Source organism: Carassius carassius, chromosome 2, assembly GCF_963082965.1.
Source record: "Carassius carassius chromosome 2, fCarCar2.1, whole genome shotgun sequence".
Taxonomy (NCBI): domain Eukaryota; kingdom Metazoa; phylum Chordata; class Actinopteri; order Cypriniformes; family Cyprinidae; genus Carassius; species Carassius carassius.
Genome location: NC_081756.1, coordinates 36,385,403 through 36,529,581, shown reverse-complemented (window position 1 = coordinate 36,529,581; position 144,179 = coordinate 36,385,403). Strand labels below are relative to the sequence as shown.

Genomic DNA, 144,179 nt, shown 5'->3' with positions numbered 1-144,179 from the left:
TAGCATAGTGGGGACCTTGTCTAATAAGTGATGCCTTGTAACTATTTTTTAAACAACTTTATTATAGCCTCCATGCAATGATGATGACAACATGACAGCCATAGAGAACTGCTCTGAGGATTCTGTAACTACTGCAGGCACTTCACGATTCACAGCTGAGGTATGTGTATTTATTATCTCTCTCTGTGTCTTTGTCTCTTTATCTGTCTGTGTCTGTCCGTCTGTGTCTGTCTCTTTATCTGTCTGTATTTCTGTCAGTCTCTCTATCTGTCTCTGTCTGTTTGTGCCTGTCTGTCAGTCTCTATCTGTCTGTGTCTGTGTCGTCTCTTTATCTGTCTGTGCCTGTCTCTGTCTGTCCGTCGGTCTGTCTATTAATTTATTATATGTGGTTTTGACTTGGGAAAGTCTTGCACACTGTTTCCAGTGTAATGTACGTAGTGGGGACCTGCAGTTTCTTTATTTGTCTGTGTCTGTCTGTCTGTTTTTCTATCTGTCTGTATGTCTCTGTCAGTCTCTTTATCTGTCTGTGCCTGTCTCTGTTTGTCTATTAATTTATTATGTGGTTTTGACTTGGGGAAAGTCTTACACACCGTTTCCAGTGTTATTATCTCTGTCTGTATATTTGTCTCTTTATTTGTCTGTGTCTGTCTGTCTGTGTCGGTCTCTTTATCTGTCTGTGCCTATCTGTCTCTGTCTGTGTCGGTCTCTTTTATCTGTCTGTATGTCTGTGTCAGTCTCTTTATCTGTCTCTGTCTGTCTGTGTCCGTCTTTTTATCTGTCTGTGCCTGTCTGTGTCGGTCTCTTTATCTGTCTGTGCCTGTCTATGTCTGTCTGTCTATTAATTTATTATATGTGGTTTTGACTTGGGAAAGTCTTGCACACTGTTTCCAGTGTAATGTACGTAGTGGGGACCTGTAGTTTTAGGAAAGCCATACAAACCCTTTGGTACCAAATACACACATTTCACAGGTTTAGCATAGTGGGGACCTTGTCTAATAAGTGATGCCTTGTAACTATTTTTTAAACAACTTTTATTATAGCCTCCATGCAATGATGATGACAACATGACAGCCATAGAGAACTGCTCTGAGGATTCTGTAACTACTGCAGGCACTTCACGATTCACAGCTGAGGTATGTGTATTTATTATCTCTCTCTGTGTCTTTGTCTCTTTATCTGTCTGTGCCTGTCTCTGTCTGTCCGTCGGTCTGTCTATTAATTTATTATATGTGGTTTTGACTTGGGAAAGTCTTGCACACTGTTTCCAGTGTAATGTACGTAGTGGGGACCTGCAGTTTCTTTATTTGTCTGTGTCTGTCTGTCTGTTTTTCTATCTGTCTGTATGTCTCTGTCAGTCTCTTTATCTGTCTGTGCCTGTCTCTGTTTGTCTATTAATTTATTATGTGGTTTTGACTTGGGGAAAGTCTTACACACCGTTTCCAGTGTTATTATCTCTGTCTGTATATTTGTCTCTTTATTTGTCTGTGCCTGTCTCTGTCTGTCTCTTTTATCTGTCTGTATGTCTGTGTCAGTCTCTTTATCTGTCTGTGCCTGTCTATGTCTGTCTGTCTATTAATTTATTATATGTGGTTTTGACTTGGGAAAGTCTTACACACCGTTTCCAGTGTTATTATCTCTGTCTGTATATTTGTCTCTTTATTTGTCTGTGCCTGTCTCTGTCTGTGTCCGTCTTTTTATCTGTCTGTGCCTGTCTGTGTCAGTCTCTTTATCTGTCTGTGCCTGTCTATGTCTGTCTGTCTATTAATTTATTACATGTGGTTTTGACTTGGGAAAGTCTTGCACACTGTTTCCAGTGTAATGTACGTAGTGGGGACCTGTAGTTTTAGGAAAGCCATACAAACCCTTTGGTACCAAATACACACATTTCACAGGTTTAGCATAGTGGGGACCTTGTCTAATAAGTGATGCCTTGTAACTATTTTTTAAACAACTTTATTATAGCCTCCATGCAATGATGATGACAACATGACAGCCATAGAGAACTGCTCTGAGGATTCTGTAACTACTGCAGGCACTTCACGATTCACAGCTGAGGTATGTGTATTTATTATCTCTGTCTGTGTCAGTCACTTTATCTGTCTTTCTCTGTCTTTCAGTATCTTTTATCTGTCTGTATGTCTGTGTCAGTCTCTTTATCTGTCTGTGTCTGTTTGTTTTTCTGTCTGTTAGTCTCCTTTATCTGTCTGTGTCTTTCTGTCTGTGTCAGTCTCTTTATCTGTTTGTTTTTCTGTCTGTTAGTCTCTTTTATCTGTCTGTCTGTATGTCTGTGTCAGTCTCTTTATTTGTCTGTGTCTGTCTGTCTGTTTTTCTATCTGTCTGTATGTCTCTGTCAGTCTCTTTATCTGTCTGTGCCTGTCTCTGTTTGTCTATTAATTTATCATGTGGTTTTGACTTGGGGAAAGTCTTACACACCGTTTCCAGTGTTATTATCTCTGTCTGTATATTTGTCTCTTTATTTGTCTGTGTCTATCTGTCTGTGTCTGTCTCTTTTATCTGTCTGTATGTCTGTGTCAGTCTCTTTATCTGTCTCTGTCTGTCTGTGTCGGTCTCTTTATCTGTCTGTGCCTGTCTGTGTCGGTCTCTTTATCTGTCTGTGCCTGTCTGTGTCGGTCTCTTTATCTCTCTGTGCCTGTCTATTTCTGTCTGTCTATTAATTTATTATATGTGGTTTTGACTTGGGAAAGTCTTGCACACTGTTTCCAGTGTAATGTACGTAGTGGGGACCTGTAGTTTTAGGAAAGCCATACAAACCCTATGGTACCAAATACACACATTTCACAGGTTTAGCATAGTGGGGACCTTGTCTAATAAGTGATGCCTTGTAACTATTTTTTAAACAACTTTATTATAGCCTCCATGCAATGATGATGACAACATGACAGCCATAGAGAACTGCTCTGAGGATTCTGTAACTACTGCAGGCACTTCACGATTCACAGCTGAGGTATGTGTATTTATTATCTCTGTCTGTGTCAGTCACTTTATCTGTCTGTGTCTGTCTGTTTCTCTGTCTGTCAGTATCTTTTATCTGTCTGTATGTCTGTGTCAGTCTCTTTATCTGTCTGTGTCTGTTTGTTTTTCTGTCTGTTAGTCTCTTTTATCTGTCTGTCTGTATGTCTGTGTCAGTCTCTTTATTTGTCTGTGTCTGTCTGTTTTTCTATCTGTCTGTCTGTCTGTCTGTGTCAGTCTCTTTATTTGTCTGTGTCTGTCTGTCTGTGTCGGTCTCTTTATCTGTCTGTGCCTGTCTGTGTCGGTCTCTTTTATCTGTCTGTATGTCTGTGTCAGTCTCTTTATCTGTCTCTGTCTGTCTGTGTCGGTCTTTTTATCTGTCTGTGCCTGTCTGTGTCGGTCTCTTTATCTGTCTGTGCCTGTCTATGTCTGTCTGTCTATTAATTTATTATATGTGGTTTTGACTTGGGAAAGTCTTGCACACTGTTTCCAGTGTAATGTACGTAGTGGGGACCTGTAGTTTTAGGAAAGCCATACAAACCCTTTGGTACCAAATACACACATTTCACAGGTTTAGCATAGTGGGGACCTTGTCTAATAAGTGATGCCTTGTAACTATTTTTTAAACAACTTTATTATAGCCTCCATGCAATAATGATGACAACATGACAGCCATAGAGAACTGCTCTGAGGATTCTGTAACTACTGCAGGCACTTCACGATTCACAGCTGAGGTATGTGTATTTATTATCTCTCTCTGTGTCTTTGTCTCTTTATCTGTCTGTGCTTGTCTGTGTCTGTATGTCTGTGTCAGTCTCTTTTATCTGTATGTGCCTGTCTTTCTCTGTATCAGTCTCTTTATTTGTCTGTCTGTCTGTTTTTCTGTCTCTGTCTGTATCTTTTATCTGTCTGTATGTCTGTGTCAGTCTCTTTATCTGTCTGTGTCTGTTTGTTTTTCTGTCTGTTAGTCTCTTTTATCTGTCTGTCTGTATGTCTGAGTCAGTCTCTTTATTTGTCTGTGTCTGTCTGTCTGTCTGTATGTCTCTGTCAGTCTCTTTATCTGTCTGTGCCTGTCTCTGTTTGTCTATTAATTTATTATGTGGTTTTGACTTGGGGAAAGTCTTACACACCGTTTCCAGTGTTATTATCTCTGTATCTTTGTCTCTTTTATTTGTCTGTGTCTGTCTGTGTCGGTCTCTTTATCTGTCTGTGCCTATCTGTCTCTGTCTGTCAGTCTCTTTATCTGTCTGTGCCTGTCTGTGTCGGTCTCTTTATCTGTCTGTGCCTGTCTCTGTCTGTGTCGGTCTATTTATCTGTCTGTCTGTCTGTGTCAGTCTCTTTATCTGTCTGTGCCTGTCTCTGTCTGTCTATTAATTTATTATATGTGGTTTTGACTTGGGAAAGTCTTGCACACTGTTTCCAGTGTAATATACGTAGTGGGGACCTGTAGTTTTAGGAAAGCCATTCAAACCCTTTGGTACCAAATACACACATTTCACAGGTTTAGCATAGTGGGGACCTTGTCTAACAAGTGATGCCTTGTAACTCTTTTTTTAAACAACTTTATTATAGCCTCCATGCAATGATGATGACAACATGACAGCCATAGAGAACTGCTCTGAGGATTCTGTAACTACTGCAGGCACTTCACGATTCACAGCTGAGGTATGTGTATTTATTATCTCTCTCTGTGTCTTTGTCTCGGTCTCTGTCTGACAGGGATTTTCTCCCTTCCACTTCATTTTCATATTTTTCTTTCTTTTTTGTCCTTAACAGCCTTTGGTTGATTATTCGGACAGCGAAGATGAGGTTTTGTGTTCTAAAATTATGACATCTTTTGAAAAGGTATTTATTTGTATATTTTCTTCCGTTTGTTTTTACCTGCCCCATACCTAAATTGCACTATTTTTAGCTCAATAATGTGAAGTAAATTTAAAAGGACAAATAAAAATTGAAAGAGGACCATCTTTTGGACCTTCTTAAAATCTGTTTTCTAAATGCAAGTTACTATTGTGAATATCGTTTCACACCCATAAGACTTGTTAATCTTCAGAACACTAATTAAAATATTTTTGATGAAATCCAAGTGCTTTCTTTCCCTCCATCTGAAGTTAGAATGGCAGGCAAAAGGTCATATTTCATCAAAATTATTATAATCTGTTTTCTGAAGATGAATAAGGGTCTTATGGGTTTGGAACAACATGAGGATGAGTAATGTTAATGATAGAATTTTCATTTTTGGGGGAACTATCCCTTTAAATTGATAGACATGGATCGAGCATTTAACAAATGTTGATTTAATAGATACAGATTTTACACATTAATTATAAAGTGTAAAAAGAGGCAACAGTTATTTTTCATTATATGATAAACATACTTTTTTCTAGATCATTTAAAACTTGTCATTCTGATGTTTTTTGTTTGTTTTTTTAGAGATCTGTGATTTGTGATGATTCGGATGATCTCTTTGAAAAGTCCAGTGTAAACAGTAAAGATGACCATACAGACATTCAAGATGACATCAGACAGAATCATGCATCATTTGCAATGAGTGAACAACATTCCGCTTGTACCACAGCATCCAAAAGAGCAAAAAACACCAGAGTAAGTGTTAATTACTTTAATAGCTTGGATAGAATAGAGTAGAGAATAGCCTATGATGGAGGATTAAATGAACTGAATGGTCATTGTCTTTCAAGGCTAGAGGGAAGATTGCTGAGTACTCAGATGGTTCGAGTGAAGATGAGTTATCTGTTAGTGAGGAGGAATATATTCCTGACACATCAGAGAGTTACACATCAGATAGTAGCATGAGCTTTATTGCTTCACCAAAAGGTAAAGGAAAAAAGTTACAGACTTTGCCAGTCCGGACCAGTTCAGCTGTGAACAGAATCAAAAAGTTCAGCATTAAAAGCAGCGGTGACTTAGGGAGCTCCCAGAACCACGACATAGCCAAAGTTCCTGACACATCTTCCATTCTTGACAGCGCAGCATCAGTAGTTATCCCAGCTATAATTAAAAAGAGAGGTGGATTGAGAATGTACAGCAAAAAACAACAGTGCTTTTTTTGTGACGGTGCTTTTACAAAAATTTCTAGACACCTGGAACGAAAGCATAGAAATGAGGTAGAGGTAGCGAAAGCATTAAGTCATCCAAAGGGCTCAAAAGAAAGGAGGATGCAACTGGAGTATCTACGTAACAAAGGGAACTTTGCTTACAATAGTACTGTTATTAATACAGGTGCAGGACTGATGATTCCGCGGAAACTGCCCAAAAAGAACCTGGATGGGGAAAGTTTTATGCACTGCATTTACTGCAAAGGACTCTTCTTAAAGAAAACTCTGTGGCGACATGTCAAGGTTTGTAAATTCAAGCCTGGTGACGAGAAGCCGAAACCTGGAAAAACCCGTGTCCAGGTTCTTTGTGGCTTTGCACAACCTCCCCCACCAGGAGTAACTCATGGTGTTTGGAAGCTGTTAAATTCAATGAACCAGGACCGAGTGGCCCTTGAAACTAGAAATGACTGGTGCATTTTAGAGTTAGGAAAGCATCTTTACAACAAGTATGGATCAAGAGTTAAAATGCATGAACACATCCGCCAAAAGATGAGGGAGCTTGGAAGACTCCTAATATGTGCGAGAGAGGTTTCCCCCCTTACATCTATTAAAGAGCTCATTCATCCCACAAACTTCATGCATACCATCAATGCAGTTAAAAGGGCTGCTGGCTACAATGAAGAGACCAATGTATTTGAAAAGGCTAGTGTGGCTGTGAAACTTGGACAGAGTCTGAACAAAATCGCAATGCTCATTGAGAGCCACTCTACTATTAGTGGAGATGAAGAGACAGGAAAAATTGCGAACAGCTTTCAACAGCTTTATCAGTCTAGATGGCCTGAATACATTTCTTCAACAGCCCAGCGAACACTGGAGGAAGCAAAGTGGAATTCCCCACAATTACTTCCATTCACTGAAGATGTTAAACTCCTTCATATATATCTTGACGAGCAAGAGAAGACCTATCGCAAACTATTGTTAACACAGCCATCATCTCAGCACTGGGCAAAACTGGCCAAGATCACTTTAACTCAGGTTATGCTTTTCAATCGTAGACGAGAAGGGGAAGTGTCACAAATGCCGTTGTCTGCATACATCTCCAGCAACCAATCAAAGGCTCATCCAGATATTAGCATGGCCCTCACAGATTTAGAAAATAAACTATGTCAGTACTTCAAGCGTGTAGAAATCAGAGGCAAAAGAGGCAGAAAGGTTCCTGTGCTTCTCACACCTTCCATGCAAGAATCAATCAGCCTGCTTATTGAAAATCGAAGTAGGTGTGGAATACCAAATGAAAATCCTTTCCTCTTTGCACGTCCATCTGCAATGACGTTTTTCAGAGGCTCTGATTGCATTCGAGAATTTGCTGTTGCATGCAGCGCAAAAAATCCTCAGACTCTTACTTCAACAAAGTTGAGGAAACAGATCGGGACACTTTCTGAAGTTCTTAATCTTAGCAACACAGAGCTAGATCAGTTGGCAGACTTTCTAGGCCATGACATTCGAGTTCATCGTCAATTTTACAGGTTACCCGAAGGCACCCTCCAACTGGCCAAAATTAGTAAAATTTTTCTGGCCCTCGAAAAAGGACGCTTGGCAGACTTCAAAGGGCGAAATCTTAATGAAATCAACATTGATCCAGAAGGTACTATACACTGTACACAACATGGGTTCAGATTTTGGGAATGCTTTGAATAACATTACCTTGTGTTTTAAATTATATATTTCTGTATTTTCTACCTTTAGAGGAAGTTACAGTGGACAGTGATTTGGAGGAGTCCCCTTCTAGTTTGAAAGGTAATGATTACATGTTGTCAGTTTGTTCCATTTATGTTTGCCCAATTAATGGGACATCGGTGGCCCATTTCTGAGTTCATGAGTTGGACTGATTCACGGAATGTCCGCAAAATACCCGTCTGCCGACTCTGAAACCCGGAAGCAGTTCAAGCGGATGATGTAGCACGTCGGCATTGTGTGATTATTGAGAGCGCAGAGAGAGAACAAAACAAAACGCTGTTTTGAAGCGAATTAGAAGCACAAAGCGAGGATTCAGCAGACGTGAGAAAGGCGTTTATAAAGCATATTGTGACGAGTGGGGCGGGGACCGAGGCGGGAACTGGCGGACAATCAAATAAAGACTTTAATTCCAAAATAAACACAAAACTCTTTTGTATCCTTCCAATCTCCTCCATGGCACTTGAGACCGGTGGGTTGAGCAAGTGTCGCTCATCTTCAATCACTCCACCGGCCTTGCTCCGTTCCCACGGCTCTCGGCCCCGCCCCACTCCTCACACATATTATATATATATATATATATATATATATATATATATATATATATATATATATATACTTAGTGTTTATTGCTCTTTTGAAGCTGACAACTCAACCATCTGGAGTCCGTTGACGTACACTATATGCCGAAATTGTCACAGATGGGTCTGTTTCTTCCTCTTCTTATCACAGCACTCGCCCAAACCTGGCTCCTGATCAGGCACACCTGCACCCCATGAGCGCTCCAATTAACTCACTCATCAAGCCCCACATAAAAGCACACACCTCAGAATCATTCACCAACTGGTCTCGTAAACTCTACGTGGACTCTACCCTTGGTATCCTTATCCTAAGCAAGCTATTACCTACCTATGAATCTTACCACCTGTCTCCTTCCTCAGTGATCCTTTCCGTCTCCAGCTCAATTCTCCAGTCGAGGTGTCTGTTTCCCGTCAGTCCTGGTCTCCACTCTTCGTCTCTACGAGTCTCCTGTAAGGCAAGAAAGATCAAATTATTTCCTGGATCATCCTCTAGACGAATCTCAGTGCTGGCATACTCACCTGAACAATCTCCACTCAGCTCCTTTGCTGTCCTGTTGTTTAATAAACTTCGCTGTTGTTTACTTACCTCTTAGTCCGACCAGTGACCATTACAGAAGATCAAACCAATACAGAAGATGAGGCTTGAGCTGGCATCCATTAATGTGGACCCGAGGGATGGTGAGCATAGCCCTTCAGGAGCCACAATTTTTATCCTCCATGACGGCCAAGATCTAGAGGGTTTTGTGCAGGAGTTTGTGAATTATGGTCAACTCGCCGCATTAGGATGACCTTACCTTAATGGAGGGATTCTGGTGCAGGTTGAAGGAAGATATCCATCTCTTCGTGCTGAGAGCTGATCCATGCTGGTCATTGAAGAATTACATTAACTTCGCGCTGTGGATCGCCAGATCAGACTTCACCGTGGACGAGGCGAATTCCCGTCCGCAGTCGTCACATGTGGCTGCCCCTCCGCTATCAGTTCCACCTGCTGTTCCCCAGCTGAGCTCGGATTTTCCAGCCGCCGGTGCCTCAAGTCCTGAATCACTGTCCGTGGCTCCGCTGTTCAGCCCGCACTCATGCCCGCCACCATCCATGGCCAACACGAGTCCGTAGCCGTCCACGGCTCACTCAGGCTGGGTTCCATCTGTGGCAAAGTCTGTGCCGCTGACCAAAGCAAGATTAATGCCGCCAGAGGGTTCCATGGCAAGCCCCGTTAACATCAAGATGCCCGCACCTCGCAAGTCCCCTTTAAAGCCTGCTCCTCGGAAATAACCTCCCCTGTGGCCGATTCCCCAGAACTCACCCTAGTTTCTCCTGAGCACCCATCAGTTCCTGTAGGCAAACCAGGAGGGACACTTCTCCCGGAGTTCTCAGCTCCTCTCCTCCCCTCAGAGTCTTCATCTCCCTTGGCTCCACTGGTTCTGTCCAGCTCTCCTCCTCCAGAGCCTCCACTGGTTCTGTCCAGCTCTCCTCCTCCAGAGCCTCCGCTGGTCCCGTCCAGCTCCGCTCCTCTAGAGTGTCCTTAAGTGCCAGCTTCTCCTGAGCGCCCACCAGAGCCCACTCCTCCTCAGCGCCCCCATGAACCTAAGACCCTGGACTTTCCCAAGAATATTTTTTTTTTGGGGGGGGGGGCTATATAGCCATGGCTGAATTAAGGGTGTGTAGGCTATGGGCCAAGGTTATCATCCTCGAGCTGCCTGCTCCGCCATGGCCCCCCAGGTACCTGATCCGCCATGGCCTTCTGGATCTAGGCTATAGAATATGGATATAGGCTACATTATCCCATACATTTATTTATTTGTGGTGGTTGAAATTGCTAAATAAACACGAGCACTGCACATTTCAAAATTAATATTGATATCGGAATGATATCTTATAGACCGAAATTAAGAAATGTATTGTGATGTAAATTTTGGCCATATTGTCCTGCCCTGACCCTGACTGCACCTCAGGAACTTTGTATTCTTGAGATGACTGTCTTTTTGCTGCAGAGACTTGTCAATACTCAAGACTGGCTTAATTTTTACTTTCAGAATGCACCACAATATCATCACCGCAGCACACTGTTTGTGAGAACAGCACACTTCCAGAAGACCCAGTCTCCAAAAAAAAGAGAGGTATGATCATTTTACTTACACCTCACTTATTGCTGATTGTCCTGAAAAAAAATTTCCTTTTGCATCAGGATTCTATTTACAACATGTTTTTGACGCATTTTAGTATTCTAACTATGGGTGAGCCAATTAAAGGGATAGGTGCTGTTGATTTACTCTCCCTCAGTGCTAATGTATCCGCTGAGAGAGCAGCCTTAGCTCGGCTAGTGCTTCCCACATTTTCCGCTGACTCTGATGTCTGTGTAGTGATTAAGCAAGAGGTACACTTCGTTTTGGGTAGGCTATATCTAACATGCATTCGTGGTCTCATGAATCTATTAGTTGTTCCTGGTCGTCGTTTTGGTTGAGCACAAATTATGTTTAACTTTATATATTTATTCGGAATTTTACCAAATTAAAACTGACATTAACAAAAAGAGGCAGAGTTGTGCCTATGTCGTGCTTTCCCCCATACACCACGCCTACCAAGTAAGGGTACTATTGGCAGTGAAAGCACAAGCCTGATCAAGGTTACCTGTACCGAATCGAATTGAACTGTACTGAACTGTACTGTACCGTACCACTCATTTGCATAAGACCACTGGTTAATGCATTGTTGATGCAAGTGCTTCTCATGAGTAAAATGCTAATGTGTTCCCCCCACAGGTTACGTTAAGAAGACGGCCTGGAACAAACATGAGATACAGGCTGTGGAGAAGCATATGATGAGGTTTATTAACAACCGCAAAATTCCAGGAAAGGCGGACTGCATGAGGTGTAAAGAGGCGGAACCACTTGCACTTAAAAATAGAGAGTGGTCCACACTTAAATTTTACATCAAAAATCGAATCTCCGCTCTAAACAGAAAAGATCTGCCAAATTAATTGACACACTGGCAGATTTAATTGTTCACTGGTAGAAACAAGCTTTTATAGTTTTAAAACAAGCTTCCATAGTCACATGGTTATAACGCAATAGACCATCAGTTCCATATTATTGTATGGAAATGTAGATTGTTCTTTCGAAAATTAAGGTTTTAAATAAATTTTTTTCATCCTTGTCTGCTTCAAATGTATAATTGTTTTTCTATAAACGCAAGCATGGTAGACTTTCATGCTAAAGTTATTGTACTTGTTTTCAAAAACTTGAGAATGCAGTGTTTGTCATGAAGGGTTTTATTAATTAATATATTTTTTTAAACAACTAGTGTTTACTGTGAACATCTTCATGAAGGATTTATACTAATGTTTGTTGACGACTGAAACTTATGCTAATGTTTCTTGACTTGACTATTTTGACGTACTGATGTTATGAGTTTTGAAAATGTATGTCATATACTGTATAACACTTTTTTACTAAACCTTTTAAAGTACTAACAGTTCATTTTGTTTCTACATATAAAACAAACATCGACAAAATCAATTAAAGCATGGAGCAAATTGTAGCTCCTGTTCTGTCTAAAGTACGCAGATTCTCTTTTGTGTGTGAGTTCGATCCCCACAATGACCAAAGACTGGTGTTGAGTGTGTTTAGATGCGATCCCCACAATGGCCAAAGACTGGTGTTGAGTGTGTTTAGATGCGATCCCCACAATGGCCAAAGACTGGTGTTGAGTGTGTTTAGATTCGATCCCCACAATGGCCAAAGACTGGTGTTGAGTGTGTTTAGATGCGATCCCCACAATGGCCAAAGACTGGTGTTGAGTGTGTTTAGATGCGATCCCCACAATGGCCAAAGACTGGTGTTGAGTGTGTTTAGATGCGATCCCCACAATGACCAAAGACTGGTGTTGAGTGTGTTTAGATGCGATCCCCACAATGGCCAAAGACTGGTGTTGAGTGTGTTTAGATGCGATCCCCACAATGGCCAAAGACTGGTGTTGAGTGTGTTTAGATTCGATCCCCACAATGGCCAAAGACTGGTGTTGAGTGTGTTTAGATTCGATCCCCACAATGACCAAAGACTGGTGTTGAGTGTGTTTAGATTCGATCCCCACAATGACCAAAGACTGGTGTTGAGTGTGTTTAGATTCGATCCCCACAATGACCAAAGACTGGTGTTGAGTGTGTTTAGATTCGATCCCCACAATGACCAAAGACTGGTGTTGAGTGTGTTTAGATTCGATCCCCACAATGGCCAAAGACTGGTGTTGAGTGTGTTTAGATGCGATCCCCACAATGGCCAAAGACTGGTGTTGAGTGTGTTTAGATGCGATCCCCACAATGGCCAAAGACTGGTGTTGAGTGTGTTTAGATGCGATCCCCACAATGGCCAAAGACTGGTGTTGAGTGTGTTTAGATTCGATCCCCACAATGGCCAAAGACTGGTGTTGAGTGTGTTTAGATTCGATCCCCACAATGACCAAAGACTGGTGTTGAGTGTGTTTAGATTCGATCCCCACAATGACCAAAGACTGGTGTTGAGTGTGTTTAGATTCGATCCCCACAATGACCAAAGACTGGTGTTGAGTGTGTTTAGATTCGATCCCCACAATGGCCAAAGACTGGTGTTGAGTGTGTTTAGATTCGATCCCCACAAAGGCCAAAGACTGGTGTTGAGTGTGTTTAGATTCGATCCCCACAATGACCAAAGACTGGTGTTGAGTGTGTGAGTCCAGTCCCCACAATGACCAAAGACTGGTGTTGAGTGTGTTTAGATTCGATCCCCACAATGACCAAAGACTGGTGTTGAGTGTGTTTAGATGTGATCCCCACAATGACCAAAGACTGGTGTTGAGTGTGTGAGTCCAGTCCCCAGATATACTCAATACCTGAAATGTCCCCACAAGTGACCACTGTGTCAGGTTTAGAATTTATTTAGTGAAATATTTGTAATCTGAAGAGATACTTTTAAAAAGGCTTTGTAGTTTTTGTCAAATATTTTTTTTTTAGGTCTGTAGGATCATAGGAAAGGGTGGTCCCCACTATGTAGCAATCCTGACAGGTGACCCCCACAATGCACAAAAACAAGTATGTGTGTGTATGTGTGTAAAGGTGCGTGTGTGTGTGTGTGTGTGTGTGTGTGTGTATGTGTATGGGTGCGTGTGCATGCATACATAATTTTCTGTGTGTATGTAAGTGCATGGACATATCTCTTCCTCTCTCTCTGTGTGTGTGTGTGTGTGTGTGTATATATATATGTGTAAAGGTGCGTGCGTGTGTGAGTGTGTGTATGTGTATGGGTGCGTGTGCATGCATAGCCTACATAATTTTCTGTGTGTATGTAAGTGCATGGACATATCTCTCTCTCTCCCTCTCTCTGTGTGTGTGTGTGTGTGTATGTGTATGGGTGCGTGTGCATGCATACATCATTTTCTGTTTGTATGTAAGTGCATGGACATCTATCTCTCTCTCTGTGTGTGTGTGTGTGTGTAAAGGTGCTTGTGTGTGTATGTGAATGTGTGCGTGTATGTATGTTTGTGTAAGTGCATGCATTTGTGCATATGTTTATGTGTGTTTGTGTGTGCTACTGCTAATGTGTGCATGTGTAACGTTATATCTGTGTGTATGTGTATCTGTTTGTGTATGTGTGCATGTGTGTATCTTATACAGTCTATGATGTGTATGCAAATGTGTGTGTGTACGCGCTTGCGTGACTTTGTGCATGCATGCATTTATGTCTATATCTTCATATTTGCGTGTGTGTGTAGGTGCATGTATGTGTGTGTGATTGTGTGTATGCAAATGTAAGTAACTGCAGGCTTTATTTTTATTATTTTATTGTATTATTATTATAGTCATTTATTTATTACATTATTATATATTATTTTAAAAAAATTTCTCTTACTAATAAATTGCTTCATAATGAAAAGTATTTTTATGTACATATATAGTGAGTTTGTAACACATGTTGCTTTTTTTTCAGTGTGGCTTCTCCAGTTATCTATGAAGAAGCAAATGGGCCATCTACATCGAACACAACACCATCTCAGAGGGGCCGGGGCCGTGGTCGCAACTGTAGCTGTACAATAAGTACATGGGGGGACTTGACGCCTCCAACAAGATGCTCAGAACAAAATCGGTGCCCCATAAAACAAGGCATATGTGACCATTTTCCAGCACTTCCTGGACATCGCAGTGACCAACAGCTTCATTTTACACAAAGAGCTGTGTGCCATCCACCATGATAAGCTCATGACACGGCAAAACCTTCAGGAGCTGCTAGCTGCTCCGCTCACAGGTGTTCCCCTGGATGGCCGGCTGAGAGAGATGCGATCCTCTGCCTGTTCCTGTGAGTGATACTCAAGACCTTTCACAGAGTTGCATACGATGCAAAAGGAGCACCCCATGGAAGTGCCAGGAATGTGATGTGGGACTATGCTTGCAGTTAGACAGGAACTGCTTCAGAGAGCACCACATTTAAATGACTGTATTGAAGGATCCAAAAACGCCTGGAGGACTGGAGTACAACAAATGGCTCCTGAGTGAAAACCGTGCAATCCAGTGTCTCAAAAAGACTTGTATATATGTATTATAGTTCATTTTTCAAGATTGAGGCATTAGATTCTTTCGATCATGAGTTTTCAGATTTTTTCTAAATAAAAACCAGTAAAATTTCTTCCCGTTTTAAATTATTTTGTCTATTTAAATTCTATTTACTAACTCATTACACAAAATAATGTACAATAACTGTAATTTCCTGAAAGCCTATAATTTTCTGAAAAAAATGACACCTTACACTTGAAGATACCACATTATGTTCTAATTTTATACTCAAAAAAACAAAATGAGTGAAAACGGCCAATTTTAGCTTTGGGTTCTAAAGGGTTAATGAGAGAAAAACTATTTTGCCCAATCTTTTATTGGATGGAGTTAGTATTCTTGATAAAAAATGTAATAGTAAACTTATAAAGTTATTGTTACATTACACTGTTTACACATCCCCTCGATGTAAATTTTTCTGGAATAATTTTTTGACTGTATTCACTGGAAGAAAGCGTGGTTACTCCCTGAGAAATATTGTATCTCCAATAAAATAAGAGAGGTACACTTTAAGATTCTTCATAATGTTTACCCAACTAACTAACAAATTTCCTCTTTTGTTGATGTCTCTGACCTTTGTGTATTCTGTAAAGTTGAGAAAGAAACTTCGTTTCATTTATTCTACCACTGTAATCAGGTTAAGCCTCTTTGGCAGAGCTTGGGTCTTTATCTTTCTCATTTTGTCAAATGTGATTTAAACTTTTCATTGAAGGATATATTCCTATATTTTTCTGGGAGTGTCTGTGCTATTGATAGTGTTGTTAATTTCTTTGTGTTGCATTGTAAATTTTTAATTTACAAAAACAAATTTCACAAGACTTTGCCTAGACTTGAGGCCTTTATTGCTGAGATTTCCCTTGTTGTTAAATCTCTTAAACTCATTGATAATAGTAAGAACAAGAAGTTTCTTAAGTACTATGTACAGTTTTTTCCTATTTGAGGAGGCTGTTGTCTTTTTTTCTTTTTTTTATTATTATTATGAATGTTTTCATTGCAGTGCTGTATGTTGTATTTCTTTGTTAAAATGAATATCAATTAAAAACAAAAAAAAAAGATTTTATTTAAATGATCATTACTTTTTTTTTGGCTCATTGTTTATAAGTTGCAGACATAAAAATAAATGAACCTTAATTACAAAATAAGATATATTCAGCTGATCTTGTCTAAATATACATATGTTTTTAATAAACCTTTCCACTTTAACATTTATGATGATTATTTGCAAAAGATTATGATAATTTAGTAATTTTATTTCGATTGAGTAAGTGTTGAGATCTCTTGAAGTTCTTGAAACAAAAAAATCATGCTTGATTAGATTTACTTTTTATTAGGCTTACTTTATTTGTTTGATATTATGTATAAAAAATAATGCATGTTTTTAATCTATAGGACAGTTTTCCTAAATTGCTAAAATACATTTCTTGGAACCATCACCCACTTTCTCAAAAATTTAAATAAAATCTTTTTTTTTACTTTAATTGATATTCCTTTAACAAAGAAATACAACATACAGCACTGCAATGAAAACATTAATAATAATAATAATAAAAAAAGACAACAGCCTCCTCAAATAGGAAAAAACTGTACATAGTACTTAAGAAACTTCTTCTTCTTACTATTATCAATGAGTTTAAGAGATTTAACAACAAGGGAAATCTCAGCAATAAAGGCCTCAAGTCTAGGCAAAGTCTTGAGAAATTTGTTTTTGTGTACCTCTCTTATTTTATTGGACATACAATATTACTCAGGGAGTAACCACGCTTTCTTCCAGCGAATACAGTCAAAAAATAATTCCAGAAAAATTTACATCGAGGGGATGTGTAAACAGTGTAATGTAACAATAACTTTATAAGTTTACTATTACATTTTTTATGAAGAATACAAACTCCATCCAATAAAAGTTTGGGCAAAATAGTTTTTCTCTCATTAACCCTTTTGAACCTAAAGCTAAAATTGGCCGTTTTCACTCATTTTGTTTTTTTTGAGTATAAAATTAGAACATAATGTGGTATCTTTGTGTAATGAGTTAGTAAATAGAATTTAAATAGACAAGAAAATTTAAAACGGGAATAAATTTTACTGGTTTTTATTTAGAAAAAATCTGAAAACTCATGATCGAAAGAATCTAAAGCCTCAATCTTGAAAAAGGAACTATAATACATATATACAAGTCTTTTTGAGACACTGGATTGCACGGTTTTCACTCAGGAGCCATTTGTTGTACTCCAGTCCTCCAGGCGTTTTTGGATCCTTCAATACAGTCATTTAAATGTGGTGCTCTCTGAAGCAGTTCCTGTCTAACTGCAAGCATAGTCCCACATCACATTCCTGGCACTTCCATGGGGTACTCCTTTTGCATCATATGCAACTCTGTGAAAAGTCTTGAGTATCACTCACAGGAACAGGCAGATGGTCGCATCTCTCTCAGCCGGCCATCCAGGGGAACACCTGTGAGCGGAGCAGCTAGCAGCTCCTGAAAGTTTTGCCGTGTCATGAGCTTATCATGGTGGATGGCACACAGCTCTTTGTGTAAAATGAAGCTGTTGGTCACTGCAATGTCAAGGAAGTGCTGGAAAATGGTCACATATGACTTGTTTTATGGGGCACCGACTTTGTTCTGAGCATCTTGTTGGAGGTGTCAAGTCCACCCATGTACTTATTGTACAGCTACAGCTGTGACCACGGCCCCGGCCCCTCTGAGATGGTGTTGTGTTCGATGTAGCTGGCCCATTTGCTGCTTCATAGATAACTGAAGTAAGCCACACTGAAAAAAAGCAGCATGTATTACAAACTCACTATATATGTACATAAAAATACTTTTTCATTATGAAGCAATTCATTAGTAAGAGAAAATTTGTAAAAATAATATATAAATATATAATAATGTAATAAATAAATAACTATAATAATAATACAATAAAATAATAAAAATAAAACCTGCAGTTACTTACATTTGCATACACACAATAACACACACATACATGCACCTACACACACACACGCAAATATACAGATATGGACATAAATGCATGCACGCACAAAGTCACGCAAGCGCGTACACACACATTTGCATACACATCATAGACTGTATAAGATACACACATGCACACATACACAAACAGATACACATGCACACAGATACACAAACAGATACACACACATACACACAGATATAACGTTACACATGCACACATTAGCAGTAGCACACACAAACACACATAAACATATGCACACATGCATGCACTTACACAAACATACATACACATTCGCATATACACACACACACACACACACACACACACACACAGAGAGAGAGAGAGAGAGAGAGAGAGAGAGAGAGAGAGAGAGAGAGATGTCCATGCACTTACATACACACAGAAAATGATGTATGCATGCACACGCACCCATACACATAACGCTAACGTTACATGAGCAAATATGAACTCATGCATGCACATACGCGCTTACACGTGTGTGCAACGCACATATTAGTGTGTGAAACAGTGTTTTTTCGAACAGAAACACGGAGTCTGACTATTTTATTCATTTCTCATCGATGCATCAGAAAGAAACAAATAAATAAGCTTCACTTACCAATCCACGACTGGATCAAAACCAGTACACCTCCTCAACGTCTGAATACAGACTCCGGGTCCGATGAATCATGTTCAGTCTCTTCCCAGGTGTAATCAGAGATCAAATCAATCGCCTCCTCTCGTGTAAAACCTTTTTTCGCCATGTTTTTGTTCGTTTTAGTCTATATTTCACACTCTCAAACTTCCAAACCTGCTGCGCTCCGCCCTTCCCCCTCTCCCCGAAAGCTGCTGTGATTTGCTCTAGAAAGCATGCAGTTACCGTATTAAGCTGAGAGTGGGGTGAGTTGTGCCAGTTTTTACTTAAAGTGACTTTAAGCTGAGGCCATGATAGCAATGGTTCCAACTATAATATGAACATATATTTCAGGATGTGGTGCATCTCTGGGAACAATCACTTTCGATCTGAAATATAGTATTTAAGAAATATAGCTTTCTGAAAAAAAGTGGTCTTGTGGCACAACTTGCCTCAGTTGCGGGGCAAGTTGTGCCTTTGGAGAGAATGCATTGGGGTAAATTGTGCCATTGATTATTGAAGTAAAACAGTATATTTTGATCTCAGAAACTGTAATGCTTTATAAAAGCTAGAAAAATTCAATACAAAATTACTCATTTAAGGTTTATTTAAAGTCATTTTACAACATCAAAGGGCAATTTTCTACAAGCCTATTGCGCCACATGAGCACATCAAAGGTCAATTTTCTTAAACAAGCCCTAGCGCTTCATGAACACATCAGAACAAAGTTTAATTCAAAATGAAAAAAAAAAACCCCAGCAAATTCTATTTAAAGGTCATTTATGACATCGAAGGCAAATTTTCTTAAACAAGGCCTAGCTGTGGTTGTGTAGATGTCAACTCTGCCACTGCTACTACCTAGATATGATGTTCCCCCTCTCCTTCCCAGGCTTCCTGGCCAGTGTGTGTGTGTGTGTGTGTGTGTGTGTGTGTGTGAGAGAGAGAGAGCGAGGGAGAAATAGTGTGTGTGTGTGTGTGTGTGTATATGTGTGTGTGTGTGTGTGTGTGTGTGTGTGAGAGAGTGTGTGTGTGAGAGAGAGAGAGAGAGAGAGAGAGAGAGAGAGAGAGAGAGAGAGAGAGAGAGAGAGAGAGAGAGAGAGAGAGAGATAGAGAGATTGAGATTGTATACAGGAGTGTCTTTCTGGGGCTGACATGTCAAGGCCATATGATTACCTGTCCATCACTTTAGATAGGTTATCAAAGAACTCCCCCACGTTGTGCCAATTAAAGGCAGTAGCTCTACCAAGAGAGGTTGCTTCAGGAGTGCGGCATGACAAATGACAGCGTGCTTTAAAGGCTGCAAACCAATCACGTCCTAGAAAAGATTAAACGTTTATAAACATTATTAGCATTTTTCTTAATGTGTCCCTTATTGAGCCATTGCCTTTACATAAGTTGAATCTATACACTCTAAATAAGTACCCAATTTTGCTTCTCTCACTATCTGCATGAGCATTGAGCATTTCCTGGGAAAATAATTATTAAACTTCCCTTTTACTTTTTTCCCTTTTTATTAATAAATGCACACTTAACCAAACCTGCTTTTTCCTCTCTGATCCAGCTGGCAGGGATATTGATGTCATTTCTTTTTGCATACTCAAAAGCAAGTTCACAGCATTTCATGGGACTTAGACCGTGAAACATTGCTGCTAGTGCCTTTATACAGTATGTTCTGCCAGCTCTTTCTCCATATGTTCGTCAAAGACTTGATTGGCAAGTCCAGTTCTTTTATATCCTGGCCTTATTTCTTTTCCAGCTATCTTTTTCTTCTCCATGTATCGTTTTAATGTCATCCTGCATATGTTCATCTGCCTCGCCACCTGACGAATGGAATTTCCCTTCTCCACCTCTTTCACTGCTCTGTCCATGTCCTGTAGAGGGGTGGAAGCCCTGCCTGTCTTCCTCGTATAACTCCGTGGCATGACGTGGTACATTTCTATTTTTGGTATAAAATTAAGAATCTCACATAGTTTTAGTGATAAAACTTAAGAATAAAATGCACAAATACAATAAAATAATATGTTTAAAATATTTATAAGTGGGGGTGAGTTGTGCCACTGGCACAACTTAACTCAGGCCCTTTGGCACAAATCACCCCAACCCCACCACTTTAGAAAAAATGCATCATCCATCAGTTTTGAGCTAACATCATGCTAGCTGTATAGACTCATAATGTAGCTTACCAAAGCACTAAAACATGTGTGAAATGTTTTCAAACTTGTCTATAACTATTCAGACACAACAATCAAAAAATCATGATCATAGAAATTTTACTTTGAAAGGCAAAAAAATGTTTTTTTAACTTAAATGTGCCTACCTCTCATGCAATAAGGCTCTCTTCTTTGCAGGATGAGTGAAATGGCTGAGTCATCAAAAATGTGTGGAAACATGACCGATTTCTTCTATGGTTCCCTAGAAACAGGGGGTGGCACAACTTCCCCACTGGCACAAATCACCCCACTCTCCCCTATATTGTCTTAAAGCGCAAATGTCTTTCGGATTAAAATGTTCAAATTATTCCACAGAATTTCTTTATGGGGAGAAAAATTGTGCACATAACACAGTTTCCAAGCAAGTAAAACTTTTTGGTGAAATATTTAAATAAAATCATATGTAACACGTTCCTACATGTGCTTACGTGTTGTTAACGCGTTCCCTTGGCGACCGGTCGGAAGCGCGAGTAACTGATCGTCTTCCCAACGTGTTGTTTACGTGTAAAGACACGTTGTAACACGTTTTTTTTATAAACATTAGTTTAACTTCTTATTCTTCGGTTGTATCCTCTAACTAGTCCACATTTGATTACTGCAATCAATGACTGATTTAGAAAGTGATTTAGAAAGTTATGTATGGTGTATTATTAAAGTTAAATATAGCAGAGGCTAAATATTATTGACAAATCTGACATGCTTAAACGGTTATTTTGGAAAAGCACGATATTCCACATAATTTTTCTCCATCTCCCATTAAATCGGGAATAGATCTTATTGAATAGAAATACGCTGTAGCGTATTCAAATGCAGCAAAAACTGCAATCAGTATCCCATCTGCTTTACCTAAATATACAAATAATAGGAAATGAATTATATAAGCTACATAAAATATGCTTACCATTTATCAGACATATTGGCATTTCAAATACAAAGCCGGCCTACATGTCTACTTTATGATACCCTTAAGAGTGTAATGTAACCCAGACTTAATTTCAGGAAGTCTCTCGTCTCAGGGGAACATGATGGAGGTCTACAGGTTTTCTAATAATACAAAGCTTAATGCTAAATCCTGAAGTATCAACAAAAAAGGTTCTTAATATGACAGTTTTTTCTACTTGTCACATTTGTTAGAAAAGTATTTTTTATTGTTTATGTTATAACATTTTCAGTAACAATAATTAATATTGTAGTAGATTTTCCCCCCTGAAATATCCTGTAATTGGACCACTAGGAGGTGCTCTACAATTCATTCACAGGTGACCACCAAAACAGAAACCCTTCTTCTCAGCATAACATAACACTTATTAACAAATGACAAATTTTATTCACCTCACAAAACAATACAAAAACAAAACAGAGATGCATAAATCGGTCTTAAGGGTCAACATTTTATACATATTTTAAACTGCATTTACAGGTCACAACAGTTTCACTGTGTGTATATATAGAAACATTCCAGAAGGTTTTCACATTTGACTTCTAACAGAGGTTGGACCTGTCCCACCACTCAATATTGGAAGAATATTAAAATGGCTTTTGTAATTTTGCTTTTAGTAAATAAAAATGAACAAATACATTGTGAATAATTTGTGTTCATTTAACAGCTGCGGTCCTTATATATCTCTACCCTTCCATCTGGCATCCTCCCATTAATCCAGGCATCCCGTATCTGGTTCATTTTAGGAAGGTGCGATGATGGGATTATGTGTGTCATCGATGCATCCAACCACACTGGAAATCATAAAGCAAATTATAATTATTACTTTCAGAGGTCACAACAAGATGTTATCAAGTGAACATCATTTATCAGATTATCCTAATTTAAACCGATTTCTCAACCACTGACCTGCACTCTGTGAATCTCCTCTTTGATGGATCTCACTGATTTGTGTTCAGGAAACAACTAAAAAATTCTCCAAAAGAGCGTGAGAGCAATTGCACACTTTCCTCCCTGCTCTGATACAGTTGCCTTACTAATGTGCTCTGCATTTCCGATGTTACATTAAAAAAAATGTGCAATAAATGAATGTAGGCCTACTTTAAAAAAAATGATTTTCTTACTTAGCCTTTAACCATTCAAAATATCTAAACATTCTTAAATCAAGATGCATTTACTACATAAGAAAACGCACCTTTATGCCCCTTTAGCACTTTATTTAATAATATGTTTACAAAATGAGAACACAAGAGACAGTGAAAATGCATGTTAGAAACAGTGTTTACTGTTTACATGACCTCTCTCTATGACAGAGTTCATCAGAGTAAAAAAAAAAAAAAAACATCTTATGTTAGAGGAACTCACTGTCTTGTAGCCCAAGAGTCAGCGGAGGCAGCTAAGTTAATTTCAGAATGAAGATGAAATCATGGTAAAAATTAACAAAGTAGCCTAGGCAATAGATTATATTGGATAATATTAACTGTCTTTCTCAATGTGTTATTACCATGAAAAGTCAATTGCCAACTAATTCAATTCAATTCAATTCAAGTTTATTTGTATAGCGCTTTTAACAATACAAATCATTACAAAGCAACTTTACAGAAAATTATGTTTCTACAATATTTAGTAGTAGCTAGTAGTTTGTGCACGTTTGACAGGATTTTAGAAAAATAAAAATAATAATAATAATACAAGACGTAGTCAGCTAGATGATGAACTATCAATATTATTAATTAATAGTAATTATAGGATGCAGTCACACATGTAGCAATAATTGTTAGTTCTGTTTGTTGATTCAAGGTTAGGATCATCTGGGGTCCTCTGAGGGTCAGCATCATCTCTTCTCAGGTGTTCTGGATCCAGACTGGAGCTTGTGTAAATCCTAGTTACCACGGGATGTAAATCCCGTGGCAAAACATAGAAACAAAATAGAGACATCATTAGCATAGCTGCTGATCCAACAAAGTAAAATTAGTTTAACCCAAGCTAAAGAATAAAAATGCAGATGCAACTACACTCACAATTTAAGAGATACATTATTCGAATGCTTGACGAAAGAGATGCGTTTTTAATCTAGATTTAAACAGAGAGAGTGTGTCTGAACCCCGAACATTATCAGGAAGGCTATTCCAGAGTTTGGGAGCCAAATGTGAAAAAGCTCTACCTCCTTTAGTGGACTTTGCTATCCTAGGAACTACCAAAAGTCCAGCGTTTTGTGACCTTAGGGTGCGTGATGGATTGTAGCGTGGTAGAAGGCTAGTTAGGTACGCAGGAGCTAAACCATTTAGGGCCTTATAGGTAAGTAATGATAATTTGTAACAGATACAGAACTTAATAGGTAGCCAGTGCAGAGACTGTAAAATTGGGGTAATATGATCATATTTTCTTGACCTGGTAAGGACTCTAGCTGCTGCATTTTGGACTACCTGTAGCTTGTTTATTGACGAAGCAGGACAACCACCTAGAAGTCCATTACAATAGTCCAGTCTAGAGGTCATGAAAGCATGAACTAGCTTTTCTGCATCAGAAACAGATAACATGTTTCGTAGCTTGGCAATGTTTCTAAGATGGAAGAATGCGGTTTTTGTAACATTGGAAATATGATTTTCAAAAGACAAATTGCTGTCTAATATAACACCCAGATTTCTGACTGTAGAGGAAGTAACAGTACATCCGTCTAGTTGCAGATTGTAATCTACAAGATTCTGTGTGGTGTTTTTTGGTCCAATAATTAATATCTCTGTCTTATCCGAATTTAATTGGAGAAAATTATTTGTCATCCAATCTTTTACATTTTTAACACACTCTGTTAGCTTAGATAATTGGGAAGTTTCATCTGGTCTCGTTGAAATATATAGCTGAGTATCATCAGCATAACAGTGGAAGCTAATTCCGTATTTTCTAATAATATTACCAAGGGGCAACATGTATATTGAAAATAGAAGGGGACCTAGGACGGATCCTTGTGGCACTCCATATTTTACTGATGATAAATGAGATGACACCCCATTTAAGTAAACAAAATGGTAGCGATCGGACAGGTAGGATCTAAACCATCTTAGAGCCTGCCCTTGAATACCTGTATAGTTTTGTAATCGATCTATGAGTATGTCATGATCTATGGTGTCGAACGCAGCACTAAGATCAAGTAAGACTAGAAATGAGATGCAGCCTTGATCTGACGCAAGAAGCAGGTCATTTGTAATTTTAACAAGTGCAGTTTCTGTGCTATGGTGGGGCCTAAAACCTGACTGAAATTCTTCATACAGATCATTTTTATGCAGGAAGGTGCTCAATTGAGCAGACACAACTTTTTCTAAAATTTTAGACATAAATGGAAGATTTGAAATAGGCCTATAATTTGCCAGTACACTAGGATCTAGTTTTGGTTTCTTAATAAGAGGCTTGATAACCGCCAGCTTGAATGGTTTTGGGACGTGACCTAAAGATAACGACGAGTTAATGATATTGAGAAGCGGTTCTTCGGCTACAGGTAACAGCTCTTTTAGTAATTTAGTGGGTACAGGATCTAATAAACATGTTGTTGGTTTAGATACAGTGATAAGTTTATTTAGCTCTTCCTGTCCTATATTTGTAAAGCACTGCAGTTTATTTTTGGGTGCGATGGATGAAACTGAAGTGTTAGACGCTGTAGAATCTACATTCGCTATTGTATTTCTAATGTTATCTATTTTATCAGTGAAGAAATTCATAAAGTCATTACTATTTAACGTTGGTGGAATATTTGAATCAGGTGGCGTCTGGTAATTTGTTAATTTAGCCACTGTGCTAAATAAAAACCTTGGATTGTTTTGGTTATTTTCAATGAGTTTGTGGATATGCTCTGCCCTAGCAGTTTTTAGAGCCTGTCTATAGCTGGACATACTGTTTTTCCATGCAATTTTAAAAACTTCCAAGTTAGTTTTTCTCCATTTGCGTTCAAGACTACGAGTTACTTTCTTGAGAGAGTGAGTATTACTGTTATACCATGGCACAGTACGTTTTTCTCTAACCTTTTTCAATTTGATGGGGGCAACAGCTTCTAATGTATTAGAGAAAATAGTGCCCATGTTGTCAGTAATTTCGTCTAATTCATGTGTATTTTTGGGTACAAATAGCAGTTGAGATAGATCAGGCAGGTTATTTGCGAATCTGTCTTTGGTGGCTGGAACAATAGTTCTGCCCAGACGGTAACGCTGAGACATATAGTTAATATCAGTTATACGCAGCATGCACGATACAAGGAAATGGTCTGTAATATCATCACATTGGGGTACAATATCTATAGCAGTAAGATCGATTCCATGCGATATAATTAGATCTAGTGTATGATTAAAACGATGAGTGGGCCCGGTGACATTTTGCTTGACAATGACAACATGGTTCATGACATTGAAGACTTTGAAATTAAAAACCCTTTATCTTATAACTTTTAACTCTTACTTGTAAAACAACATATCAGACAATATACAATTAATCAGTTTGACAAATAAAAAAATAAAAAAGGAAAAATACAACAACATTAATTAAAAGCCTACCACTGTAGCCTATACAGTTACAATAGGTGAGTCTGGTGTTTGAAACATTAGTCATGAAATACACAGAAAGTCATGATATAGCCTACAGGTGGTAATTTGGTCAGTTCATCACTTAGCCTACAATAGGCTTATTCAGGGAAGTGCAGGAAATGGTTTAGTATTATCAGTGGCGGAGCCAGAGGGCTAGTTGGGGTGGCAATTGCCACCCCAGACGAAGTCCTTGTCACCCCTGTTGCCACCCCGCTGAAAACATTTCACTGTTCATTTTTACGAACATTTTTCAAATCTCCCAGCGGACGTGAATGCATCCTTACGTAGCACGCACAAGCGTGCAGCTGCTGCAACACTTTTCATTGGTTAAGCTGACACGCAGCTTTGTGCGCTCGACATTTCTTCACTTTGTGCCGTGAACTTCTAAATGCGCACTTGTGCAGCGCAGCACACTGTGACCCCATTTTGCTTTGAGCACATCATTCTGCACCCGCGAAGTTATATTATGCTTAAATTATGCTTATTTAAAATAAGCATAATTTAATTGTATATTATTTATTTGTAGTGCAGGCTATATAAATATACTATATACTAATAGTAATTTGTTTTTATTAACATGTTTAGATTTTATAAAGTTACTGTGCAGATTTTTTCAAGAATTCTTTTTTGCTGCTCATTTATACACTCACTCACAAAGTTGAATAAAAATACATAATACATTTATGTAATATTTAAAGGTGTTAACTGTAATCTTACAATGCAAAATGATAATTTACAAAGGATTAAATTCATCATAATTATGTAAGTATCTGGATATTTGCCACGGGGCGAGGGCTTCAATAACCTCTCTCTTTTTTGACCATACATGTGTTTGCATCCCTGATAGTAGATGTGATTGTAGAGATGTACTGAAGTACTGAAGTAACTTTGTGTAGACATACAATTTATTAGCACTTAACATAACATGTCTAGACGTCTTTAAGCAATTTTTCTTGTGTTGTCAAATAGGCTAGACCTCAATATACTCAGATTTTGTCGTAATGTATTACTTTAGTATTTGTATTATTAGTAACGGTGTACTCATGGTAAATAATAACAAGCAAATTGTTCTATTTTTGCTGTATACTTAATACATATATAATTGTGTAAATTTTGGAAAATAAACAACTTTAGTTTAATCTGTATACATTTTGTGGAAAATAATTTATTTTTAGTGTAATTGAACACTTTGTATATTGACCCCCCAAAATAATACCTTGCCTCCACTTTGCCACCCCTGTTTTAAAAGTCTAGCTCCGCCACTGAGTATTATTTTAGGTATAACATCTGTAGGCATATGTATTGCCTATCATGTCCATTTATAGCCTTTACACATCAGCTTGTATACTTGTATGGTTAAAAAGCTGCAAATTTTAAGACCCTGACGTCACGTCATGTCGTCACGTGGGTCAGCCGTTTGAAAGTTCAAGACGTTCGGATAGACGTTCGATCGGTCGGTTGGTCGTTCGGATGTTTGATTTTGGCACGGAGGACCCGCCATACGGATGTTTGATTTTTGGCACGGAGTACCCGCCATATTAAGTACGTGTTGTTTACGCGTGAAATACACGTATTTAACGTGTTGTTGACGCGTTAAAATTCAGGTGTATTTGACCCTCCTGGCCTTCCATACGAGGCACCCGCCAAGCTCCTGAGCATCCACGATAACGTTCTCTGTATAACGAACAGCATATGTCTTCTGCCGCTTTAAAAGCTCTTTAAAGCTGTGTGAATCTTTATTGTCTTTAAATGTTTTTGTTTTCAACTAGAAATAAAAATCGTGTTATTCCAACACATTATTTTTAAGTGTAAATAACAGGATTATTTGGCTGTGTATAGCCTAAAGTGAGGGTTGGTGAACTTATTAGTAACGTTAGAGACTATAGGGGATGGAAAGGAAGAGAGAGAGAGAGAGAGAGAGAGAGAGAGAGAGAGAGAGAGGGGGGGGACAGTCGTGGCTCAGAGGGGGTTACATACACATCACTCGGGTGAGGGAAGTAGAGTAGGAGGAAGAGCTAGGAGGGGGAAAGAAGGACAAAAGAAGGAAAGAAGGGGACACTGCACTGTTTGTTTTCGTTTTTATTGCTTTGTATTAGAGAAGGAAAAGCCTGCCTTTCTCTTTAAATGAATGGATAAATCATCGCAAACGGCTTCCATCTTTATTTTAAGGAAAACAGTGGGCCACGAGTTAGACGCTGGGGTTTGAAGTGATTTGAGCGTTTGTGATTTACTTTCTAAAGCAAAGTGAGACACGCGGTTTATAGCCATGCTTATAGCGACTTGATAGACTGTGAAAAGACCAAGCGAATCAAACATATAAGTAACTTTATATGACTTTAGAAATATTACTAAGTAGCTGCCAAATGCGATTGAGTTCTGCGAGAAGGAAAAAATAACAGCTCAGTTAGTGGCCTTTTAAATCACAGTGCTCAACAAACACGGAGAAGAAAACCCGTTCCACAGTTTCAGCCAGTTATTCACAGCATATTTGCGGACTATGGCGGCGGTAACAAGTCCAGAAGCGAGCCAACAAGCTCGCGTGTACTTCCAGACGCCCCCCGGTTCAACCGAAGAAGCCGAGACCCCGGTCCGCAAGCAAGGACGGGTCACAGTGAAATACGACCGGAAGGAACTGAGAAAGAGACTTAATTTGGAAGAGTGGATTATTGATCAGCTAACGGATCTCTACGACTGTGAGGTAAAACTCGCTTGTGAAAGCTTTACTAACATCAAATTATGGTGGTCGAGAATCGTTTTGAGCCATTAACCTGTATCTCTATCTCTCTCTTTCTCTTTCTCTCTCTCTCTCTCTCTCTCTCTCTCTCTCTATATATATATACAGACACACACACACACACTATACAAAAGCCGTGATAAATTCACCAGCAGGTCAAGAACCCATTGCATTTTCGTAGATTATGTGCGCTTTGTAATTGCAGCAGTGCTCAAGTTATTTTACGCAGCAACCGTAACATCATTACCAGCCAATGGGCAGTGTGTTTAAGCGTCAATCTGCTGTTGACCCACATTCTGTTCCCAAGCGCTAAATGCAAGAGCGCATTAGTTACCGTATTTCGATTTAAGATACCTGCGCGAGTGCGCGTTATCCCGTGACTAGCGGTGACGTCACAAACACGTATGCCGCGATCAAAAATGTCGGTTAAGTGATGAAACGCGTTATAGTTAAATATTTTATATAGACCACAATTTAAATTCTAAAGCCTATAAATTTTAGAAAGAAAAAAAGGTAAAACTGACCATTATACCGTCTCTGAAGGGAAATTGTAGAACTGTAAATGTGATGAACCTGGCTTAGGCTACTCCTCGTGTCTCTCTAAGTACAAATAAATAATGGCGATTTCGATTAATTAGAGATTCGATTGGTTTCCGTTTACTAAAAAAGAACCCTTTCTGGAAACTTTATCGTTACACCAGAAGGTGGCGAGAATTGTGTCCATTCGTCCAGACTCCAGAAATATGAATTCTTCCTACATATAACATGCAAACATGACCTGTGGGGTAGGCTACTAACAACCACATGTGAAATTAACCCATTAACTTAAATATTGGTTTGTGAAGGCTTCATTTTTATGAAGTTGAAGATAAGTGAAGATATTAATCATAAAACCTCCAGCACTTAAAAAAAAGAAAACAAGAGATGAACATGTGGTTTGCCATACGTGTGTCTCTCGTACCCTCCCCAAGGCTATAAACCACACAATGTTCCCGATTTCTTCCTCACATTACACATTATCCAAACCCATGTCAACATGTTAAATCCACTTTGCCAACTTTCCTTGCTTTTTAGTAAACCAACCATAATGTGTAACATGGCGATTCCTTGAGAGTTTTTATCCTTTCTATTTAAAACTACTTAAATTGTCAGAAGCAAGATACCTATTTTGGCTTGGAAGGAGCCAGTGTGGCATACTGCCATAGGGAGAAGCAATCAAGTCATTATAGGGTGTACTCACACTAGCCAGTTTGAACCATGCCCGAGTGCGTTTGACCACCAAAGCGCGGTTCGTTTGACTAGTGTGAGTGCTCCGTACCGTGCCCGGGCGCGGCTCGATTGGCCGGCCCTGGCCCGCTTGGAAGAGGTGGGCCAGAGCACGGTTCAGTTGGACTTGGGCGCGGTTCGCATGCAGTGTGAGCGCTAACCGTGCTGGAGCACGGAACAGGACGGGTGGCGTCACGGTTTTGCGACGCTCCAAAAGCTCAGCTGGTACCTTGCAAACCTCCTCATACGAGCAGCACGATTACGTGAAAATTTTCGCGCCACTAAGGCGACACATCTGTTTAACAACAGGCTGTGAGAGGGCTGTGGACCACCGTGGACCAAACGACACAAAGTTATCCACAAAGAAAACAGAGCGATGGACTCTGGACATTGTGTTCAGAGAGCGCCGCTCTTCCTGTTTATCCCGAAACCGTCGCACCATAATGACGTAAGCGTGCTCCGGCACGAATGCTGAAACCCTATGTGAGTGCAGGCCAAGAGGGGGAGTGGGGAGGGGGGTCAATCGTACTCGGGCCCGGTTCATGGCAACCGTGCCTAGTGTGAGTACACCCATAATCTCACTTTCTGCACTGCAAGTATTTGGTCTCCCTGGATATGGAGTGTATAGTATTTTAAAAGACTAGACAGAAATGCTTCAGAATTTTTATTTTTTTTTTACGCTCAGCGAGTATGTTTTCAGGGCATGATTCACTGAGACAATTTGAAATTGAGAACTAATGGCATTATTAAATGGAGTAAAAAAAGAGGATGCAAAAATCAAGGGAGAAGTAAACAGACAATCATTGATGGAGACTAACAGACGGTCTGTGAAAGAGTTGGAGGGAGGGAGGTATAGAAAGGGACAGCTGTGGCTTTGGCCAGAAGCACAAAAATTGTGTTTTTTTCCCTTCCTTCCTTTCGTTAACACTCACACAAAGTGTTGGACTTTTTAGCATATGCTGCCACACATGTAATTGCAAAATAAGTGTCTTATTGGACTTAAAGGTTTAAACAATAAGAGCCAAGTGTAACACTGGCCTTGTTAAAGTAACAGGGTTTGTCCACAACTCATGTTTGCTACTTGGTTGACTTTGCAATGAATCAGCAAATTTATCCATAAAACAAGGGGAAAGTAAAATGGGATGAAGAATCTTCTGACAGGCTTAGGAGGAGGAGAGGCATAATTGCAGTTTCTGGGATCATCGGGCTGATGCCACATAATGGAGACTGCTGAATCGTGAGTCATGACGAAGGAAATACCAGTGACAGGCGAAACTGCAGGAATTGTGAGTGTGTATGTTGTGACTCTGAAGTTTTAAGAAGGCAGTAAAGGTCACAACAGTTGCATGACCTCAGCTTTGGTGCAGTCCTTCTGTGTATGTGTGTGTGTGCATTGATGAACAGTGTCAGGATGTTAAACCGCTATGTTTATTGGCTCTGTATTTGCTTCGTGTAGAATTCTCTTATTTCCTTCCTTTACACTCACTCTCAGACCTTACAGTATTTGAATACTCCAGTTCCTCACCTACTAGTGGCTGTCAGTCACGTGCCCCTCCATGTTGCACCTGTGTTAGAGAGTGTGTGTGCTGCATGTCTCTGCCTGCATGTATGTTTTTGTGTGTAGGGGATGAACAGGTTTAGGCATGTCTGTAACGTTGACGTCACAGTTAGAATACATATTTAAATAAACAGCTTTGCATGTCTGTTAGACATTTGCAAAAAAAACTAAATGCACATTTAATCTACACTACCTTTGAAAAGTTTGGGGTTAGTATTTATTTTATTTTTATTAAGCAAGGATGAATTAAAATGATCAAAAGTGGCAGTAAATACTTATTTAGTGATAGTAAATAAATTGAATCTGTAAAAATATTTTCAATATTACAGATTTATTATATTTGTGATAAATGTAGATTTGGTGAGCATAAGAGACTTCTTTCAAAAACATGAAGATAAAATAGAAATCATATTGACCCCAAGTTTTGAATGGCGGTGCACATAACCCGTAAACAGAGTAATAATAATAATAACAATATAACAATTCCTTACATTTATATAGCACTTTTCTAGGCACTCAAAGTGCTTTACATAGTCAGGGGGTACCTCCTCATCCACCACCAGAGTAATTTCTCTTTATGTGTCTCAAAAGATTATCTGTTGTTTACTGGCGATTGATTTTTCACGTCTGAATTCACTCCCTTTAAGTAAACACAGTTTTCTCAGAATTTATGTACAAATGATGAATCATTCAGCTGAATAATTATGCCACACATTACCTGCAGGTATCTGGATGTCATGAATAGGGCCAACCCTTATATTTTTATATTTTAATGATTTATATCTCATGATTTGTCTTATGACATGTATGTACATTTGCAGAAACACTTGATTTGTTCTTTATATTATATGCAATATGTATTTATCTTGATGAGTTTAACTTTCAGTTTTGATTAATTTTAATTCATACTGCTGACATTTACCTTATAACATTAGATGCACTTCCTTTATAATCATATCATGCCGTGTCCACATTCACATGATGCACTACATCCTAAAGAGTAGAAGCAGTTTACGGCGTTTCCTTTTAGACCTTTCAGTTAAGTGTCAAGAAACGGTAGTTGTTTCTGTTTAAAATGTATAAACGTAAAAGTTAAATAATGAATTTAAAGGTAATGAAATTAACTAGAAGCCAAAACTATGCATATCAAGATATAGCAGTATTAAAATGGTATTTTATAATGGAGTAGCATGTCCAATTACTAAATTCTCAAAAGTATAGAATTTCCCATCACCAGTGTAGTATCTAATTTGTTATATGTGTGAATTTGGTTGCTGTCATTGTCTTACCTTGCTCAACATCTCATTCGAATTTCTACCGTTTACTTAACTGTATTTACACACCCACTAATCCCAGAAAGTATACACACTAAAACTGATTGAGTGGTTATTTGCCGTACTATCCTCACTGTAAGCTTAAGTGTTAGCACCCTCTCAAATTATCTCAAGAAAATCATATTGTGTGTTATAAATGATCTACATTTATGTTCTTTTCTTGAAAAGAGAACCACAAACCATTTTAAACGGTCCTCACTTATGGACAGAGAGAGACTTATTGATCTAAATGTGCCAATAGATGTCTTCAGTTCTTGTCTTTTCGGTCAGTCAGTCAGTAAGATTGCTCTGGTCTGGCTGGAAATAGCTGTCCCTTTGCTACACATCCTAATTCAAGAGCAGAGGATTCAGCAAAGTTAACTAAGATAACTTCTGCAAACAGACAGACTGTCTGGCTTTTTAGGTTGTTTATAATCCAGTTAATTACCAGTTCTGTGTTGCTTCAGAAAGGTACTGTACATTGAAGCCAAAAGAGTCTAATAGTGATATAGTGCACTATAGTTTTATCTTAGCTATGGGTCACAAATGACTAACAAATGACTAGTCAATTTGTGCAGTTGAACAGCTGATCAAATGTTTCCCCACAAAATTGTTTATATCATTAGCACGCCATGCTAACAGACTCCCTCTATAGTCTAAGGGTATTATTGGGGCCTGGAGAAGTTTTGTCATGCCTTGACATTTGTGCTTTTTCAGTTTCTTATAAACCTCTAAATGGCTAAAGTCTAATCTCACTGTAATCAGCCCAAACTGGGCTATAATAATGTGTGAGCAGCATATGTACTGTACATAATTGTGTTTTTGAGAAAAAAAAAAAGTTATGCGTGGTTAGTGAAAAACTAAAAAATGTTAAATCAATTGAATAAGGCCATAAAACACATACAGAACATTGGTTCCCGGGACTTTTGAGAACTGGATCATCTTGTTTACTCACTCACAGAAAACTATATGTTGATTTAAATTTTCTAAGACACTTTTTGTTGTTAAAAGTCATATGCGAGTAGGCGTCAACTATCATGAATATCATTGTGATTTCCACCTGAGAAGACAAAGGCCCGCATGAGCTGCATAACGAGCCGTTCTGTCAGCTGTGTAACTGAGAGGGGAAGAGTTACAAGAAAATTGAAAGAACAGCATTGTTTGTAACATTTGTTACGGGTTGTGCAGATAGATCCATAGAGTATGGCCATTCACAGACACCCTCAGTGTTTGTTTAGAATATATTTCATTAATTTATTTTGATGTAACACTCTACCTTCTACTTGTGTAATACATATAGAAAACATAGGCCTATTGAATCCTTTCTCTCTTATAACATTGCTGTTGTCTTAATTAAGGAAAGTTGTCCCTTTTTTGCTGTAATGAAAGGAAAAAGTCCTGCTTACTCCTGTGTGTATTTGTCAGTGCGCTAGTGTGTGATGAGAGTCAGTGGATGTGTGGAAATACACTCCCACCTCTCTCTGGTCCACTTCAGCCCATGCCAGAGGACTCTCTCCTGGGGCGGCATGTGTCCCTAGTCCTCCTCTCCCAGCAATGAGTATAAATCAATAGTACATCACTGTATGTGTGTTAACATGAGATAGATCAGAGGTTAGTAAAGTGAGCTGTATGAGGTGGAGAGTGACTCATTCAGGACAAACTTATGTAGGTTTTAGGCTTTATAAGACCTAAGGGCATTTACTTTCCCTCTTGTCTCTCCCCTTTTAGTTTAGAGTTCATCTGGATGTCATAATACTATTTGCAGTGGTATTTATTATTACAAAAGACCTTAGTAAATGCTGGTTGAGTACAGGTTTTTTGTTGTTGTCTTTTTTGCTGAATCACTACAGTCTTCATATAGCAGCTTATTTTTAAGGCAAACACATACATTTTAAACTTGCATTTTAACTTTAAGCAAACTTTTCTAAAACTTTACCTTTTAAATGTTTTCAACTTGACAACACTCTCATCTAATAGTTCTTCTTCAATTTTATCTTTTCTTTTCTGTTCCTTCCTGTGACCCTGGACAACAAACCAGCATTAAGTGTAATTTTTTCAAAATTGGGATTTATACATCATCTGAAAGCTGAATAAATAGGCTTTCCATTGATGTATGGCTTGTTAGGATAGGACAATATAACAACTACCGAGATACAACTATTTGAAAATCTGGAATCTGAGGGTGCAAAAACATTAAAATACTGACAAAATTGCCTTTGAAATTGTCCAAATGAATTCTTAGTGTTGAAAAGGCTCTAAGTTAATTCTTATTGGTGGGTAACTTAGTCCCGCCCCCAGAGTCTGACGCAACTTGTTATGTTTCGCTTAAAGGCTGTGGAGGGCTCGCGTGTATTAAAGCCATAGATGAGTGTGCGTAACTTTGAAAGTAAGTTTAATTTCCACTTATACCGTCTTTAATCTTGTTTATATTGCTATTTGTTGTATTATGGGTTGAAACGTTCAGATGTTGAGTGTTTTCAGATTTCCGTCAGGCTAATGTTAGCGGTATGACTGTGTGCATTATCTTTGCACGTGTGTTCCGATGCGCGCTGTATAAGTGAAATAATCATAACGACTCATATTTTTCCATATGTTTACTTTAGTGTTTACAATTTACGGATGTTATTAAGCCATATTTATGTGGATTGTGAAGATTACACTCGATTGAGATATGGTTATAAGACAATAGTCACGTGTCTATTTATAGTCAATTGTTACATTTTATAGTCATGTATCCTCACGCGTCTATTCTTTTGAGTAAAATGTTTATCATTTATTACTGTAAACTGATTATTTATATTTCTGTTTTATTATAGAAACCACACTCACACAGCCTTAACCCTCTCAAGGCAGGCGTTGCTGATTTGCAACAGTTAAAAACTAAAAACCTTATTGCTCCAGATACATATTTTATGTATCTGGAGTACTAAAAACTTTACTAAAGGTTACTAAAGTTACTAAGTTACTAAAACTTAATTTGAGCCTGAGAGGGTTAATATGTTCATGCAATGCCCTGAGTATGTTGATGGCTTGATCCTACTATTAAAACAGTGATTGGACTTTGGACTTTTGTGCATTCTTACCGATGCCGCGTGATGATCCCAACTAAGTTGGAACCAGGCAATACAGTCCATAAGCCTAATTAACATTGGTCCTTCGAGCCGGATCGGTGATTGCCACAGGTTAAGATGTCCAAAGCCCATTCAGAGTCACAGTGTGAGCCTGAAGTCCGTAGTAAACGATTATCACCCCCCACGCCACTTGGAAGATTATGAGGTGGAATACAGCGGATTCCAGCATACATATCCACCTACTTTCAGGATGCAGACAGAGCCTTACTGCTGGGAGTCAGGAAATGAGGGTGCTGTCGGGATGACACCCTTCACCAGGTGGCATGCTACTCACCGTGGTGATGTTACTGAGGATACTGGAGATCAGTATGAACCACAAGATGCTCAAACAGTGATTTGGCAGCTACAGGAAGAGAACAGACGCCTGCATAAAACCGTTGAGGACATGAAACACAGCTCTTCAAGGGAGGAAACAGACTCATCACAGTGTCCTGTGCCTTTTCCTCGCACTCACTCATCGATAAAGGCAGCAAAGAAACCTTCTCCTGTCCCAACTCCACGTCTAAGCAAGTTAGCAGTAGCTCAAATGAGTGATCAGATTTCTAAAGAGACTGGAAAACCAGTTATGGATGACGGAAGAGTCGGAAGATGAGGAGCTAGACTGTGAAATTAATTTGTCAGGTGAACTTTCAGAAATGAAACTGCAGCCCACATCAAAGAAGAGGTATGTGCAATATCAACCAAATTCACCAAATCCATGTACATTGCAATCTCAGCACAAGATAAGTGTACACGCTGCACAAAGCGCAAGCTATGCACATGACCAAAGACATATCCAACCAAAGCCACAAATACATGATCCTTCCCCTGCACCTGACTTCAGATTCAGAGAACGAATTGATTACCACCCAAGACAACATTATCATCCTAGAGACTTCTTTCAGCGCTCTCATTCTCCTCCCACCAGAGAGAGCATTTACAGAGGTCCGAACCCTTCAATAGTCACCTTTATTTATATAGCGCTTTAAACAAAATACATTGCGTCAAAGCAACTGAACAACATTCATTAGGAAAACAGTGTCAATAATGCAAAAATGATTGTTAAAGGCAGTTCATCATTGGATTCAGTTATGTCATCTCTGTTCAGTTAAATAGTGTCTGTGCATTTATTTGCAATCAAGTCAACGATATCGCTGTAGATGTAGTGTCCCCAACTAAGCAAGCCAGAGGCGACAGCGGCAAGGAACCGAAACTCCATCGGTGACAGAATGGAGAAAAAAACCTTGGGAGAAACCAGGCTCAGTTGGGGGGCCAGTTCTCCTCTGACCAGACGAAACCAGTAGTTCAATTCTAGGCTGCAGCAAAGTCAGATTGTGCAGAAGAATCATCTGTTTCCTGTGGTCTTGTCCTGGTGCTCCTCTGAGACAAGGTCTTTACAGGGGATCTGTATCTGGGGCTCTAGTTGTCCTGGTCTCCGCTGTCTTTCAGGGATGTAGAGGTCCTTTCTAGGTGCTGATCCAGCATCTGGTCTAGATACGTACTGGATCCGGGTGACTGCAGTGACCCTCTGATCTGGACACAGACTGGATCTGGTGGCCACGGTGACCTCGGAACAAGAGAGAAACAGACAAATATTAGCGTAGATGCCATTCTTCTAATGATGTAGCAAGTACATAGGGTGTTATGGGAAGTGTTTCCGGTTCCGGTTTACCTAATTAATGCAGCCTAAAAATCCTTTAACGGATTTGGATAATGAAAGCATATTAGTATGTTATGTGTATGCCAGGTTAAAGAGATGGGTCTTTAATCTAGATTTAAACTGCAAGAGTGTGTCTGCCTCCCGAACAATGTTAGATAGGTTATTCCAGAGTTTAGGCGCCAAATAGGAAAAGGATCTGCCGCCCGCAGTTGATTTTGATATTCTAGGTATTATCAAATTGTCTGAGTTTTGAGAACGTAGCGGACGTAGAGGATTATAATGTAAAAGGATCTCATTCAAATACTGAGGTGCTAAACCATTCAGGGCTTTATAAGTAATAAGCAATATTTTAAAATCTATACGATGCTTGATAGGGAGCCAGTGCAGTGTTGACAGGACCGGGCTAATATGGTCATACTTCCTGGTTCTAGTAAGAACTCTTGCTGCTGCATTTTGGACTAGCTGTAGTTTGTTTACTAAGCGTGCAGAACAACCACCCAATAAAGAATTAAAATAATCTAACTTTGAGGTCATAAATGCATGGATTAACATTCCTGCATTTGACATTGAGAGCATATGCCGTAATTTAAATATATTTTTGAGATGGAAAAATGCAGTTTTACAAGTTTTGCTAGAAACGTGGCTTTCTAAGGAAAGATTGCGATCAAATAGCACACCTAGGTTCCTAACTGATGACGAAGAATTGACAGAGCAACCATCAAGTCTTAGACAGTGTTCTAGGTTATTACAAGCGGAGTTTTTAGGTCCTATAATTAACACCTCTGTTTTTTCAGAATTTAGCAGTAAGAAATTACTCGTCATCCAGTTTTTTATATCGACTATGCAATCCATTAGTTTTTCAAATTGGTGTGTTTCACCAGGCTGCGAAGAAATATAGAGCTGAGGATCATCAGCATAACAGTGAAAGCTAACACCATGTTTCCTGATGATATCTCCCAAGGGTAACATATAAAGCGTGAAGAGTAGCCGCCCTAGTACTGAGCCTTGAGGTACTCCATACTGCACTTGTGATCGATAGGATACATCATTCACTGCTACGAACTGATGGCGGTCATATAAGTACGATTTAAACCATGCTAATGCATTTCCACTGATGCCAACAAAGTGTTCAAGTCTATGCAAAAGAATGTTGTGGTCAATTGTGTCAAACGCAGCACTAAGATCCAATAAAACTAATAGAGAGATACACCCACGATCAGATGATAAGAGCAGATCATTTGTAACTCTAAGGAGAGCAGTCTCAGTACTATGATACGGTCTAAATCCTGACTGGAAATCCTCACATATACCATTTTTCTCTAAGAAGGAATATAATTGTGAGGATACCACCTTTTCTAGTATCTTGGACAGAAAAGGGAGATTCGAGATTGGTCTATAATTAACTAGTTCTTTGGGATCAAGTTGTGGTTTTTTGATGAGAGGCTTAATAACAGCCAGTTTGAAGGTTTTGGGGACATATCCTAATGACAATGAGGAATTAATAATAGTCAGAAGAGGATCTATGACTTCTGGAAGCACCTCTTTTAGGAGCTTAGATGGTATACTGTCTAACATACATGTTGTTGATTTAGATGATTTAACAAGTTTATACAATTCTTCCTCTCCTATGGTAGAGAATGAGTGGAACTGTTCCTCAGGGGGTCTATAGTGCACTGTCTGATGTGATACTGTAGCTGACGGCTGAATGGTTGCAATTTTATCTCCTAATAGTATCGATTTTAGAAGTAAAGTAGTTCATAAAGTCATTACTGCTGTGGTGTTGGGAAATTTCAACACTTGTTGAGGCTTTATTTTTCGTTAATTTAGCCACTGTATTGAATAAATACCTGGGGTTATGTTTGTTTTCTTCTAAAAGAGAAGAAAAGTAATCGGATCTAGCAGTTTTTAATGCTTTTCTGTAGGATATGTTACTTTCCCGCCAAGCAATACGAAATACCTCTAGTTTTGTTTTCCTCCAGCTGCGCTCCATTTTTCGGGCTGCTCTTTTTAGGGTGTGAGTATGCTCATTATACCATGGTGTCAAACTGTTTTCCTTAACCTTCCTTAAGCGTAAAGGAGCAACTTTATTTAAAGTGCTAGAAAAGAGAGAGTCCATAGTTTCTGTTACATCATTAAGTTGTTCTGAGGTTTTGGATATGCTAAGGAATTTGGTTACATCAGGAAGATAATTTAAAAAGCAGTCTTTTGTGGTAGAAGTGATGGACAATTTGCTTCCATACGATGCTACTGGACAGTTTAAATATCAAATTCTGCTTGAGCATCTGAAATTCGAAGAGGCCCTTTTAATCGCTGATTTCTACAGCAACTCCCGTTATCCATACACCCAAACAATGCAATCGCTGACTAAACATTATGGACAGCCACATCAATTGGCATTGCAGAAAATTGCTGACTTGATGGATGGACCAAATATTCGCAGTGGTGACACTCAGGCCTTTCGTAAGTTTGCCCTCAGAGTTCGAGCATTAGTGGGTATGCTTGACCAGCTGGATGAGAAGGGAGCTATTGAATTGCAGTGTGGTTCACACGTGGCAAGACTCATGTCTAAACTCCCTCATGATTTCAAGGCTAACTTCAAGAGGTATGTTCACCCCCTCAGAAACCCAATTCCAAACCTGCTCGACTTTTCACACTGGCTTGAGTTTGAGCTGCAGGTGCAGCCCACTGACTGTAAACTCAATACTAGTGAAATGAGGGGACATATTAGTCCGCATAAAAAAGCTCTGCGACAGCGTAAGCACAGTTTTCAGACAACAGCCATTTTGCATGGTGTGGATCAGTCAGCAGACCCTCCAGCTGCAAAATCATCAGAATTTCAAAACCCTGGCAAAAATATGTACTGTCATCACTGTGACAATAATCACCACTATCTTAACCAGTGCAATAACTTCACACAGCTAACCAGTGAGCTCAAAACTAACTGGATTAAGTCAAATAAGAGATGTTGGAGGTGTGGACGGAAACATCAGGCAGCCCAGTGCAGATTGAAAGCCACATGTAAAACTTGCAATGGCAAACATCTAACTGTTTTGCATGACATCAACAGCAAATCAACAGAGATGAAGCACAACCACGAAAGATCCCAAGAGAGTCAGATGCTATACCTAGATCGTCCAGCAGGTGGCAGCCAAGTCCTTCTGAAAATTTGTAAAGTGCTGTTGCGTAATGGCAAAAATTCAATGATGACTTATGCTATTTTGGACGATGGCTCTGAACGTACAATCCTGCTTCATGGTGCAGCACAGCAGCTTAAATTTAATGGACAGACTGAAACCCTCTCTTTGAGAACAGTTCGACATGACACCCAAGTCATACAAGGTACAAGAGTATCTTTCACTCTGTCCCCAGCATTTCAGCCAAGCAAAAGGTTCAAGATAACGGGTGCATTTACAGCTGAGAATTTCGGCTTCGCCAAGCATTCACATCCAGTTACCCTTCTGCAAAGGAAATACCAGCATCTCAAAGGACTGCCTCTTCATGCCTTTGCTCAGGTTCAGCCATTGTTGCTTATAGGCTCTGATCATCACCATTTAATCATCCCCATGGAGCCAGTTCACTTTGGCCCACCAGGCGGGCCAGCTGCTATAAGGACCAGATTAGGCTGGACACTGCAAGGGCCAGCCAATGTACTCCAGCACCAAATCCCAGAGCATCAATGCCTTTTCACATCTGTGACTTCCACCCCATCAGAGCTGTTGCAACATGTTGAGAGACTCTGGCAGCTTGACATACTACCATATCGCAATGAGAAGGTGGTGACACGCTCACGTTGTGATCAGGAGGCCATCACTCTGCTTGAGACCAAGACTGCAAGGGTAAATGTAAATTGAGTGTTTCGTTATGCCACACCGCTTCTGCGAAAAAGGGACATGCCTGAATTGAAAGTGCCTAAAGAGTCTGTTCTCCCCAACCTCAGAGCATTAGAAAGGCATCTCAGTAAAAGTCCCAAATATGCAAAGGCATATAACAAGGATATTGAAAGGCTGGATCAATCTGGTTATGTTGTCAAGCTGGCTGCTGAAGCAGTTGATCACAGCCCTGAATCATGGTACATACCGCACCGCATGGTACACCATAATGGAAAGCACAGAGTAGTGTACAACTGTTCCTTTCAGTACCAAGGCCATAACCTCAATGAGTACCTCCTACCTGGGCCTACCCTCACCTCCACTTTACTAGGAGTGTTACTCAGTTTCAGAGAGCATGCAATTGCCATCACAAGCAATATCAAGGGCATGTTTCACCAGATTCGTCTGCTCCCAGAGGATAAACCACTTCTCAGATTTCTGTGGAGAAACATGCAGCGTGATACACCAGTCAGTGTCTGTGAATGGCAGGTTTTGCCTTTTGGGACTACATGCAGCCCCTGCTGTGCAACATTTGCCGCCCTAAAACATGTCCAAGAGAACACTGTTCCAGGAGAAGAGACACGTGTGGCTGTAGAAAAACATTTCTATGTGGACAATTTCCTGCAGAGTGTAACTTCTACTGACAAAGCGACTGAACTGGTGAATAAGATTCAAGCTCTTTTAGTTTCTGGTGGGTTCGAGTTAAGACAATGGGCTAACATTCCTTCTGTCGTTGCACACCTTCCTGTAGAAGCCAGATCTGAGAGAAATGAGCTTTGGCTTACTGAAAAGCAATGGGATGTCTGTGTATCCTCCTTGGGTCTACGTTGGCTTTGCCAAGCAGACACACTTGGTTACAAAGCTCGTCTGAAGGAACCACAAGTTCCTACAATGAGGTATGTCTATCAGGTCGTAGCTAGTCAGTATGACCCACTAGGCTACATTATCTCCTTTACAACTAGAGCCAAAATACTGATACAAAGACTGTGGGATAAAAAACAAGAGTGGGATGACCCATTGCTACCAAGTGACCTCTTGCAAGCCTGGCTTGAATGGGAAGCAGAATTGCAGTACCTGAACAAGATTGCTATACTACGATGCTACACTAGTACAGAACTGGATTCTAAAGTGTGCAAAAGAGACATCCACATATTCTGCGATGCTTCTAATAATGCTTATGGGTCAGTGGCGTATCTTAGAACAGAGAGTCCTCAAGTCGAGGTTGCATTTATCAAAGCAAGATCAAGGGTGGCACCAAAGCGGCAGTTATCTGTTCCCCGGCTAGAACTCTGTGCAGCACTTAGTGGGGCTCAATTGGCAAGACTTCTGGAAAAGGAACTCACCCTGAACATTCAACAGGTGACATTGTGGAGTGATTAAATCAGATTCATGCAGATATAAAGTGTTTGTGGGCACAAGGATTGCAGAAATTCAGGAGCTGACTGCTTCTCAGGCATGGCATTATGTGAAGTCTGAAAACAATATTGCAGATGACATTACCCATGGTAAAACACTTCACCAACTCTCAGTGCCAAGTCACTGGAAACAAGGGCCACATTTTTTGTGGCAAGACCCAGGTACCTGGTCTAATGACCCGGAGGAATTGGTCACAGACAGTACAGATGAAGAGGAGAAAGTCACCTTCTGCAGCCTGACCACAGTAGATTTCTCAGAAATCATGCAAGAATTCTCATCATACCACAGTTTTGATCAACTAGTGGAACATGAAGGACAGAAACAATTAAAACAGGCCAATCGGACAAGAGATTTATCCGCCCAAGACTATGTAGCTGCTGAGATGTCACTCTTGAAACAAGCCCAAGCTATGTGTTTCCCAGTTGAACTTGATACATTAACATGTGGTAAATCTTTGCCTTCCAACAGCAGATTAGTCTCACTTGCACCAGAGATTGACCAATCTACTGGGCTCATAAGAGTTGGTGGCCATTTGCGACGTAGTGAGCTGCTTAGGCCAGATACTGCCCATCCAATTGTCATTGATCCCAAACACCCACTCAGTCAACTCCTGATCCAACATTATGATGAAAAACTTCATCATCCTGGCCCAGAAAGAGTATTTGCTGAGTTACGCCGTAAATACTGGATCATCAGAGGGCGAGAAGCAGTACGGCGGCACCAACATCAGTGTCGTGAATGCAAAAAATGGCGTGGAAAACCTGAAGTGCCAAAAATGGCTGATTTACCACCAGCTCGACTCTGTCTCTACCGCCCAGCTTTTTATTCGACAGGTGTTGATTGTTTTGGGCCTTATACAATCAAAGTAGGCTGGCGCAATCAAAAACGGTGGGGGATCATATTTAAATGTATGATGACCAGAGGAGTCTACATTGATTTACTTCCTAAAATTGATACAGATTCATTCCTCATGGCCCTACGCAGATTCACTGCACGCAGAGGAACTCCCCATGAACTCTATTCTGACCGGGGAACCAACTTCAAGGGAGGAGAAAGGGAACTATCAGAAGCGTTTGCGGCCATGCAACCCAATCTGCAAAGTCAGCTTGCAAAGCAGAAAATTCAATTTAAATTCAATCCCCCTGGAGCTCCTCATTTTGGTGGACTATGGGAGAGGGAGATCAGGTCTCTAAAATCTGCTCTCAATGTTACCCTTGGAGCCCAACATGTAACTGAGGAAGTGCTTAGTACAGTGCTTACAGAGATCGAAGGCATGTTAAACTCCAAACCCCTGGGCTACGTGTCATCGGACACTGTTATTGGGGCGGCCAGACCCTGATTTACCCCAAATTGTATACCCTGAGTCCGAATTACTTAACAGAAAATGCTGGAGACATAGCCAGGTCCTTGCCGACCATTTTTGGACCCACTTCATCAAGAGATACTTGCCTGAACTGCAAACTCGTACAAAGTGGATTACTGAGACTGGCAAAGATCTAAAGACCGGGACAATAGTGATGATAGTGGATCACCAATTGCCTCGAGCCCTCTGGCCAGTGGGTAAGGTCTCAGCCACAGTACCCGGTGCTGATGGGAAAATTAGAACTGCTGAAGTACAAGTGCAGGGTCGGAAATACATCCGACCAGTGAGTAAACTTATCTGTTTGCCACCTCTACCTGAGGATAACAAAGAATCGTAAGCCTTTTCTAAGTAGAATTTACAACGTAAATTGGGGCGGCTGTTGAAAAGGCTCTAAATTAATTCTTATTGGTGGGTTGTGAATGATTGACAGTCGTAACTTAGTCCCGCCCTCAGAGCCTGACGCAACTTGTTATGTTTCGCTTGAAAGCTGTGGAGGGCTCGCGTGTAATTCAAGCCATAGATGAGTGTGCGTTACTTTGAAAGTAAGTTTAATTTCCATTTATATTGTCTTTAATCTAGTTTATATTGCTATTTGTTGTATTATGGGTTGAAACGTTCAGATGTTGAGTGTTTTCGGATTTCCGAGGCTAATGTTAGCGGTATGACTGTGCATTATCTTTGCACGTGTGTTCCGATGCACGCTGTATAAGTGAAATAATCATAACGACTCATATTTTTCCATATGTTTACTTTAGTGTTTACAATTTACAGATTTTATTAAGCCATATTTATGTGGATTGTGAAGATTACACTCGATTGAGATATGGTTATAAGACGATAGTCACGTGTCTATTTATAGTCAATTGTTACATTTTATAGTCATGTATCCTCACGCGTCAATTCTTTTGAGTAAAATGTTTATCATTTATTACTGTAAACTGATTATTTATATTTCTGTTTTATTATAGAAACCACACTCACACACCCTTAATATGTTCATGCAATGCCCTGAGTATGTTGATGGCTTGATTCTTCTATTAAAACAGTGATTGGACTTTGGACTTTTGTGCATTCTTACCGATGCCCCGTGATGATCCCAACCAAGTTGGAACCAGGCAATACAGTCCATAAACCTAATTAACACTTAGCAATGCATATTACTAATCAAACATTAAGTTTAGATAAATGTCCTACCATAAATATACAAAATATCTTCATGGAACATGATCTTTACTTAATATCCTAATGATTATTGGCATAAAAGAAAACCCATACAATGTTTTTTTTGGGCTATTGCAAAAAATATACCCCAGCGAATTAAGACTGGTTTTGTGGTCTAGGGTTACATATCTTCACGCAAAGTCTGTTTTGTGTTAAACTTCCTTCTTGTCGAAACTGAAATCTTCCCATCTTTGGATTTTCCAATTATAGGAATGCATCTTTTAAAGAATGTGTTTTGTTCCTTTTGTTTCGTACAGCTAAGATATCGGATATGTTCACCATCCCTTCTCTCTTTTCAGTTATCATTTCATGCCCACATGCATTTACTCACATAGACCACATATCATAAAAAATAACGACAGATCACTGTTTTTCAATGGAAAGCTTATAAGGACTGTATTTGCTACATTTGTGTAAGCAGTACACATAAAAACATGAACATTAGAAACGCAGTACATACCAGATTCGTCGTAATAACGAGTCATAAACACATCCACAGCTGTAGATCCCGGTTTAGTTAGAAAGGAAAGGGTCCACTGAACGACATCTCATGAAGCACGTTTAGTCCAACGAAGCAATAACGTTGTAATATGGATCGTAATTCCTTTGATTACGTTTCAGTTCTTCAGCGACAGAACTGTTTGTGTCCGTTATGGAATAACTCACGGTCAGAAACTGCCTCTTTATAGTAAACGGCATGGTTTTGCAGTGTACAGTGTCACAAACAAAATGAGACGATCCACTGGAAAAAAAAAATGAATGAAAGATAGGCGAAAGATAGTATATTTGAATTTTGGCGGTCCCTCTTGACGCGCTCTGACGCACCTGTCAGCTGATGGAGGCGGAACTTATAGCGATCGCCTTTTTCTTTGTTTCTTTTATTTTTCAACAGTTTTTATATATGTGAGAGTAGTGTTGTCAAAAGACCCGGTACTTCGGTACCAAGTCGGTACTAAAAAAATGAAAATGTGACGGTACCAGGTTTCTTTAAGTACTTGTAGTACTGAGGTCCCGTTCAAACCCGGTTCTTGACGCATACAGCGATATGATTACCACGAAGCAGAAGACGTGGACGGAATCTCAAAATCCAGTCATGAAAACGAAACTTACATTTTAATATGGACAGTCACAGAATTTGTCAAAGTTAGCATAAATTAATCAAATCAAATCTCCATATAGACCAGTATTTTTAAATGTTAAGCCGCAAAAGTTGGTTGAAATCTGAATCCTGCATGTTCTGCGTGTCTCTGTGTGAATGAATGAATGGCAGAGACGTGCGGGTTTGTTTACTACATAACAACCCTCTACATTGCGAGTACACCACTCGCATATGCTGCTAAATCTTCCTTCTGGCGACTAAATGATGTCTAATATTAGCCAATGGCTAATGTACCTCCTTTAATGTACCTCTAGTGTGAAGGCGCACAGATCGCTGTCGTTTTCTCTCACACACACACAGAGACTGAGAGAGAGAATTGACGCACTACATTTAAACTATTCTTGGTTGTATTTTCCTGTCAAAATAGTGGCATATCTATGGAAGTCTTCAGCTTTTAAGAATAGCTGGGTTTTCCGATAACGTTAGTGGAGTTAATGCGCAAATGGCAATCTCATTGGCTGGCGCTCACCTATTATCGTTCGTTTTGATTTCAGCAAATCAGTTCGAGCGAATGCACAAAACCTGATTAATATTCATGAATCCAGCAGCTAATTAATCCTTAGTAATCTTTAGGGTGTTTTTATAGTTCTTCTTATTAGAATTCGTATTAATATTATCTTATCAGTATTCTTGTTAGTTTTTCTCACCTCCTTTTTTTTTTTTTTACAGAATCACTGAATGACAAAAAAAGCACCACCACCATTCCAGTTAAAATGTTCAGTTAAATTGACTAATATGCATTTAAACATGGTTATCAAGTTTACTTCTAATTACTAAAGTTCTAATTATATATCAGTCTGGCGAGTAAACGAAAATATTTCATGGCCAATGGCGATTCAATTGCAGAGGTGTCCTTAGAGGTTGCATAGACTGAAGCGCGTGACATTTGCAGTAATTTCAGCATCTGCCATCTCAATGAGGACATAAATACATATTTATTAGCATATTGTGTTTTGCTTTGGTACCGAAATTGGTACTGAGAACCGTGGATTTTCACTGGTATCGGTACCGAATACTGAAATTTTGGTACCGTGACAACACTATGTGAGAGTGTGTTTTATGTTGAATGTGAATGTATCTGCATGATTACCATCTGTTTGAGTGCAAATCAGCTCGCTATTACTGCATGATCATGGCTATCAAAGTGAACGCGTCTATATGAATAGAGAGAGTGGATTATTTACTATATGGCGCATTTGTGTTATTACCATCTGTATGGTAATAACACAAGTGGCCATCAGCACATCAGCACTTCTTTGCATCGTAATTCATTGTAAATGCTGCATTTCTAGCAATCTCAGGATTTTCTGTAATTGGCAAACAAAGTTAAATCTTTCAATCTCTCAAATTATTAGGGCCCGAGCACCGATGGTGTGAGGACCCTCTTGGAATTGCTCCGTTTATTATTATTATTATTATTATTAGGGCCCGAGCACCGATGGTGTGAGGACCCTCTTGGAATTGCTCCGTTTATTATTAGGGCCCGAGCACCGATGGTGTGAGGACCCTCTTGGAATTGCTCCGTTTATTATTATTATTATTAGGGCCCGAGCACCGATGGTGTGAGGACCCTCTTGGAATTGCTCCGTTTATTATTATTATTATTAGGGCCCGAGCACCGATGGTGTGAGGACCCTCTTGGAATTGCTCCGTTTATTATTATTATTATTATTATTATTATTATTAGGGCCCGAGCACCAATTGTGTGAGGACCCTCTTGGAATTGCTCCGTTTATTATTATTATTAGGGCCCGAGCACCGATGGTGTGAGGACCCTCTTGGAATTGCTCCGTTTATTATTATTATTATTATTATTATTATTATTATTATTATTATTATTATTCTTCTTCTCCAGAATGAATCGCATTTTTGAGGGCCTAAACATACTAAAAAAGTCATGAAACTTTGCACACACCTCAGAACCGGCGAAAATGTACATCTGATATGGGTTTCAGAAGTGGGTGTGGCAAAATGGCTCGACAGCGCCACCTATACATGTTCAACGGTGTGCGCCTCGAGCTATGTTTCACGTACATGTATGAAAATCGGTACACACATGTAACTCTCAAATACCTACAAAAAAGTCTCTTAGAACAAAATTCTAAACCCAACAGGAAGTCGGTTATTTTTAATATTATGAGCAAATTTTGTGTCATTTTGGCCATTTCCATGAGTTGTATTTTAACGAACTCCTCCTAGAAACTTATTCAGATCAACACCAAATTTGGTATGCCTAATCTAAAGGCCTTTGCGATGTTAAATTGCGAAGATTTTGAGTTTTCGTTAAAGGGCGTGTCCGTGGCGGCCTGGCGAATTTCGATGATTCGCCATGAAAAATGAAGTTGCTATAACTCAGACATACAATGTCCAATGTGCCCAAAACTTCACATGTTTAATAAGACTCCTGACCTGAACATATTTACATGCCCATATTCAGTTATAGTCATAGCGCCACCTATAGGCAACAGGAAGTGACATATTTTACACTTCGACAGACTACTCCTAGAAATTTTTTGACATCAATGTCTTTTTTATGGTCAGTATAATCTAAAGGCCTGTGCAATGTTAAATTGTGAAGATCTTGAGTTTTCGTTAAGGGGCGTGTCCATGGCGCTGTGACAAAATTCAAAGTCTCGCCATGGGAATAAAAGATGTTATAACTCAGGCATAAAATGTCCGATCTTCCCCAAACTTCACATGTGTGACAAAAGTCCTGGCCTGAACACATCTGTAGGCCAATATTCCATCGGGTGTGGCAAAATGGCTCGATTGCGCCACCTATACACTTTCAACATAGTGCGCCTCGAGCTCCGTTTCACGTACATGTACAAAAATCGGTACACACATGTAACACACCAATACCTACAAAAAAGTCTCTTGGTATGAAATCCTAATCCCAACAGGAAGTCGGTTATTTAGAATTTTCTCTGCAAAATTGGCGTTGTTTTTGCCATTTTCAGGGGTTGTACTTTAACGAACTCCTCCTAGAGATTTACTCAGATCAACACCAAACTTGGTCAGTTAAATCTAAAGGCCTTTGCGATGTTAAATTGCGAAGATCTTGAGGTTTCGTTAAAGGGCGTGTCCATGGCGGCCTGACAAATTTTGATGTTTCGCCATGAAAAAGGAAGTTGCTGTAACTCAGACATACAATGTCCAATCTGCCCCAAACTTCACATGTTAGATAAGACTTCTGCCCTTAACAGATCTACATGCCCATATTCAGTTATAGTCATAGCGCCACCTATTGGCAACAGGAAGTGAAATATTTTACACTGCGACAAACTACTCCTAGAAATTTTATGACATCAATGTTATTTTTGTGGTCAGTCTAATCTAAAGACCTGTGTGATGTTTAGTTGTGAAGATCTTGAGTTTTCGTTAAAAGGCGTGTCCATGGCGCCGTGACGAAAATCGATGTGTCGCCATGGGAATAAAAGATGTTATAACTCAGGCATAAAATGTCCTATCTTGCCCAAACTTCACATGTGTGATAAGGGTCCTGGCCTGAACAGATCTGAAAGCCAATATTCCATTGGGTGTGGCAAAATGGTTCGATAGCGCCACCTATACACTTTCAACTGAGTGCATATACACTTTCAACGGAGTGCGCCTCAAGCTATGTTTCACGTACATGTACAAAAATCGGTACACACATGTAACACACCAATACCTACAAAAAAGTCTCTTGGTACGAAATCCGAATCTAAACAGGAAGTCGGTTATTTAGAATTTTCTCTGCAAAATTGGAGTTGTTTTTGCCATTTTCAGGGGTTGTACTTTAACAAACTCCTCCTAGAGATTTATTCAGATCAACACCAAACTTGGTCAGTTAAATCTAAAGGCCTTTGTTAAATTGTGAAGATCTTGAGGTTTCGTCAAAGGGCGTGTCCATGGCGGCCTGACAAATTTCGATGTTTCGCCATGAAAAAGGAAGTTGCTGTAACTCAGACATACAATGTCCAATCTGCCCCAAATTTCACATGTTAGATAAGACTTCTGCCCTTAACAGATCTACATGCCCATATTCAGTTATAGTCATAGCGCCACCTGCTGGCAACAGGAAGTGACATGTTTTACGCTGCGACAAACTACTCCTAGAAATCTTTTGACATTAATGTATTTTTTTGTGGTCAGTCTAATCTAAAGGCCTGTGCAATGTTAAATTGTGGAGATCTTCAGTTTTTGTTAAAGGGCGTGTCCATGGCGCCATGACAAAATTTGATGTCTTGCCACAGCAAGAGAAGTTGTTGTAACTCAGGCATAAAATGTCCAATCTTCCCCAGACTCTGCATGTTCGATAAGAGTCCTGGCCTGAACGCACCTGAAGGCCAATATTCCATTATAATGATAGCGCCACCTGCTGGCAACAGAAAGATTGGCACATATATGGAATAAACTTTGAAATATTCCACTTATATTTATGAGTTTAAATGCATATTTCTCACAGTTCACCTATTTACTAAAGCCACTCGCTGCCGGTGAGCCCGGGTGCGAGGGCCCGTTCATCGCTGCTTGCAGCTTTAATTATTAGGGCCCGAGCACAGATGGTGTGAGGACCCTCTTGGAATTGCTCCGTTTATTATTATTATTATTATTATTATTATTATTATTATTATTATTATTATTATTATTATTATTATTATTCTCTAAGATGAATCGCATTTTTGAGAGCCTAAACATGCTCGAAAAGTCATGAAACTTTGCACACACCTCAGAACTGGCGAAAATTTACGTCTGATATGGGTTTCAGAAGTGGGTGTGGCAAAATGGCTCTACAGCGCCACCTATACACGTTCAACGGTGTGCGCCTCGAGCTACGTTTCACGTACATGTATGAAAATTGGTATACACATGTATCTCTCCAATACCTACAAAAAAGTCTCTTGGAGCAAAATCCGAAACCCAACAGGAAGTCGGTTTGTTTTTAATTTTATGAGCAAATTTTGTGTCATTTTTGTCATTTCCATGCGTTGTATTTTAACTAATTCCTCCTAGAGATTAATTCGGATCAACACCAAAGTTGGTATGCCTAATCTAAAGGCCTTTGCGATGTTAAATTGCGAAGATTTTGAGTTTTCGTTAAAGGGCATGTCCGTGGGCCATGAAAAATGAAGTTGCTATAACTCAGACATACAATGTCCAATCTGCCCCAAACTTCACGTTTGATGAGACTCCGAACCTGAACAGATTGACATGCCCATATTCAGTTATAGTCATAGCGCCACCTATTGGCAACAGGAAGTGACATATTTTACACTGTGACTAACTACTCCTTGAAATTTTATGACATCAATGTCTTTTTTGTGGTCAGTCTAATCTAAAGGCCTGTGCGATGTTAAGTTGTGAAGATCTTGAGTTTTCGTTAAGGGGCGTGTCCATGGCGCCGTGACAAAATTCAAAGTCTCGCCATGGGAATAAAAGATGTTATAACTCAGGCATAAAATGTCCGATCTTCCCCAAACTTCACATGTTTGATAAAAGTCCTGGCCTGAACAGATCTGAAGGCCAATATTCCATCAGGTGTGGCAAAATGGCTCGATAGCGCCACCTATACACTTTCAACGGAGTGCACCTCGATCTATGTTTCACGTACATGTACAAATATTGGTACACACATGTAACACACCAATACCTACAAAAAAGTCTCTTGGTACAAAATCCTAATCCCAACAGGAAGTCGATTATTTTGAATTTTCCCGGCAAAATTGGTGTTGTTTTTGCCATTTTCAGGGGTTGTACTTTAACGAACTCCTCCTAGAGATTTATTCAGATGAACACCAAACTTGGTCAGTGTAATCTAAAGCCCTTTGCGATGTTAAATTGCGAAGGACTTGAGGTTTCGTTAAAGGGCGTGTCCATGGCGGCCTGACAAATTTCGATGTTTCGCCATGAAAAAGGAAGTTGCTGTAACTCAGACATACAATGTCCAATCTGCCCCAAACTTCACATGTTGGATAAGACTCTTGACCTGAACAGATCTACATGCCAATATTCAGTTTAAGTCATAGTGCCACCTATTGGCAACAGGAAGTGAAATATTTTACACTGCGACAAACTACTCCTAGAAATTTTATGACATCAATGTTATTTTTGTGGTCAGTCTAATCTAAAGACCTGTGTGATGTTTAGTTGTGAAGATCTTGAGTTTTCGTTAAAAGGCGTGTCCATGGCGCCGTGACGAATTTCGATGTGTCGCCATGGGAATAAAAGATGTTATAACTCAGGCATAAAATGTCCGATCTTGCCCAAACTTCACATGTGTGATAAGGGTCCTGGCCTGAACAGATCTGAAGGCCAATATTCCATTGGGTGTGGCAAAATGGCTCGATAGCGCCACCTATACACTTTCAACTGAGTGCATATACACTTTCAATGGAGTGCGCCTCAAGCTATGTTTCACGTACATGTACAAAAATCGGTACACACATGTAACACACCAATATCTACGAAAAAGTCTCTTGGTACGAAATCCGAATCCAAACAGGAAGTCAGTTATTTAGAATGTTCTCTGGAAAAATTGGTGTTGTTTTTGGCATTTTCAGGGGTTGTACTTTAACGAACTCCTCCTAGAGATTTATTCAGATCAACATCAAACTTGGTCAGTTAAATCTAAAGGCCTTTGCGAAGTTAAATTGGGAAGGTCTTGAGATTTCGTTAAAGGGAGTGTCCATGGCGGCCTGACAAATTTTGATGTTTCGCCATGAAAAAGGAAGTTGCCGTAACTCGGACATACAATGTCCAATCTGCCCCAAACTTCGCATGTTAGATAAGACTTCTGCCCTTAACAGATCTACATGCCCATATTCAATTATAGTCATAGTGCCACCTGCTGGCAACAGGAAGTGACATATTTTACGCTGAGACAAACTACTCCTAGAGATTTTTTGACATTAATGTATTTTTGTGGTCAGTCTAATCTAAAGGCCTGTGTAATGTTAAATTGTGGCAATCTTGAGTTTTTGTTAAAGAGCGTGTCCATGGCAAAAATGACAAAATTTGATGTCTCGCCACAGCAAGAGAAGTTGTTGTAACTCAGGCATAAAATGTTTGATCTTCCCCAAACTTCACATGTTCGATAAGAGTGCAGCCCTGAACACATCTGAAGGCCAATATTCCATTATAATGATAGCGCCACCTGCTGGCAACAGAAAGATTGGCACATATATGGAATAAACTTTGATATATTCCACTTATATTTATGAGTTTAAATGCATATTTCTCACCTTTCACCTATTTACTAAAGCCACTCGCTGCCGGTGAGCCCGGGTGCGAGGGCCCGTTCATCGCTGCTAGCAGCTTTAATTAGGGCCCGAGCACCGATGGTGTGAGGACCCTCTTGGAATTGCTCCGTTTATTATTATTATTATTATTATTATTATTATTATTATTATTATTATTATTATTATTATTAGGGCCCGAGCACCGATGGTGTGAGGACCCTCTTGGAATTGCTCCGTTTATTATTATTATTATTATTATTATTATTATTATTATTATTATTATTCTTCTTCTTCTTCTCTAAGATGAATCGCATTTTTGAGAGCCTAAACATGCTCGAAAAGTCATGAAACTTTGCACACACCTCAGAACTGGCGAAAATTTACGTCTGATATGGGTTTCAGAAGTGGGTGTGGCAAAATGGCTCGACAGCGCCGCCTATACACGTTCAACGGTGTGCGCCTCGAGCTACGTTTCACGTACATGTATGAAAATTGGTATACACATGTATCTCTCCAATACCTACAAAAAAGTCTCTTGGAGCAAAATCCGAAACCCAACAGGAAGTCAGTTATTTTTATTTTTATGAGCAAATTTTGTGTCATTTTTGTCATTTCCATGCGTTGTATTTTAACGAACTCCTCCTAGAGATTAATTCAGATCAACACCAAAGTTGGTAAGCCTAATCTAAAGGCCTTTGCGATGTTAAATTGCGAAGAGTTTGAGTTTTCGTTAAAGGGCGTGTCCGTGGCGGCCTGGCGAATTTCGATGATTCGCCATGAAAAAGGAAGTTGCTATAACTCAGACATACAATGTCCAATCTGCCCCAAACTTCACATGTTTGATGAGACTCCAAACCTGAACAGATTGACATGCCCATATTCAGTTATAGTCATAGCGCCACCTATTGGCAACAGGAAGTGACATATTTTACACTGCGACTAGCTACTCCTAGAAATTTTATGACATCAATGTCTTTTTTGTGGTCAGTCTAATCTAAAGGACTGTGCGATGTTAAATTGTGAAGATCTTGAGTTTTTGTTAAAAGGCGTGTCCATGGCGCCGTGACGAAGTTCGATGTCTCACCATGGGAATAAAAGATGTTATATCTCAGGCATAAAATGTCCGATCTTCCCCAAACTTCACATGTGTGATAAGAGTCCTGGCCTGAACACATCTGTAGGCCAATATTCCATCGGGTGTGGCAAAATGGCTTGATAGCGCCACCTATACACTTTCAACATAGTGCGCCTCAAGCTCCGTTTCACGTACATGTACAAAAATCGGTACACACATGTAACACACCAATACCTACAAAAAAGTCTCTTGGTACGAAATCCGAATCCAAACAGGAAGTTGGTTATTTAGAATTTTCTCTGCAAAATTGGCATTGTTTTTGCCATTTTCAGGGGTTGTACTTTAACGAACTCCTCCTAGAGATTTACTCAGATCAACACCAAACTTGGTGAGTTAAATCTAAAGGCCTTTGCGATGTTAAATTGCGAAGATTTTGAGTTTTCGTTAAAGGGCGTTTCCGTGGCGGCCTGGCGAATTTCGATGATTCGCCATGAAAAATGAAGTTGCTATAACTCAGACATACAATGTCCAATCTGCCCCAAACTTCACATGTTTGATGAGACTCCGAACCTGAACAGATTGACATGCCCATATTCAGTTATAGTCATAGCGCCACCTATTGGCAACAGGAAATGACATATTTTACGCTGAGACAAACTACTCCTAGAGATTTTTTGACATTAATGTATATTTGTGGTCAGTCTAATCTAAAGGCCTGTGCGATGTTAAGTTGTGAAGATCTTGAGTTTTCGTTAAAAGGCTTGTCCATGGTGCCGTGACGAAGTTTGATGTGTCGCCATGGGAATAAAAGATGTTATAACTCAGGCATAAAATGTGCGATCTTGCCCAAACTTCACATGTGTGATAAGGGTCCTGGCCTGAACAGATCTGAAGGCCAATATTCCATTGGGTGTGGCAAAATGGCTCGATAGCGCCACCTATACACTTTCAACTGAGTGCATATACACTTTCAATGGTGTGCGCCTCAAGCTATGTTTCACGTACATGTACAAAAATCGGTACACACAGGTAACACACCAATATCTACGAAAAAGTCTCTTGGTACGAAATCTGAATCCAAACAGGAAGTCAGTTATTTAGAATGATCTCTGCAAAATTGGTGTTGTTTTTGGCATTTTCAGGGGTTGTACTTTAACAAACTCCTCCTAGAGATTTATTCAGATCAGCATCAAACTTGGTCAGTTAAATCTAAAGGCCTTTGCGATGTTAAATTGGGAAGATCATGAGATTTCGTTAAAGGGAGTGTCCATGGCGGCCTGACAAATTTCGATGTTTCGCCATGAAAAAGGAAGTTGCTGTAACTCAGACATACAATGTCCAATCTGCCCCAAACTTTGCATGTTAGATAAGACTTCTGCCCTTAACAGATCTACATGCCCATATTCAATTATAGTCATAGCGCCACCTGCTGGCAACAGGAAGTGACATATTTTACGCTGAGATAAACTACTCCTAGAGATTTTTTGATATTAATGTATTTTTGTGGTCAGTCTAATCTAAAGGCCTGTGTAATGTTAAATTGTGGCAATCTTGAGTTTTTGTTAAAGAGCGTGTCCATGGCAAAAATGACAAAATTTGATGTCTCGCCACAGCAAGAGAAGTTATTTTAACTCAGGCATAAAATGTTTGATCTTCCCCAAACTTCACATGTTCGATAAGAGTGCAGCCCTGAACACATCTGAAGGCCAATATTCCATTATAATGATAGCGTCACCTGCTGGCAACAGGAAGATTGGAACATATATGGAATAAACATTGATATATTCTACTTATATTTATGAGTTTAAATGCATATTTCTCACCGTTCACCTATTTACTAAAGACACTCGCTGCCTGTGAGCCCGGGTGCGAGGGCCCGTTCATCGCTGCTTGCAGCTTTAATTAGGGCCCGAGCACCGATGGTGTGAGGACCCTCTTGGAATTGCTCCGTTTATTATTATTATTATTATTATTATTATTATTATTATTATTATTATTATTATTATTCTCTAAGATGAATCGCATTTTTGAGAGCCTAAACATGCTCGAAAAGTCATGAAACTTTGCACACACCTCAGAACTGGCGAAGATTTGCGTCTGATATGTGTTTCAGAAGTGGGTGTGGCAAAATGGCTCGACAGCGCCACCTATACACGTTCAACGGTGTGCGCCTCGAGCTACGTTTCACGTACATGTATGAAAATTGGTATACACGTGTATCTGTCCAATACCTACAAAAAAGTCTCTTGGAGCAAAATCCGAAACCCAACAGGAAGTCAGTTATTTTTAATTTTATGAGCAAATTTTGTGTCATTTTTGTCATTTCCATGCGTTGTATTTTAACGAACTCCTCCTAGAGATTAATTCAGATCAACACCAAAGTTGGTATGCCTAATCTAAAGGCCTTTGCGATGTTAAATTGCGAAGATTTTGAGTTTTCGTTAAAGGGCGTGTCCGTGGCGGCCTGGCGAATTTCGATGATTCGCCATGAAAAATGAAGTTGCTATAACTCAGACATACAATGTCCAATCTGCCCCAAACTTAACATGTTTGATGAGACTCCGAACCTGAACAGATTGACATGCCCATATTCAGTTATAGTCATAGTGCCACCTATTGGCAACAGGAAGTGACATATTTTAAACTGCGACTAACTACTCCTAGAAATTTTATGACATCAATGTCTTTTTTGTGGTCAGTCTAATCTAAAGGCCTGTGCGATGTTAAGTTGTAAAGATCTTGAGTTTTCGTTAAGGGGCGTGTCCATGGCGCCGTGAGAAAATTCAAAGTCTCGCCATGGGAATAAAAGATGTTATAACTCAGGCATAAAATGTCCGATCTTCCCCAAACTTCACATGTTTGATAAAAGTCCTGGCCTGAACAGATCTGAAGGCCAATATTCCATCGGGTGTGGCAAAATGGCTCGATAGCGCCACCTATACACTTTCAACATAGCGCTCCTCGAGCTCCGTTTCCCGTACATGTACAAAAATCGGTACACACATGTAACACACCAATACCTACAAAAAAGTCTCTTGGTACGAAATCCGAAACCCAACAGGAAGTCGGTTATTTTTAATTTTATGAGCAAATTCTGTGTCATTTTTGTCATTTCCATGCTTTGTATTTTAACGAACTCCTCCTAGAGATTCATTCAGATCAACACCAAAGTTTGTATGCCTAATCTAACGGCCTTTGTGATGTTAAATTGCGAAGGACTTGAGGTTTCGTTAAAGGGCGTGTCCATGGCGGCCTGACAAATTTCGATGTTTCGCCGTGAAAAAGGAGGTTGCTATAACTCAGACATACAATGTCCAATCTGCCCAAAACTTCACATGTTTAATACGACTCCTGACCTGAACATATTTACATGCCCATATTCAGTTATAGTCATAGCGCCACCTATTGGCAACAGGAAGTGAAATGTTTTACACTGCGACAAACTACTCCTAGAAATTTTATGACATAAATGTTATTTTTGTGGTCAGTCTAATCTAAAGACCTGTGTGATGTTTGGTTGTGAAGATCTTGAGTTTTCGTTAAAAGGCGTGTCCATGGCGCCGTGACGAAGTTCGATGTGTCGCCATGGGAATAAAAGATGTTATAACTCAGGCATAAAATGTCCGATCTTGCCCAAACTTTACATGTGTGATAAGAGTCCTGGCCTGAACAGATCTGAAGGCCAAAATTCCATTGGGTGTGGCAAAATGGCTCGATAGCGTCACCTATACACTTTCAACTGAGTGCATATACACTTTCAACGGAGTGCGCCTCAAGCTATGTTTCACGTATATGTACAAAAATCGGTACACACATGTAACACACCAATATCTACGAAAAAGTCTCTTGGTACGAAATCCGAATCCAAACAGGAAGTCAGTTATTTAGAATTTTCTCTGCAAAATTGGTGTTGTTTTTGGCATTTTCAGAGGTTGTACTTTAACGAACTCCTCCTAGAGATTTATTCAAATCAACACCAAACTTGGTCAGTTAAATCTAAAGGCCTTTGCGAAGTTAAATTGGGAAGATCTTGAGATTTCGTTAAAGGGAGTGTCCATGGCGGCCTGACAAATTTCGATGTTTCGCCATAAAAAAGGAAGTTGCTGTAACTCAGACATACAATGTCCAATCTGCCCCAAACTTCACATGTTAGATAAGACTTCTGCCCTTAACAGATCTACATGCCCATATTCAATTATAGACATAGCGCCACCTGCTGGCAACAGGAAGTGACATATTTTACGCTGAGACAAACTACTCCTAGAGATTTTTTGACATTAATGTATTTTTTTGGTCAGTCTAATCTAAAGGCCTGTGTAATGTTTTTCTCGTGCTCAAATAAATTACTTATGTGATGTCTAAGTTTCTGTCTAGTGTTTTATAATTGAAAAGAACTATGCAGTGGTATGCAGTGCAGTTTCAACCCATTACTTTTCTAGATTGCTCCAGGACTCATTTCATGTATTTTTATATCAAATAAAAAAAATATTTAAGTGTGGTAAAAAAAAAAATTCAATGCACTTTAGTGTCTATAACTTTTAATATTTTTGAGCATTATCAAATCTGGTTGATAAAAAGTAAAGCCCAAAGAGTCTTTACAAATTTTTACAAAATTATGTTTGTAACACACTGAAGTAGGAAACTGTTACAATTATAAGTTAGGTAGAGCACTTTCAGCTGTGAGTCCCATAATGGGGGGTGCTGGCTAACAGGTTAAGCAACCTTTTGGATATGTTCATAGCACAAGCCTGAGAGAGAGGAAGAAGGGGAACGAGAGAGAGAGAATGTGTGGGTATAAAGGCTATTAGATTTATCGATAAATTCAAATCAGTGGAACTGATTGTCTAATGTTTACTCCTTTCCTCCTTCCTGTCTGTTCACAGATTCTCACTCTGCCTGTCTTCTTTACCTCTGTTTTTTGCCCTGATCTTATCAAGGCAGAGTTTAACCAACTTCTGCAGAAACCCCTCCAGTCATCAGCCAAATGTAGAAGTGCTGGCACTTGAATATGTGATCAAATATCAGGCATAAATATCTCTGTCAGTGCTGAGCAAATGTACACTTGCATCAGTGTAAAGAATGTAGAACATCATGTGCTCCGATAGATGTGTCACTTCAAACTCACCTAAACAAAAGACACACCAACAATTTAAAATTTTTAGTTGAGAGTAGGGTAAGATGTGTCGTTAGTTATGCTCTGTATGTAACCCCTTTAATCAAATTGCATACTTTTCCTTTCTGGCCTTTCTTTCGGCCTGTTCATCCACTATATCCTGGGTGTTTAAAGAAAGATTAATTTTGATAGTCTGTTCTGTGCCATGGTGCTCCACAAATAGTTTTTATTAGCTTCAGTTTTGAAAATGAGCGCTCTGCATACAGGCGCAGATTAATTTACAGGCTTGCCTAGATTGAATCCTGGGGCCCCAGATTGGCCAGACTATTTATTTATTTACTTCAGCGTGAAAAAAGAGCCTCATTGGCCCAAAAGAAACATTAAAGGAGTATTTGTTGCAGAGCGTTAAAGGGATAGTTCACCCAAATATTTAAATTGTATGTTTATCTGCTTACCCCCCCAGGAAGGGCTCTGAACCGGTTCAAGGAACGAAAACAAAAACCGGAAACAAACGAAATTTTGACAGGAACAGAACCAGAAACAGAAACTAAATCAAATTTTATAGTTCCGAATAGAATCGAAAATTTTAAATGGCCATTAACCGGTTAATAACGTTATTTTATCGTTCCATTTAATATTTGAAATTTGCTGTCAATGAATCCTGAACTCCAGAAGTACGGCATATGCAAATGTGACGCTGAAGCCAGCGAGTGAAATGTCCGCTCAGCTGTGAACTCATCATATGCAAGTCGCAATGGCAATGCACCACCTGAGATGAATTCAACAGATCACACACCTGCAGCACTTCTGTGAATGGAGAAAACTCAAAAACGAACCCATATAGGCTTACATAAAAAGGAATATAGGCATATACACTAAATATATTTCACTTAAATCATATTGACAGATTAACAAAACGAAAGAAAAAGTGTGCTAAATTACAGTTCATTATGACATGTTCCAAACTTTTCGGAAAGGAAAACGAAACTGCAGAGAGAAGTTTTCTTTATTTTGCAAAAGCTGACAGCTTTGAATAATGTCTTGCTTATATATAATCAACCAGCTTTGGTATGACCATCGCGCTGACACAACATCATTTTGCTTTATTAAAGCCTGTACATTAACAAAATAAAATAAGTTAAAGAAACAAATAAAAAGTTAGACTGCTCCGTTGTACAACATGTTGCGTTCAGAGTGACTGCGCCTCACTGTGCTGATAAAGCCGATTTGAAGGATGATGTTTTATGTAGATAAAAGTACAAACACTATATAATAAATAATATTTTAGCATCCAGATACATCGGGAACATGGAAACATTTGGATTCATGCCGGATGAGAGCTGCAGGCATCAGCTTCAGCTTAAATTAATTTGTTTTTGGATTGACGTTTTTTTAGCCTAAGCTTGTTTTGTTTTCAAGAGAAACTAATAGCTGTTTTTATAATGTTTGTAAACATTTTGCTTTAGACTACAGGCATTTTAACCTTCATTATTTCGTAAAGTAATAGGGCTAATACAATGCAATGCCGCAACTTGTTTTTTTTTCTTTTCACTTTCAAAACTTCTTCCAATCTTTCATCCTTGTGGTATGGTTTTTTTTTTTTTTTTTTACAATGCAGCAAATATTTTTAAATATCTTAAACTTTGATGTCTTTAAAGTGTTGATAGATTTTTTATTTAGTAGCCTAAATTTGGCCAAAATCTAGAAAAGATTACTAACCACAGCGGGTTATTGACTAACCTTAGATCTCTATTTTTTCTTTTTCTTTTTGAGGAAATAAAACGCTGTACTTTATTATTATTACATTACTATTATTGTAGGGAGTGAAATTTAAGGTTAAAATTAATGTTCTATAACTTTAAATAAGATATAAAGGTAATATCGCGGGAGAGAATAGTCTGCGCACAGTTATGAGAGGTAGAGAGAGAGAGAGATGATGCACACTGTCTAATCAGATGTGGCTAATTCCTAATGTTCACCTCTTCATGTTTAATAAATCAAGTGTTATGATCTGCCGAGCTCCCTGTCGGTGTCCTTCCAACAAAGCCAATGAGCTAGCGCACGGTAAGAACTGTAAAGCCTGCATATAGAAACGACGCACGTTACATTATTATTAGGCAAATTATAGACACATAATATTGTTTTTAAAAAATAACGTTATTAACCGGTATTTTTTCTATCCGAACCGGTTTCAGAACGCTAATAATTCAGAGGAACGCAGGAACAGAAACGTTAAAATATCGATTCTGCTCGGAGTGAACCGATTGAATTTTCTTTTCGTTTTCAAGCCCTGCCCCCAGGTAGGGCTGGACAATATATCGAATTATATGAGCATGTGCATCTCGTCAGTAAAGCCGGTTCCGTGATTAGCAGTAAATGCAGTATGACGAGATGCACATGATCATATTCAGTATATTGTTCATCCCTACCCCCAGGGCATCCAAGATGAAGGTGACTTAGTTTTTTCAGTAGAACACAAATGATCATTTTTAGCTTAATTCATTGCAGTCTCTCAGTCATACAATGCATGGCAAATGGTAACAGAATCTATCTAGTAAAAAAAACTTTCACTGACAAATCCAAATTAAACCCTGCAGCTCGTGACGATACACTGATGTGTAAAGACACAAAACGATCATTCTGTGCAAGAAACTAAACAGTATTTATATCTTTTTTTTTTTACCTCTGATTCACACAATGTCCGAACTGTAAGAACTCTTGTGAACACGCTTCACAGCAGCAAGCGCATGAGGCATTCTTTTTCTTCTTGCATGGCGGATCACAGACTTAGAAGTATGTAGACATACTATAGGTTGTGTAGTTTTTGTGTAGAAAAATTTGGGGTGCAGTTTAGTGTACTTTATTTTTAAATACTTTCATAGTTGTAATGTTTTTCCATGTATTGTTTCCATTGATAGAACAAAGCCTAGCCCTGAATATTGGCTGCATTCATTCAAATATTCACATACAAAGGATATTTGATTACAATTTCTATACTATGCTCTGAAACATTTTTTATCTAATGCTCTTGTCATTATTTTGGAGAAGATCAAGTTCAAGTTCTGTCTGGCACCTCAAGGGCCCCAACTAGGATGCCCATGTTGCCATCACCCTCATCCTCGGTGATGAAGACAGCTGTGTAATATAGGTCAAAGTAGCACTGAGTCCAAGACCCTTCTGTTCTCATAATGTCACTTCAGATTCACCATGACCGCAAGAGATATGTAGATGCTCATACACACATATGCTGAATTATAAAGGTCACTCGAACACAGACAGACATGAATGCAGTCATCCATAAATCCAGGGCAGACATGTTCTGACTAAAGCAACTCAACACACCTGCACATTGACCGACACGTTGACTCACATGGTGTCACGCTGTCTAGTCTCTGTTTCCCTGGGTGTCCACTAGTGGGCTCACTTCCCCTTAGGCACTTCACTGTAGGCACTACGATTCCCACTAGCCTTGTCCCTTCATCACAGTAATTGCACTCCTGTTAATTGCACCAGGTGCCTTCACTTAATTGTCATTAGCCTCCCTATAATTACCAGTCCTTTCCTGTTGTCTGTATGGAGTCCTTACCTTTCGTTTCCTTTCGTGATCCTGTCTTCTTGTCCTCCGAGTTTCCTTGTATTCCGAGTTCCCGTTCCGTTTCCTTTCCTGTTCTTTGTTTGTTTGTTTTTGGACTACATTCTGGTTTTGACCCTGGCTTGTTTTTGACCACGATTTGGATTACCCCAATAAAACATACCTGCTATTGGATTTCTCTCTCTCCCTGTGTCTTACTGGGTCGCGATTGTCACAGAAGGACTCCATCAAGACAAGATCCAGCGGTATGTTTGTTGGTGTTTCCTCCCCAGCCAGTATGGTGGAGCGGAGGGCAAAATATTTAAAGTTGATCACCCTCCGCCAAGAGGGCAATGAGGTGGGTGCAATGGCACGGGTGTTCTGGTCCCTGGCCGAGGGCATGGGATATAATGATGCGGCCCTTAAAGACACTTTCAATATCGGGCTGGATGACCCGGTTCCTCAAATTAAGATGAATCAGTTGGACGCCTATAATTTCTGGGAGTTTGTTTTTTACTTACGTCATCGATCTCCATGGAATACCCCAGCCACACCTGTTTCTCCCGGTGGGATGGCCGATTCTAGACCGGGGTCTACAGACAGGACTGTCTACTGCCCAAGATGGCCGCCGGCCCAGCGCCACTGCCCAAGATGGCCGCCGGTCCAGAGTCATGGCACAAGATGGCTGTCATCCTGTACAGAGGCGCTGGGCAAGCAGTCACAGTTGGCCCTCCAGAGTCGAGTCAGGTTCCTGTTGACCCTCCAGAGTCGAGTCAGGTTCCTGTTGACCCTCCAGAGTCGAGTCAGGTTCCCGTTGACCCTCCAGAGTCAAGTCAGGTGCTCAGTGACCCTCCAGAGTCAGGGCTAGTCACGTTGACATTCCAGAGTTAGGGTTAGTCAACGTTGACCTTCCGGAGTCAAGTCAAGTCACCGTCGACACTCCGGAGTCAAGTCAAGTCCCCGGTGAAATTCATGGACAAGGGCAAGTCCCCAATGAAATTCACGGGCAAAGTCCAGTGACCATTGATCTTCGTGGACAAGGTCAAGTCACCGACTATCTTCATGGGCAAAGGCAAGTCACCATTGATCTTCATGAACAAATGCAAGTCACCAATGATCTTTATGAACAAATGCAATTCACCAATGATCTTTATGAACAAATGCATGTCACCAATGTCTTTATGAACAAATGCAAGTCACCAATGATCTTAATGAGCAGAGTCAGGCCACCAATGATCTTCATGAGCAGAGTCAAGTCAGCATTGATCTTCTGGAATCCAGTATAAACACTGGGGTTTCCAGAGTCTCTTCACGTCTCTGTGGAACTACCAGAGCCTCCCCACGTCTCTGCTGAACTACCAGAGCCTCTCCACGTCTTTGCTGAACTACCACAGCCTCTCCACGTCTCTGCTGAACTACTAGAGCCTCTCCTCGGCTCGGCTGATCTACAGGAGTCTCTCCTCGCCTCTGCGGAACTTCCGGAGCCTCATCACGTCTCAGTCGAACTCTCTGAGCGCCCGACTGATCCTGTTGTGGCCACAGAGGCTATCCTTAACTCGTTCATGTTCTCTGTTTCAGACTTGCCTAACGAGACTTGCTCTCCTGTTAATGCGACCACACGGATGTGGTGGTCTTCTGCTCCGCCCAGGGGGGTTTCTGTCTCGACCACACGGATGTGGTGGTCTTCTGCACTGCCCTGGGGGGCTTCTGTCTCGACCACACTGATGTGGTGGTCTTCTGCTCCGCCCTGGGGGGTATTTGTTTCGACCACACGGATGTGGTGGTCTTCTGCTCCGCCCTGGTGGGCTTCTGTCTCGACCACACGGAGGTGGTGGTCGTCTGCGCCGCCTTGGTGGGCTTCTGTCTCGACCACACGGATGTGGTGGTCTTCTGCGCTGCCCTGGTGGGCTTCTGTCTCGACCACATGGGTGTGGTGGTCTTCTGCTCCGCCCTGGTGGGCTTCTGTCTCGACCACACGGATGTGGTGGTCTTCTGCTCCTCCCTGGTGGGCTTCACGTTAGGTCCTTCCTGGACTTGTGTTTTGTGGTAGTTTTGTTTTTGTTCTTCTGTCTGTTTTCCACCTATGGACCTGGCCCTCCGTCCCTCCCCCTGATCCTCCGCCGGTCCACCTCCCTCCTGGGTTCCTTGTCTTTGTCTTTCTCTTTGTTTCCCTCTAAGGACCTGGCCCTCCGTCCCTCCCCCGATCCTCCGCCGGTCCACCTCCCTCCTGGACTCCTTGTTTTTGTCTCTGTTTCCCCATTTTACCTGGTTCTCTTGTCTCTGTTTCCCCATTTTACCTGGTCCTCTTGTCTCTTTTTCCCCATTTTACCTGGCCCTCCGTCCCTCCCCCTGGTCCTCCGCCGCTCCACCTCCCTCCTGGTCTCTTTGTGTCTTTGGTCTCTTCTTGGGTTCGGGTGGAGCATCTGGCAGCTGCTCCGTGGAGGATGTCACGCTGTCTAGTCTCTGTTTCCCTGGGTGTCCACTAGTGGGCTCACTTCCCCTTAGGCACTTCACCGTAGGCACTACAATTCCTACTAGCCTTGTCCCTTCATCACAGTAATTGCACTCCTGCTAATTGCACCAGGTGCCTTCACTTAATTGTCAGTAGCCTCCCTATAATTACCAGTCCTTTCCTGTTGTCTGTATGGAGTCCTTACCTTTCGTTTCCTTTCGTGATCCTGTCTTCTCATCCTCAGAGTTTCCTCGTATTCCGAGTTCCCGTTCCGTTTCCTTTCCTGTTCTTTGTTTGTTTGTTTTTGGACTACATTCTGGTTTTGACCCTGGCTTGTTTTTGACCACGATTTGGATTACCCCAATAAAACATAACTGCTATTGGATCTCTCTCTCTCCCTGTGTCTTACTGGGTCGTGATCGTCACACATGGACACAAAGCAAGTGGTCTCAAGCTCAGACAGGCCACAGACTACTCACTGTCCATTCACTGACTGTCTGATAAATATTAAACACAAAAATGATGAGCTGCCTGAAATTGCCAGATCCAGCCAGATTGGCTGGAAACAAAGTTACTGTTCCTCCAAATCTGGTCCTGCAATGTACACATGCTCCATTACACAGTTTTTGTATATATGACATGTACTGTACATTAATCTTACTTACTCCAAACTTTTGGATGGTTGTGTATATATGTGGCCCTGCTTACTGTTACTTGAGTAAGTAGTTAGAATGAAATTGTGTTCCCGTGTGTCTGAGTTGCTGACAGCACTGTTTGATTTAGGATTATTTAAAGAACAACTTGGAGCTCACACACAACAAGATGTGAAATGTCACAGGTTCAACATAGATAACTGAATTATTGTTTGAATAATTACTTTTTTTTTTTTTTTTATGAACAGCTTTTCATTCACAAGTGAGATATGTGTAGCTTAAAAATGACAAATAAAAATGAAACTGCCCCATCATTATTGCATTATATTTTACAAACCTTTATATGTACCTTTATCTTGAAACCATGATCTAAGGCACTTCCTGATAATAAATCATATAGAAATGTTCCATGTTCTCTCATTTCTGTACTGTTCTGCCCTTTAACCTCTGTTCTAGTTTCTGTGGTACATCACCTATTGTTGGCATTTACTATTATTGCTTGTGATGTTCCTATTTGTAAGTTACTTTGGATAAAAGTATCTGCTAAATTATTTAATAACCAGCTCAGTTGATTAAATGAATATCTAGTTGACTTTGAGAAGCTTTTTGGTAATATTTTATTAGTATTTCTTGTCTTTTACTCGACTTTGTTACTCTCTTTATATTTTTCCTTGTCTCTATGAGTGACCAGTAGCACATGGTGCCCATGTGTTGTTCCTTGCATTCTTTGTCTCAGTGTCCACACACACACAGTTTCACATTCCAGCCCCACTGCCAGCTCAAGTTGTTCTTACAGCTCATTTGCTCCGGTGTACTCATGCACCCTTTAGTTATGTGCACTACATAGACACAAATTGAAGGTTTGTTAATTCAGTAGAGCAATTAAAGCTTCCATTCACATGCGACGGTGCCATGGTAATATCAGTGTGTCTGAATGAACTGAAGTGTGTGTGCTTGTGTTGGCGAGAGAGAGAGAGAGAGATTTGGGCAAGGGGTAGTCAGGCAGGTGCAATGACAGCTGGTCTGGGCAGCTCAAACCAAGGGGGAGCAAACAAGTGCTGAAAAGATGAAGTACTGATAGTAGCATTGAGCACAATAAAGAGAGCATGTTTGAATGGAAAAAAAGCATCATCTCTAGAAATAGACCTGATTTTTGAAAATGCCTTTTAGTTTTCCATTGTGAAGCAATGGGCAGTTTTATGTTCCATGCTTCAGTGCTTGTTTCTCTAGACAGACAATATTTTAATAAGCTGTATGAGTCACTGCAGCAAAACCACAATGAGCTTATGCATGTTCATAAGGCTTGTGAGTGTGTGTGTCCAGAAGAGGAAGATAAAGTGTATTTTGGAAAAGGCTCTGACTGAGGGGGAGAGGGAACGTGTGAGAGAAAAGGGGGGTGGGGGTGGTACAAGTCTTGTGAAGGTCATTTATAACTTCATGGAGAGAAAGACATATTTACTAGTCTTTACTGAAAGAGACAACTTTATAGAAAGAAACCAATTTTTGGAGGCCAAAGGAACGAGACGAGAAAAATACAGCAACGTATAATTGAGGTTTGGAGCCTCCACTGGCACAGTTGGATTTTTACTCTTGGAAACAGACCTAAACTCACATAGGAAGATAGTGTTTGAATTTGAATTTAAATCAGAGTTTTATTTGAATTAGAGCTATTAGTAAAGTTAGGCATGAGAAAGAGAGCACTCAAAAAAAAAACATTGTTGAGCGAACTTAATTAAATTAAGGAAAGGTTTTCCACGAAATTGAATTACATTGTTCCAACAAGATCTAATTTGTTTGATATGATTTGTTGTAATCTTGTTGTATGAACTTGAATTCATTTAGTCAAGACTTCTAAAAAAAAATGTGTTATTCCTACTAGATACTAGATTGCCATCCCTAATAGAGAAAATCTTTTCAGGTTAACTAGGTGTAATTTTGCCATGCCAACTCTAAAAAATAACGCCCTGTTAACTAAATTTAATTGTGTCATGTCTAATATATCTAACAAAGCCATGTCAACAATATACATTTTTGACCTGCCTACTATAAAATTGCCAACATTATAATTTTAGCTAACTTGACTAGTTTCTTCCAATGAAAGTGAAATACTTGTGTTCAATTAAATTAAAACCACTTTTTACATAGTAACAATAAATATTACTGGTCTACTATGAAGTAGGGCTGCAACGATTCGTCGACGTTGTCGACAAAAATCGATAATGGAAATAGTCGACAATGAATTTCGTTGTCGAAGTTGTCGCCAGACATGTTTTTTCCGACCGAGTGAGGCATCTCTCTTCATTACAATCTCTGCTGAGCGATAACATACAGAAATGGCGGCGTCCAACGCAGCAGCTGCGCGTACCAAAACATCTAAAATTTGGGAGCATTTTAGCCTGGATACGGCGAATAAAAAGATTACCTGCATGGTTTGCAAAGCAGTCCTTGCGTATCACGGCAGCACCTCGGTGATGCATGAACATTTAAAGAGAAAGCACGTCGGACAGTTGAATGAAACGGAGTTTGACTTGCCTCTGTAAGATTTATATAACATGGAAGCCAATACGTTTTGTTTTGGATGTACATTGTACATTTGTGACCCTGGATCACAAAACTAGTCTTATGTGTAATTTTTTTTAAATTGAGATTTATACATCATCTGAAAGCTGAATACATGATCTTTCCATTGATATATTGTTTGTTATGATAGGATAATATTTGGCCGAGATACAACTATTTGAAAATCTGGAATCTGAGGGTGCAAAAAAATCGAAATATTGAGAAAATAGCCTTCAAAGTTGTCCATTTCTATTGACAATAGTGCTGCATACATTCACAAAAATGATAGAGTTTCTTTATTTATGCATTTATGTCTATACTGACCGAGCACTGTGCCTATTTGGTTTTAGACAGGGCATTTTTATTTACTTTTAGTATGAATCGGCCTATCAGCAGCAGCAAGTTCAATAAAATATGCATTTTTCATTGAAGTACCCCCTTCTTTCTTGTGTTTACTATCATTTTCCACATAATTAAAGCAATCTCATGCTAAATTTTAGAATTTTTTTATAATTATTCGATTAGTCGACTAATCGTTTCAATAGTCGGTGACTAGTCGACTATTAAAATAGTCGTTAGTTGCAGCCCTACTATGAAGAGAGTCAATATGTTCAATATGTTTTGCAAACAAGGCAATAGAAACGTTCACCAAGTTAAAAAATGACAAATAAAACATGAGCACACAAGAGAATATAACAGCATTTCCTTTTGTTTATTACTGTAAACATGAGATAGCAATTAAATGAGACTTGAACACCTCTACTCACAGTGCAAAAATGCCAAAGCAACAAGAACATGAGTATGCTAAATAATATAATCCAGCATTTTCTTGTTTGTTACTGTAAACATGATAGCAATTAAATGAATCATAGAGACTTGAACACCTCTACTCACAGTGCAAAAATGCCAAAGCAACGAGAGCATGAGTATGCTAAACAATATAATCCAGCATTTTCTTGTTTATTACTGTAAACATGAGATAGCAAGCTATTAAATTAATGATAGAGACTTGAACACCTCTGCTCACAGTGCAAAAAATGCCAATGCAACAAGAACACGTTGCTAAAGAATGTAATCCAGCATTTTCTTTCTTTCCTAACTCTAAACACAAGACTGCCAGTTACATGAGTGATCAAGAAGAAACAAAATCACAGTGCTCTGCTCACAGTGCAAAAATGCCAATGCTAATACAATATACAATCAAGTATAAACCAACATTTCCTTTTGTTCATATGGTTACATGAGAATGCCAATTAAATTAATTGAAATTCAATTGAGAAACTTAAAATCACGTCTGCTCAAAAAATGTTCAATGAAACATGAGCAATTACAAATTTAGAAAAATAAAATACTTCTGCTCAGAAAAATTCAAACATTCACATATAACTTAACCATGAACACAAAGGTAAACATCTAAATGAAGAGTTTTGTCTTCAGCGCCTGTGCTTTTCCAGACAACTTATTGGAGTCTAGCTCCAGTATTACCTTCTGGAGCACTTCAAATGTATAACGGAGCTCTTTTGGGTAGGTAAGATTTAAAGAGTAAATCAGTCCAAGTAGCATGGCTGTAGCCATTGCTACATTACCTAAACATGAGAGTACCTCCACACCTTCCAGCACAATGCCGACATCTTCAGGGTCTTCTGTTGCCTCTGCAAATTCATGCTTTACCACATAGATTCCCATTACTGTCTTCTTGATGTCCGCCTCTGCGCTCTCAAAGTTAACATCCTTCGGGAATAAAAAATAAATACAATTAAATTATATTACATATAAAAAAATTAAGACTTCCAGAAAATATGCTGTATACAGTATGTGACTCATATTCTAATTGGCCAATCTGTCCTGTAAAATAATCAAATGCACAGGCATTAAAGGGATAGTTCACCAAAAAATAAATTCTGTCATTAATTCCTCTCCCTCATGTCATTCCAAACACGCCTTTCAATCATCTTCAGAACACAAATTAATATTTTTTTGATGAAGTCCAAAAGATTTCTGAACCATCCATATACAGCAACATGATTGCAACTTTCAAGGCCCAAAGGTAGTAAAGACATAATAGTCCATGTGACGACAGTAGTTCAATCAAAATGTTATGACACGACAAGAATACATTTTGTGTGCAAAAAAAACCCAAATAATGACTTTATTCAACAATTTCTTCTAATCTGTGTCAGTCTCCTACACTGTGGATGTAGTAAATACACTGCAGCGCTTCCAGGTTCTACGTCATAACTCCAACTCATTATTGGCTAGCTCCTTTGTCAGAATCACACACAGGCGCCATGGTGCTCACGGGAACAGCATCACCCAATGGTGAGCCGGCGTTCTGCCGTAGAACCTGGAAGCACTGCAGTGTATTTACTACTTACCTTAACTCTCCCTACCAGCTTTTTTAAATAAAGTTGCCAGCCAGTGTTTTTTTTTATCATTTTCACAAAACTTAAATGGTCTCCAAAATATTTAGTTGTATGCATTTCTGGATAAAATATTTATTAAAAGAAAGAGGCTCTGCTTTTAAACAAACCAAACCGTTTAGGCTCTGTTCACGTCGCGTCTTTTGCACGCTCAAATTCGTTATTAGTGATTATTTGCTTTTGATGAAAGAGAACTCCAACTCACCAAATTCTCCTTCACCAGATTCTGTGGATCTTCATTCAGGTAGATGCATAGCCCCTTGAGAATGCACTCTCGCTTGGTCTCTATGGTGCCATTCTGAGAATACAGAGATAATGATACATTTTATTAAAGATTTGTTTAGTGTTGGTGTACATTTAATTTACATTAACACCCTCCTATACAATACACATCAGCCCTTATGCACTACAAAAATTGCTTGTTGCAGAAGAAAGCAATTTAGGAAAACAAACAAATAAAAACAATATAACCTGAGACATTGGCACCATCACATCCTGAATCCTTTTATTGACTACTCCACCCCGTTTGGTAAACACCTTTAGCAGATCGTCAGAAAACCGATCCAGTTGTGACAGGAACTTGGATTGTAAAGGAACGGTTGTGATCCAACGCAATTCAGCATTTATCTAAAGACATAAGTTAGAGAGGTCTTGTTTATGGGCAATTCAACATAGACTTCAGGACAGCTCTGATAGAAAGGAAACATCAAATCACTTACCTCGCGCACTTGAAAAAGAGCAGGCCATCTGTTTTTGAAGGCTGCGACTAAAGGGGAATCATGGACAATCTCATGCCTTCAGTATGCGAAAGTCATGTCCATCATTTTCCTCACGGTTTCATCATTTGGCGCTTTTCCACTACACAGTACCAGCTCGCCTCGCCTCGACTCGGCTCTGTTTGGTTTTCCACTGTGTAAAAGTTGTACCTGTACCGGCTTCCAGGTACTTTTTTTCGTACCACCTCCGGCGAGGTTCCAAGCGAGCTGAGGCGATACTATAATGTGACGTGAAAACACAGCAGACTGCTGATTGGTCAGAGAGAATCGTCACTATTCACTGCGTCATCATTACACGCGCCAGCAATAGTATGTGTGGGTAGTGGGTGTGTGTCGCGTAGAAGATTACGTCACGGCAGTTTCCTGCAGCGTCGCTATGACAACCAGGTACTATTGTGGAGTTACTATCTGCAATGGAAAACGGAGCGAAAAGCGAGCCGAGCCGAGGCGAGTCGAGTTGAGTCAAGTCGAGTCGAGCTGGTACTGGTAATGGAAAAGCGCCAATTGTTTCTTTTCTTGAGTTCAGCAAGAAGATCCACCCTAATCTTTTCCTGGCTTTCTACTGTTTCACCTGCAGGAAATCCTGGACAGTAGTTTACTTCTGCCTTCTTAGGCTTTTTTATCCCATAGGCAGGGCTGGACGTTCCTTCTGGTTTGTGCTTAAGGGCATTTACTGTAACTTCAGGGCATCCCAGGCTTCTCAATCTGCTCCTGTAGTTTGCAAGTTTATTCTTTAAACTAATCTTCCATCCACTGTAGCCGCTGACAGAACCTTGCTCTTTAAGGCAAGGATGTTTGGCTACCAATGCTTCTGCCACATCACTGAACTCGCTGTCAGATGGATATGCCGTGTAGTTAATTATTTCCTCTGCCAAAGCATCAAGGATACCTGACTTGAGTTTGTGGTCAGGAATGCAAAATTTGCCATCAGTCCTGAATGCTGAGTTGCCCTGATCCAGTTTCAATTGCACATCATAAGGGAAACGAGGTAGAATGAAAGGTGTTGGCCATAATGATGACTAGAGGTCGACCGATATGGTTTTTTTTCAGGCCGATGCCGATGCCGATTTTTTAAAATCCAGATCGGCCGATGGCCGATAAATGCTGCCGATTTATTTTGGTCGATATTTGGCTGATATGTGCTTGTTTTTAACCTCTATTTGAAAGATATAATGTAAGTACACAAATAATTACTAAGACAACATTTCTCAACAAAAACATTTATTGAACACATTCCAATTAAATTAAAAATGTATAATGTAAAAACATTGTATAAATAATGTATAACAAATATATTAAATAAACGAAACAGGTAAGAAGAAAGTAAGCTGTCAAATAAACTTTTCAATGAAAAAATAAAGTTTAGTGCACTTAGCAGCATTTATCAAACTTCTGAGAACAATAAAATAAATTAACAATTTTAACAATAGTAGTGCTGACACACAGTAGCAACCAGCAAGATTGCTTTGTTTTAGGTTTGAATAAAACTATATACAGTAAGTAACAAGTGAACACAACAAATCTTATGGCTACCTAATCATTTTAAATAAAACATTCTTGAAGTTACTACGTGAATAAAAAGTTTTTATTGCACTTGACTTAGCAGCATTAGATATTCTGCTTTAGATATCTCCTTGTTTCTGAGGGAAGGAAGATTTGTAAACAGCAATAAAAATAGTAATGTGCATAATATTATATTTAGTTTTAATCCAACTTCCAGACCCTGAGTCTTCTTCAGCCCACCCATTCTCCACTGAAAGTTCTTAGGCTAATACTCCCAGTTTAAGAGCTGCAGGTTGTAGTGCAGGAAACACAACTGCTCTGCATGTTCCCCTGTGAGCCTGCTTCTCTTCTTTCCAAAGATAATCCCAATCTCACTGAATATTCTCTCGCTGGGAACAGAGGAGGGCGGTGGACAAAGGAATTTTCTTGCAAGTGGTGCTAGAAGGTGTAGGCGGGATGCATTCTGTTTCCACCATTCTAGTGGCAGACCAGTCTTTCTGTCAATCAGTGGCTCTCTGAGGTACTGATCCAGCTGCTCAGTGATGTGTTGCTCATCATTTTCTTCAGCAGGAGTTCCACCATGTGCCCCCAAAATGTTTGCGTACATCTTTTCAAGAAGATCAGAGGGACCGGGTTGTTCTTCCTCTTCCTCCTCCTCCCGTCTCCGTTTCGGATCTGATTCTTGGACTTCAGTGGTGGCTGTTTTGCACTGTTCAGACACGATGGCGTTCTCTTCTTTCACCCATTCTTTGGCCTTATTCAGTGTCTCCACTGCAAAGATCTGACCCTTATAGCGAGGATCCAGCAGCGTCGCCAGCACCAAACATCTGTTGTCCTCCATCTTTGAAAATCTCCTCTCCAAGCTTTGAAACATGGTTTCCCTGAGTGTTTTGATACCACTCGTAGTGGGACCCTCTGCCTGAAGCACCATCTTCAGCACAGCAATGCTGGGAATGATGCAGGAGACGGACGCCTCTGCCTTACTCATTTCACAAGTAACTTCCTCAATGGGGCCCAGTGTCTCGATCAAATTTGAGATGAGGGCCCACTGGTCTGCAGTTGGGGTTGTAAACTTTCCATGTTCTCCAGCATAAATGTTCAGAGCACGCTTCTGCTCCAGCATCCTCTGCAACATGTGTAACGTGGAGTTCCAACGGGTGGGAACAGCCTGAATTATGCTGTGCTGGGGGAGGTCAAGTTCTTCTTGAATGTCACTCAGACGCTGTTTTGCGAGCACAGAGTGGCTGAAGTGTGTAGTACATGTCTTTAACTTGGCGATAATGTCCCCCACTGCTCTCTGACTGCTGATGCCCTCATTTACCACAAGTTGTAATGTGTGTGCACTGCAGCTGAGATCTGGTATTTCTGCCAATCTGAGGCCTTTAATCATATTAGCACCACTGTCTCGGAGCACAAGCACAACTCTGTCGGGGGTGATGTCCCAATGTTTCAGCATGCTAAGGAACATCTTGCTGATGTATTCTCCAGTGTGGGAGCCAGACATGGCCTTAACATTTAGTACCCATTGTTTTCTTTCCCAGTCACTATTAATGAAATGGCGCGTAAGACTAATCAATGACTCCGTCTCCCCAGACCAACAGTCTGTCGTGAACGCCCTCATTTGGCGTTTCGGCGTTTAATTGCAACACTGGAACCCCGAAAGCCAACATCCAAGACCACTGTAAATGGCTGGTTGTCTGTAGCAATCATTTCAAGTATTTGTGTATCAATCTTTTTTGACCTCAGGTCAGAATTTTGCCATTTTCTTTGCGAATCGAACATTTGTGCTACAGTAGGCTAACTGAGATTGGCGGAAGCAGCAGCCATTGCATCTTCTTTTTCTTTTACTGCCCCTTTGTAATCCTGGATGTGGTTTGCCTTCAGGTGATTCCACATGTTTGTAGTATTTTTACTTTTGCCTTTCTCAGCCCCCATGCTTACCAACTTGCTGCATATATTGCATTTGGCCTTCCCTGGTGTTGGCTGGGTGAAGCGCTGCCATAAGGGGGTGGTTTTCTTTTTAGCCATCAGACTGTAATGACTAAAACAGGGGAAAAATACAAGGTTACGTTAGTACTTTTTGTATAGTATCTTGATGTCATCTTCAAGTCATTTTATAGATAGGTATAGATATAAAATCTAAAAAATGTTTCATAATTCAGCTAATAATTCAGTACATTGTAAGTAATACAAGGCTAAAAACATTTCTATCCTCTTCCCAAAAACTGTCCTGAAACATGTATTTATGGTGTTTGTTTTGTTTGACGGACAAAGCTAAATGGACATAACCTAATTATCGCAAAAAAGGGGAAAAAAAACCTTTAGGCCATATGGTCAAAATTGAATGATTTAATAATATAGAGGTAGTAATAACGTATTTCACTAGTAAATTGTACATGTTTCCACTGTTCGATCGAGCCCGCGCCTCTCTCTCTCTCTCACACACACACACACACACACACACACACACACACACACACACACTGTCACAAACCTGGACTCATTTTGTGTGTTTTTGCCCCTGTGACCCAGTTTCTGTCTTCCGTGTGTGGTTTGATTAGTTCCCAGGTGTGTCTAGTCATTTCCGCATGTGTTCCATGTCCCTGTTAATTTAGTCATGCCATCCACCTGTTTCCCCATTATCCCTTGTATAAAAGCCTTGTCCTTTCAGTTCTGTTTTGTCGGGTCTACTCGTTACTAGTTACTTGTCCACTCGTCTACTTGTTACTTGTCAACTTGTCTACTTGTCCACTTGTTACCTGTTACTTGCCACTTGCCACTTGCCACCTGTTATTTACTACTTACCTTGCCTATGTTTGATTTAATAAATCCTTGTTTCGTTTATCCCTCGGCTCCGTGTTCCTTCCAGCAGCGTAAGCCGTGACAGAAGACCCGACCTAAAAAGTTAAAGAAACTGCGTGTTTTCCCTCCGTTTTGTTTTCCGTTTTTTCACAGTCTTTTTCTTTCGGTAGTGTGTCATGGATCCCCTCTATCGCCCCGAATACCTAATACCCTGGTCCTAATATCTCTCGAGGACCATACTAGACGGTTTCTCTTAATAGCTAATGCCACCAGCTACCCGGACCACGCGCTCTGCACCTTTTATCACGCCAGCCTGAACTCCAGGTGCAGAGCGTTGTCGCCCGAAGATGGTCCTCGGGAGGATTTCGCCGCATTCATAGAGTGGAATCTGGTGAGAAATGGGTCACCTCTCACGGTCGGCCCAATGGAGGATCTCGCCAGGTCCACTCTGGACCCAGAGCCCAGCCTACAATCTCCCCATGGTACGGGGCATAAGCCCGAGCCCACCGATGACGGAGAGCCAGAGAGCAACCCGTCAGACCAGGTGCGAGAGCCGGCGACACTGCCCACCACGAGGGAGCAAAATGTGGAGCGCCAAATGGGTCAAAATGAGGGGGTTTCCAATTCACCTATGCCAGATCCTCTGTTAAGCCCAGGAAGGGCTCCTGATCTTCCGTTAAGCCCAGGACGGGCTCCTGATCCTCCTGTAAGCCCAGGACGGGCTCCTGATCCTCCTTTAAGCCCAGGACGGGCTCCTGATCCTCCTTTAAGCCCAGGACGGGCTCCTGATCCTCCTTTAAGCCCAGGACGGGCTCCTGATCCTCCGTTAAGCCCAGGACGGGCTCCTGATTCCCCGTTAAGCCCAGGACGGGCTCCTGATCCTCTGTTAAGCCCAGGACGGGCTCCTGTTCCCCCGTTAAGCCCAGGACGGGCTCCTGATTCCCCGTTAAGCCCAGGACGGGCCCCTGATCCCCTGTTAAGCCCAGGACGGGCTCCTGATCCCCCGTTAAGCCCAGGACGGGCTCCTGATCCCCCGTTAAGCCCAGGACGGGCTCCTGATCCCCCGTTAAGCCCAGGACGGGCTCCTGAACCCCCGTTAAGCCCAGGACGGGCTCCTGAACCCCCGTTAAGCGGCAGTTGGGGTTGTAAACTTTCCATGTTCTCCAGCATAAATGTTCAGAGCACGCTTCTGCTCCAGCATCCTCTGCAACATGTGTAACGTGGAGTTCCAACGGGTGGGAACAGCCTGAATTATGCTGTGCTGGGGGAGGTCAAGTTCTTCTTGAATGTCACTCAGACGCTGTTTTGCGAGCACAGAGTGGCTGAAGTGTGTAGTACATGTCTTTAACTTGGCGATAATGTCCCCCACTGCTCTCTGACTGCTGATGCCCTCATTTACCACAAGTTGTAATGTGTGTGCACTGCAGCTGAGATCTGGTATTTCTGCCAATCTGAGGCCTTTAATCATATTAGCACCACTGTCTCGGAGCACAAGCACAACTCTGTCGGGGGTGATGTCCCAATGTTTCAGCATGCTAAGGAACATCTTGCTGATGTATTCTCCAGTGTGGGAGCCAGACATGGCCTTAACATTTAGTACCCATTGTTTTCTTTCCCAGTCACTATTAATGAAATGGCGCGTAAGACTAATCAATGACTCCGTCTCCCCAGACCAACAGTCTGTCGTGAACGCCCTCATTTGGCGTTTCGGCGTTTAATTGCAACACTGGAACCCCGAAAGCCAACATCCAAGACCACTGTAAATGGCTGGTTGTCTGTAGCAATCATTTCAAGTATTTGTGTATCAATCTTTTTTGACCTCAGGTCAGAATTTTGCCATTTTCTTTGCGAATCGAACATTTGTGCTACAGTAGGCTAACTGAGATTGGCGGAAGCAGCAGCCATTGCATCTTCTTTTTCTTTTACTGCCCCTTTGTAATCCTGGATGTGGTTTGCCTTCAGGTGATTCCACATGTTTGTAGTATTTTTACTTTTGCCTTTCTCAGCCCCCATGCTTACCAACTTGCTGCATATATTGCATTTGGCCTTCCCTGGTGTTGGCTGGGTGAAGCGCTGCCATAAGGGGGTGGTTTTCTTTTTAGCCATCAGACTGTAATGACTAAAACAGGGGAAAAATACAAGGTTACGTTAGTACTTTTTGTATAGTATCTTGATGTCATCTTCAAGTCATTTTATAGATAGGTATAGATATAAAATCTAAAAAATGTTTCATAATTCAGCTAATAATTCAGTACATTGTAAGTAATACAAGGCTAAAAACATTTCTATCCTCTTCCCAAAAACTGTCCTGAAACATGTATTTATGGTGTTTGTTTTGTTTGACGGACAAAGCTAAATGGACATAACCTAATTATCGCAAAAAAGGGGAAAAAAAACCTTTAGGCCATATGGTCAAAATTGAATGATTTAATAATATAGAGGTAGTAATAACGTATTTCACTAGTAAATTGTACATGTTTCCACTGTTCGATCGAGCCCGCGCCTCTCTCTCTCTCTCACACACACACACACACACACACACACACACACACACACACACACTGTCACAAACCTGGACTCATTTTGTGTGTTTTTGCCCCTGTGACCCAGTTTCTGTCTTCCGTGTGTGGTTTGATTAGTTCCCAGGTGTGTCTAGTCATTTCCGCATGTGTTCCATGTCCCTGTTAATTTAGTCATGCCATCCACCTGTTTCCCCATTATCCCTTGTATAAAAGCCTTGTCCTTTCAGTTCTGTTTTGTCGGGTCTACTCGTTACTAGTTACTTGTCCACTCGTCTACTTGTTACTTGTCAACTTGTCTACTTGTCCACTTGTTACCTGTTACTTGCCACTTGCCACTTGCCACCTGTTATTTACTACTTACCTTGCCTATGTTTGATTTAATAAATCCTTGTTTCGTTTATCCCTCGGCTCCGTGTTCCTTCCAGCAGCGTAAGCCGTGACAGAAGACCCGACCTAAAAAGTTAAAGAAACTGCGTGTTTTCCCTCCGTTTTGTTTTCCGTTTTTTCACAGTCTTTTTCTTTCGGTAGTGTGTCATGGATCCCCTCTATCGCCCCGAATACCTAATACCCTGGTCCTAATATCTCTCGAGGACCATACTAGACGGTTTCTCTTAATAGCTAATGCCACCAGCTACCCGGACCACGCGCTCTGCACCTTTTATCACGCCAGCCTGAACTCCAGGTGCAGAGCGTTGTCGCCCGAAGATGGTCCTCGGGAGGATTTCGCCGCATTCATAGAGTGGAATCTGGTGAGAAATGGGTCACCTCTCACGGTCGGCCCAATGGAGGATCTCGCCAGGTCCACTCTGGACCCAGAGCCCAGCCTACAATCTCCCCATGGTACGGGGCATAAGCCCGAGCCCACCGATGACGGAGAGCCAGAGAGCAACCCGTCAGACCAGGTGCGAGAGCCGGCGACACTGCCCACCACGAGGGAGCAAAATGTGGAGCGCCAAATGGGTCAAAATGAGGGGGTTTCCAATTCACCTATGCCAGATCCTCTGTTAAGCCCAGGAAGGGCTCCTGATCTTCCGTTAAGCCCAGGACGGGCTCCTGATCCTCCTGTAAGCCCAGGACGGGCTCCTGATCCTCCTTTAAGCCCAGGACGGGCTCCTGATCCTCCTTTAAGCCCAGGACGGGCTCCTGATCCTCCTTTAAGCCCAGGACGGGCTCCTGATCCTCCGTTAAGCCCAGGACGGGCTCCTGATTCCCCGTTAAGCCCAGGACGGGCTCCTGATCCTCTGTTAAGCCCAGGACGGGCTCCTGTTCCCCCGTTAAGCCCAGGACGGGCTCCTGATTCCCCGTTAAGCCCAGGACGGGCCCCTGATCCCCTGTTAAGCCCAGGACGGGCTCCTGATCCCCCGTTAAGCCCAGGACGGGCTCCTGATCCCCCGTTAAGCCCAGGACGGGCTCCTGATCCCCCGTTAAGCCCAGGACGGGCTCCTGAACCCCCGTTAAGCCCAGGACGGGCTCCTGAACCCCCGTTAAGCCCAGGACGGGCTCCTGAACCCCCGTTAAGCCCAGGACGGGCTCCTGATCCTCCGTTAAGCCCAGGACGGGCTCCTGATCCTCCGTTAAGCCCAGGAAGGGCTCCAGCCCCAGAGCTTACTCCAATGCCTGCTCCTACAAAATTCCCACCCTCCCACCCACTCCTGCCTCCTCCTCCGCTGTCGTCTGGCTGCCCCTCTGCTCGCCCTCAGCCTACCATCATTGTGGTGCGAGCTCAGCGGGACCGCCATCCTCCAGCGACGCCTTGGTCGGCGTCTCCCTCACCTCCGCCTCCAGCCTCTGAGGCCTGGACTCCGCCTCGGCCCGTTGACCCGTCGGCTCCACCATGGCTCCTAGCTCCTTCCTCTCCGCCGTGGCCCGGCAGTCCGCAGGCTCTGCCTGGCTCCCTCGTCCCTCCGGCTCCGCCTTGGTCTGGCGTCATCCATCCTATGCCTCGGGACTCCACTCCTTCGGCTTCGCCTCATCCCTCCGTCCCTCCGGCTCCGTCAGGCTCCTTCATCCCCTCGGCTACACCTCAGTCCTCGGTCACTCTGGCCTCACCGCGGCCTTCCGGATCCACATCGCCGCGTCAGTCACCAGAGCCATCAGTTCCGCCTAGGACCTCCGGCTCCTCCCCGTCACCCTGGCTCTTCGGCTCTCCGTCTCGGCCTCGGGCTCCTCCTCCACTTGCTCCGTTGCCGTGGGTCGAGTCCTTGGAGTCGGTGACCATTCCTCCTCCATGGCTCCTTCCATCGTCGGCCCCACCTTGGGCCGTTATGGCTGTGGCCTGGGTCCTGCTGGGTACCTCCTGCTTCAGAGTCTCCTCCCTGGCTCCTCCCTCCGTCATCTCCTCCCTGGCTCCTTCCTCTGTGGTCCCTGTCTGCTGGCCCCCTCCTGGGAGGCTGTCCTCCACCGGAACCTCCTCCCAAGTTCCCACCCACGCCTCCCTTTGTTGTTTCTACGGTGCGAGGACGCACCTACCGGGAGGGGGGAGTACTGTCACACACCTGGACTCATTTTGTGTGTTTTTGCCCCTGTGACCCAGTTTCTGTCTTCCGTGTGTGGTTTGATTAGTTCCCAGGTGTGTCTAGTCATTTCCGCATGTGTTCCATGTCCCTGTTAATTTAGTCATGCCATCCACCTGTGTTTCCCCATTATCCCTTGTATAAAAGCCTTGTCCTTTCAGTTCTGTTTTGTCGGGTCTACTCGTTACTAGTTACTTGTCCACTCGTCTACTTGTTACTTGTCAACTTGTCCACTTGTTACCTGTTACTTGCCACTTGCCACCTGTTATTTACTACTTACCTTGCCTATGTTTGATTTAATAAATCCTTGTTTCGTTTATCCCTCGGCTCCGTGTTCCTTCCAGCAGCGTAAGGCGTGACACACACAAACACAAATACACACACACACAAATTGAATTTTTTCTCTGTAGGACTAGGAAATGCATTACTTCTCCAGTAGGCAAGACTGTTATCACTTCTGGGGATGGGGACTTCAGACAGATAACCATCTAGCTGTTGAGCAGTTGAGCTTGTCATCTGCCTGACATTTGAGAAATATTTGAGAGAGTGTATTTAAATAGGGCCAGGGCATAAATAAACATTTTTATCAAATTAAAGCAGAAATCTAGCAGAAAATTGGCTACAATCTGATATTATGTATGTGTGTGTGTGTGTGTATGTGTATGTGTGTATATATATATATATATATATATATATATATATATATATATATACAATGTCACATATATAGTAGCCTAAGAACAAAATAGCCAATGTATTATTATTTGAGCCACTTTCTTGCAGAATTCCACTGAACACATCAGACAACGAGGGTGCATGCCCCTCATCTGGTGCAGACACGAGTCTTTTTTTTCTGCGCTCTGATCTGTCTCCTGCGCTTGGCGCTTCTCCACATCCAGCGCGTCCTGGATCATTTCTCGTGCGCGCTGCCTTATTTCCGCATCCAAGTAATGGTCTTTATAACGCGGATCAAGCACATTTGCGATGAAGTGCAGAGGATCCGAAAAGATCTCAGTGAGACGTGTGCTAACAGACTCTATAAGACTGTACTTTTCTTTGTTTTCACTTCGTGGTCCGTCTTAATCTCTTTGTTAGGAGATGCTTTAGTGCTGCGAATAAAAGATTAAGAAGAGAGAGAATGTTCTCACTGGTGTGAAGTGAATGTCGTGGGGAGCTCGTGGTCTGCGCTATGCAGGTGCACGTGCAGGTCGCGGTTTCTGTTTGCGTCATCACAACATTTCGGCCGTGTTTTTTCTTTGATAAAAGTCTATCGGCCGAAAACCGGAAATGCCATTTTCGGCCGAAAATTTTCGGTGGCCGAATATTCGGTGCATCCCTACACACAAATAATATAAGTAAACACTTCGCAACTTCTCGATCGCTCCCGCGCCTCTCCCTCTCCCTCTCCCTCTCTCTCTCACACACGCACACACACAAATATAAGTAAACACTCTGCGACTTCTCGATCGTTCAGTATGTATACATGTCCCGCTCCACCCCTAGTCTACAGTGAAATACACAGTCACACAACATTACACTGTTTGGCCAGCATTTTAACTGTATTTAATCCAGCTGCTACTAGATAACGGTATGCTAAAGTTAGCTGCTGACTAGCGTCACATGCAGCGAAGCGATGTTTCTGTTATTCTAACGTCCGTTTTCAGAGCATCCAAGAGAAACATAGGCATAACAGTAGCACCGAAATGAAGCACAGAAATCCGTGTTGATATTCGGTCCGGTAGATAACGGTCGTTAAGGCACCAGTGCCGCAACGACGACGCTAGCAAAGCAAAGCCAGTCCTTCACTAGCTTATAGTGCGTTTGTCTCTTTTTTTATTACTTATTTCTCTGCATTGAGTGGCAACAGACACAAACAGAAAAAATAAAAGTCTCAAATTCACTGTCTGTAATTGCAAAATTCTTGCTTACTTATTGTGACATGATAGCAACCCTTCTGCTGTGATAATGCAACCTCAACTACGCTATCAATATCCAAAGTAGCCGAACGTCATGTCATGTTTTTTCTCGAAGTTGGCAGTAACATATCAAAAGTTTTTAATTAAATATAAAGGAGTTATAAGAATTAAATCCTTACCGTTTTCCTTAGGCACTGGAAGCTGAAGGTCTGCGGTCTGCTCACTCTGCTGGAAAATGACTCTAGGGGCAGCGTGCGTCGTACACATGTGCGCCTGCATAATAATCGGCTTGATATAGGTGGATATTGGCCAATGCCGATTATGTTAAAAAATGCAAAAAATCGGCCGATTAATCGTCCGACCGATTAATCGGTCGACCTCTAATGATGACCTTGCTGATGTGGACTCAGAAGAAGACAAATTGTCAGTGTCTGCAGATGAGTTCTCAGTATCAGCATCACAGGAGTCAGAAGAAAGAGAATGGGCAAGAGGAGTGGACTCAGCAGGCATATGGCTGAAGGAACTGGAGCTAGAGGTCAAAAAAACAACCCTGACCGTGTCTTTGTCATTGAGGTCAGAGACTGATGTCAAGTTCATGAACTCATTGAAGTCTTTATCCATATATTGAAGTCGAAATTCCTGCTCTTGGAGGCCACATTCATTTTCAATCTTTTTGGATAGTGCATTCAGAGATGCTGGCATGCCATCACTGAAAATGAGCCTCTGTGAATTGTCATTTCCCCATATTATCCGGAGTTTGAATGATGCCATTTCCTTTCTTACCTAATCTGTAAAAGACAAGACCATGTTTTAGTGTCACCTACATATTTGAAACCAATTTAGTAACATAATTTAAATCTGAACAATATAGAAAAATTACAATGTTTATAACATCATTACATGGCCACGCACAGGCCACAAAAAAGGAAATGTTTTGCAGAGCCATTGACATTTTTACACAATGATTATGTAAAGCAGCCCATAATGTTGAACCTAACAAAAAGGGAAATCGCCCATTAGCATTGCTTTGGCAGAACAAACATGTAGTACTACAAGGGAAAAGTATGACTGCTGGACAACAAACCTTACAGGGTCAGGAACCGTTTCAAAGTAACCATCCTCATAGATTCAATGGAGTAAGCTGCCAAAGGATATGGATCAGGTAAATCAGCAACTTCAAGCAAGGTGATATCACGTGTAGCATGTATTTCAAAGGCACGGTAGTGTTCTCTGTACCATGATGACAGCCTTTTCACAATGAAGCACAACCTTTCCTGAACCAAGCAGATTTGAAGGATCTCACAAAAGTCTGGCAGCCCACTTGTAGAGCCTTGTGCAACTATCATTCCAATTCTGAACTCAACACCCTTACTGATCACTTTTTTGGTCAGGTGTACTTCACTTGCACTTGGATACTACAAATTAATTCTCTCAGCAGCTGCTTGATTCAAAATATCAACTGAAACAGTTGATACATCATGGACTTCAAAGTCAGGCTTCTGTAGGCTACAAGGTCTCATGTAGTAAGAAATCATCAGCTGGTGTTTCACTGCTAATGACAGTGGCACATTCTTAAAGCATTTTGTATGGTGTGAGACCTGCTTGAAGAAGCTGTGCTTAGCTTCAAACCGCATGGTCCACTGCCCTACAAGTGGACCATATAGCTTTGTGAGCTCAGGGTAGTGCTCCACAAAATTATGTTTGGGTCGCAACAGAATTCCTGGAAAAAGCTCTGTGTACTTCTGTCTATGTTCAGTAATTTTGCATTCAAAATATGCAAGTGTGTCATCTGTGTGAAACCTAGCAACAGCAAGTTCCACAATGTCCTTTAAATCCAAAAGAACTTGCCATGCCAATTCGTCCTCTGGAATCAAATGACCTACCATCAATGGTAGCAACCTTAACAATGTCCAATTTTCATGCCCATTGCCTCCTATGTTTTTTTTGCTTGAAATGTTATGTGGTATCACATTTGGTTTGTTTGTCTTATCTGTTCCTGTATAAGGAAATTTAACAATGATTTTGTTGAGATTTTCTACAGTGAAATATTTTTTGGATACAAGAATAGCAAGGCACTGTGCAAGCTCAATTGGCACGATTCCCTCCAAAAGATCGTGCAAAATATCTGGTGGATACCCAGAGGTAACACAGAAGTGTTCAAGATGCTTTGTGAATAAACACTCTTTTTTAACACCAAAGGAATGAGCATTTGTCTGCTGAGCCAGCTTCACATGAGATTCATGAACTTCTTTTGATCTTTGTACAAAAGAACCAGAGCGGACCTCATTTGTCTGAATATCGGAGCGTTACGCTAAGCAAAATCGACAGAAATATTCTCCAGAAAAGTTTTCAATAAAGCCTGCTATCCCATGCGCTCCAAGGTTATCTGCTATTACAAAATGAAGATCACCTTTGAGGAATTTACCCAACTGAGAGACAAAGACTCTATGTTGCTCAAGAGTACACAAATCTTCAATGAGAGGTTCCAGAACTCTGTGGTACCCAAATTTCTTCACATCATCAGTTTTACAAAGCACTGCTAAGTAAATATTAGACAAAGCTGAATGTGATCCAGGAGGTAGATTGTTTAAAATCCAATAAATAGCACAGAGTTTGTGTATTTTCCTAGAGGTACCAAGGGGATTGCAAATTTCAAAATTGTCCACATATAAACTTAAAGACAGTCTCAACTCCTCCCCTGAGAATTTTTTCTCTTTGTAAACTTTGCCGTCCTGAAAAGTTCTGTACTCTTTACAATTTTCACTGTGCAGCTGAACTCTGTGGTTCTGTACAATGCTGTCCACTACATCTTTTTTTTTTCAAGATCTGCTGCAAAGATTAAAGAATGGGGATATACTGATAGGTTTTGTTTTCTTTTAAACCAAGAATGTATTCAATTGGTTCTACAACATGAAAATTGTCTTTGTAATACTTCTTGCGGTGGTATTCAGAGTTAAGAGGTCCACCATTGCCAATAGCTTTGAACAAAGTAGATGCTGAGGCTGCTGAAGCAATTTCCTGTACAACTGATTTATCAACAATAATGTTATGGCTCTGCAACACGTCCTGAATATTTTTAATCGAGAAGGGCACCGATGCAGATGTATGCAAAAAATGCAATTCCTCTAAAAATTCATTGACTACAGTAGCTGGCACATGACTAACATGCTCTAATTTCAACAATGCTGCAGCAAGATTTGTCAGAATTATTTTTGACAAGTCTAATACTTCAGAATCACTGCTTTGATTAACACTGACTGTTGCATCTACAGTACACGTATTGTCATCCTCCAAAATGTCATCTTGCAAGTCCTGAGATTCCCCTGCAGGTTTAACTACACCATGCTTGAAATCTTTGACTGAATGTGGATTATGCTTTCGGTTCTTGTGAGACTGATAAGTTGCATATATATTTGTCTGAAAGCTACAACCAATAAATACACACTGGAATGTCTCGTTACTCTGTAAATGGGTATTCAAATGCAGAAAAAATTCCCTTTCAGATGCAAGATCACTACGTGCACATACATAGCAATTAAATGTTGACAAGGGAATTTGTTCTTGTGATGTGTGTGTTTTGTGGTCTCTACTTAAATGTATGTAAAGGCTATTCCATGTTTTGAAGGTACTAGGGCAAGTCAAATATGGACATGGATAAAGCCTGCTACAACTATAATGCCTATGATTTAGTCTATAATTTTTAAGCAACCGAGACCTACTGGACTCTACAACAGTACACTCTCTACACTTCCACATGCACTGAAAAAGAAGAGAACAATAATAAAAAAAATACATTAGAAAAAAAATAGATCTCTTTGGACTATAACTACATAATGAATTTCAGTGTTGGGGAGTAACTAGTTACATGTAACGGCGTTACGTAATTTAATTACAAAATTATTGTAACTGTAATTAGTTACAGTTACTACGAAAAAATGAGTAATTAAATTACAGTTACTTATGAAATTTTTAACGATTACAAAGGGGATTACATTTGAATGTTTACACACATCCACATACAGATTTAACTAATTTATTTCCCAAATTGCACTGACTATTCTGAGACATACCGCCCTAATAATTTCCGGGATGCGGAAATACAGTCTGGTTCCTAGAATCCAGTCATAAAAACGAAATGCCTAACACGGACGGAATATGCCACATTTTGAATGACTACATCAAAAGTAGGTCAGTACACTTGAATCAAAACATGACATGGACTAGTGTCTGTGAATATTAAGCCCCAAAAATGCAATATATGACTTGCACATTCTGCGTGTCTGTGGAAATCAGGCGCGGACTGGACACCGGGAGAACCGGGACAATACCCGATGGCCTGGCACCCGATTTTGCCCCACTATTTAATATCATTATTGTATAATTGCCTGCCGAATGTACTAAAGCGATCATTTGCGAATCCGCCATTTGATAATTAAATCTCTAATAAGTCATGAATTGTTAGTCATGACTCGCGCGCTCTCCGCGCCTCCGCCAAACGGTTTGGATCAGACTCAGAGTAATCAATGCGAGAGAGAGAGAGAGAGAGAGAGAGAGAATATAGTGGACTATGGAAGCGCGCTGGAGCAGAGAAGCAGAACTCCTGTTCAGGGTTTCAGGTCAGTTTCATCTGTAAAGATGCTTTTTTGTCTTTGTTTTTTTATTTATTTAATCAAACAGCAGCACGTTGCTCATCAGTCATCACTCAAAATACTATATAAAGGACATCATTATTATCTGTTGTAATGTTACAGTAGTAATTTAGCTGAAAAAAAATTCAGATTTTTTTTATAGGTTTAGGGGGAGCTACGACAGACAACAACACAACCCTTACGAAAATTAACATTTTAATATTTAACTATAAATCCAGAGAACATGGTTACTATTGTTTAACTGTGATAACCAAAAATGTAAAATTATTTTACAAATGTATTTATTTAAAAATAAATACAAATCCATTTGCAAAAAAAAAAAAAATTAAACAAGGTTTAGTTTTATTTTACTTTTATATAGGCTAATAAAAGCATGGTTAATTTTTGTAAGGGAAAAACATGACTCATGTACAGTATTAGGATTTTTCTATAAAGATATTGTAGTATTGTAGAGTATTGTATTGTAAAGTATAGTTTTGTTCAATCTTGAGTATTAAAGTCATGAGAGAGATGGATAACAGGGCAAAATAAAGAGACTGAAGAGAAAAATGGAAGTGAAGGTGCAGTTCAGGAGAGAACTTTTAATTATTTTGCATGTCCCCAAATTAAAGATTTAAAATAGATAAAAAATAGTTTTGTCCATGAATTTGTTTGTATGAGTTTGAATTTTCCAGTCTGATTTTTTTTCCCAGTCCGCCCCTTCTGTAAATTAATGGCAAAGACATGGTTTCATTTACTACACATAGGCCTACTGAAGCTTGCAGTGTTTTCAACCTCTGCCGCCTCAATATAGGAGTAAACGAGCACATAAACATAATTTCTAGAACTGCTCTGTGTCACTTCATGTGCATTTTACTTATTTTGAGAAAACTATCATCATATACAAAGAGACAGCAGTTTAAAAAAAAACACCAATGTTTCAGGAGTTTATTACACAAAATATGTCACATGCTTATTAGATAACTGTATTTAAGTTGATGTATAGCCTATGCTTTTATTTATTATTCTTTAATTTTCACAAATTTAGAAAAGTAATCAAAAAGTACTCAAAAGTAATTAGTTACATTACTTTAATAAAGTAATTGAAAAAGTTACACTACTATTACATTTTAAACAGGGTAACTTGTAATCTGTAACCTATTACATTTCCAAAGTAACCTTCCCAACACTGATGAATTTGCACTTACCTCTAGTCAATTACAAATCGTTGGTTTTAACAATGGTTTGTGATGATGACAGTGTACTCAAATCTAAAATAGAAAAACAGGAAACAAGTCATAACCAGGGTTGTAAATAAAAAAATTAATCAATTTCGCAAACACTAGGTTTTTTGGAATCAACTTTGACTACCTTCGTAGGCAGTGACTTTTAGAGGTCACTGTCCAAATAGGGCTGCACAATATAATGTTTTGGCATCGATATCGTTATGTGCACATCTGTGATAGTCACATCGCATGATGTGCAATGTCAAGTATAGGGATCGTAGTTGATCCGTGATCCGTACAGGCAGCTGCACCCCGGTTCAGAATGCATGATTCACGTATTTATTGCAAAGTTTGACCATCATAGAGTAAAAGTTGATAGTTAGGCATCAAGCACAAGAGGAATCGCGCGCTGTTTTCTGTGAGATTTCTGAAGTCTATAGACAATTATTTCAGAATTAAATAAACAAGGAAGAAGGCAGTTTTTAATGAATTCATCTTATTATAATGGTCGTGTGATGCACATGATCATTGTCTTAAACAGTACTTGGACAGAAGAGTTAAATATAATGTACTCTTGTTGATATGTTTATTCTGATTGTGAGTTTTTGATGATTTACGGTTAGTTTGATTATGAACATAATGTTAAGCATGGAAAACCAAATCTATATTTATTGTATTTATATGACAATTTAAACTAATGTCATGGGGTATGTATAAACTATAGTCATTATTACAGTTAACTATTTCTAATGTAATCGATGTAACATTAGGATAAATGCATGTGACAACGTTTCTGCGACAGCTCTCTGACGTGGTGAAATATGCCAGTGTCTAAATTCCTCGCTTCATTTATTTCTGACACAGCAACTGAGTCGACACAGCGCGAGTCGATTCCTGTGCTGGAATCGATCCTGACTCTGAGGCTATTCAGAGTCGAGGAATCGACTCTTTTGGAGTCAATTCCTCGATTCCAAACTCTGCACGAAAACTCACACAAACATAAACGTGTGCAGATCTAAATATAATGCCGTAAATTAACATCTCTCAATCATGTCTCCTCTCACTTTAATCGCAACAACTGTAGTTTCGTTTGTGTGGGGAATGTTTTGCCCCTTTACCTTCAATTTGTGATGCATCTTGTTTAATTAGGTGGATTTTTTGCTACAACCCCCGTTCATTTCAGACCCGGTGTAGTTTGCATTACGATATGTTATCATATTAAATGCTTCGATACGTCAATCTGACCTCATTTTCTTTTAACGGTCACTGGAATGAGCTCTGTCTGCTTTAATTTGATTGGTCATCTCAATCATTTTGACATTGACGAGCAAAGTTATAGGTTTGAGGAAAAACAGCCTAAAATATAACTTGCAAACCTTTTTGTCATCCTAATAACAGCTGAATGCAGAGCAAGAATTTCAAATATCGGGGAGAATTTGGCTATTTTAATTAACGTGTGGCGGTTATGGCTTTGCCCTTGATAGCATATAAATTACATTATCACGACACTGAATATATTAACAGGGGTTTCTGTCCACTGTTCCTATTATACATCGAGATTCATCATGCTATATGTTACTTTTAGTAAAAAAGTAGTGATTGAATTTGAATATTGCATATGAATGACTGCACCACATGTAACGTTAGCTGAAACTAACGTCATCTACAAAACGACACTATTACCAGCTATTTTTCATACTGAAAGTACATTTTCTTTCTGGTATGCAACAAGATGCCAATAAAGCACATTTATTTGTTAAATAATTTACAAAAGTATATGGATGGTGATAGATTAAAATTACCACTTACCTGTCACTCTTCTGCTTTTGATGATCTGCGCATGCATCAAAGTTTTCGTTCCGTTGATGACGTATATCCGGTTTAAGACGAACGAAAAATATTCATGTTGACTCAATTAAAAAACTTTTGGTAAACCTAATTTTTTTTAAATTACATTGATTACACTTAATTAAATTAAGCTGGAATGATTTCTATGAAGAGTTGTGTCGTACGTGCTCATTTTAATTAAAGAAATTGAACAAAGAGCTAAAATCATTTTTTTGAGTGAGAGACAAAGGCATCTTGACTTCAGAAAGAGAAGCAGACTGATCTGTTTCATGGCCAGTGCCCTGCCAACAGCCCAAGGCCAAATATGTGAACTGGACTGATAAAAATAGACAACCACATCAGTAAAACAAACATGCTTATCTGAATGTGTGCAAAATCACATTTGATCCCAGAAATTTTGTTGCTGCATCACTGTATTCAATTTCTCTTCTCTTTTTCATTCTTGATGTTCTGTCTTGCTCATGATTAGATGAAGCTAGAACTTCTCAACTTGGATGTGTAAAGTTGGATGTGTCATCATCACATCTTTAACATATTTAATCAATTAATGTCACTTAACATTGTTAGTGTCAGCTAATGACATCCATCATCATCAAACAGTAGATTTATTTTAAGATGGATGGGCGAACATCAGGATTAATAGCAACATCAGTCTAGATGTAAACCACGTGCTAGGAAGTTGATTTGGAAATACATATTTTAGTAAACCTTAATTCCTATTTTAATTTGTTTGTAATAATACCAAACCAGACCCAAAAACATCAAATGTAGACACATTGTTCAAAGGTTTGGGCTCAGTAAGAGAGATATATATATATATATATGTGTGTATATACATGTGTGTATATATATGTGTGTGTGTGTATATATATATATATATATATATATATATATATATTTAAGAAATTGATCATTTAATTCAAGGTTGCATTGATTAATAAACTGATTAAAAGTGACAAATGCTGTTGTTTTAAACTTTCTATTTACAGAAGAATACTGAAAAAAAAAATAGTTTCTACAAAAATATTAAGCAGCATAGCTGTTTTCAACATTGATAATAATGAGAAATCTTATTCAGATTTAAGTTCAAACTAGCATAGTAAATTATATTTTTGAAGCATCATGTGACACTAAAGACTGAAAATTCAGTATTTCCACCACAGGTATCAATTGCATTTTAAAATATGGTAAAATGTATTTCATGTATTTGTTTAAATCAAATAAATGCAGACATGATGAATGTAATACTTCTCTTAAAAACATTCAAAAAAATCTTTAAACAGACCAAAACTTTTGAAAACTTTTGAACAGATGTTTGTAACTGTAAAGCTACACGTTGTATGATTTTTGTTTGTAAAAAAATTCATACTCATATAAATCAATAAATACACAAGCTAGACATTCAGCACTGATGCTATATTTACATTTAGATTTAATCATTTAGCAGTTGCTTTTATCTTGACACACATCAAGGACTAACATGACAATCATCATTCCCCTAAATGGTGAGATTCATAAATTCCACTCAAGTGAATGATTAAGTGGGAAGTTAAGCAAATTGAAACATACCTAAATCAAAAAAAAAAAACTCACTCTGTGCTGATCTGCAAACAAAATGAATATTTTGTGTGACTTGTATGGTAAGGCTGACTTTTAACTGCTTGTATGACACAATATATACCCCTAGTGGTAAAGGGACAGCATTAGACCGACCTTAACCAACCTTGTTGGGAACTTAACAAGGAATTGCTATGTTTAGACAGATCCCCAGTCTTAACACCCTTACACACACACACAAACATTCCAGAATCATCTGTGCAACCACCGTCATTGTCTCTGCCTAACTTCCTCACAGGGTTTCTTTTCCCTCCGGGACTACAGCTGAATTTCTTAGAGCTGTAGGGAATTTCCGAGCATAGTTGTGTAATTTCCAGTTAGCCGTTTCTTCTTGGAGGTATTTGAATATAGATATATGCTCTAAACAGATAATTTCCTTTAATTTCATGTTGCTTATGCTTTTGTGTCACAGGAGGAGGCGATTCCAGAGCTGGAGATTGATGTGGATGAGCTGTTGGACATGGAGGATGATGTAGACCGTGCCGCAAGAGTCAAGGTATCCTTCCCAAGAATTACAGATTCAGTATTGTATTACAATTTCTATTACATCTTCAGTTTTGAACAGATTTTTACATTTGAATGACATTAGTTTTCTCTTATTGTCCAACAGGAACTGCTGGTAGACTGTTATAAACCTACTGAAGTGAGTACATTATCTCATTTCTAAGAGCAGGCAAAATATGCACATATTGGTAGCAGAATAGAATTAGACAAAAGTATTTAAATTTTACTCATTTAAACAACATTAAGGAAGGAATAATTGATGACGGGCCATTGAATTATTAGAAAAATAATGCACACCTGAGGTGGTGATGTGGCCACGATGTGAAGCAATGAAAAAGTTACACTTTGAAGGGTGTGCATTACTTTCTAATAATTGAACAGCCCTTCATCAGTTATTCTGCTTATACCACAGTTACCACTGCCTGGGACTGCTTTAGCTGTGTGCTTCCCTTAGAATGTTCGTCAACCAGTCAGACTCAAGCATTCAACAGCCCCGTATAATTCTATTAGTAATGAGTGTACAGTTTTAGGACTTAGGATTCCTGTTACAGTTATGTGCAAATCTGCAGAATCTGAACTGCCAACTACCCACATCTATGCTAAATTTGTAAAAATAAAAAAAAATAAAAAATTCTAAAATGTTTCCCCTCTGTAGGAGTTTGTAGCTGAATTGCTGGACAGGATCCGTGGCATGCAGAAGCTCAGTACTCCTCAGAAGAAATGAAGCTTCTCCCACCTCCACCCTTCTTCAATCAATCTCATCCCTCCTTTTCAAATTTTAGGGGTGTGACTGTTCACCCCTGAGCAGGTGCTCATCTAGTCCCATTGCCTCTTCTGCATCCATTGGGGAGGAGGTGGAGGCAAAATTATGGGGGATTCAATCAGATCCTTATAAGCAGGGCTTATTTTCTCATTATGTTGATTTTATTTGCATTATTTTATTCTATTTCACTTTTTTGTAAAGGGGGAAAGATTTCATTGTTTTTAAATGTATTTCATGTTGGTATACATTACTGTGCATACTATTCTTTAGATTCTAATTTGGGAATTTAGTTTTAATTTGGTTTCAAAGCTCTCAATGAACACATGGACTAAAACCCTTTGTGAAACTGTGACAATACTTGGTTTAAAATTACATCAGAAGGAATTAGACAGAAGCGGCCTCGTGGATTTATTTTTTATTTTAATTACATTTTTTATTTTATTTTATTTGCTTTTTTTGAGTCTCCTATTCCTTGAATAAGTGTGCAGGAACATTCATGGAGATTAAAAAAAAAATTTTAAAGCTATTTTAAAGCGAGGGAATTTGTGGTATTAATGAAAAGGGAGCTGTGTGTAGGAAAAAAAATTGGGCTTTGATTCTTTGATTTTTTTCTGTCTTACACACACACACACACACACACACACACTCACTCACTCTCTGAAATTCATGGGCATCACCACCCTCAAGGAACAGGAGAAATTACCACACACACAACCACAGCTGTGACTTTTGGGCCTCACACATCCACAGATGTGCACACTGTCTCTCCCAGAGACTGATAGAGAAAGACTGGAGCTAGACAAGATGCAGTGTGTCATGGTCACTGGCAAACGTATCTTCAAAATGAATCCTCTCACATGACCCTCCTAAATCATCTTTCCCAGCAAGCCATCTGCTCTTTTTGTCTCAGTCAATGAAATACTATAAAAAGAGGGCTAATAATTTCACTCCGTGTTCTTGAAATTCACCAATCCAACATTTCCAGTAGGTGTTTTAGAAGAGCCTTTCCCATAACATGCAAACACGTCACTAGCATCTGCAAATATTAATCATTCATTGATGCTCCTCCTCATCCCGTCTGAGTTCACTTATGAATTACATGAAGTAAGGTAAAATGACAACTGTCCTGGACTCACAACAAATGTTTTCTCTTTCTCTGCTCACTCTTTTTTTTTCTTTGCCCCGCACACACACCTTTAAATTTTATGTCTTTATTGCACCTACTGATTTGCATTTCATTTTACATGAGAGCCACTCTCCCTACTTTCAGATGTTGCCTTAGATTACATTTATGTTATGACAACCAAATTGATTTAATGTTTGAGGAACATGCAAGAAATCTGCAAAAGTGGAAATCTTTTTGAAGTTTAAGAATTAAATAAAATAATTTTGTACTTTCAATGATTTTCTCTCTCTCTAGGGAAGGAAGTTGACTATGTACCAAGCAATATTTTTAGATGCATTAACTATTAACAAAATACAATACGTTTTTAACGTTATATGGACCTTGTAGTGCTGTTGATTTCTCTTTTCTGTGTCCAATGAGACATGAGAGGATTGAAAGAATCAATTGGATTTAAAAGAGGAACAATAATATGAATTTAGGAAAAATTTAAGCAATTGTGTGAGACTGTATTCAGGTTCATACCTTTTGGAGAAAAAAACAAAATATCCTGTAGCATTACTAAACTGTCTTGGTATTTTGCCCAATTTTGTTACACTTTTATGCAACTTAAATAAAAAATATGTTGTTACATTTTTGTGTTGCGGTTTCTTTTTCTTGACTGAATAAAAATCTTCATTGTATTTATTTTAAAATATGTTTCTGTTCTGTCCATTATGAAATCGCTCAATCGGTCTTTTTAGGAAAACCTTGCTAGTTAGTAGAAATTAGTGGGTTTTCAGCTCCAAATGCTATTGGACAGTTTGAGCACCGACCTGAAATCGATGAGACCACGATTCTTCACCATCGAGTTTCTATTCGTTCTTAGAAGTAGCGAAGTCTGCATTGATTGGCTAGCGCCTCACAAGGGTAGTGCGTTTCGACAAACGTATAAACGCTGAGGAAGTAGATTCATCTGATGTCAACTTGCCCTGATATGCAAATTCATTTGATAATATTTAATATTTTTCATGACTTAAACAATAATCGACAAAAAGGTAAGCTGTTTATATGTTGTTTATGTACTTAATTGTTTGTTTGTAAGGTCCTCCAAGTCGCGTGATTTTATCCTGTTTCTTGCATCGGTTAATCTGCAAACATACAAGGAGCCATCAAGAGATTCAATGCAACATTCCAAAGTAAATTAATCCATTACCACATTGTAATTGAGGCTTTTTAAAAGGTGCAACCGTTTGTTTTTCCACTCTTGTGCATTAAAATGACTGTACCGCGTTATACTGAATACTTCATGTCTCTGAATGAAGTGTGGAGTTGCTTAGTTGGAAAACGAGTTTTTATTACTAACGTTAACCTAAATCCAAAATTCTATGTCGACAGCACGAGACTGAAACTATTCATGTCTCTCACAGCATAATGTATGAGCTATAGATGATGGAGAATGAGTAATGAGCTTGTAATGTAAGTCAATGCAGTGCGGCCTTTGGAGGATGTAACGTTAACGTAAGTTACATGATACACGGCGAAGTCTGTGAACACGCTCCTAATTCATCATACCACGAACTGTATTAGACGAGTGCATGGAGTTTCCTCTTTCTAATTAAACATAAAGAAGTTAGTAGGCTCTTAAACAGCTGCTGCTGTCTCAGGATACTGTGCTTTTAGCTGCTAGTGTCCGATAAGAGTCTTTAGACTGGTCAGTTGTCTTTACATGCACATCATTTCACATCTTCCGGTACTGACCGATGGTGCTTTTTATGCTACAGTGTTTGAAATCATTATACAGCCTAGAAATATATACGAAAAAGAATAAGAAACATGAAAATATAAACGTGGAAAAATTGGAGATTAAATGGAAAAATAAGCAGTGTTGTTTTTTTATCATTTAATTAAATAAATTATTTATAATCATATATAGTTAAACTATAAATTTTTAAGAATTAAAATTGTATTTAGTGCATCAGACACCTTGAGATCTCACCGCTGTTATTACACAGTGCTATAAACAGTCATGCCAGCTCAGCCGGCTGCCAGAGAACCAGAGGAGGAGATGGAGATAGACCCTGAGGTTCCTCAAACTAACGGTGAGGTGGAGGAGGAGCGAGAGGGAGAAGAGGCAGAGGAGACAATGCAGGAGAGTGGAGAGGAGAGGAACAGTAACCTGGGGGAGAGTGAGCCAGAGGAGGAAGATGAAGAAAGTTCAGGTCTGGTGATTGAATGTTTCATAATTAGGGCTCAAGCCCGAAGGGGCGAAGAGCCCTATTGTTCCCCTAAGGATTATTCTTGTTATCAGGGCTCAAGCCTGGAGGGCGAGAGCCCTATTGTTTTCCTTAGGATTATTTGTTATTATTATTATTATTATTTTTCTTCAAGGTTTCGGGGGCTTTTGGGGCCCTTAACATGCTCGAAAACTCTTGAAAATTGGCACACACCTTGGAATCTGCGGCCATTAGGGCCGGGCAGAGACTGATACACGGGCGTGGCACAGGGGCTCTACAGCGCCCCCTGGAATATGGAGGGCCATATATCATACATACTTGCACGTAGACGTACAAAACTCGGTACACATATAGATCTCATCAATACAAACAACTTTCGTATTGCAAATCATAGGCTCCGCCCAACAGGAAGTTGGCTACGTAGGGTTTATTATTCGTATTTTCCGTCAAAGTTTTGGGGGCTTTTGGGACCCTCAACATACTCAAAAACTCTTGAAAATTTGCACACACCTTGGAATATGTGGCCTTTAGGAGCCTGCAGAGGCTGGGACCCGGGCGTGGCACAGGGGCTCTACGGCGCCCCCTGGATCTCAGTCGGAAATGTTGATTTATAGCTCACACATACTTGCACATATTCATATGAAACTCAGTACACATATAGATCTCATCGTGCCGAACAACTTTCGTATTGCATGTCATAGGCTCCGCCCAACAGGAAGTCAGCTATTTAGAGTTATGTAAAAAGCGCATGCTCTGGAATTTGAAATACTTGTCATAGGTTTTTTTGCCGATTGCCAGATCGGTCAACATGATCTCAAGACATTGGGGATGAAAAATTGCCAGGTGATTTTTGATATCTCGAACGGTTTGCTCGTGGCGAGGTGTTGAAATTATGGCGAGAAATGTGAAACAGGACGTGTCTAATAGCATCCACATACACTACCTGATTTTAATCAAACTTCATCAGATTATTCGTTGTATGATGTCGATCGCATATATGTGACTATTAGGAGTCAAAGTTATAGCGCCATCAACTGGCAGCAGGAAATGTGTCATTTTCAAAATGCTTTGAATTCAACATCTTATTTTTACTCAATTTGCTTCAAACTTCATCAGAATAATGCTAAAACACAGCCAATATAAATCTGCTGGGGGGATATTGATATCTAAAAATATTGTTGCCGTGGCAACATGTCAAACTGGAATACTTCTCAGGTGATTTTGAGCCATATAACATGCTTAGAATTTCATCAAACTCAGAACACATATCAGTAATAATGATAACTAGACACTGGCAAAAGTTCATAAGAGGGCGTGGAAGAGGCACTCTATAGCGCCACCTTTGGTCAAAAGTGGGGGGGTTAGTTTTAGCTACAGACACCAAACTCGGTACATAAATTGTTCTTATCAAGACGGACAACTTTCTAATTCACAGTCATCAGCTACGACCAACAAGAAGTCGGCTATTTTGATTTGAATGTGTATTTTTTTTACAGAGAGTAACACTATACACACCAAACTTTGTCTACATGATGCAAAAACATTGAGGAATTTAAATTGTGAATGGATTTTGGATAGCTTGAATGGTTTTGCCGTGGTGATTTTTTTAAATGACTTTAAAAGGGAATCATTAATTGTATTGTATTTTTAAATTCCAAACACGTCAAATAATTTTTTCATACAGATGAAAAAGTCATTCTGAGGAAATATGCCAAGTTTAATGACTTTACAACACTGTATGGATAACAGAAAATTATAAAAACTGTCAGACATCTCATCTCACTCTGTCCCTCTGTTTGAGTATATGCTTAGACTTCCATTGTCTGAGAGAAAATGCGCCCCTACAGGTGCAATTCCTGAAAGGGAAATTCGACTGAAAGGAAGGAGACTCTCTTTTAGTTTCACTTTTAAATCGGTTAAAAATCGAAAAAAATACTTAGATCTAATTCACACTGACAAGCTAAACCATCATATCTGATTATTACCGGTTCAGGGCTCATGGATAATTGATTTCTGGCCAGAGATACGTAAGAAAGACGAGAGATGAAACGAGCGTCTGGAGTCAAGAGCTCAGAAAAAAACGAATTTATTCTTGTTTTAAATCTTTTACAAATAAAATATTACAGCGATATCACACAATCCACCAATTAGAACACACCAAGAGCTAAATTCAGATGTTTTTGAACTGTTTGTGTGAAAATGACATATTTGCAGCTGCCTATCTGAAATCACTGCCTCCGTTCAGCCCTGCAATGTCTCAGAGCTCAAAACAAACGAATTTATTCTTGTTTAAGAGCTTTTTAAAATAAAATATTACCACAAATGCACACAATACACCCATTATAACACAACAAGAGCTAAATGCAGGTGTTTGTGACCCGTTTAAGTGTGAAAGACTATTTGAAACCACTGGCAGAATTAACATATATCTCTTGAGCTGCAGGATTCTGCCTTTCGTCGTACGAACGAACACATCACGGACAAGATTATTTCAAAATACATAATAGCTTGGCGAATGTAAACAAAACAGCCACGTGAACATGAACTCTTGAGAAATAAATCTGAAGTGGATCTACTGGATTTGAATATTAAAGTGACCGCATTTACCAGCTGCTTCTGTCTTCAATTTTAATCTATATAAAAAAAGGAAACTCATTCGTCTTGGCTGCTTTTTTTTATCTGTGTACGTATTTATTTATTTATTTTGCTCTAACAAGAATTAATCTATATTTAATTAAACCAAGTACATTTTATTTTACATTTGATTTGTCCATTTCTGCATCTAAATGCCTAAAAACCTAAAACATGCTCTATTATACTATTGTTAGCAATTTCTTTATCGTCCAATTTATCTGGTGTACACACTTTTATTTTCATAATAAACTTGTTTGTTAGATTATAGACAGTTACAGTGGTCTATAATAAATATTAACAGGTTTTATTCAAGCTGTTTAGAATGATCGAAGTAAGCTAATTTTTTGAAATGTAAATCCAAAAAAATAAATTAAATAAATAAATAATTAAAAAACATTGGAAAACAATAACTGTTGTACTTTTTTATACATTTTGTATAATTTCATAGTTTATGCATTATAATTTATGCAAATAATAATTTCAAACTCATTTGATACTGACCTCTGACACCCTGTGACATGACATGTATCTGAATTTACATAATCTCATGGATGTAACAGTAAATCTGTTCAGCTCACAGATCAAGACTAAGCTGTAATGCAAGCAGAACTTTCACAAATGCTTATAAGTCATTAAAGGATTTTATAACACTGTAAAATAATGTCTAATTTGTTAACATTAGCAAATGCATTGATAACACTTGATAATAATTGCACTCATTAGTAAATAGTCAGTTCATGCTTTATAAAGCCTTGTCCCAATATTAATAGTGAGTAGTAAGCAGTTTATAAATACAGCTATAAATAGCTTGTTCTCGTTTTATAAGCACATTTATTAAAAAGGAGAGTAAAGGGTCCGTTATCTTCCTATGAAAAATAAAAAAATAAAAATAAACAAACAACAACACAGATTGATACAGAACTCAGAAATTTTATTGTGGATTTCTGATAAAATCAGCCTGTAAATGAATTCATACTCCTCAAAGAAGACACAAGTAGTTCACACCAAACTTTTTCAACATGATGCCAATATACTGAAGATGTTAAATTGCGAATGGGTTTAGGATACCTTAAATGGTGTGGCCATAGCGATTTATTAAAGTAACATAAAACAATACAATAGTTGTTTTACTATATCTTTAAAATTTTTCATTCTAACTCTTCATATTTTTTATATATACGTAGAAGTCATCATTTGAAGGAAGCACAGTAAGTTTCATTGGTTTATCATGTACAGGAGCAATCATAAAATTAAAACTATCATAACTTATAAATCAAGCTTGCAATTCTTAGTACCAATAATGGCCACCAGATGGAGCTATAGGATTACTTTTAAATAATTATTGTAGAAACTAGTATGATTTAAATCATTTATAGAAATCTTTCAAATAAAAATAATATGTATTTTACTGATGAAATGACCCTCACTTAATTAGAATAACATGCTGAAGTATTGTGAAATACTGTATATTACGAATAGTTCTTTATAGGCTTTATGGACAGATAAGTTTTGAGTGACTCTTGAAGGATCAGCACCACATCCTGTTTTACCACTGTTTAAAGATTTTATCTTACAGAACAGGTGCGAATGAATTTTGGATAGCTTGAATGGTTTTGTCGTGGTGATTTTTTGAAATAACAGTAAAAAAGGAACCAGTAAATGTCTTTAATTTTTTTAAAGTGCAGCTTCTAAACACTTCAAAAAAATGTACACATAGAAAAGACAAGTCATTCTGAGGAAATATGCATAGTTTCATGACTATACAACACTATATGGATGATAGAAAATTAAAAAACTATCATACATCTGATGTCACTCTGTCCCTCTGTCACTGTGGGTAATGTGTGTGTGTGTGTGTGTGTGTGTGTGTGTGTGTGTGTGTGTGTGTGTGTGTGAGAGAGAGAGACAGAGAGAAGCATCTCAGAGTTAACATCTCTTTAATCACCAGCAGGAAAAAAATCTGTAATTTTGTGTTGTTGTTGTTGTTTTCATCATTACAGCTTAAGAAATATCTTAGGCCTCATCATTTTCTGTCAGTTTTAGGGACAAAAAAAAACTAGTACAAGTTAATTTGTAATCCTAAACCAGTTAATTTAATTAATTTACATAACACATTAACTGGAAAAGAATTAAGAATTAAAGTGAAGAATTAGGCGTGAAACTATCAGGGAGCATTTAGTCTCCAGCGCCAACATTTTACAGAACTGCCACTTTCCTGGAGTCTCCAGAATTACTCGGTGTCAGGTTCTGAGAGACTTAAGATTCCAAAAAATGATTTAATTAGAATACCATGAAGTACTGTGAAATACTATATATTAAGACTTTATATATATAGGCTTTATGAACAGATTAGAGTGACTCGTGAAGGACCAGCACCACCTTCTCTTGTCCGATGGTTTGAGGAATATATCTTCCAGAATCATGGATTAAGATTTAGGAGCTCATTTTTATTCCATCTCCTTTCCTGAAAAGTTTGTCTTGCAGAATTGACTAAAAATTAATCTTCACATTAATTCCTAATTCTTTTGCAATTCTTTTTGTCAGTTCTTCTCGTCCTGTTTTTTTTTTCTTTTTCTTTTCTGACCTCATGACCCAGTCAGCATTTTTTGTACAATGGTCAAGTCTTAACTTATCCATTTCTGTATTGCATTTGTGTTTGATATTTCTCATGGGGATTTCATAATTTTCGACTTTACAGTTTGAGTTAAAACTCTTTTTTAGCGCATTTCATCTGTAAAAGAAAATATGCCTAGAAATTCTGCACACATGAATATAAGGAGTTTTTCTCTTCCAGCTTTCCTGGACTATTGTATATCACTCATAAATGATTAAATAAAAAATAATGGTAGTTATTAAGATTGATATGGTTTGGAATTGGTAAAATGTGCTTGGAAAAAAAATCATAATAAAACAATGTTTTAATGTTTAAGTTTGGAATATTAACTGACATGAATGAATTCTATATAAATATTGTTCATGTTAACATAGTTAACAATGTTTATAAATGAAATCTTATTGTAAAGTGTTACTAAAGTTATATATATTGTTCTGTGAATGTGATTTTAAAGTCTAGATGATTCGGATTAACCCTTTAACTGCCGTATCCTTTAAAACCTCACTGCCAGAGGGACATTGTTAATGCATGTGCCCGCTGGGCACAGTTTACCTGATGCCACCGGGGGTGGCGTTCGCATTGATGGCTTGAGCCCGCCATCGCTGCTTGCAGCTATATTTATTATTATTTTTATTTTTTATTAAACCTTCCGGGGGTTTTGGGGGGCCTTAACATGCTCAAAAACTCTTGAAAATTGGCACACACATTGGAACCTGCGGCCATCAGGACGTCGCAGAGACTGGGACCCGGGCGTGGCACAGGGGCTCTACAGCGCCCCCTGGAACACAGTCAGAAATCTTGAACCATAGCTCACACATACTTGCATATATTTATATGAAACTCAGTACACTTATAGATCTCATTGAGCTGAACAACTTTCACGCTCTATGTCATAGGCTCCGCCCAACAGGAAGTCAGCTATTCAGGGCTGTTTTAAAAAAGCATGCTCTGGAATTTGATATACTTGTCATAGGTTTTTTACTTGATTGCCACCAAACTCGGTCAACATGATCTCAAGACATTGGGGATGAAAAATTGGCAGGGGATTTTTGATATCTCGAACGGTTTGCCTGTGGCGCGGCGTTGAAATTTGGGCAAAAAATGAGAAACAGGAAATGCCTAATAACATCCACATACATTGCCTGAGTTTGATCAAACTTCATCGATTTGTTCGATGTATGATACAGATCGTATATATGTGACTATTAAGAGTCAACATTATAGCGCCACCAACTGGCAGCAGGAATTGAGTCATTTTCAAAATGCTTTGAATTCAGCATCTTATTTTTACTCGATTTGCTTCAAACTTCATCAGAATAATGACAAAACATGGCCGATGTAAATCTGTTGTGGGGATATTGATATCTTATATATTGTTGCCATGGCAACGTGTCAAACTTGAAAATTCTGTTATGGTGATTTTGAGGCAGATAACAACCTCAGATTTACATGAAACTCAAAACACATATCAGTATTATTGATAGCTAGACATTGGAAAAAGCTTTTAAAAGGGCGTGGAAAAGGCACTCTATAGCGCCACCTTTTGTCAAAAGTGGGGGGGTTAGTTTTAGCTACAGACACCAAACTCGGTACGTATATTGTTCTTATCAAGACGGACAACTTTCTAATTCACAGTCATCAGCTACGACCAACAGGAAGTCGGCTATTTTGATTTGAATATGTATTTTTGAGATTTTACAGTTGTGAATTAATGCATACTCCTCACAGGGGAAGTACACTATACACACCAAACTTTGTCTACATGAAGAAAAAACATTGAGGAACTGAAATTGCGAACGGATTTTGGTTAGCTTGAATGGTTTTGTCATGGTGATTTTTTGAAATGACAGTAAAAAGAGAATCATTAATTGTCTTGTATTTTTAAATTGCAGCTTCCAAACACTTAAAAGCATTTTTTCATACAGAGATCAAATCATTCTGAGGACATATGCATAGTTTCATGGCTTTACAGCACTGTATGATTAAAAGAAAATTAAAAAACTGTCAGACATCTCAACTCACTCTTTCCCTCTGTTTGAGGAATATATGTGTGCTGACTGAGTGTGTGTGTGTGTGTGTGTGTGTGTGTGTTTGAGTGGGGGATGGGCATGAGCTGAGTGGCTGAGAGACAGAGAGACAGAAAGAGAGAGAGAGAGAGAGAGAGAGAGAGAGAGAGAGACTTAAACATCTCTTTAATCACCAGAAAAAAACTGTATTTTAAATTGTTATTTTTTTTAGTTGTTTTCATTACAGCTTAAGAAATCTCTTAGGCCTTTTTCTTACATACATACATACAGACAATAAAAGTCTTGTATGTTTAAATTGCAGCTTCCAAACAGTTCAAAGCATTTTTTCATACAGAGATCAAATCATTCTGAGGAAATATGCATAGTTTCACGACTTTACAACACTGTATGGATAACAGAAAATTTAAAAACTGTCAGACTTCTCAACTGACATGATCTCACTCTGGCCACTCTGTCTGTGTGATGGAAGGGAGGTGGAGTGTGAGGGGGTTGGTGACTGTAAATTTTTGGTGACTGACAGTGTGTGTGGATTGTAGGGAGGGGCTGTCTGGCAGAGAGAGAGAGAGAGAGAGAGAGAGAGACCTAATCATCTCTTTAATCATCAGGAAAAAAAATCAGTATTTTACATTGTTATTGTTTTTGTTGTTGCTAATGGTGGTGTTTTTTCCTTTCATTACAGGTTAAGAAATCTCTTAGGCCTTATCCTTTTCTGACAGTTTTAGGGATTTAAAAACATCCCAAGAATCCTTATTTGTGCTGCAAATCATAATTTCAAACTCATTTGATACTGATCTTTGACATCCTGTGACGTGACATGACATTTATTAATCTCATGGATGTAACAGTAAAACTCTTCAACTGACAGATTAAGCTGCAATGCAAGCAAAACTAGTTCACAAATGCTTATAGGTCATTTAAATCATTACAAAACACTAATAAATTATTAAAGGATTTGGTAACACTGTAAAATAATGTCTAATTTGTTAACATTAGTAAATGCATTGATAACACTTTATAATAACTGCACTCATTAGCTAAGCATTAGTAAATAGTCAGTTCATGATTATAAAGCCTTTTCCCTTAATAATAGTCATTATTAAGCAGTAATACATCTATAAATAAATTGTTCTTGGTTTAAAAGCACATATATTACAAAGGAGATTAAAGTCTCAGTTGTCTTATAAAATAAATAAATAAACACAACACAGTTTGATGCAGAATTCAGAAATATTTATTTCAAGACGGAATAAAAGGAAACTGTACACTTGAATAGGTTTTGAGTGATTCTTGAAGGACTCACATCACCTCCTCTTGTACGACGGTTTGAGGAATATATCTTCCAGATAGTACCGCCACTCCCTATATGCAGAGTATGCAGTCTTCATAGGTCACCAACTCCCAGAGGGGGCACCATCCCAGTTGCTCAAAAAAAACAAAAAACATGCGCCATTCTCCCATCCGCGCTCGCGACCGCTCGCACCTCATGTTTGCGGCTGAATATTCGTAATTGATGGATGGACATATATGCCTGGGTAAAGGACATCAGCAATCCAGCACAGATAAAAGAAAACTAAAGAAATAAAATTAAAAAAAAAAACAGGCAAAAAGTTGTCTTGACATTGGACATTCGAGAGTCTCAAATTTAGGGACCGTCTCTAAAGTTACATGTGATATTGTTATACACTTTTCTAACGTCCGTAGTATTTGAAGAGAATGACTTACAGTCATAAAAACAACTGTAATTGTTCATCTAGGTGACAGCTATAATGCACAATTAATTTGAATGTTTGATATTTATTACAACAAACTGTAAGTCATATGTAAAAATTATGCTACTTTTTCACATGGGCTCAAACGCAAATTTGAAGCTCAATAGCATTTAAAGAGAAAGACTTGCAGTCATAAAACAATTGTAATGTGTTCATTTAGGTGTCAGCTACGATGCACACCTTATACATTTTTTATATATATTAAAATAAAGTGTTACTAAAGTTATATATATTGTTCTGTGTATGTGATTTCAAAGTCTAGATGGGTCGGATTAACCCTTTAACTGCCTTATCCCTTAAAACTTGATTGCCAGAGGGTTACTGTAAATGCTTATCCCCGCTGTGCACAGTTTTCCCGATGCCACCGGGGTGGCGTTTGCACTGACGGCTTGAGCCCGGCATCGCTGCTTGCAGCTATATTTTTCTCATTGTTTCTTCCTAACAGCTGTCAAAGTAGTTGCACTGGGAGGCCGGTGACACACTGGCTGCGTGGCGTGAGCGTGGCGTTTCTGCCAAAACCAAAACCGTGCCTGACGAGGCGCTGGCGCGCTGCTGCTGCTGTAGGTAACATAGAGGGAGGCCGCGGACAGACCAGGCTCTTGTCTTCACGACAACACTATCTATACTTCATGTTGAGTATAAATATAAAGCCTACTGATAAAGGACACCGTGTCAACAGTATTAACGGCAAAATTGACTATGTTTGACAGGTGCAATATTTGAAAATCTATAATTATTAATTTATTTTTTAAATTACATTTATATCTGAATATGTCAACCTATAGACTTTCAAACATCATAGTGTCATGAATTAATATGTATTTGTGTACAAAATGACATATAAACTTATTTTCCTATTCTATTTTGCCTGGAAACGCTTCCAACACGCTTGCGTGTCGTGTGAAAAATAGGCGTCGGTACTATTTCTAGAACCGGCGTATTCCGTGCGCCTGAGACGCGCCTCTCACGCAGCCAGTCTGCAAGCTCTAACCTGTTAACATGGGAGCCGAATTAAAAATGGACACGCCACACAGCTGAGACGCTTGCGCCACGCATCCAGTGTGTCGCCGGCCTAATAGTTTGCCTCCCCCAACCCCCTCCTCCCAACCCCAAAATATGATTACATATGTTATATTATTGCATTATATTTTTGCATAAAGAAACATAAGCAGTTTTCTTTTCTTTTAAAATGTTCTTTTAATTTTTTTTTGCATGACTATTGTCAATTGACAAATTCCCCCAAATCTTGTAACTTTATTTTAAATTGCATCCAAATAGCCAAAAATGATCATATAGTGATACATAGAATGTAGTATAGTAACGTGAAGACTGACTGGAATTGATGGGAAAAGAGAATGAACAGAATGGATGAACATTGAATGAGAGTGAGTTTTCTCTTTTTTTTTTTTTTTTTTAGAAATGGATGAAGATTGTGAGAGAAGACGATTACAGTGCCTAGATTAAATGTCTGACCTGGAAAAACAATTCCTGCAGTTAAAAGACAAGTACGAATACTTCTTTCTAATTGGTTTAGGCTAGGTGGTATTTAATTTTTTGACCAATAGGAACAGGGCCATCATATGGGGAGGATGGCCACCAATAAAAATAGTATATTATCTATTGTATTGTTCAAACTTATTATATTTTTCTAAGAACCAAATTCTCTTTAGAGCTCTATTGATGATGATTTCCTCTACAATTTCAGGCTTTTTCAAGAACGTCTGAACCAGGTTAAAATGAAGCTGGAAGAGGTTTTGATTGGAAAGGCGGGAGAGTACAGAGAACCATTGGCAACACTGCAGCAGAACCTACAGCAGAGGACACTAGTGGCAGGTGACATATATCAGGACGCACATATCTGCTTTATAATATCTCTCTTACAAATTAACCATGGGTCTCAGGTCAACTGTTAATTCTCCTTCTGTAGGTGTGTATAGAGAACTTTTTCTGCAAGTGGTCAGACACAAATATGAATGTGAGGTGCAAGGGGCAAGCCAGCATCTAGAGGTAACACGGCTCAGCTGACCCACATATCTAGATGTAGCAACCTTTACAAATAGCTTTTTCTGTGTTACTATGGTACTATATGATGTGTCATATTCATGTACCATGAAATTTACATGGTACTACACATAGACTGTATGAAAACATCGACGTAGTGTCCGTGACGTCACCCATAGGTTTCTGAAGAGCGTTTTTTGAAGCCAAAAGTAGGTGGAGCCGGACGTCGCCATTTTTGAATGGTACGGTCCCACATATGGAATTCTTATTCCGTGCCCCTGGGATTACGGTCCCACATATGGGATTTCGAACATTCAGTAATGTCGCATAATTGGTGAATTCATACTGCGTTTTCACGCGTTGGCTGGCGCTGAGCCAGAGAGAGATGTGCACTGCTCTTGTCATATTATCACAACTATGCAGTGTTCTTAACCACAAAATGCATATTTTAGGTTTCAGACATTTAAATACACATAAGTACTAGTAAAACAATACATTTAGAGTTTGAAAAATACACACATATGTCTGTGGAAGCAACAATAACAATCCATTCAAATTTAATTTGCAGATGTGCTTTACTAACATCTGATACACATGGTGTAATAACTATAAAGTTCACTCTATTCTTCACCCAGCTCATCGGCCACTTATTACTTGTATTTCAGGAAAAATTGATGAATTCACATGGTGTAAATCCGACTGACAGGACTCAAACATGGTGGCGCCCAACTCACATTACAGATCATGATCAAGATCATTTAGAAAGGTTTTTAAATGACAAACACACTCATTTACACATATGTATTAATCGGAATATGAGATTGTTCAGTACCTGTTATTGAAATTTGTGAATATTTTAAATAAAAAAGGAAAAACTAAATAAAAGTGATCCATCTGTCATACAGTTTTCATGGCTGCAGTGTGTCACGTGCAGTGTTGGGGAGTAACTAGTTACATGTAACGGCGTTACGTAATTTAATTACAAAATTATTGTAACTGTAATTAGTTACAGTTACTACGAAAAAATGAGTAATTAAATTACAGTTACTTATGAAATTTTTAACGATTACAAAGGGGATTACATTTGAATGTTTACACACATCCACATACAGATTTAACTAATTTATTTCCCAAATTGCACTGACTATTCTGAGACATACCGCCCTAATAATTTCCGGGATGCGGAAATACAGTCTGGTTCCTAGAATCCAGTCATAAAAACGAAATGCCTAACACGGACGGAATATGCCACATTTTGAATGACTACATCAAAAGTAGGTCAGTACACTTGAATCAAAACATGACATGGACTAGTGTCTGTGAATATTAAGCCCCAAAAATGCAATATATGACTTGCACATTCTGCGTGTCTGTGGAAATCAGGCGCGGACTGGACACCGGGAGAACCGGGACAATACCCGATGGCCTGGCACCCGATTTTGCCCCACTATTTAATATCATTATTGTATAATTGCCTGCCGAATGTACTAAAGCGATCATTTGCGAATCCGCCATTTGATAATTAAATCTCTAATAAGTCATGAATTGTTAGTCATGACTCGCGCGCTCTCCGCGCCTCCGCCAAACGGTTTGGATCAGACTCAGAGTAATCAATGCGAGAGAGAGAGAGAGAGAGAGAGAGAGAATATAGTGGACTATGGAAGCGCGCTGGAGCAGAGAAGCAGAACTCCTGTTCAGGGTTTCAGGTCAGTTTCATCTGTAAAGATGCTTTTTTGTCTTTGTTTTTTTATTTATTTAATCAAACAGCAGCACGTTGCTCATCAGTCATCACTCAAAATACTATATAAAGGACATCATTATTATCTGTTGTAATGTTACAGTAGTAATTTAGCTGAAAAAAAATTCAGATTTTTTTTATAGGTTTAGGGGGAGCTACGACAGACAACAACACAACCCTTACGAAAATTAACATTTTAATATTTAACTATAAATCCAGAGAACATGGTTACTATTGTTTAACTGTGATAACCAAAAATGTAAAATTATTTTACAAATGTATTTATTTAAAAATAAATACAAATCCATTTGCAAAAAAAAAAAAAATTAAACAAGGTTTAGTTTTATTTTACTTTTATATAGGCTAATAAAAGCATGGTTAATTTTTGTAAGGGAAAAACATGACTCATGTACAGTATTAGGATTTTTCTATAAAGATATTGTAGTATTGTAGAGTATTGTATTGTAAAGTATAGTTTTGTTCAATCTTGAGTATTAAAGTCATGAGAGAGATGGATAACAGGGCAAAATAAAGAGACTGAAGAGAAAAATGGAAGTGAAGGTGCAGTTCAGGAGAGAACTTTTAATTATTTTGCATGTCCCCAAATTAAAGATTTAAAATAGATAAAAAATAGTTTTGTCCATGAATTTGTTTGTATGAGTTTGAATTTTCCAGTCTGATTTTTTTTCCCAGTCCGCCCCTTCTGTAAATTAATGGCAAAGACATGGTTTCATTTACTACACATAGGCCTACTGAAGCTTGCAGTGTTTTCAACCTCTGCCGCCTCAATATAGGAGTAAACGAGCACATAAACATAATTTCTAGAACTGCTCTGTGTCACTTCATGTGCATTTTACTTATTTTGAGAAAACTATCATCATATACAAAGAGACAGCAGTTTAAAAAAAAACACCAATGTTTCAGGAGTTTATTACACAAAATATGTCACATGCTTATTAGATAACTGTATTTAAGTTGATGTATAGCCTATGCTTTTATTTATTATTCTTTAATTTTCACAAATTTAGAAAAGTAATCAAAAAGTACTCAAAAGTAATTAGTTACATTACTTTAATAAAGTAATTGAAAAAGTTACACTACTATTACATTTTAAACAGGGTAACTTGTAATCTGTAACCTATTACATTTCCAAAGTAACCTTCCCAACACTGGTCACGTGACAAGCCTGATGCGTTGCAATGGAAACAGTAAGGGGAAACGTTCTAAAATAATGGTGGACTTAAAAAAAACTCTGCTAGTCTGGGGACTGCTAGAATATTTTAAATTTACCACTGAAAAGTTTAACAGCATGTCACCTCTTGTCACGCCCGGGTAATCGAAAATGGTCAAAAGGCAGGAGCTGGTTGCTGAAACAACGCACAACTAGCTCACGGCGGTGACAGCAGCGGCAATCCACCTGTCAGTCAAGTGGCCGCGCCCTTAATTATGCAGAACTTTAAGGCTTAATATAATTTAAATGGATGAGTTATAAAAAAATTCACCCCCTCACAGTTGTCATGAAGGGCAAAATTAGCTATATAGACCCAAAATAATTTTTTGAACCAGGCTGTAAGTGTTTTTTTGTTTTGTTTTTTATGCTGTAAAGTTGGCCATTTTAACATGGGGAGTCTATGGGATTGACTCCCTTTTGCAGCCAGCCTCTAACGTGTAACGTTGTAACGTGTAACGTTAATCCAAATAATGTAATGCTGCAATTGAAACATTTGGTTTAATTAACAAATTCATTTTTTCAATTTAATAATCATAACAATGGATATATGAGGATGAGGTATGATATATGAGGTAGTGCAGTGTCCACTACCATGCATTACATATCAACAGTATAAGGTGTAGAATTAATTTTGTCATTGTAGGAAACACAAAACAAACAAAAACATTATGTGTAAACTTTCTGTTACAGAAAGTTCAAGTATGGGTGGCCAAAAGTTACATTAGGTTGTAACAGTGACCTGGTTACCGCCTCTCTGCAAACACAAAGGAGCACTTTCCTGTAAGCTTTTTTTATTCGCATCAAGATGTGTAATTTATTGTGTCTGAAGATTTTTGACTAATGTGTGTGTGTGGGTGGGTCTTTGTGTGGATAAATTATGTTCATACTTTAAAGGTGGACATTTGCAACAGCGCTTGTCCCTAAAATTGCTCCAGGGGTATGGTCATAGACTGTCCTAAATGACAAATGTTGGAATGTAAATGACATTACATTCTGTTGACGTCTCACATAAATGTGCATTGGACTGAATGTTTAGTGACTAATGACACTTCATTCCAGTAAAAATATAATCCATAGCCTTGGAGTGAAAGCAGCAGCAAAGTGTTCCAATGCTGATAAATCAAGCAGGTTAAAACCTCAGGTACCTTAAATATCTGTTCTACAGGACAGTATGGGGTTGGACAGATTTTGTAATGGTTTTGAAGTCTGATGCTCACCAGGCCTTCATTTATTTGTTCAGAAATGCAGTAGAAACAGTCATATTGTAAATTGTAATAATATTGTACAATAACTCTTTTCTATTTGAGGCAGCAGCAGATCTACCTCAATCATCATTAACGGGACCGCAGCGGAGAGAGAGAGCAGCTTCAAATACCTTCAAATGCCCTGCAAAGAGTAGCTGAGCGCATCTCCAGAACATCTCTCCCCTCTCTGCAAGACATCCACACCAGCAGATGTAAATCTAGGGCTGTTAAGATCCTTAAAGACCCCACACACCCTGGAAATCCACTGTTTCATCTACTACAGTCAGGCAGACGCTTCTGCATTCTGATGGCAAAAACAGAGAGGCTCAGGAGGAGCTTCTTCCCTCATGTTATCAGACTACTAAACATGGACATTAAACACACTGAACTTTATAGACTGGTTGTTTAGGGCTACCCAATAACTCTCTGCACACTGCACTTTTTTGACACAACCTAACTATGCAACTCATCCTCACTGCACATTGTTTACATCTCTGCACATCATCTGTGCAGCAGTTTCTGTGTATTTTTTTCTGTAGTTTCATTATTTGGATTTAATGTTCTCTTATTTTTTGCACAGTCTAAAAAGAGTATGTCAGACCTACATTTCACCGCTTTTTGTATGTCATATAACAAATAAAACTTGAGTCTTGAATGGTGTGGAGCCTTACCTGTGATTGAGTTGGTGATAAAAAGGAGATGGGCAAAGGAGTGTCTTAAATTGGACTTTAGTTACATTAATATTTTCCTCTTAAGTCTTGGAATGTTTTTTTTTATTATTATTAATTTTTGTATTAGCCAACTATTTTGATTTTTTTTCTTTTTTTATTAAATGTTTATTTGTAAAATGTTTATTTGTAAAATGAGCCAGGTAGTTGTAACAATCTAAACAATATAATTCACCCTCAGATTTCAAACTTGCATTAAAGAAAAACATTAAAGACAAACAACATTCAGTAAACATTTTATTGCTCTAAATTACACATTCATTTTCTTGATACTGATATAATTATAAAATAAATATTTAATATACTTGAATGTTTGCAGTTGTCACAAAATTATATAACAACCACTTGTTAATAAAATTTAAACTAAAATGAAAAGCAATAAATCTGTTTTTCATTAGTATCGCTACTTCATGCCATCCTCATTCGCGCGCACCCCGGCAATGACGCAATGTGAGATTTCCGCTTAAACCCCGCCCATTTGTAAAGTCCCGCGCACTAGCGGCAAAAGTTCCTCCCACTTGGAGGTCTCCGTGAAGTCCAGCCCACTCGCGGAAAAAGCTCCTCCCACTTGGAGGTCTCCGGGCTGCAGCGATACCTACTTGCTTCCTTGTGGGCTTCACAAGAGAGAGCGTGAGGTTGCCGCTTGGTACTACAGGGCTGGGGCGAAAATCTCATCTAAATGTTGGGGGGGGGGGGGGGGGGGGAATTGTGCCCTAGCACAATGTTTATTGTGCTAGGGCACAATAAACATAAAATTTCTCACGAGCAAGTTTTGAAGGGGACACCAATAAAACAGGCAAAATTGTACTTAAGAATATGTGTACAGAGAGGAAAGCCTTACTATTGCATGGAGACCGTTCCATTATCCTTCTTCTCAAAGTTTATTTTTGGTTCAATGAAAAATCTGACTAAATTGACGAAAACATTCTTCAAAACAATTTTTTTGCAATGTTTTTGAAGTTGTTTACACAATCAAGCCACCAAAATACAATGGAATTTGAACTTAACTTCAACTTTTATTTATTTATATAGCACATTTAATAGCAATGTTGTTGCTTCACAGTTATAATTAAAACATGCATATATAAAAACATTTGCCATGCCTAGCAAAATGAAGGCATACACACTCTTAGACATACACCCTCCCACTGTAGAGTGGGATCGGTTTAGACGTGAAAGATAATAATAATAATTAAATAATAATTTATTACGTCAATGACTGATTTGTTCAAAAAGTGGATTCATTCAGTTAGGAAACACCTCCTCAGTGTGTTTCCCAAAGACGCAATTAGTGCTGTTACTGCTGTAGTTTAGTTTTCAACTTTTATTCATTGGTGGAAGAGCTAAAACATGCAATATGGTGCCTAAAATGCACTTAATATTAACTTCTTGTTTATTTAATTTTTATAAAAATCTAAATCACATTTGTTATGCTAATATCTGGAGAACAACTGCACTCTTAGTATGATGTTATATTAGATTAACTATATTAAATGAAATAAACCGACCAGTGGCGGCTTGTGAATTTTAAAATAGAGGAGGCAAACTAATTGTATTGGTCTGGGGATCCCTGCCAATTGTTATTATTATTATTATTATTTATTAACCACTTTAAAATGGCTTGTTGGCAGCTTTTAGTCAGAAACTGTAAAGAAAATATATTCAATATCGCTACTCATTATAAATACTTGGTAAATTATCAGCCCAGCCGCTCCGGGAGACGTTCAAACGTTCAAATAATTTATGTCTCTATGATGGTTGGTTGATATTCCAGAAGGGAGGCTAGCCTCCTCTATGATGTTACTTTTCTCAGCACTCCTCAGCGCTGAAAGTGAACACTCGATGCTGATTGGTTCCCCTGGCCTCCCCCTCCCCTTCTCTTTCACTTAGCGGTTGTAATTACATCAGCAGATTCGGCACATTCGCGATAGAAAAGCGGAGCTTTCATGTAATGGTATTACAACTGTGGAATTACAGACAAAAATATATACATTCTGAGACATGAACTGAAATGAATAGTGAATTTTATTAACATTAAATCTTCCTCATTTTCACCTAAAAATTTGGGGGAAACGTCAGCCTCCCCTGACGAGCCGCCACTGAAACCGACTAAATCATAGTGAACGCGGGAAAATCTAAATGCGCACCCGCACTAGTCTAATCTAACGTACAAGACTTGTATATGCGTACACTATGGGTGTGTGTAAGACGTTATTAAACAAGCTAGGTAAACGCCTGTGTAAAACGCCTGTTATAATCGCTTACAGCGCAGACTACATCGGTGACAAAAGTAAATTGGTACACAATAATATTTTTTTGGACACGACTTATTAATGACTCAGCATCATCTATATTAAAGAGAAAGTAATCACGTCATCCGATGTTTAATGTGAATAAAGTAAGCTAGACTTATTGTGACGAGTCTCTCTTCCTGCTGTTGTCGTCTGGTGTGTTTGGCCTGCAGTTTCATCAGGAGAATGATCTACACCTGTGCTCGGTCATCAGGAGGAGGATTACTGATTACACCACCTGTATATAAGCTTAGGCTTGAAGATTGTGAGGGGCGCTTCGGAGAGCTCCCGACTTGGGAGCCGTTGTAGCCTTGTCTGCTCCTGGTTGTTTTCTGTTCTGTTCTGTTTGATTATGATTTTTTAAAACTTTTCATTTATGTTAATAAATACTCAAGCATCCAAACCAACCTAAATCCTTTACTTATTTGTCACGGCTATGAGCCGGTCGTGACAAATATGGGGGCTCGTCCAGCCAATTGATATTTGATATGAATTAATTTGTAGGTCGTTTGTGTTATTCGGTTAGTATTAGTTAAAGATTTGTTCGTAAGAGATATTTTTTTTGCTCGTTCGTTCACGATTTCGTTTAGTGTGATTATATTTGCAATATTTATCATTTGTTAAAATAGTTAATTTTGTTAAATTGATGATTAATTCGTTAAGCAAATATTGTGGAGGGTTTGTGGTGGTTGGTTTGGCTGCTTTCCGGGAGTTTTGGTAAGTAGGCCTATTGGCTACTGTTTTTATATTTGAAGAGAATTGTTTTGGAATAGTATTTTCCCTGGGTAGGTTTAGAGGGATATCCTTAACACAGGATATCCTGTTTTTTTATTTTTGTTTGTTATTTTTGTGCGGTGAAAGCAGTTGGAGCATTTGTCTCGGGAACACGTCCGTGTTTGTAATAGTGACTCGTAAATCGGTTGCTGTTGCAAGCACTGGTTTATAGTGTGTAAAAACCCGCTGCAAGTAACTGTATGAAGATTAGGGATGAGATTAGGTAGTTTTGATATTAGTTAGAGGGAACTGCTTATTCCATGCAATTTCTGTCTCCAAAAATATATAGCCTATATGTATGTTTTTTTTTTTTTTTTTGTACATTTAGTAGCCATTTATTGTCATAATGACTTCAAACGTTCAGAAATTTGTTAGCGTGCCATCCGAAAGCTTGTTAAATGAGTTGACTTGAGATAAACTATTAGAACTTGCGGAACACTATGCAATTAATTTAATGAATCAAGATAAACGTGTAAAAGATCAGGTTAAAACCTTGGTAAAGACGGAGTTAATAGAACGTGGTATTCTAAAATCATCAGAAGATTCGTTAACTTTTGTCGGTGCTACATCAACAGAGTCTCATTTAACATTTGAACAACAAAAGCAATTGCTGTTAATTCAAACAGACAAGAAAGAAAAGTTATTAGAGGAGCAAAATCGCATTGAACTTTCTAAAATTGAATTACAGCGGCAACAACTTGAACTCGAACGTTATCGTTTAGATTTAATACGCGATGGTAAGCTTCCTTTGACAGGAGAGTTAAAACGTGACTCAAGTTCGTGCGAGTTTGACACTGTAAGAAATATGAAGTTGATGCCTAAGTTTGATGAAAGAGAGATTGAGTGTTTTTTTTACTCTTTGAACGGGTGGCTGATGCAAAAGATTGGCCAGATAAAGAGCGAACGCTAATGCTGCAGTCTGTATTCACGGGTAGAGCCCAAGAAGCCTATTCTTCCCTTAATCTGGTAGATTCTATAGATTATCAAGCAGTAAAAGAAGCAGTATTGAGGGCTTATGAATTAGTTCCAGAGGCGTACAGACAGAGATTTAGGTCCGGGAAGAAAAGTGAGAATCAGACATATGTTGATTTTGTACACAACATTTCGGTCTGTTTTAATCGCTGGTGTGTAGCTTCTGAGGTAAAAACACTGGACGATCTAAGAGAATTAATGGTGCTTGAACAATTCAAGCTTTCCATTCCAGATCGTATTTCAACCTACATTACTGAGCGTAAACCTGACACTGCGTATGAGGCAGCTGTCATGGCTGATGAATTTTCTTTGTCTCATAAAACTGGTTTCGGTTACCGATCGGGCGAAGAACATTTTAAAAATGAACCGTGGCAAAGTTCGAATAAATTTTCCAGGTTTTTGCATGAATCACCCAACGACCAGTTGTATAGATCTACTGAAAATGACAGAGCAAATATGTGTAATTATTGTCGTGAGTATGGTCATTGGAAGAATGAATGCCTGTTATTGAAAGTAAAAACTGACAATTCAAAAGTGAAATCTAAATCTTACTCTCCTGTAAAACCTGTGGCGTTAGCTGTGACTGATTCAATGTATGTGCAGGAAAATTGCTCGCCATGTGTTTCAGCGTTTACTCCTTTCATCACAAAAGGGTCTGTTAGATTGGTAAATTCCACGCAAACCGTACCAGTAAATATTCTACGCGATTCAGGATCAGCAGAAACGTTTGTCTTAGAGTCTGCGCTGCCTTTTTCAGGTGCTTCCTATACTGGGAGTAATGTGCTGATCAAGGGCATTGGACTGAATGTTATGTCTGTGCCACTTCATAAAGTTATTTTGCAATCTGTGTTGGTCCAGGGAGAAGTGGAAGTGGCTGTTTGTTCCTGCTTGCCTGTGGAAGGAGTAGATGTAATTCTGGGCAATGACTTAGCCGGTGATCGTGTCTGGATGAATAATTCACCACATCTTGTTGTTACACCAGGTTCGATGATCTTGAAATCAGATGGTGATGAGAATTTGACCTGTCCGCCTAATGTGTTACCTTCTTGTGTGATGACACGATCAAAAAGTAAATCACAAGATGAGGTAAAACTTGGAACTGAGAAGGTGGTGAGTAAATCTTTGGAAATCCCTTTAATTTTGGCAGTGTCACGTGATGAATTGATTGAAAAACAAAAAACTGACATATCTCTTGTTGAACTGTTTGACCGAGTTGTCTCATACGACACCATTGAAAATCTTTCATCTGGGTATTATCTGGATGAGGGGTTGCTCGTTCGGAAATGGGTGCCACAGGGAGAGTTTGCGATTGGTGACCCTTTGGTACAAATTGTGATTCCACAGTCTCTCCGGCAGTCAGTATTACAGACTGCACATATGTCTGGCCACATGGGAGTGAAAAAAACATACAAGTTACTTCTGGGACGTTTTTTTTGGCCAAAATTAAAACGTGAGGTGTCTAAATACATTAAATCTTGTCATACATGCCAGCTTACTGGGAAACCAAATCAATCCTTGAAACCTGCTCCACTTTATCCAATTCCAGCTATTGGTAAACCATTTGAGCATCTCATTATAGATTGTGTCGGCCCATTGCCTAGGTCAAAAGCAGGCAGTGAATACTTGCTTACAATCATGTGCCAAGTATCTAGATATCCTGCTGCTTATCCTTTACGTTCGATAACCACAAAGTTAGTTTTAAAGGCACTTACACAGTTTATTTCAGTATTTGGAATACCACGAAGTAATTTTACTTCTAATTTGTTTGGTCAAGTGTTGAAACAACTTCATATTCAGCATAATCTCTCCAGTGCTTATCACGCCCAGAGTCAGGGAGCACTCGAGAGATTTCATCAAACATTAAAATCTCTTTTGAGGTCTTATTGTGTACATATGGGTAAGGACTGGGAAACTGGTCTACCTTGGTTAATGATGGCAGCTCGGGAAGCTGCGCAAGAGAGTACTGGGTTCAGTCCGAACTACCTTGTTTTTGGACATGATGTGCGAAGTCCATTGGCTGTGTAATCTGCTGACTGGGAAAAGTCGGATCCGCCGAGAAATGTTTTGTCATATGTCAGTGATTTTCGTAGACGAATTTATGAGGCGAACAAATTGGCAAAGTCGTCTTTGCACAAATCTCAAGGTCGAATGAAACAACTTTTTGATCGTCGAACAGAGTTGCGTTCGTTTCAGCCAGGTGACCAGGTATTAATGTTATTGCCCGTTGTTGGATCACCGTTTCAGGCTAGGTTTGTTGGACCATATACTGTTGCTCGGCAGCTTTCTGATCTAAATTATCTGATTGATACGCCCGATCGAAAAAAAAGACTAGATTGTGTCACGTAAACTTGTTAAAGCCTTATTATGCTTGTAGGGACTCCGCTGACCTTTTGACAAATGAAGATAAAGTTGGTGTGCCTATTAAACCTGTTATGCTTGCAGGTTTAGCTGTTAATGACCCTGTTGAATTGGTGACACCAATGACAACATCTCCGGTGGTTGAGGAAGATGAAATCTATCCAGGAGATTGTGTTCTTCAGGCTCGTCTTAAAAATTCGCAGACATTGAGTTCTCTCCACTCTCGGCTTGATCATCTAACAAATGTACAGCGTACTGATTTGCTTAATTTAACTACGGAATATGTTACGTTGTTTTCTGATACTCCTACTTGTACAGATTTAATAGAGCATGACATTGATGTGGGAGATGCAACTAATAACGTCAGCGTTATTATAGAGTATCGGCGAATAAGAGAAAACATTTGGATGCTGAAATCAAGTACATGTTGGAAAATGACATTGCTGACTCTTCTTTTTCCATCTTTGTTAGTGAGTAAATCTGATGGCTCGTTTAGATTCTGTACGGACTACCGAAAGGTAAATGCCATAACGAAGCCAGATTCTTACCCACTACCTCGAATTGAGGATTGTGTCGATCAAGTGGGAAGTGCTAGATTTGTGAGCAAATTTGATCTTTTAAAAGGTTACTGGCAGGTACCTTTAACAGCTAGAGCCTGAGAGATTTCTGCTTTTATTACACCTTCAGGGTTATTTTCCTATAAGGTCATGAGTTACGGATTGCGTAACGCTCCCGCTACGTTTCAACGCTTAATGAATTGCGTAATATCTGGTTTGAGTGGCTGCACGGTATATTTGGATGACGTTGTTGTTTTTAGTCAAACCTGGGAGGAACACTTGGCCCATATTAGAGCACTATTTGATCGATTCGTCTATTTAACTATTAACTTGTCAAAATGTGAATTTGCCAAAGCCACAGTTACCTATTTGGGAAAGGTGGTTGGGCAAGGCCAAGTACGTCCTGTTCGCGCAAAGGTAGAGGCAATAGATGAGTATCCTACTCCCACTACAAAAAAAGAGCTAATGCGATTTCTTGGTATGGTAGGATTTTATCGTTGTTTTTGCAGAAATGTTTCTGCCGCTGCGGTGCCTCTGACAAATTTGCTATGGGGAGGAGTAGATTTTTGCTGGACACCACTGTGTCAACAGGCATTTGATCGGGTAAAAATGCTTCTTACAGAGGCTCCCGTATTGGCAGCTCCGTGTTTCGATCGAGCGTTTAAATTACAGGTTGATGCTAGTAATGTGGGTGCTGGATCTGTCTTGTTACAAGCGTATCCTGATGATATTGATCGCCCGGTTGGATTCTTCTCGAGAAAGTTTAATTTGTATCAGCTTAATTATTCAGTGATTGAGAAGGAAGCACTTGCTTTGATTTGGGCCCTACAGCATTTTGAAGTGTATGTTGGGTCATCAGAGGGACCTCTAGTGGTCTATACGGATCACAATCCTTTAGTTTTTCTACACTCCTTGCAAAACCCTAATCAAAGGTTGATGAGATGGTGTTTGTTTCTTCAGAGTTACTCTTTGGATATACGCCATATTAAAGGCGTAGAGAATGTAACGGCTGATGCTTTGTCCCGTGTTCACATGGTTTAAATGTTTTAGTTTGTATTTTCTCTGATTTGTCTCTGTTTCTTTCTTAATTTTGCTTCCTATCAGGTTGCTGAAAGATTGAGAGTTGACTGGTCTGGGTAGATCTACAGACTGAACGAAATTTTGCTACTTGGACAAATTGAATTATGGGAGTTGTTTAATACCATTCGCTCTCCTTTTTTTTTTAGGGGGGGTGTGTGACGAGTCTCTCTTCCTGCTGTTGTCGTCTGGTGTGTTTGGCCTGCAGTTTCATCAGGAGAATGATCTACACCTGTGCTCGGTCATCAGGAGGATGATTACTGATTACACCACCTGTATATAAGCTTAGGCTTGAAGATTATGAGGGGCGCTTCGGAGAGCTCCCGACTTGGGAGCCGTTGTAGCCTTGTCTGCTCCTGGTTGTTTTCTGTTCTGTTCTTTTCTGTTTGATTATGATTTTTTAAAAACTTTTCATTTATGTTAATAAATACTCATGCATCCAAACCAACCTAAATCCTTTACTTATTTGTCACGGCTATGAGCCGTTCGTGACACTTATGGTGTTCCACAACAATTAAAACCCGATGCTTTCTCGCAGCGGACTGTGTGTGTGTCGGTGGTGGTGAGGTAAAAGGGGAGCAGGCAGTGGACCAAAGCACTGTGAGGCAAAGCAGGGGGAACTCAAGGTTTAAAACTTTTGTTTTGTTGCTCAGTTTGCATTTGTATTGTTTTACACAATTAGTTTAACTATATATCATTATATTATTTACAATACACATATTTCAATTATATTTTAGGGGGGGACAACCCTCAGACCCCGCGATTTCCGCCTATGCTACAGGGTATTACAGAAATTTCATGATACAAAAAAAGTTATAGCGTAATGTCATTACATTGGTACCATGCTTAAAAAACATGTTAATACCATGGTACTATTGTATAATTCACCAAACTTACATGCCTAGTAGTAATTAAACATTTTAATATGCAGATTCATACACAAACATGCACACAGCATATTTATCATAATCTAGAAGAAGTATCACAAAAAAACAAAAAAAAACCACACCAGAGTGAAAAAGCACTGCTGTAAATATATACAAACCTGATTCCAAAAAAGTTGTGACACTGTACAAATTGTAAATAAAAACAGAATGCAATGATGTGGAAGTTTTTTTCACTTTTACAGATCCAAAAGAAATCTGCTATTATTAATGATTGGTCTTCATAAATTTCTATTGAAGGTAATGCTATTGTTTGATTTTCACATTCTTCAGGTGCTATTTTACTTCCTTTAGTTGTTCTGAGTGCTGAAAGTTCTGGAGCTCTAAGAAGGAACTCCTGATTTCCAAGATTTTTTCTTATCTATTATACCAAATAATAGCACATTTTCCTTTGAATTTACCAACATCTTGTGTTCCTTTTGGTTTATGGAAACACTCATATTCTTGTTTATAATCTATGCTATACCATTTTAGAATCTCTAATTTCTGTTTTTCAATATTTATATTTTGACCGATATCTGAATACTGTCACCAATATCCCCACCAATAGAGTGATCTAAAGAAATAGTCTGTTAATTTAGGATTTCCCAAAAATCCTAGGCATTCAGCAATACAATATGGTCAGGTAAAACCTGTTAAATGACAAAAGTTTCTCCCAAATTTGGACATTTTTGGTAGTCATATGGAATATGGCTATTACTTTATTTATTGGAGATTAGGAGCACAGCAAGCAATTTTCTTTTCCTGTTTCTCTAGCTGTAAAGGCTGCCCATTTATACCATTCATTATTTTGGGCTGTATACCATAATGCAACAATTTGACTAATGTCTTCATCACCTTGAACATTATGATCAGTGTTTCTATGATCAGCAACAGGAGAGCATCTCGAACACCGGACGCGCTGTCCAAGCGCTGGTGGCACAGGTGTCCGAGCTCACCCAGCAGATCCATCAACTAACGTCTCCCACTGCACCCATCGCACAGTCTGCGCCGTCCGTCCCCCGGGAGATTCCCCAGGACCACTTCCAGCCTGAGCCGCGACTTCCGGCGCCGGAGAACTATGCGGGTGAGCCAGCGTTTTGTAGAACTTTCTTAACTAAGTGTTCAATGCATTTCGCCCTACAGCCCGCACCTTCGCTACTGAGAATTCTAAAGTAGCGTTCACGCTCACATTATTGTCTGGCAAGGCGGCCTTATGGGGGACGGCGGTGTGGGAAAACCAACACCCGTGTTGTGCCTCGTTCCACGCCCTCTCTGAGGAAATGAGGAGAGTCTTCGACCGGGCCGCGACCGGCAGGGAAGCTACTCATCGACTCTCGGAACTCCGTCAAGGCTCTTCCTCAGTAACCGACTACTCCATCGAGTTCCGCACCCTGGCGGCCGCATGCCAGTGGAACGAGGCGGCGCAGTGGGATAGATTCTTGCATGGGTTATCCGACCGTGTTCAGCAAGAGATCTACGTCCTCGAGCTGCCCCCCACTCTCAACGGACTCATTGAACTGGCTCTACGAGTTGACGCACAGATTAATCGCTTGGGCCGCCAACCCAGTCCTTCAAGATCTACCATCTCTCCTGTTAGGGGGCGCTTGAGTCGAGAGAACACGGTCGGTTCTGCCGACGACCAAGAGCCCATGCAGATGGGTAGAGCTCGGCTGTCCCGGAGGGAGAGGGAACGGCGGAGGTCCCAAGGACTGTGTTTGTACTGTGGAGGCTCTGCTCATAACACCTACTCATGCCCGGTAAAAGAGCCAGCCCGATAGTAAACTTGAGGCTACTATCGGGTGGGATCTCCGCTGAGAAGTCCTCACCTACATCATCGACCCTCCTTCCGGTGAAACTGCGGTGGAACAATCAACATCACGAGTGTCACGCCCTTCTGGACTCCGGAGCCGAAGGTAATTTCATTTATTCTTCACTTGCACATCACCTGAACATACCTGTCCTTCCTGTGTCTCTCGCCATCCATGTCACCGCACTCAATGGCCAGGAACTGCCTCACATCGCACACCATACTGAACCCATCACACTGCTCACGTCTGGAAACCATCAAGAAACCATATCCTTTTTTCTCATGGACTCCCCTGTTGCTCCCATTGTTTTAGGTCACCCCTGGTTATGCAAGCATAATCCATGAGTGGAATGGGGTTCTAACACTGTCACATTGTGGAGTGAAAGATGTCATGAGTCTTGTCTGGTTTCTGCTTGTTCTGTTGTCCCTGTTTCTGTCCTTCAGAAGGAGAACATGGTTCTGCCAAACGTGCCCGTTGAGTATCTGGACCTGAAGGAAGTGTTCAGTAAGTCCCGTGCTGCTTCTCTCCCTCCGCATCGTGCCTACGACTGTGCCATAGACTTAGTGTCAGGTAAGTCTCCGCCTAAGGGCAAGTTATACTCTCTTTCTATTCCTGAGAGGGAGGCCATGGAGAAATACATTTCTGATTCCTTAGCCTCTGGGTTCATCCGTCCTTCCTCTTCTCCAGTGGGGGCGGGGTTCTTTTTTGTGGGTAAGAAGGATGGTTCTCTGCGACTTTGCATTGATTACCGAGAGCTGAACAACATCACTATTAAGAATACCTATCCTTTACCACTCATGTCTTCAGCTTTCGAGAGGTTGCAGGGAGCATCCATATTCACAAAATTGGATTTACGCAATGCTTATCATTTGGTCCGCATCAGGAAGGGGGATGAATGGAAAACCGCCTTTAATACCCCTAGAGGGCACTTTGAGTACTTGGTCATGCCGTTCGGGCTCTCCAACTCGCCCGGGGTTTTCCAAGCACTCGTGAATGACGTGTTGAGAGCAGGGCCGGCTTTGCCGACAGGCGACACAGGCGGCCGCCTGGGGCGCCATCTGCTGGACGGGGCACAAAAATTGCAGAATTAAAAAAAAAAAAGTTAATTAAATGTATGTATCGTATTATGAAAGCTGCGCACACGCTGTGCACTTTTACTGTGCACTGTCCACACACTGCTTGTATTTGTCCATTTCTTTTACTAGATTTACAATCCTAAAAAACGACTGAGTCACTCTGACAGGCAGCTGTCAAACTCAAGCGTGTCGCTTAACAACCGGGAGTGGCGCGAAAACATCTGACAGCTGGTCTTAGCGCTTTAAATGATGGGGTAAACGCCCCCCCCCTGGCGGTTTTAGGCTAAAAATGATCATATATATATATATAATCTTATACATATGGAATATAATCTCTCTTGCCTTGGGCACCAAATAACCTAGAGCCGGCCCTGGTTGAGAGATATGGTAGATCAGTTTATATATATGTTTACCTGGATGACATACTGATCTTTTCTTCATCTCTCCAGGAACACGTTCAACACGTCAGACGAGTGCTCCAGAGGTTACTTGAGAATGGGCTTTTTGTCAAGGCGGAGAAATGCGTATTCCATGCACAGTCTGTTCCCTTCCTAGGGTATGTCGTCTCGTCCGAGGGAATACGTATGGACCCTGACAAGGTTAAGGCTGTGATAGATTGGCCATCTCCAGATTCCCGTAAGACCCTACAGCGGTTTCTGGGGTTCGCCAATTTCTATCGGCGTTTCATATGTAATTTCAGCCAACTAGCCTCACCTCTGACAGCCTTGACCTCTCCCAGTACTCCGTTCAGGTGGTCTGACGCAGCTGAGGCTGCGTTCACTAACCTCAAGAACCGCTTTGTTTCGGCTCCCATCCTTGTGGCCCCTGATCCCACACGGCAGTTCTTGGTGGAGGTCGACGCGTCAGAGGTGGGGGTAGGAGCAGTGTTGTCCCAACGTGCTGCTTCGGACGAGAAGGTACATCCTTGCGCGTTTTTCTCACATCGACTATCTCCTGCCGAACATAATTATGACATTGGCAATAGAGAGTTGTTGGCGGTCAAATTAGCATTAGAGGAATGGCGTCACTGGTTGGAGGGTTCAGGGGTTCCCTTTATTGTTTGGACCGATCATAAGAACTTAGAATACATTAGAACTGCCAAAAGACTCAATTCCAGGCAGGCTCGGTGGGCACTTTTTTTTGGTCGTTTTGAATTTACCCTATCGTACCGCCCGGGTTCCAAAAATGTCAAACCCGACTCTTTATCATGTCTTTTTGATCCCTCCGCCCGTCCGGTGACTCCAGAGTGTATTTTACCTGAGAAATTAGTGGTCTCAGCACTCGTATGGGAGGTCGAGTCGAAGGTTAAGACGGCCTTAGAAGGGGTAACGCCTCCATCCGGTTGCCCACCGAACCGTTTATTTGTGCCGGAGGAGTTAAGGTCCGAAGTTGTCCAGTGGGGTCATTGTTCTAATGTGGCTTGTCACCCAGGGATAAGTAGAACTAATGGGTTAGTTAGACAACGATTCTGGTGGCCACGGATGGCTCGCGACGTCCACGATTTTGTTTTGGCTTGCTCAGTTTGTGCCAGTGGTAAGTCATCTAACCGACCTCCTGATGGGCTTCTTCAACCGCTGTCTGTCCCTTCGAGACCCTGGTCCCACATCACTCTAGATTTTGTTACCGTCCTCCCGCCCTCTAATGGCATGACGGTCGTTTTGACTGTAGTGGACCGGTTCTCGAAGGCGGCACATTTCATTCCCTTGCCCAAATTACCGACAGCCAAGGAGACAGCGGTCACTGTTCTAGATCACGTCTTTCGGCTTCATGGCCTCCCGGTAGACGTGGTTTCGGACAGGGGATCTCAGTTTAAATCTAAATTTTGGAAAGAGTTTTGCAAATTGTTAGGAGCGTCCATTAGCTTGTCTTCTGGTTATCATCCCCAAAGCAACGGACAATCTGAGCGAGCCAACCAAGATTTAGAGAGGATGTTGCGATGTTTGGTCTCCAAGAATCCTTCTTCCTGGAGTCAACAACTTTCTATGGTGGAGTACGCCCACAATTCGTTGCCAGTGTCAGCTACGGGCCTCTCTCCATTTCAGTGTAGTGTAGGGTACCAGCCACCAGCCTTTCCTAGTCTGGAATCTGAAGTCGCGGTTCCCTCCGCTCGCGCGTTTGTCCAGAGGTGTCACCGCACCTGGACCAGAGCCCGCGAGACTCTGCTCCGGGTGAGGGAGCGCACTAAGGCCAAGGCCGATCGCCACCGGTCAAAGCCTCCCGTTTACGTCATGGGTCAAAAAGTGTGGCTTTCTACCAGTAACATTCCTCTGCGATCCGTGTCTTATAAATTAGCTCCCAAATTTATCGGCCCGTTCACTATCATCAAGATCATTAGTCCGGTGACAGTTCGCCTCAAACTACCTCCTGCGTACAAGAGGATACACCCCGCCTTTCATGTGTCCAAAATTATACCCGTGTTTTATGCACGTATTAATCCGTCTACTCCGGTTCCCCCGCCGCCGCGTCTTGTAGATGGGGAACCGACATATTCGGTTAATCGTATTCTGGACTCGAGGCGGAGGGGACGAGGATTCCAGTATCTGGTGGACTGGGAAGGTTACGGTCCGGAGGAGAGGAGTTGGGTACCTGCTAGGGACATATTGGTTCACTCCCTTATTGATGACTACAATCAGCAGGTAGGCCCTTCTGGGAACTCCAGAAGGAGTTCTTAGAGGGGGGGGGGTACTGTCACAGTTGGTAAATCGTGATCTTGGGGTGTTTGCACTTTGTGGTGAAATCGGTGTGTTTCGCGTCTGCACTGATTAGCTTGTGGGCGTCTCCGTTAATTGTCATCAGCAACAGCTGCCACTCATTACTCATCCACTATATATTGGCTTGTCTCACATCTTGTGTTTGTGAGATCATTGTTACTTGTTTGATGTGGTTACCCTGTTCGTCTGGCTTTAGTGTTGTATGCGTTGGATGTCTGTGTTTTCCCTAGAACCTCATCCACTCTCCACATGTTCACTCAGCCATGGACACTTACCTTCGGCTCTATTCCCCGCAGTTCCTGTGCCATCCTCTCCTGCTGCCTACTCGCCGTCATCATCCGGATTCCTCACCTCCTTCCCACCACCACGAAGTGTCGTCTCCTCAACATCTTTGTTTGTTTGTGTATTTGTATTCCTCTCAGCCCATTAAATCTGTTAACTCACATCTGCTTCCAGACTTTCCTTAATCCACCATCACAACTACGTCTTGTATTAATTTTTCAAAAAATCCTGTCATACGTGCACAAACTGATAGTCACTACTTATAAGCTACTACTAAATATTGTAGAAACATAATTTTCTGTAAAGTTGCTTTGTAACGATTTGTATTGTAAAAAGCGCTGTACAAAATAAACTTGAAACTTGAAACTTGAAAGAAGCTCCTTGTGGATCTTTTTGTGAGCTCTTGTCAGATTGCACTTCATCATGTGTCTCTGGTTTTTCCTTATTCCTTTCTCCTGCATTGTCTGGTTGTCCGTTTTCCTTTCTTTCTTCCTTTCCCATGGGGACTCCAGTACAGTGGTTTAGATGATACCAGGTTGTGCTTCCCTTCACTTGGACTGCTGTTTGAGTAGCTCTCACCACTTTGTAGGGTCCCTCTCTCCTCAGCTCATTCCACTCTCTCCAGAAAACCCTCAGATATACTTGGTCACCTGGAATAACTGGTCAGACAGTCTCCGATTCCTCTCTGGGCTCTTTTATTTTTTTTCCTGTAAATAGATAACTTTATACATAGCAGTTAATTTCTTCATATTAGATTGAAGTTTCATTTATAATTACTCTAGAGGCAGTCCTTTGCAGGGACCTTAACAATATGGCACATGCATGGGTCGACCCGTAAGCATTTCATGCGGTGTTAAGTGCATGTTTTTGTTAGTTTGCAAGCGATAGCTTATTAGTGCACGAGGTAAAGCATAAATCCAATTAATTTTAGTACTTTCACATATTTTGTTTACTTTGGCCTTGATAGTTCTGTTTAATTTTTCCTTATCACTTCCCCCCTTGCACAATGGTCAAAACCATGCGCATCTGCAACAAGAATATTAAATATTTAAGTAGGTGCAACGATGTTTCCTTCATGTGTACGCCAAATCTCTTGTTAGTCTTTTTTAGCTTCTGTTCTGTTACACATTTATTGTTCACAGGGGCCTACTTGTTTAATTTAAATTATATACCGTATTTTCCGCAATATAAGGTGCACTTAAAAGCATTTCATTTTCTCAAAAAAACAGTGCGCCTTATATTCCTGGAGCGCCTTATATATGGATCAAGGCGCTTTGTCAAAATTTTGACATTCCCTTTAGCACAGCTCCATCTAATGGATGCATAACGCAAACCCAGTCAAACGTTTGACTGCAGTATCTTCTATTCTATGCGCCTTATAATCCGGTGCGCCCTATATATGAAAACAGTTCTAAAATAGGCCATTCATTGAAGGTGCGCCTTACAATCCGGTGCGCCTTATAGTGCGGAAAATACGGTAATCCAATTGAGGTTGAGGTTCAGTAAGTACTACAGGTGCTAATATGGCTACCTGACACCCTTGAGCTTTTTTATCTTCAAAATCCACTATAATGTTTTCCTTAATGACACTGTTTACCTGTATATGTAAACAAATACTCTCTTCTGCAAGCGGCACACTGTAGTGAACTGAATAAAGATCAGTTACGTAAAATATTTGGCATAAGTAGGGACATTCATCAGTATCGTGTGCAGGTTTGGAATTTCAGCTAGCAAATGTTCTATTAATTCATTTATTATTTGTAAGTCTTTTTCATCATTGGTCCTACATCTTTTGTTTCCTACTTATTTCCTTAATATTCTGCAATATGTCGGACAGATTAAGTCATTAAAATTATTAATTTTAACAAATTCATCCTCTGGTATTTATAGCTGCTACGTTTACCTGTTATGATGTACTTGGAGACACAATTTGCTGTCCTTTTGTTTCTTTCTGCCATTTTTGTTCTATTTTCTCATCTCTCTGTTAATCGTTTATCATTGTGCATTGAAATTCTGATTTTGATAGCTGTGCTTCAGGAATCTGTGCTTCAATAAACTTTCCCCATTTATTGACACCTCACCTCTTGCTCTATCTGCCCTATACAATAGACATTTGCTTTTGGCTTTGCAACTACCATTTGTGTTTCTGTTCCTATTTCAGCAATATATATTACTTTTTGAGAACACCAACTTTGTAGCCCTAATTTACTTAATGCATCTCTTACTAACAAATTGATAGGAGTCTGATTTGATACCAGAATGGGCATTGTTATACTTTGATCTTTTGTTTGTAGACACACTGGAGCTGTTATTTGAATTAATTGCATTTTTCCCAAGAATCCTATTGTCTTTGCAAATTTTCCACACAAGGGGAGATGTGAGGTATATGTTACATTTAAACAAGTATAAAAAGCACCTCTGTCTAAAATCATGGGTGTGGATCTAATTTAATTTGCATAATAGGCTCTTGATCAGCTTTAGTTGTTAACATTGAAAGCTGACTCTCCCCTTAAGGATTCTCTGGTGGGATAGTCACTTTTTATTATGTCCGGGCTGTCCATCTGCCCAGCACACACCTGGAGGACCAGTATAAGCCTCTTCCTCTCTGGCCTCACTGTATGGGTTTTTTCCATCCCATTGTCCTGGCTGTTGAATATAAACATTAATTATGGGCACAGGGCTCGAGTGTGCATTTGGAGGAACTGCTGTAAGTGGGCTAAACAATGTAGCCATTAATGGGTCTCTTTCTGCATCCCCCTCAGTTTCTTGCTTCCACCTTGCCAGCTGTTTCTGAACATATGTGGTTGGATTTTATGTGTTTCCAAGTTCTTGTCTCTTCAATGATTTAGGATTTAGTCTGACCTGGTACTCCGTATGCAGTGCTGCCACACTGCTGGACCGAATGCATCAAAAACAATTACATCCATATAATGAGAGTTCACTGCTCTGTCTAGAGTAGTTATTTGAAGAATTTTATCCATCTTTGCCCCTCCTACATTTTTAGCCTGCAAAGCTTTAATGTTTCTCACAGCCAAAAGTTTGCCCATAGTTTCTTCCTCAAACACCCTGATCTACTTTACAGCCCCCTCAGCAAGTACATCGAGTGACCAGCCCTTGAGGTCCTGTGAAGCCCAGGGGACATACTCTCCCTGCTCACCCTTGATTAAAATTGGGAGTTTTGCAGCCAGTGGTCTGAGTGTCCCCTTTTTTCTGCCCTTTTCCCATTTTCCATTATCAAATAACTCCTTGCCTTCATGTACATTCTCATTACTTTCAAACAACTTACTCTTTTTTTCTAATTTATTTACCTCTTGTATCTTTTTTCCTGGATTCTTATTTTTTTCTTCTAATTCTTCTTTCATAGTATTTACTTGTTCTTCTATTTCTATTTATTATCTTTTCTCCTTTTTTTTCTAATCCTTTCTCAAACCTAGTTTTATCTTCCTAGTGTTTTCATTCTTTCTAATGCTGTACATGCCTGTCTGTAAAAATTAGGCATGGGCATTTTCCACAAATATCACATTCGAATATTTGAGCTCACAAAAAACGAATATTCGAATATTCATTTATTTAAATTAAGTTTCATGAGACAGAGGTTATTTTTCAGCACCATTTATTGCTTCCGTCATTTTGAACAACACAATAAGCTTGAACATTAAACATCCTGTTTTGTAGCTGAAAACCCTTAACAATGCATGCAAACAAACAAAAGTACAGATTAAAAGCAAAAAAAAAAAAAAAGCAAAAAAAAAAAAAAAAAAGTGAACAAAGAAAAAACGTAAAAAAAAGCGGTCCCGTTTTTTCCAGGCGCGTCTGCACCACATCGAGTTAAAAACATCTCAACTTTTCAGAATGCCGCAAGCGCACCGCAGGTCATGTGACAAGAACTAAACATTCAGCTTCATCCTTTCCCGTAATAATGTTGAAAGCTCAGCCAAGATGAAGGAACAGCTGATCATAGCTGTATATGGATTGCCATTTTGAAATAAATTTAGGAGCAGAGCTACAGAAAGCGTTTTTTTGTGTTGCAAATCCATTTATCCTTTGCTGAAATTTCCGCGTCTTCATGGAGAGAGTGCGTCATTGTTGCTTAGCAACGGCAGACACCTCAGGAGCGCTTCTGCCTGAGTGCTTTGGAGGAGAAAGCGGTGCGCCAAGCGTTTTCCGCGCGTTTTTATACGCGATATGTGAACGGCCCCTTATTCATTCATTAATTATTTTTTGCTTGCATACATCTTTAAATATGCCGTGGACAATCACAGAAAGTGACCAAATTAGGTTTTTTTTGGAATTGTCATGTTGGAAAATGGAAGGTCTTCCCTGAAAGAGACGACGTCTGGATGGGAGCATATGTTGTTCTAGAACTTGGACATACCTTTCAGCATTGATGGTGCCTTTCCATATGTGGCACCTCAGTCGTGGTATTGAGGGTGGAGAGAGCACTGTACATTCACTCACCCCACCTACATAGGCTACTAGCTATTATTCGCGTGATTTGGTCATGGGCCTACGCTACAATACGTCTAGAGTGCCCTCTACTGGATAAGATGGCAAAGAATAAAATAAAAAACAAATGGTCTAATCATATACTGTAAAAAAATGCGCTACACATGGCATTTTAAAAACCGGATGTTTTATTTATTGTTTGATTACGGATATTTCACGTCATGTTCAGACGCATATTCGAATATCGAATAAAAAGTGACAGCCCTAGTTGACAGTGCAGTGATGATCATGAATCATATTGTGTCAGTCTGTGTGTGTGATGATGAGATGCTTGTTTCTATAGACTGAGAGGACACTCTTATTTGATGCCATGAAAACAGAGTTGTTGGAGAAGATCCGCAGACTTGAGGAGGACAAACAGAGTATAGATATCCCCTCAGGTACATAAACACACACACACACACACATACATTTACCTGGCTATCAGAGAAGGGATATATGTCTGCCATAGACTGTAAGAAAAGATGACCGGCACACTAGAGTTGTGCTGATAGATGATAGTATCGTGTATCGAAGATAGTCAGAGATATTAGGTATATATGATATTAGGCTCATTCACCAATTAATGTATTAAATTATTATTATTATTATTAGGCGGCCTATTATAATTTGCCTATCAAACTGCCCATCTATTTCACTTCAGCACCGCATTTCACACACACACACACACACACACACACACGTGCGCACAAGAAGGTGAAGAAGTCTCCATCCTCAAACAGACGTGCATCATCTGCAGGTATAAGGTATTTCATTGCACTTTAACAAGTAATCTGAACTGCCTATATATGTGCACTATTTTAAACAACTATAAGCACTATCAGCACCCGGTTGATGATGGAATAAATGACTGCTCATATTCCAGCATATGGCATTTGCACTGAACAAGAGTGAATGGTTTGTCCATGTCTTTTTTTTTCATCGCTGTTATTGTAATGTCTGGGAAGCCAGAATGCGCATACATCAACAGAAACATATATGAGCTGAACACTTTGTTTGTTTGTTTTACGTGTTATTTATAGCAAACCATATTACAGATGCTTTGTCAGATTTAAGTTGAACTGCAGTCCCAGAGCGTGCCGAACCGAATGTGGAGAACCGAACGGTTCGATTTTTTTCAGCGAACCGTCCCACCCCTAATAAAATGTATATAAATATAAGTTGTTACACTGAATCTTCCAATAATGTCTTAATAAAATGACATTTAAATGTTTAGTTTTACGATCAAAGCTCTGCGGTTCTTATTGTTTGGGGTGAAACATATAACGCAATGTAATGATGATTAAGAGATCTAGAAAAACAATTGTCTAAAGCCTGGTGTATTTTATTTTGTACAATTTATTGTAATTGTTATAAAAACTGTGTTTATAATCAAGTATGTTTAAGTTGCTTTAGTCCAGTTATTCTTAAACTTATTTTATACTGTAAAAAAAGATTTCATAGCAAGTGTACAATCAGACAACAAAAGGCATGTTGTAGATACTTGTATAGATTCTTGTGTACTGCTGTATACAACAGGTTTTTAGCAAAGTTTTGATCATGTTGATAATTTAGAGGCCTTAGAAATTTGTGTAACAAATATGCTGTGAGAGTCTGTCATTTGGCTGAGAGAGGAAAAGTAAAGAGACTGAGTGAAAGGTCAGGGCACACACTCTCTCTCATGCACTCAGTTCACGCAAATCTCTAAATGATTTATAATATTACTTTTTTTTTTTTTTTAATGAAAACTTTATACACTTAATATTAACACTTTTTAAAAGGGTTTTGACAGACTTGTTCCCCACATTTTAAGCATATTTATTCACCAGGCATTTCTAGGTTAGAATCCATATCTGTAAACACAATCAAGTCAAGTCACCTTTATTTAATTATTATATAATTATATTATAATATATTATTATATAAGTCACCTACAATCTTGCTCTTTATCAATCAGAGTGGTGGAATGATGAAGTTAGGATGAAGGAGTGTAAAAGGAGTCACCTGATTCGCCCAGACAGGAAGAAGGCAGATCTTGTGTCAGGTAATAAAGTATTCTCTTGAGATGGAGATCTGTCTCTTCCTCTCTCATTTAATCATCACTTGCCTTCCAGATTAAATCCTGTTCCAACACTAGGGGATGCCCTGATAGTGATACTGGTATCGGGCCTGATACTGTACTCCTGTTCTTGTACTGGTACTTATTAAAATGCTCCTATACCACACAAGGTGTGGACAGTGCTTTGTCTGGACTAGGGTGACCAGATGTGCCCTTTTTCCGGAAAAGTTAGATTTTTTTTGTGTGCTGTCCCTGACTCCAGTCTGCTCTCTTTTGTTCTGTTGTTGGTGTTTCTTTGTCTTTGTCTGTCCCTGAGAACCCGCAAATACACTGTAAAAGCCCTACCAATATAGCCCGGTGGCAATCGTATGATTATGATTATTTTCACCTGCAAGCTATATTGATTACTTGGTCCTTGCTGCTACTTTAGCTATGAAGAACATGGACAAAAGCAGATTGCTATCTCTGCTATTATAAAAAGAGAAACCGTTATTGGTTTGAAGGTATTCACATATTAAATATACTTGTTAAAACAAAGTAATACTGTTTGTGTGCACTGTATAACAAGGCGTGACAATGTTGTGGGATTATTTTGCACACAGTATGAGACATTCCTGAAACTTTTGCCATCACAACTCCAATATGAATAATATATATATATATATAAAAACAATTAATCACTTACACTTGCACAATTACATTCGCAGAAAGCACGTACTTTGTGGTCAAAATGAGCCTAAAATGCAAAGTAATAAGCTTAATTAGGGATAGAAAAGAACTTTTTCTAAAAGCATTAACATAAAATTTGAAAAGTTGTAATGTACTATATAGTACAAATATATAAGTTGTACTACCGTATTTTTTGGACTACAAGTCGCACCTGAGTATAAGTCGCATCAGTCCAAAAATACATCATGATGAGGAAAAAAACATATATAAGTCGCACTGGACTATAAGTCGCATTTATTTAGAACCAAGAGAAAACATTACCATCTACAGCCGCGAGAGGGCGCTCTGTGCTGCTCAGTGTAGGCTACAGGAGCACTGAGCAGTATAGAGCGCCCCCTCGCGGCTGTAGACGGTCATGTTTTCTCTTGGTTCATTTGTCTTAGTTCATTTCTCTTGGTTCATGTCAAATTAATTTTGATAAATAAGTCACACCTGACTATAAGTCGCAGGACCAGCCAAGCTATGAAAAAAAGTGCGACTTATAGCCCGGAAAATACGGTATATAGATTGTGAAAATGTTAAATACAGTTAGAACATATTAAACATATTTGTTAAAAACAGTTTTATTTATCATATGTTCTCATATTTATTGTTTTATTTTTAATGTGATTTAAAAAGGCATAATTTTTTTAGAATACTGTTTTGATATGTTTGCTATTTGCAATAGTTACTATTCAATATTTTCCCCCATTACTATTTACTATTGTCCTCGTTTTTTAATTCGTAGATAATCACAAGTGAGATTTCAGTGATATGTTTACCACTAAATTAGGAAATGTCCCCAGTTTTCATTTCCGAAATCTGGTCAGTTTAGTCGACACAAACAAACACGGACAACACAACAGAGAGCAGAATGTATTATTATAGATTAAAGGTCTCATATTGTCAAAACTGTACTTTCCTTGCTTTTTTCACGATAACTGATGTCTAGGGGCTATTTTAGCTACCATATGTTTCAAAACAGTCCAAAGTAAATGCACACAGCCTGCATAAAGTAGATGTGATTTTTCACGAACCATTGTGACTTTCGTAAAAAGTTGGTGTCAGAACTACACAGTCACTGCCCTGCAGTCACGACCCCAGTCACTGTCCCACTCTACTAATATTAGTCGCATCACATTTCAAATTATAAAAAATGGGACTTACAGTACAGTAAAATGGGCACATGTGATTACAGTACTGAGCTGCTACAATGGAGCAGCCATAATGTGCTATTAAATTAATGATAAAATACCATAGAGCAATAAAACGAACAGTGAAAGTAACAATAGCTTGTACAATACATTTTAGCAGGCATATTTCATCTGTTTGCTAAATGAAGCCAGCTAACATGATTCATATTATTGAAAATTATATGAAAATACAGGTATCGGCAATTACCAAAAGTAGAATTACCGGCCCCTCCTTGAACTGCCACCTTAACGTGGTGGAGGGGTTTGAGTACCCGAATGACCCTAGGAGCTATGTTGTCCGGGGCTATATGCCCCTGGTAGGGTCTCCCAAGGCAAACAGGTCCTAGGCGACGGGTCAGACTAAGAGCGGTTCAGAACCCCCTTATGAAAAGACTAAATCTAAGGACCGTGACGTCGCCCGGTATGGCGCAGCCGGGGCCCCACCCTGGAGCCAGGCCCGGGGTTGGGGCTCATATGCGAGCGCCTGGTGGCCGGGCCTCTCCCCACGGGGTCCGGCCGGGCTCAGCCCGAAGGAGCGACGTGGGGCCGCCTTCCCGTGGGCTCACCACCTACAGGAGGGACCGTAAGGGGCCGGTGCTTAGACAATCGGGCGGCAGTCGAAGGCGGGGGCCTCGACAGCCCGATCCCTGGACACGGAAACTAGCTCTAGGGACGTGGAACGTCACCTCACTGGTGGGGAAGGAGCCCGAGATTGTGCGTGAGGTTGAGAGGTTCCGACTAGCGATAGTCGGGCTCACCTCTACGCACAGCTTGGGCTCTGGAACCACACTCCTCGAGAGAGGATGGACTCTTCACCACTCTGGAGTTGCCCATGGTGAGAGGCGGCGGGCTGGTGTGGGTTTGCTTATAGCCCCCCAGCTCAGCTGCCATGTGTTGGAGTTTACCCCGGTGAACGAGAGGGTCGCTTCCCTGCGCCTTCGGGTCGGGGATAGGTCTCTCACTGTCGTTTGTGCCTATGGGCCGAACGGCAGTGCAGAGTACCCGGCCTTCTTGGAGTCTCTGGGAGGGGTGCTGGAAAGTGCTCCGACTGGGGACTCCGTCGTTTTACTGGGGGACTTCAACGCCCACGTGGGCAACGACAGTGACACCTGGAGGGGCGTGATTGGGAGGAACGTCCCCCCTGATCTGAACCCGAGCGGTGTTCAGTTATTGGACTTCTGTGCTAGTTACAGCTTGTCCATAACGAACACCATGTTCAAGCATAAGGGTGTCCATCAGTACACGTGGCACCAGGACACCCTAGGCCGTAGGTCGATGATCGACTTTGTGGTCGTTTCATCCGACCTCCGGCCGTATGTCTTGGACACTCGGGTGAAGAGAGGGGCGGAGCTGTCAACCGATCACCACCTGGTGGTGAGTTGGATCCGATGGCGGGGGAGGAAGCTGGACAGACTCGGCAGACCCAAACGTACTGTGAGGGTCTGCTGGGAACGTTTGGCCGAGTCTCCTGTCAGAGAGATCTTCAACTCCCACCTCCGGCAGAGCTTCAACCGGATCCCGAGGGAGGCTGGAGATATTGAGTCCGAGTGGACCATGTTCTCCACCTCCATTGTCGAAGCGGCCGCTCGGAGCTGTGGCCGTAAGGTTTCCGGTGCCTGTCGAGGTGGCAATCCCCGAACCCGGTGGTGGACACCGGAAGTAAGGGATGCCGTCAAGCTGAAGAAGGAGTCCTATCGGGCCTGGTTGGCTTGTGGGACTCCTGAGGCAGCTGACAGGTACCGGCAGGCCAAGCGGACTACAGCCCGGGTGGTTGTGGAGGCAAAAACTCGGGCCTGGGAGGAGTTCGGTGAGGCCATGGAGAAGGACTATCGGTCAGCCTCGAAGAGATTCTGGCAAACCGTCCGGCGCCTCAGGAGAGGGAAGCAGTGCCCTACCAACGCTGTTTACAGTAAAGGTGGGGAGCTGTTGACCTCAACTGGGGATGTCGTTGGACGGTGGAAGGAATACTTCGAGGATCTCCTCAATCCCGCTGTCACGTCTTCCATTGAGGAAGCAGAGGCTGAGGGCTCAGATGTGGACTCGTCCATCACCCAAGCTGAAGTCACCGAGGTAGTCAAGAAACTCCTCGGTGGCAAGGCACCGGGGGTGGATGAGATCCGCCCTGAGTACCTCAAGTCTCTGGATGTTGTGGGGCTGTCTTGGCTGACACGCCTCTGCAGCATCGCGTGGCAGTCGGGGACGGTGCCTCTGGGATGGCAGACCGGGGTGGTGGTCCCTCTTTTTAAGAAGGGGGACCGGAGGGTGTGTTCCAACTACAGGGGGATCACACTTCTCAGCCTCCCTGGGAAAGTCTATGCCAGGGTACTGGAGAGGAGAATCCGGCCGATAGTAGAACCTCGGATTCAGGAGGAACAGTGTGGTTTTCGTCCAGGCCGTGGAACACTGGACCAGCTCTATACCCTCTACAGGGTGCTGGAGGGTTCATGGGAGTTTGCCCAACCAGTCCACATGTGCTTTGTGGATTTGGAGAAGGCATTCGACTGTGTCCCCCGCGGCGGCCTGTGGAGGGTGCTCCGGGAGTATGGGGTCCGGGGCCCTTTGCTAAGGGCTATCCGGTCCCTGTACGACCGGAGCAGGAGCTTGGTTCGTATTGCCAGCAGTAAGTCAGACTTGTTCCCGGTGCGTGTTGGACTCCGGCAGGGCTGCCCTTTGTCGCCGGTTCTGTTCATGATTTTTATGGACAGAATTTCTAGGCGCAGCCAGGGGCCAGAGGGGGTCAGGTTTGGTGACAACACGATTTCGTCTCTGCTCTTTGCGGATGATGTTGTCGTGTTGGCCTCATCAAGCCAGGACCTTCAGCATGCACTGGGACGGTTTGCAGCCGAGTGTGAAGCGGCTGGGATGAGAATCAGCACCTCCAAATCCGAGGCCATGGTCCTCAGTCGGAAAAGGGTGGCTTGCCCACTTCAGGTTGGTGGAGAGTTCCTGCCTCAAGTGGAGGAGTTTAAGTATCTTGGGGTCTTGTTCACGAGTGAGGGAAGGATGGAACGGGAGATTGACAGACGGATCGGTGCAGCTTCTGCAGTAATGCGGTCGATGTACCGGTCTGTCGTGGTGAAGAAAGAGCTGAGCCGCAAGGCGAAGCTCTCGATTTACCGGTCAATCTACGTTCCTACTCTCACCTATGGTCATGAGCTTTGGGTCATGACCGAAAGGACCAGATCCCGGATACAGGCGGCCGAAATGAGCTTTCTCCGCAGGGTGGCTGGGCGATCCCTTAGAGATAGGGTGAGAAGCTCAGTCACCCGGGAGGAGCTCAGAGTAGAGCCGCTGCTCCTCCACATCGAGAGGGGTCAGCTGAGGTGGCTCGGGCATCTGTTCCGGATGCCTCCTGGACGCCTTCCCGGGAAGGTGTTCCGGGCGCGTCCCACGGGGACGAGACCCCGGGGAAGACCTAGGACACGCTGGAGAGACTATGTCTCCCGGCTGGCCTGGGAACGCCTCGGTGTCCCCCCAGAAGAGCTGGAGGAAGTGTCTAGGGAGAGGGAAGTCTGGGGTTCTCTGCTTAGACTGCTGCCCCCGCGACCCGGCCCCGGATAAGCGGAAGAAGATGGATGGATGGAGAATTACCGGTATTGGACTTGTTGTGGAAAAAGTAGTATCAGTTCATCCCTAACCAAAACATACTAATTAGTCGTTTATCTGACACTTTATCCAAAAGGTCTTACATTACATTTAGAAAGTTCATCATAGGCAACCAATTAATAGACTGCGGTGCAGATCAGACAGTGTGATGATACAGAAATCACACATGGCTTATTTTGTTTCTTTAAATAATGTTTCTTTAAATAATGTCTAAACATTCATAGTATTGCCGTAAAATAAACTAATACAATTATTTTTTTAACTATTTCTAGGAAAAAATCTCACAGAACTTTCCATATTAGTCCAAAACGGTTTATGCCAGTTTTGTCTTTTTAATATTTCAAAAGATGCTTAGAATGGGAATCTTGCTGGTGAGGCTAGTTAAGTTGCAGGGTAGACACCAATATCCAAAACACAACACATCGCCTCAACAAATTGCCCAGTTACGCAGATTAGATCTTTAACCAAAAGGCTAAACCTCTTATTCACAATTTGTTTGAAGAAGTTGTCTTTTATCCCATCCTGCTTGCTCAACGTGTCTCTTTTTTTCAAGGCCATACATAGTGTATATGCTGAGAGAAATTGACATACTAGAGGACTGGACGGCCATCAAGAAGGTGTGATTCATGATGAGTGATCAGCCCTTCACTCACAGTGAACCGGTGATGGATCGTGACTTTTTACTTTCTCTTTCAGGCAAAAGTGGCACTGAAGCCCCTGAAGAAGAACGCAGACAGTAAGTCCGTTATTAAATAGTCCTGTGTTCATTTAAGTTCTTTGTTTAAGCTTGCCTGTCGCTCTTTCTCAGGAAGCTATACTGGGAGATCAATGATCTCATGGTAACCTCATTAAACTAATATAAACTGACTGAATTAACTCATTGTATATTTATTGAAGGAAATCACATGCACTGACCATCAGAAACCTTGGCTCAGGTTAAAAATATTTAACAAATGATTTCTTTCTCACGACAAGCTTGGAAAAGATTTCATAGTGCAATATAGGATTTTTTCTCACTTCAAAAATTTAATTGCATAATGCTGTATAATAATTTTTAATTCAAGGTTCAAGTTTTTGAGTATCTTGTATGTGTTGATGCATGTTTTTGAATAATGGGGTCTTTATCTGGTATAAGACTTTCCTAGTAAATTTACATTTACACTTAGTCATTTAGCAGACACTTTTATCCAAAGCGAATTACAAATGAGGACAATGGAAGCAATCAAAAACAACAAAAGAGCAATGATATATAAGTGCTATAACAAGTCTCAGTTAGCTTAAACACAGTACACATAGCAAGGGCTTTTAAATAATATAATAAATAAAAAGAAAACAGATAGAATAGAGCAAGCTAGTGTTAGAGTATGGAAGCATATGGGTAGCAATATTCAATTTGGAATGTAATATGCAAAATGACAATGCAATATGTAAAATGGCAATGCATTTCTGAATTTACATTTACATTTTCCAATACATTTGTGCAATGTTTGGTGCAAAATGAAAATGAAAATTAAATAACATCATTTTCATTTTGCCATTTCACACACTAGTTTTAATATGTAAAATGAATAGTAATTTTAACGCTTTATAAATTGCTAAATTAAAAAGAAAATGTATTACAGAAATGATTAGATATGTATAACATGTTCAAGCAAAAACTTTGGCAAAATTATCATTTAATTGCTATTTTTCTTAATTGCATTAACACTCACAGTCAAGACACTTACGATTGCATTTTCATTCAGTGTCCCGCAATGAATGTAGCAAAATTCAATGTGCACATTGAAAATGCATTCCGAGCCGATCACGTGTCCGCCCCCTCGCGCCACGTCAATCACTGCATGAACAAGGCGAGGCGTGCAGAAGGTCAAGAGACTCGAGACTCAAGAGGATTCAAGTGAGAGAACATGGACAAGACAGTTGGTCCGTGTACTTTTTGATCATTTCGGTTTATGGCTTCCATATTTCATTCACACTTGTGGGCGGAGCTTAAACGCTGCTTTCATCTGATTGTTCGAATCGCTCCGCCTTCAGCTCGGTCTTTTCATTCTTTCAGACAGAAAAAGAGTCAGTACCAGTGAAGCACTGTGATGTCTGAAACCACCGCTCACTGTTAATTAGACTAATATTTAAATACGTGATCGGCTTGGAATGCATTTGCAATGTGCACATTGAATTTTGCTACATTCATTGCGGGACATTGAATGAAAATGCAATCGTATATGGAATGATATTGCGGACTTTATTCAAAAGGCATTGCAAATTGTATTGTATCAATTTGTGGACGCATAAAATGTGACATAATCCAAACGCAAATGCAAATCGCGCATTACCGTTTTCATTTTCGATTAAGTGAACGCACAGTGTCTGCCAAATTTAAAATGGAAATGCAAAGTCCGTTTGCAATTGTGTTTCCCATATCTTAGGAGCTATGAGCCTGTCATATTTAAATAGCAATATTAATTACCACATTTGCCTTTTCACTCTCTCTGCACTGTGCATGTAAACTGCCAAAACTCAAATGGAATCGCAATACCTTTTGCATTTGAATTTCCAACGTCTACACGGAACCCTGTCAATCAAGTGACAGGGGTGGGGCCGTTTTATTGGGCGTGTTTGCATTGGGAAGTGACGATCGTACTAAAATGTAATATGTTTTTACTAGGGTAAATATGAGTTAACGATAGTGTTTATAATTAAGCCACAGTAGCCACAAATGTACAGTTGTCTTAGATGAATTCTCCTTGATACAGCAGCTGCACGATGTACAGCAGAGAGTCCTGTCTTGAATCTAGAGATCTGGTGTTACTTCAGTGTAGCTTGGTAGCTCAGTGGTTAGTGACTGTCATCTCTCACCGCATACAGTCTTTTAGCGCGTGTTCGAAACCCGGGCCGACACAGACGTTCTTTATTTTTTTGTTTATCCTACTAACTTCAGCCGCCAAACGGGCGATCATACAGTGAGGAAAATTGCAGTAGTCAAGGCGAGCTGACGTTATCAAGTACGCTGCTGTTTGCAGAATTACCGGACCTGCGTCCTCGCAGACATCACACTCCCGAGTCGAATGCACAAAGTCAGAACTACTGAGGATGCAAGTCCGAAATCAGTGGCTGAAGTTAGTAGAATAAACAAAAAAATAAAGAACGTCTGTGTCTGCCCGGGTTTCGAACACGCGCTAAAAGACGGTGTGCCGTGAGAGATGACAGTCACTAACCACTGAGCTACCAAACTACACTGAAATAGTACCAGATCTCTAGATTCGAGACAGGACTCTCGGCTGTACATCGTGCAACTGCTGAATCAAGGAGAATTCGTCTAAGACAACTGTACATTTGTGGCTACTGTGGCTTAATTATAAACACTATCGTTAACTCA

The 144,179-nt window shown here is 40.0% G+C and overlaps 1 protein-coding gene, 1 long non-coding RNA gene and 1 pseudogene across 2 annotated transcripts; all 3 read left to right on the top strand.

Moving 5' to 3' along the window:
• Positions 1–28,220: 28,220 nt before the first annotated feature.
• LOC132109407 (protein phosphatase 1 regulatory subunit 14B-like) lies at positions 28,221–94,967 on the top strand. Its single transcript, XM_059515449.1, has 4 exons — positions 28,221–28,940; positions 93,741–93,824; positions 93,939–93,971; positions 94,488–94,967. Exons 1-4 carry the CDS (start codon positions 28,740–28,742, stop codon positions 94,554–94,556), a joined length of 387 nt encoding a protein of 128 aa, XP_059371432.1. The 5' UTR covers positions 28,221–28,739; the 3' UTR covers positions 94,557–94,967.
• Positions 94,968–97,726: 2,759 nt separating this feature from the next.
• Positions 97,727–141,719, top strand: LOC132109425 (breast cancer metastasis-suppressor 1 homolog; annotated as a pseudogene).
• On the top strand, positions 102,063–103,900 carry LOC132097992 (uncharacterized). The gene is made up of 3 exons (XR_009422812.1): positions 102,063–102,460; positions 102,716–103,125; positions 103,349–103,900. It is a non-coding gene; the product is annotated as an uncharacterized LOC132097992 (long non-coding RNA).
• Positions 141,720–144,179: the final 2,460 nt, after the last annotated feature.

What these genes read in the sequence shown, in the direction of transcription:
- LOC132109407 (XM_059515449.1), top strand. Translation starts at nt 28,740, where the DNA reads ATGGCGGCGGTAACAAGTCCAGAAGCGAGCCAACAAGCTCGCGTGTAC. An exon ending in ACCGTGCCGCAAGAGTCAAG is followed by an intron (nt 93,825 to 93,938) that starts GTATCCTTCCCA and finishes ATTGTCCAACAG; the next exon opens with GAACTGCTGGTAGACTGTTA. An exon ending in ACTGTTATAAACCTACTGAA is followed by an intron (nt 93,972 to 94,487) that starts GTGAGTACATTA and finishes TCCCCTCTGTAG; the next exon opens with GAGTTTGTAGCTGAATTGCT.